Source organism: Oryx dammah, unplaced genomic scaffold (assembly GCF_014754425.2).
Source record: "Oryx dammah isolate SB20612 unplaced genomic scaffold, SCBI_Odam_1.1 HiC_scaffold_10, whole genome shotgun sequence".
Lineage (NCBI taxonomy): Eukaryota > Metazoa > Chordata > Mammalia > Artiodactyla > Bovidae > Oryx > Oryx dammah.
This window is the reverse complement of record NW_024070194.1, coordinates 30,045,062-30,187,582: the sequence shown is the minus strand read 5'-3', so window position 1 is coordinate 30,187,582 and position 142,521 is coordinate 30,045,062. Positions and strand designations below refer to the sequence as shown.

Below are 142,521 nucleotides of genomic sequence, written 5' to 3'. Positions count from 1 at the left end.
CAACAACCCTGTGAGATAAGCATCATTCCTATTTCAAAGGTAAGAAAATTAAAGTCCAGAGAGATTAAGTAGTTTGCCAGAGATCACACAGCTAGTCAGGGGCAGAGCCAGGCAGTCTGATTCTGGAGCTCTTACCTTTAATCACTGTACTCTGTTGACAAAGCAGCTGTTACTTAGAGAGGTAAGTTACATAGTCCAGAAATGATGATCAGACTTGAGCCCAAGATCAAACTCCAGAATATTTCCACTGCTCCACACTGCTTTTCTCACTGGTAAGCAGAAGAAAGGAGAGAAGCTGTTTAGAGACACCTCCATAGAGGAACAGAATGATTTAAAGCTGCCAAGGAGCCCCCAGGGGATTTAATTTAAATGATGATCTGCCCTGCACAGTTGTGTGATATTCCCTCCCACTTACTTTTCTCAAATGTGGAAACTACTTTGCTCCATGCACCCTCCCTAGCACGTAAATGCTTCACTAAGGAAGCTGAACTTTTCTGTACTGATCTGTGGTGTTCAGAAAGCTTCTTCCTTAAATGCTCTTATTCCAGGGACTTGTAAGGATGACTCAGAGAGGGAGAGGCTATAATAGAAAATTAATTATTTTATCTGAGATGGATCCTAGACCGAAGATCCAGAATTAGACTGATAAAGGCCCTTCTACAAGGGCTATGGGGGCCCTTGAGCTGTTGCCAACCGGTTACTTAAAGGGAAGTCAGGAACCAGGCTTCCCAGCTGCCCTTCCTGTGACTGTCAATGTTCCTGGATGTGCCACAGCCCTGGGGGTGTGAGGTGTGCATCGGAGGGCTTATTTGCATGTATGCTGCTGGGGTTAGTCTGTATGTGGCGGTGGGGGGAGGTGTGAGTGTGTGTGAAAGAGAGAGAAAGAATGCGGGAGTCTGGGGGCTGTGAATATGTTTGTTTGTGTGTCACTCTGTCTGTTCCTATCCAAATGTGTGTATATTTGGTGTGACTGTGTGTGTAGGGGCCTGAGGGTACTTGTGGCTCTCTGGGTGTGATTTCTGAGTACCTTTAATCGGGAGAGGAATCTAGATGTTTGGTTAGAAAATGATCAATGTCCGTTGGTTAGGATAATGGAAGCAGTTCCAGGGCAGGTGTTTTGATCCTGCTGTGATGTAGGAGAAGAAAAAGAAATGCAGGTTAAATCACTATCAAACCTTAAAAGTTTTTCATCTTGAAATGGGGAAGATTATCTACTAGTAATAATAATGATGATAGCAGTTAAAAAATGAACAGTGTTGTAGAACTAGTCATACTAGGTCCATTTAGAGAGTGCTTAACTCTATGCCCTCTTATATGTTTTAGCTGTGTTCTCAACACAGCTCTGTACTACCCTCACATCCATTTCATAGAAGAGGGAGCTGGGCTCAAGTAACTTGCCCAGGGCCATGCTGTTGGAGGAGCAGAGCCAGGAAGAGAACGCTGGTCTATCTGACTCCAGAGACTGAACTTTTCCCATCTGCACCAACTGCCACCCCCCAGCTCCAGCCAAGCCTCGGACCTGGCGGGGTGAGCCCCAGAAGGTGAAGTGGAGGGAGGCTGAGCTGGCAGGCAGAACAGACTGATACAGTGGGAACAACTGAGTTCTACGCTCAGCTGGCTGTGCAACCTTAAGACCGTAGCTCCTCCTCCCCGGACCTCTGGATTCCCATCACTAAAATGACAGTTCGGATTCGTTGGTCTGATAGGTTCTCCTACTGTGTGGGCCACAAGGCAGGGCTTGGGGGCGGCCCCCACCCCACCTGGGGAGTGTTGACCTGGACGAAGGCTCGAGGCAGGGGATGTGGGGGTGGGAGGCAGAAGAAGAAAGAAGATGTGTGTCTGCCTGGCCTATGACACTCTGTTCTTTCTTTCCCGTATGCAGGGTGTGTGCCTGCTTGGCCCTCAGCTCCCAATGCCCCTCCTGCTTCTTTGTTATGTACCTTCCTGGACTGCAGAGCTGAAAACTGTTTTCCTCAGAGGTTAAAGCGTCTGCCCGCAATGCAGGAGACCTGGGTTCAATCCTTGGGTCAGGAAGATGCCCTGGAGAAGGAAATGGCAACCCACTCCAGTATTCTTGCCTGGAGAATCCCATGGACGGAGGAGCCTGGTGGGCTATAGTCCACGGGGTCTCAAAGAGTCGGACACGACTGAGCGACTTCCCTTTCACTTTCAGATGCCTGCGAAGCTAGGGTTCCGGGTGCAGATTGTATTCTGCCAATAGCTAGACTTGTGTGAGGGCAACATGACAGAATGAAACGGAGGCCGTCTTCCCACTGCTTTGGTCGCTTCCTCCAGCCAGAGCAGACATGGAGTGGGGGGTCTGCAGCAGCATCTCAGAGCCCAGTGTCCACTCCAGGGGCGCTGAGAGGCTGTAGTGGTGGCTCCCTGGCCCCAGCTTCGGGACCGCTGGATTATAAGGTCATGTGGTTCTTCAGCTCACGCAGTGCGGGGACAGCATCCTTTCCGTCGTGTGGCTGGAGGCCTTGCAGTGCTCTGGGAGACCCAGTCTCCTCTCCCAGCAGCCCCGCCCTACCTATCCCCCACCCCCAGTCCCTGTCAACACCTTTTAAAATTCCCCAGTTCCCTATGTTGAATCTGCTTGTGCTTAGAAAAGCCTGGATGCTCCCTTCTTCACGGAACCTGACCAACCACCATGCTGCTCTCCCACTCAGTCTCCAGAACCCGGCTCCTAGTCTCCATCTCTAGGATGACTGACCTCCACTGCGGGACTGACGTGGGCACCTCTCCTCTTGGCCAGAGCCATCCAACTCCTCCACAGTCACCCCTATCTTAGACTTTCCCACATGACAGTGAAATTTCCTGTTTACGTTCTGTCATCCCCACTGGACTGTGACCCCCAGAGGTGGGGACTGGGTCTTCTCAGCCATGCATCTGAGTGTTTAGCAGAGAACCTGGCCTCTGGCAGGCACCCTGGGAGCATTTTATGGAATGAATGCAGAGAAGGTAGCAACTTGTCAGTTCAAAAGGATTTAGGAGAAACTGTAAGATTCATAGATTGAGAAAAAAAAACCAATTTAACCTTTCCCTTTGGCAAAAAGAAATTCACTTCTTATTAAGAGCTGTTATTAAGAGCAACGTACCTGGGGGAGCTCATGGCTGATGAGGGGCAGCTCTCAGATCGAGGGTCTCATTCCAGGTCTAATATCTGGGATCCCTTCATGGACCTGTCCTCCTGCTGGCGCCCAAGCTGCTCTGGAGGAATTTCGGAACTGATGGCCAGATTGATGAGGGAAAACAGCTCTGGCTTTTGAGGCAGAAAGTCCTGACTCTGCCACTCACTAGTACTGTGACCTTGGGCAAGTGACTGCACTGCCTGAGCTCAGTCCCCATCTGCAGAGTGGTGCTGATGACATCTACATGATAGGGTTGTTGTGAGGGGCAAATGTGGTTTAGGAGAAGCACCTATGACTGAGCCATCACCTGAAACATGGTGGCTGGGATAAGATTTCAATGACTTGAGATTTCAGGCTTTTCCCTTTCTCGTCTGGGCAAAAACGGTTCCCACCACTGACCTCTTGTTGGACTGTGACTGAGGTCAAGGGGTCCCCGCATGTGGTTATGAGTGTGAGGTCTACAGTTCCGGATTCAGAACACAGGAAAAGGGTGGCGCTGACGGATTCTGGCTCAGGACCTGTTCCCAGGTGGTTGGGAGTGACTGAGGAGCATCATGGGAAATGGTGCAGCAGGGAGGGTCGTGCTTTGGAGAGGTGCCAACCTCAGTGTGAGTCCTGGCTCCCCACCTGACCCGCTCCCTGAAGTAGTACCTGTGCTACCTCACCTCTCTGGACCTCATTTTCTTTATTTGCAAAGTGGAACTTACAGTGCTTCCCCCATAGTGCTGCTGGGAGCTTATTACAGATAGTTTATACCTGATCCTGGCATCTTGCCTGGCACAGTGAATAATGGCATCTATGCACCTGCTGCTTATGGGCATCAGTGAAGAAGGAGTTCACAGCATGGGCTTTGGCGTCAGATTAACTTGAGCTCGGTTCTCATCCATCTGAGAGCTGTGTGCCCTTAGCTGAGTCACTGCCTCTCTGAGTGCCGCTTCCTCTGACGGAGGAAGACAGTAATGGCACCCACCCTGGGGGTTTGCTATGAGGATAAGATGATGTCACACGTGGAGACGACTCATTGGGGTGTGGGGCATCAGCAGATGCATGACAACTATTAGCTGGAATGATAAACTTCCACACCCAGCTGAAGCGAGGCAGGAGGGAACAAGAGGTTTGGCCCACTGGGAAAGGGACATTCTCTCCAGTTCCAGTTCATCTCAGCTGCTGGCATCTGTCTGCACTCTTGGCTGAGGGAAGACAACACAGCTTTCCCTCTGCCTTCTCATTGCTACTGCAGAGCTTTCCTCCCCAGAAAAGCAAGCACCTGCTTCCCCAGCCCTTTCCTGCTCCCTCCATTTTAAGTGTTTTTAAGTGTACAACTTATAAGTACATTCATAGGGTAGCCACCATCACTATCCATTTCCAGAACTTTTTCATCCAAACAAAAACTCTGTTGATGTTTAAGCACTATTTACACCTCCTCCCAGCCCTTAGTAACTTCTATTCTATTTTCTGTCATTATGAGTTTGCCTATTCTAAATACCTCTAAATATAGACATAGAATTATACAGTATTTGTCTTTTTGTTACAGGCTTATTTTACTTACCATCATGTTTCAATGTTCATCCATGTTGCAGCAAGTATCAGAACTTCAGTCCTATTTATGGCTGAAAAATAGTCTACGACACTTAGAGACTACTCCATTCATCTGTTAACTGATGCTGGTTTGGCTCTTGTGAGCAATGCTGCTGTGAACATTGGTGTAGCAGTATTTGTTCACGTCCCTGTTTTCCGTTCCTTCTGGTATACACCTAGGTGCAGAATTGTGAGGCCATATGGTGATTCTATATTTCATATTTTGAGGAACCACCAACACTTTTCCCACAGCAGCTGTACTGTTTTACACCCCCCCACACACTATGCCTGCCTTCATAGTCTACACTCCACCAGCATGTGCACAGCTAACAATCAGACAAACTGACCTCGTTTATCAGCCAGGGACAAACGCTACGAAGAAAAATGGAGCTGGGCAAAGGATCAGGATTGATGGGGCAAAGGGTGGGCAAGGGGCCTGTTTGAGGAAGTGAAGTTTAAGCCAAAACCTAGATGAAGTGATTGGAGAAGGAAATGGCAACCCACTCCAGTATTCTTGCCTGGAGAATCCCAGGGACAGGGGAGCCTGGTGGGCTTTCGTCTATGGGGTCGCACAGAGTCGGACACGACTGAAGCGACTTAGCAGCAGCAGCAGCATAGTATAATCTGAGTTACATTTGTGAAAGTATCTCTCAGGTTGCTGAAGACCCAAGTAATAAGTAGTGGCTAAAGCTGGAAGGAGGGGCCAGTGGTGCTGGGGCTGTCATCCATGACAGAGGTGATGGGGGCCAGACCAGGACGATGGACCCACAAACAGTAAAGACATCCAGCGACTTGAATGTGGGGCCAGAGAAAGAGGACAGTCAAGGATGGCTTCTCAACTCTCCTTGCTTCCAGGCCTCTGCCCACAATGCCCTTCCCTCCCTTTGCTGGACAATTCCTACTCCCACATCAGCTTACCAGGCTCTCACCTCCCAGACTCGGCTCCCCCCGCCCCCCATCAGGCTGGGATGGGAGCCCCTCTTCTGTCTTCCCACAGTGATCCTGGTCTTCCAGCCCTGTACTCATCACATCTAAGAATGGCCTGTTCCTACATCCGGCCCCCGATCTGGATCACGAGCACAGAGAGGGCAGAATTGCACGCTGTGCATTGCACTTCTAGGGCCAAGCACACTGTTCCATTTCAATGTGAGAGTGCGAGAGAGAGAGAGCATTGCTCCACCTCAAGCACAGGCCCAGACTTTGTCTGTCCCATGGCGGCCATGCACAGACGTGGCTCCCACAGCCAGCAGCTGGTGTGGGTCCTCCGAGAGCTGTGCCAGGCACACTGTGAAGACTGGAAGCCAAGTGGAGGGCGGGGACTCAATTCCCTGGAATCCTCCTGAGTGACCCATGGTCAGCGGCTCCCGCCTTCCAGGGAAACAGGTGGATAAAGGAAAGACACAGATCTTCATGAGTGAGATGGAACCAGGGTGGGGAAAGGCTGGGAAGTAGTTCAACTTGGGTCAGGGCACAGGCCTGAAGTTCACGGCTTGGCTCGAGGCCACGCAAGCGGTGCTCTGCTATGTTCTATCTGCATATTTGAACCTTCACACAGCTTCTGTCCCCTAAAGCAGGGTAGGGATAGCATTCTAATTGCAGGGCTGTTTGGAAAAATCAAGTGTGTTAATAACTGTGAACAGCTGACAACAGGGCCTGGCATGTAGGGTGGCCTTAAGAAGCTGCCTTTATATTTTCACTTTTCTATCTCCTGCCAAGTTCTTCGTTATTCCTCCCTAACAGAATAGTTTGGGGGCTGGTAGTTACAAATGCCTCCTTCTCTTCCGCCTTTGATTTTGGTTCATGTCAAGATCTGAATCAGAGACGTGTGCCCTGAAGACACGGCAGAGATTGGGGTACTCCTGACCCCGCACAAGGTGGATGCTGTCCCTGGTCTCCAGAAGACTTGGGGGCTCAAGGAGACCAGGTATCCTCCAGTCACCACCAGAGTAAGTGGGGGCGTCGGGATTCGAGTCCAAGTTAGCTTGTTCCAGTTCTATGGTTTCCCGTCCCACGTGCTGCTGCCATGGGGTCTGTGACGTGATGGAGCATCGCTGAGCCCAGAGCGGGGGAGTTTTGTGACAAGCTCTTCTAGGATAGGGGAGAAGGCTTTTCCTGGCCTTGTCCTGTATGTGCCTAAAGGAAGTAAAAGAAAAGCAAGTGAATGAACTGTTTGCTCTCGAGGCTGACAATAGACTCTGGGGGTGAAGGATATGAAACATTACTGACTTAAAGCAGGACTATTCTCAGCATCTCCATGCCTGCTGTTCTTACTTCTCTTGATGATGAACAAAAATCAAGAGAGGCCCTATGCCTCTGTTCTTCCAGTGCCTGCTGGCTTTCAGGAATGGGTATCCCATGTCTTAGGGCCTTTGTCTATTCAAGGTTGTTACCAAGAGCTTCTAGAGGTAGAGCCAAGGGGGAGGAGGCGATGGTGAGCAGTAAGAGGACAGAGAGCCACTGGGGTGAGGGCTTGGCCTTGGGGGTAAAGAAGCTACTGCAGGTCCCAGATACTCAGGTGGCAGTGAACAGCCTCTTAGCCAATCCCTCTGGGTTGCCAGGAGGGGAAGCGGCCTAAGGTGTGGCCACTCACTCACTCAACCGGGGTACCCCGGGTCTTTGCATTTGCTATCAGCTCCAAGACGCTGTTTGGGAAAAGGGACAAAGACAGAAAGAAGGACAAGATCAGATCCCAAAGAGTCCTCTCTGGAAGGGAGGAGGGAAACCTCCTCTCAAGGCTGGAGGGGGATGTGAGGGAGCTGAGCTTGGGGGCCGAGGGACTGGGTTCAATTCCTCCCCACTCCCTCTGTGTCCAGGGCCTCCCTGAACTTCAGCTGCCTAAGGGGTTCAAGGATGCACTGTGGTATCCACACCACCTATTTCCTTGTTGTGAGAATACAATGAGCCATGCAGAAGAGTCTGAAACATTGTCGGTACCCAGAGAACAGCCTCTTGCATCTTCCAGCTTGTAATGAACCAGGTGCCGAGAGAAGATGATACCCTGGAGAACCGTGGGGGTGTCAGAACAGGAATGACGTTATTGATCATCAGGACCCACGGTCATGCGCACTGTGGCACATCCCTTGTTTCAGCCTCACGATATCTAGATGCTGCTATCTCCATTTTATAGATGAGCAAACTGAAGCCGAGGCTGGAAACTTATCTAGGGTCTCTCCCCTCATAAGCGAGAGCTGGGAGTGCAATCCACAACCTAAATAGTATTAGGCACAGCCTCTGCTACACTGTGCAGATGGAGGGACAGTCCCAGGGAAGGCAGCTCCTGTCCCCAGTCCTCCAGGGTAGGCAGAGTCAAGGCTTCACGTCCAAGCAAGGGGTCAGAAGAACCTGAGTTTGAATCCTTGCTTGGTGACTTACTTACTGTATGTCTCTGAGCAAGTTTCTCAGTGCTTAAGCTTCCTTTTCCTCACCTGCAAAATGGAAATAATATTCACCACCTGGCCAGGTCATGGAGATTAAACTGAGCAACACGGGCTAACTGCCCAATACAGCATAGGTTCTTATGAAATGGGCAGCCCCCTCCTGACCTCTGAAACAACTGTGCTGCCCACCATAAACTGCTGATCTGCTGCTGACTGAGGGGAGAAATGTGTTCTCTTCCAAACTTGGAGACCCCCCTACATGCTGGAAGGTATCTGGAGTCACAAAAGTGCAGTCTTCAAACTGCTCCCCGCACAGGCTGAGGGTGCACACGAGGTGGGTTTGCTCCCCATAATGCATGCAAAGGCACATTGTAGCCCAGATTTTGAGGAGGATTTCATGATATTCATTCTGTGTTGCCTCCAGAGAAAAATAAACCGTGGCTCCTGGCTGCTGGGGAAGGGCTGTGCTTCTGCCAGGGCTGGCTGTGCCTGGCACCAGCTCAGGCATGTACCAGAGTCGACTGTCAGTTGCAGGCAAATGTACACAAAAAAGCATTCCAGCACACACATGCGCCAGCCATGCACGGAGCCGCCACAGCACGCAGCACAGGGCCCCTCATGCCCCTGCTGGCTTCTTCTGCCTCTTCCCTTTCTTCTCACAGGACTCCCAGAGCCTGTCTCTGCATCTGTTTGTCGTGTGGCTTCCGAGTGTGTCTTCTGTCCTGGCTTCTTCAGCTCTCTTCCTCTGTCTCTCTGTTTCGGCCTGTCTCTCCGGGTTTCCTCTCTCTGATAGTCGACCCTCTCCTTGCGTCTCTGTGTTTGACTCTTTCTTCCCTGCTTTGTCTGTATCGCTCCCTGTCTCCTGACACGGTCTCTCTCTGTTGCTGATTCTCTCTGAATCTTTGTTTTGCTCTCTGTTTCTTTGACTCTCTCTCTCCCTCTGTCTCCTTCTGTCTCTATGTCTGTCTGGATCTCTCTGTCTCTTATCTGTCTGTCTGTCTGACTCTGTCCATCCGTCTCTTTATCTCTCTGTCTCTTGTCTCTTTCTGTCTTCACATCCATTTGTCTGTTTCTCTCTCGGTCTCTGTCTGTCTCCCTATCTCTGTCTGACTCTCTCTGTGTCCATCTGTCTCTTTATCTCTCTGTCTCTCTCTGACTCTTGTCTCTTTCTGTCTCCATATCCGTCCATCTGTTTCTCTCTCTCTCGGTCTCCATCTGTCTCTATATCTCTGTCTCTCTCTCTCTCTGGGTCTCTCTCTGTCTCTCTAACTCTTCCTGGCTCTGTCCTTCCCCACCTCTCTCTCTTTTTTTTTCTGTGACACTCTCCTGGAAATGCATCAAAGACTGAAGTGGCCGGATTTCAAGTGACAAACAGCACTACACACAGGATCCACCCCCCTCCCAACGCGGCTGCCTTCCTCCCCCACATCCCCCGTCACGAAGAGAAGCCTATTGTGTGGGGCCCAGGGAGTTCGAGTTGAAGGGCCCGGGGGTCTGCGCCTCTGACTGCTCTGAGCTACTTCCCCATTGGCTCTGAGCAGCCTGTGCTGAGCAAGGGCTGAGCGACAGGGGGAGGCTCTAGTCCATAAAAGGGGGGCCGAGGCACCAGAACTGCCATTCTGAGGGGCTTTGGCTGTGCTCTCAGCTGCCTCTTTGACACCTCCTTCTGAGCCGGAGTCAGGACAATCCCTGAGTCTTGGACCAGCCACCTGCTGCCACCACCCTCCGACCTGCTGGGCCTGAAGCTGCCCAGAGACAAAGAGGAACACAGGTAATATCCAGAGGGTGCTGCAACGCTCTCTTGGTTTTATTATTATTATTTTTTTCTGATTCTCTGAACCTGGAGAAGGTGGGAGCTTGGGCTGGGGAATTTCAGATTTGGGTCTTACTGTCCAGCAGAGGTAGTAAGAGTTATGCAGTTAGTTTACAAAAGCCAGATCAGTTCGAGACAGACTGCTCTTCAGAATTTCCTTCTCTGTACAGCCCTGTCTTGAACAGGTGGGTTGCTCCCTCCCAAGAGGACCACCCCTAGGTTTTGTCTGCGGGATGCTTCTTCCTCTGGCAGGCTGCCTCCCCACAGCGGTGTCCATGTGAGAGCAGGATGCCCTGAGTGAAAGAAATGAAAGGTTTAGCTCATCAGGGTAATTTTAAAGGTCAGTGATTCTCGCTGGACTTACAGAACAAGAGCTTGGGGACATTAATGAGATGTCAGAGCTCTAGCATTTACCATGTATCATGTACATCAATGTACAACCAAGTTCAGCCTTTTCATTCTTTTTGGATCGTGTTTAATTGCTGACAGGGTGCTGGCTTGAGTGGCTTCCTATGATGTGATTTTACACAGAAGTGAAGTTTGGGGTTGTTTTGCTGGGAGGGAACAGGCAGAGAGAATGACAGCATGCCAGGAGACATAGGCTTAGCAGGATATTTCTTGTCAGTCTTACTTTGAGAGGACTTGTTGCTTTCTTGTAAATTATAGGCAGAGGAGTCAAGGCTAGGTGGGGAGGAAACTCGGATGGGAAAGACATTTGCTCTGGTAAAAAGACATCTGCACTGAAAGAAAGTATTATTGAATCTCAAAGTTTGACTCGCAAAAAAGGCTGGTGAGCTTTGGGGATGGGGTGGGGGTCGGGGGAACCTGCTGATGACTCCCAGATTGAATAGTAAATTCTGTGACCTCAGACTTTTTACTGGGTATCTTTTTTGTAGAATCCCTCCAAGCTTTACAAACATTCCTTAATTAAACCTCCAAGCTTCCCAAGAGAAACAACCTCTTCAGGTTATTGGATCTGATTTCAGTTCCCTTCCCACAGACCAAAAGTCTTCATTACCATTTTTTTTCCCAAGGGTTGGGAAAATATACAAGTCTTGTCTTTCTGATTTGACAGGCTTTCCAGTGAAGATCTGTTGCCAAACGTTACAGAATGTCAATCCTCTTCTCTGCATCTGCTCCCCCTGTACCCCTGTGGCACCGCTGCACCTTCCTTCTCTTTTCTCTCACCTTCTCCCCCCCAGTCCCACCCCACCTTGTCTTTTGTTCTATTTTTACAGGTCATTTATCTCCAGGCTTTGAGATCTGCGTGGGGGAGCTGTTGCAGCAGCCCTAGCCGGGTGAGCTGTGCTGCCTGGGGGAGGTTGCTGAAGGGATCTCAAGCCCACTGCTTTGCCCCAGAGGAGCTAGAGGTGTGATGGGTGGCAGGTGAATCCCATGTTTCCACTACAGCTGGAAGGGGGATACCACAGAGACTTCTTAGCAGAATCTAGCACGTTTTTCAGTAGAGTGGGCAAAGGGACCAGCTCTGAGGCTTGTCCCCTTAAGCATATGGAGAAGAATTAGGGTCTTGAGGAGCCAGGAATTTTTCATTTGACATCTAAATGAGCATCTCACAACACCCAAGACAGTGTTGGGTTCAAGTCCCAGATCCACCACTCATGACTGGGCACAGTAGCACTCCCTACTGAGCAATTGTTCCTCTGAGCAATATGGATAGTAATTTTACCTCCGGAGGTTATTGTGAGAGTCTCATGGGATAGATACAGTAAGATGCCTGGCATTTAGTAGGTACTCAGTAAATGGTAGTGTGACTCCTCCAGTTTTCACTGTTCAAAGTGTCAGAAAAGGAACCATCCCCTCCCCCCAACCTATCATCCCACTTCATCAGGCTGTGCACTACAGCCAGGAAATACGATGTAGTGTCTAATACTTCTGTCTGTGGAGCTGGCACTCCTCTCCCTGCCCCCTCCCTTCTCTCCACACCAACAGAAGACTTTTTGTCTTCAGCTCCTGCCTCAGGCTTGAAGTGTCTGCTTGATTGATCTCTCTCCCGCCCCACCCACTGCCCACCTCTTGGGTCATTCTTGCACAATTATTGTATTTATTAGATGTCTTCCATCTTCTAAGCGGGATCAATAGTTGGTGATTTGATTCCATCGCATGTCGGAGAAAGTGCAGTCAGCTAGCTGATACCTTTCAGCGTTTTCCCTCATCCCAGCCCATAAATGTTGGCTAATCTCACTGGATCTGACAAAGGGCTAAAACGATTTCACTGCGACAGAGTTGGCCTTTGTGACAGACAGTAAACATCGTTGGAGACACTCAGGTAAGCCCAGGATCAGGCCCTGGAGATGGAGAAGTGTCCCTGGCTACTTTGAAGTTAGATGTCATTAATCCCTCCAGCCTGGGTCCAGATGGATGCTCCTGGGGGCAGGGCAATGGCCCAGGGCCATGAAGCACATCTCTTGGCGCAGGAGGCCTCTTCCTGGATCTTTTCAGCCATCCCCCTGGCCGGAGTGGTTACGGCAGGCCACAGGCTTGCTCACCAGGGGCAATGTGTTCATCAGCATTGGGTCCCATGGCCTATTATTGGACAGTTCGATTTAACCTGACAAGAGCTTGCAGAGCAATCATTGTGTGATTGGACCTTTGGTCCACTGGCCACTGGAAATACGGGGCAGAACAGAGGGTTGAGGGAGAAGGGAATTGGTGTTTGTGATTCACATAGGAGGTCAACCTCCTGATCAAGGTCCACTTGCCCTCTGCTTTCTCTCCATCCCACCTCTCGTCCCTTCTCCTCCGCCTTCCTCTTCTTTGTACCTTCTCCCTCTCATTGCCCTTCACCCTCTCCCCATCTCTGTGTCTCCTCTGTATTTTCTTTTCCCTCGTGGCCTGTCATCTTACTCTCTGCTTTTCTAGGCTCTTCATCTCTTTCTCTCCATATGCAACCCTTGGCCACTCGCCTTAGTTCTCATCCTCTCTTCCCTCTGTCTGTCTTTTCACCTCCATCTCTATGTCCACCCTCCACTGCTTTTCTCCCCATCTCTTAATTGCATCCGATAACAAAGGGTCGGAATTCCACAGGAATCCTGCTCTCAAAAAGCATTCTTTCAAAACTGTACTTAATGGTCCAGTCATGACCATGGTTTTCAGGGTGGTCCCCCTGTCCAATCTCTAGGTTGATGATCCATTCTTTGTTAACGACTCTAAGGGCCTAACAAAAGTGCTGTTTTCCAGTGTGGGGTGAGGGGGGTGATTCTGTTAGCCAGCCCACTGGAGACTCACAAAGGTGAGCTTTATGTATTTTCGAGTGGGGTCAAACTCCTGGAACAGTCTGGTCTTCAGGACCGTGATCATACCTAGAGTTCAGGTGGTTTGTGGAGCAGAGTCTCAGGCTGGTGCTAAGCAAGCCTGCGCCCTGTGGCCTGGCCTCTTGGCCCAGTCATTTTGCTTCTCCAAGCCTCTGTTTTCCCACCGAGTAGATGGGCTAATAGTGCCCAAGCTACCAGATCCTGCTAAAGGATGTTGTTGTTGAGACACAGGCCCTTGCTGGGCCTTCAGAAGGGCATAAGGAGGACTCAGAGTCCTGTCTCAGCTACACACCTGCTTGGGCCTTGGGGTGGGGGGTGGGGGGCTCTGTCACATGGTCCTCCCTCTTCCACCAGGAACCTGAGCCTATAACACTAGCACCGCCCTGGAGGGTCCATGGGAGTCTGGGGTCTGGCCCACAGTGGCAGCACAGCACTTGCTGGAGTCATGGCCTGGGTGTGGGAGGCTCCAATTCTGTCTCCATTTCCCTCCTGACTCATGATGTGACCTTAAACAAGTGACTTCATTTCTACCTTTTCCCATTTCCTCTTCTATCAAATAGGGATAATCATATGCGATAAAGTGCTCAGAGAGATAATTGTGATGTTAAATCAAGCCATTATTATTCCTTGCTGGCTTTTTAAATGAAAATGCTTGCTGCTCCTCAGAGCCCTCTAACTATAAGGTAGAAATATGGAGAGGGGAGAAGAGGGCAAGCGGTCCCTTCCCTTTGAAGGAACTCTGGGCCCTTGGTGAAGAAAGATCTATGGTGCACTGGCCTTTACTGGGGCCGTCCAGGGGTCCGAATGGAGCCATGACGGGAGGCAACGCACAACCCACTGACAGATGAGAAGACAGGGGCTTGGAGAAGGGGGTGATTCGTCCCTGATTTCCCCAAGAAAATCAGCTTCAAAACGATTAGAATACTTAGAATTATAAAAGGGCTATACAATAATGAAAGCCGGGGCCAGCAAGCTCTTTCGGTCTGGTGCCTGCTTCAGTGCTCAGATGTGCTTTAGTCACAAGACACTAAACAAACTGGACGGTGTATGCTCAGGGGTCTCCAGCGAAACAGAAATGGTGCGATGTGTACCTATAGAGAGAGATTTATTAGAAGGAGTGGATCATGCGATTATGGAGGCTGACGAGCCCCAAATGTCCTTTTCCTCTAGGAGAGAGTCTCCCTTCTCCCCCGCCAGCCCCTGCTTTCCTGGCTGAGCTGTCACAATGTGCCTCAAGGTGGTGGCTGAGGAAATGCTTCCCAAACTAGCCAGTGCAGAGGTTTTCCTTTGGGAGGCCCTTCGGAGGCTCCTTCAGCACAGACTCTGCGAGCTCCCCTCCCCGGGGTCTGTGCGCTGACTCACTGCCCCTTGAGCTCATTCAGCAGACTCACTTCCGCGTCTCACACAGAGTTGAACAGCAAAGTTCCTTCTCTCCTGACTCCTCCCAAGTCAGGGATGAGCCAGCAGGGCTATCTCTGATGTATGACTTCCAAGCTAATCCTCACAGCAAAGGTGAAAAGGCTCCCCCGGGGACTCAACTGTTACTCAATTATTTGTTTATCCTACACAAGGAAGGAAGCAGGATTGTTTAGGAAAACCTCAGGGCTGATGTGTTGCTGTTAGACACCAGAGAGATCCATTTGGAGGTCTAACTCTCTCCCTTACAAGCCAAGGAAACCTGGGCAAGGAACTTCTCTCCCAGCCTCAGTCTTGCCCCAAATACAGTGGGTATGCCAGCATGAGTGTTGTGGGGGTGAGAATAACACGTGTAAAGTGGTAACACGCAGCCTGGCACTGAGTAGGCTCTGTTATTGGATTGATGTGATATGAATACAGAGTTCTCAACCCATCAGTGCATAGTAAGGCCTCTACACGTGGCAGTTAATACGTTCAGCACTTTTTTTTTTGGTTTGTTTCTCCGATGTTCTAGGTCCTATGGTATTAGCCCTTTTTGCCTTTTTCTTTTCCATCTCCTGTAGCCCAGGTGAAGCTGGAATGGATCCTTCATACTCCCCGTTTGCTCCTCTGCTCCCGTCCGCTCTTTCTGTGTCTTCCCCTCAACAGCCTCCTCTCTCTCTCCTCTGCTTCTCTGCGTCTCTACTTTGGTTGCTTCCCCCTCTCTCTCCCTGTTCTCTGTCTTCGGCTGGTTTTCACTTCCTCCCTGTCCCCTCCTTCCCTTACTTCACTCCCTTGGTCTGATTCTCCTTCTTCTTCTCTCCCCTTTCCTCTCTGCCTCTCTGCCTTGGGCCTGCCCCCACCTCTCCCCATGGTTTCATTAACATCTGCTGAATTTCTTTAGCAGGTATTGGCTTCAGACGTCCTGTGGACCCATGGGGTTTCTCTGGGGGGCACAGAAGTGTGAGTCAGAAAAATTCAAACTGGGTTTCTGAGAGATCCGGGGTTGCCTGTTATTCATTCTACACGTGTGCTCTTGTTCCTATTCTAGCTCTGCGTTCGGCGCAGCGGACATCATCCGTTCATTCATTTAACGATCTAACTTCCTTAGTTTTCCCATCACATTAGAATGAAATGCAAGCTGCACCTTGGCCTGCAAGGGCTGACACCATGTGGCCTCTGCCCACATCTCCTCTCTCCTCCCTTATGCTGTTCCTTGTCATCCTCACACACAGCCTGTCTCACCTGAGGGACTCTGCACTTACAGAGTCCGCCCTGGCAGGGAACTCAGAAGGAGGCAGTTGTGTGATACGTGGAGAACTGTGAGCAGTTAGAGAAGCCTCATCTAGACAGACTTCCTGAAGGAGGTAACTAAGATTGAGTTTTAAAGAACAATGAGAGGCAGGCAGGTCAGAGGGAGATGGGAGAGCAGAGGTGGTGATAAAGGTGCTCCATGTATAAAAGCTTGGGGCACAGGGCACAGAGGGCATTTCTTGTAGAACTGCAGGTGATATGGTCAGGCCCAGGTCAGACGGAGCTCACGCCCAGCCTGCCTGCGTGTCCTTGCTGGGGTTCCTTGCTTAGACGATGTGACCTCTCTGTGCCTCTACTTCCTCACTGTAGAATGGGGAGAATATCAGTCCCAGCCTTAGGGGGTTGTTACGAGCACCCCTTATACTGAGACACATACAGGACTCAGCAGAGGGCCCAGTACATGGTAAGCCGATCAACGGCAGCTCTCCTGGGCAGGAAAGCCCTGGACAGCCTGGCTAAGGGGCAGGTCCTCTCAAAGGTGATGGAGAAGCCGAATGCAGGGCAGGGTGCAGTCAGACTGGATTCAGAATTGTCCTCTGGTTGCTTGTGCAGGTTTCTTGGGGGGCAAGATTAGAGGCAGTTCTGGAAGCAGGAGGAAGGAGCTAGAGGCTAGGGTGCCTTGAAGGAGCTGGGGCCATACCTGGTGGTTAGGAAAATGGGCTCTGGAGCCAGACTGCTGGGGTGCAACATCCAGCTTTTCTGCTAACTAGCTCTAGAGTCTTTGCAGGCATCTTAACTCGGTTTTCTCATCTGTGAAGTGGGCATGACAGTAGTACCCACCCCACATAGTTGCTGAATAAATGAGTTCATTCATGAAAGTTACTCATAACATCATGAGTGCTCACCAACCATCAGATTGGCTAGAATGATCATTGCTACATATAAAGGAAATGGATGAAAGGAAGGGATACTGCCACTGAATTTGTGTGGGACGGTGAGATCTCAAATCCAGCTTCCTACTGTAGCCACTGAGCAGGAAGCTGCCAGCCAGGAGTGAGAGGGTGGTGCTGCTGCCTGTCCCCAGTGGATGAGCAAGACCTTGCTAATCTTGTACCAGGCCAGCCCAGCCATCGCCGATAGGAGGAAAACATGAGCTGCTGCTTTATATCTGCACATAAATAGCACAGCTCACTGACCTGGAACCCAAATCCGCTCAGCAGTTGATAGAGCATGAGAAAAACTCGAGGAAGGAGAGAGGCGTGGGGTGGACACAGGCCCACCTACGTGAGGTTTATTCTCTGAGCTTCTGTACCTGGAAGAACAGAACTAGCCCAGCCTCAAGAGAGGCAGATGAGCCTGAGTTCTCACCTTTGATCGCTGGTGGCCTCAGGAGATTTTGCCAAGCCTCTCTGAGCACCAACTTTCTCATCTACAAAGTGGGGATAAGAAGGCCTACCTCTTACACTTGGCAGGTGGGTTAGGAATAATACACAAGTAAAAGCCTTGTGCATGGGGCCCTCTGGACCTCGTGGAGGGTTCAGCTGTTAATAAATCAAAATGGTTCTAGAAACTGTAGTCATTACAAGCACACATGTGGTGAGTCAAAGAGAATGGGCCTACACCCCACTTTCACCACTCACTGGAGGGCACGGGGAACTCACAGAACTGGAAGTGTCCTTCTCCCTGGGCATGGATGGATGAGACAACAGACGTAGCAGTTCAGTCAAGGCCTGAAGCACAGGAGGGGCTCCATCGATGTTGGCCCAGCTCCTTGTCAGGCATGCTTTAGAGGGAAACCTCCTATGTGCTCTGAGACCAGCTCTGGGCTATGGCATGGAGCCCTGGAGCCACAGGTGGAATCTTATAACTCCCCCTCATTACCTGAGCAAACAGGGCAGTGTGCAGGAGGATCTGGGGGATGGAGCGGGGAGGGAGGAGACAGCTGTCTCTGAGAGCAGTGATGGAGGCAGCAGATTACAGGGACCAGGCTGGAGGGAGTGTTTCAGCCCTGCCCATTTCCAGCTCTGTGCTTCTACTTGGCAGCTTTGCATCTTGATATTTGGTTTATAAGGAGTTAACTATGAAAGGAACAGCCTTTAATAGACTCTTTGTGAAGCATTAATTCGTCTGCTTAGGATTTATTGAGGGCCTGCTATCTGCTGGTCAGAGTTGTGCATGCTGGGTTATAGTGGGGAACATGCCAGTTAAGGTCTGTGCCTGCAGGGAGCTAATATTCTAGGGGAGAGATGTAATAAACAATGACAAGCATCAAACAGTAGGATAGTCTGAGATGGTGAATGTTCCGATGAAAACAAAAGCACAGGAATGCAAGAGAAACCAGAAAGCCATGCTAACCCCTGGGGTCAGCAAACACCTCCCAGGTGATGTGACACTGAATTCATTTAGTTGCAAGGAGTGAGCCAGGTAAAAATCTGGGGGCACAGTACCACAGATGGAGAAACAGGGAGTTCAACGGCCCTGAGGTAGGGGCAAGCCTGGCATATTTGGGGAACACAGAGAAAGTGTTTCAGAGATGAAAACAAGTCACAGCTCCTGCCTTTGTGGAACCAAAGTTTAAAGACTCACATGGGTAGTTACCGAGAAGTGGACTAGTTTAAAGGAGGAGGCACAAATCTCTGGAAAAATACAAGGAGGAACATCCCTTCCACCTAAGAGATCAGAGAAAGCTGCCTGGAGGAGGTGACATCTACTCTAGGACCAAAATGACAGATAACAGAAGAGGAGAGGAAGGTTTTCTAGGAAGAGGATTTTCTAGGAGGATTCTCTGGCCCTAGCTTGTGCAAAGGGCCAGAGGTGGGACAGGTGCCGCTCCATTCATTAGGGGATTTACAAGTAGCTAAATGTGGTCAGAATACAGAGTTGAAGAGCTGGCTATAGGGTTAGAATTGAGGGTGCCTCTGACATTTAGTACTTCCCTGATGGCTCAGATGGTAAAGCGTCTGCCTGCAATGTGGGAGACCTGGGTTCAGTCCCTGGGTTGGGAAGATCTCCTGGAGAAGGAAATGGCAATCCACTCCAGTATTCTTCCCTGGAAAATCCCATGGACGGAGGAGACTGGTAGGCTACAGTCCTTGGGGTCACAAAGAGTCAGACACGACTAAATGACTTCACTTTTCTGACATTTAGGAGAAGGGCCCAGTCTGACCCAATCCAATGGTTCTGATCCCGGAATTGATATACCAAGAAGGGTATTTCAAGGTGGGCAGGAGGGACCAGCAAAGGAGTGGAGGCAGGGGGGGCCAGCATGGAGATTGGTGAAGGTGGAGCCATGGCTGGGGCAAGGAGGAGTGCTGGCGTGGGAAATGTCCACAGCAGAAAGGACTGGCCTGGGGCCAGCCTGGGGAACAGGGGAGACAGGCAGGGGGTAGAAGCTTCAGAGAATGCAGAGAAACAGATAACCACATCTTCTGGCTTGGTGAATGGTCAGAGTGGGTTTTGATTCTTGTCCACTTCCTAGCTGTGTAAGCAATCACTTCCCCTCTCTGAGCCTCCACTTTCCTATCTGTCAATGGTACAATCCACATTAGGAACTATTGGGCAGATTGAATGTGAGCATGTAGGAAAGCTCCTAGTACACTGCTGGCATTCAGCATGTTAGTTCCCTTCTGTGACCGCTGGCCTTGGGCACCCTCTGCTCCTCCATAGGCCTGTTTTCTTGGCTGTAGAATGGGAACAAGAATGGTTGCCTTGCAGTGCAGTGCTGCCAGCAAGAGTTGGCTTTGCAGGCTAAGGACACACCGCACAGAGTAGGCGATCACAGATTTCCTTTCCTCTTTCTCCCTCTCCAGCAGGAAGAGCCAAGAGAGAATGGCGTGGCAAGGGCTGGTACTGGCTGCTTTTCTGCTCGCACTCCCCTCTGTCACAGCTGACTGCTTGGCCCAGTGCTCCCTGTGTGCTGTGAAGACCCAGGATGGGCCCCAACCCATCAACCCCCTGGTGAGTTTCAGGCAAGGCTCCTCAATGCCAGAGTGCATGGAAGGGGCAGTCTGTGTGTGGAGCCCAGAGAGGGAAGGTAGCAGGCCTGGGCAGCTGTGAGCCTGTTCTGTAGACTCATCCCAGACTGTGCAGAGCACGTCCTGCCCTGTGATAAGTCTGGGCAGCTAGGGATGGCTGTTTTCCAGACTCCTGTTCCCTCCCCAGAACTTACCACCATAGGCTCACTCAGGTCTGGGACGAAAGCTCAGATTTCCAGGGAGCCTGTTGCCTGATAGCAAGGAATGTCGTTTATGAGGTGGTGTTGACTTTGGGTATTGGCAACCCAAGATGAACTTTTCAGGGCTTCTCACAACCAGGCTGGTGGGCACTCCCAAATATAGTCAATCTCATGGAAGGAGCTCTTTACACCACCACTTGGCTGGCCTTGCTGGCTGTACTTTGAATCAAGCTCCTCCCTGTGCCACTCCCACAACAGCAGACAGCTGTAATAAAGGTTCAAGGGTGTGGTGGACAGAACATGGGCTTTGGTTCTGCCAATTTCTAGTTCCGTGACCCTGGAACCCCCTCTCTGAGCCTCAGTTTCCTTGCATGAAAAATGGGAGTGATTCCATGAGCTGATGATGCAAAGTATTAACGCTAGCCACTCTTCGCTGAGAGGCACCCAGCACACCATGTGCTGCCCATGTCTTGGTTTGATCTCAGAAGTGCCCAGTGCTTAGGCATGATGACTCATGGCATTAGAACGTGAGTTCAAGTTCCAGGACTGTCTAGTATTGTCATTGTGGTCACCGTCATTATCAACACCATCGTCATCATGTTTGACTCCTCCCTACTTTTATGAAGTATATACTGTCATCCCAGGTTTAGTGAACCCTTAAACAACTCCTCACATGTGTTCTTTCCACCATTCTGCATTGCGTCTACTCCTCTGTGTAAAGTGTGTGCAGCATTCTTTATACCCAGGAAAGGTTGGGGAAGCCAACTAGTCCCTCTGGAGTCAGAAGCAGAAGATTATGGGTGAGCCCAGGAGAGGACTATGGCAAGATTTTCCTTCCAACTTTGACAGTGTTATCTGTAGCCATGGGCCCTTGGAAAAGCCGTTTCATCTTTCCTCATCCTCCACATGGGCATAAAGTCACTTACCTTTAGGCACCATTGGGAGCATGAAAGTGGGTAGCCTGGGACTTAGTAATGGTTTTTTAATTTTCTCAGACACTGGACTGGGGATTGTCTGGAGCAGGAGGTTGTGGCTTGACAGTTTGATGGAGGTGGCATTACCACTGTGGTCTTCTGGGGCCTCTTGCAGGTTTGCTCCCTGGAATGCCAGGCCGCCCTGCAGCCTGCTCAGGAGTGGGAGAGGTGCCAGGGCCTTCTGTCTTTCCTCACTCCCTTCACCGTTGGGCTCAATGGCAAGGAAGACTTGAAGAGCAAGGCAGTTTTGGAAGAGTCCAGAAGTGAGCCGGCCAAGCACATCAGGCCCTACTTGAAGGAACTAGAGAAAAACAGATTCCTTCTCAGCCCCCCAGCAGAGGAGAACGCTCTGAGCAGCAGCCTGGCGGAGAAGCTCAGGGGTCTCTCTGGCAGGTTGGGGGAGGATGCAGAGTATGAGCTGATGGGGGATGCTCAGCTGAACGATGGTGCCCTGGAGGCTGAAGCGAGGGATTCCAATGAGGAGGAACCCAAGGAGCAGGTCAAACGCTATGGGGGCTTTTTGCGCAAATACCCCAAGAGGAGCTCAGAGGTGACTGGGAAGGGAGCTGGGGCAGGGGAGGGGGGTGAGGCGGGCCATGAGGACCTGTACAAGCGCTACGGGGGATTCTTACGGCGCATCCGCCCCAAGCTCAAGTGGGACAACCAGAAGCGCTACGGTGGCTTCCTCCGGCGTCAGTTCAAGGTGGTCACTCGGTCTCAGGAAGACCCCAGTGCCTATTACGAAGAGCTTTTTGATGTGTAAACACCTCCCCATCATGGAGTGAGTCAGGAGCTTCCCATAATGCCCTGGAGATTGGAGTGAACTCCCTCACCCGTCCCTGTGGTCCCCGTCCCCATGCTCAGTCCAGCAGTGTCTACAAGACTTCCAAACCTAGTCTGCCTCTCTTCGGCCCAGATACAGTGAGGAAGGAGGAGAGAGGTTTCGCTCTCCAGCAGGCTTAGTGCTTGGCTTCAGCCCTACATCTCTAAAACTACCACCAGCAGCAGCTTTGCTATCAACTCCCTTTATATGACTCCCCAGTCCCAGGAATCCAGACTGACCTCTTGATCCCTCTGGATCTATGATCAAGTATTCTGATCAATGCCCTTCAGAAGAAAAATGAACATTCCCCTCCCATGCAGATATATATATAGATCAATATCTATCTATCTACATAGATAGATAGCATAAAACATATAAAAGGTAGAAATTTAAAACAAAATAGATATATAAAAATCCTAACAGTTTATTCTCAAACCTCAAAAGCTCACCCTACTATGGAGACCATGCTTTAGGCAAAAAGCTCAAACACTGCTTTTTATTGGAGCAGGAATTCCTATGCTACAGAGTTCGGTCTCCCAGTGGGTTAAATGTTCTGTCAGTGTACTCTGAGTTTGCATTGTTTAGAAACACACCTTTTGAAGAACCTGATTCCTGGACTCCAGTCCGTGTTGATACCCTGGACAGCACCCAACTTCTCACAGGAGAGGACGGGAATGAAAAATCTCTTTCCAAAATGGTTAATGAGAGCCGCTCGCCTTCTGAATGCTGAAACAATCAAGCAGGAGTGAGACAAACCAATTTGTTCTGTGCAACAGATTCAAAATGTGGACCAGTTCCCTCAGCCCTCATTAAACTAATTAAACTGATTGGTATCACACTCCAACCCCAGGATGAACTGACGCTGAGTCAAGTTGATGAGGTTAAGCACAACCATGTTCTTGAGCAGCTGAATCCGCCGCCAAGAGTCCAAGCCATCTGGCCAAACATATGCATTGGGCCTTGGGTAAGGGGATCCAGAAGCAACAGCTAGAAAGAGGAAAAAGCCCTCTTTAGCTCCCATGGTGATTCTTTCCTCTTAATGTCTTAAAATAAAAGAGGAATGAAATGATTAAGTGCTTGAGGCCAAAAGAGTTGATTCAAATAACCCAGAAGCAGAGGAAGCAACCTTAACCTAAGTCCTTTCTTCTCCTCTCCTCTCTCTCTCCCTGTCTTTCTTCCTTTCTCTGTCTCTGTCTGTTTCTCAAACCTCTCTCTCTCTCTTCACTGTCCCCAGGCATTGTGGTTTGGTTTGTGGATCCAGGAGGCTGGTCTAGATGGGGAGGAAATGAACTTGACTTTGGTTATTTTGTATAAGATGCTACTGAGCACACTTCTTCATGCACAACCCTCAGGCCTCTCATGATGTTCTGAAATGTATAGATTGTTTTAGAATTATTTTGCGTGCTTTTCAACATCCCATTTTTTCAACTTACTTGGAATTTCCTTAGTTCTTAACAGGCTTGTGTTATTTCCAACTCCTCCAGTACAATAAATTTAAAAAAGATGCTGATAACTTGGGCTCTGTGTGTGTGTGTACCTTAGTCCTCAAGAGTGATAAGATCCTTTTCAGAAAAGAGTGCTGGGGAAAGGGGAAAAAAAAAAATATACACACAAACACACACACACACACACACACACATATTCAAGTTGAAGAACTAAATGTAGGATAACAGAAAGAGTGCAAACTTCAGACTACCCTAGTCCTAGTTTTGAAATCTGTTTGAACTTAGGTAAGTCACATTACCTCTCTGAGCCTTTGTCCCCTCCTCCGTAGAATAAAGATGAATAACGCCAGTTTTGTAAGGTGGCTGTGAGGGTCAGGTGTGATCAAATATGCAAAGCTACTGGAACATAGTAGGCACTCAGTAAATGAGGGTTTTCTTTCTTATATTGCCTTAAGGAATAGTGACAGAGCTCAAACATCTGGCAACACAGTGGGTAGAGACAGGAGGGGTGCTCTCTCCTGTGCTGCAGGACCAGGCGGGAGGGCAAATGTCTCCAGACAAGGGGGAGTGTCCTAGGGATGAAGAATACTCTAGGAAATGTAGGCACAGCGTCCTTTACTAAAATGGTATCTTTCATTAAACAACATAGATGAGATGTCTTTAATTAAGACTGGAAGATTCAGTGGCTACCAACCTATGGGTTTTGCTTGGACACTGCTTTTCTGAGTAAATTCATAGAAAATGCAGAGTCAGGGAGATCTCATTCATTTCCTCAATTATTCAACGAAGTAGTAACTGAAGGCATTTTGCCAGGTGCTAGAGGTACAAGAGAAGGCAATGGCACCCCGCTCCAGTACTCTTGCCTGGAAAATCCCATGGACAGAGGAGCCTGGTGGGCTGCAGTCCATGGGGTCGCTAAGAGTAGGACACGACTGAGCAACTTCACTTTCACTTTTCACTTTCATGCATTGGAGAGGGAAATGGCAACCCACTCCAGCGGTGTTCTTGCCTGGAGAATCCCAGGGACGGGGGAGCCTGGTGGGCCTCTGTCTGTGGGGTCGTACAGAGTTGGACACGACTGAAGCAACTTAGCAGCAGCAGCAGAGGTACAGGAAAACAAGATGGATAAGGTCTCAGCTGTCATGGAATTTATAGCCTAGTGGGGAGACAGAAATAAACAAGTAGGTAATTATTAGTGTAAAGCTAAATTTTAAAATAAATTTAAATATAAATAAAATTTAAAACATTCATAATTGCTGTGAAGGAGACAACTGGGGCTTGGTGATAATGGAAAACTGTGGTAGGAAAAGAATCTCCCTAAGGAATACAGGAAATCCTTCTCAAGGAATATTCCATTCTTGATATTCATAGGATTAGCAAATTGGAAAGAACATAAGGTTGGGATTATCTCCTCCAACCACCTACTCTCTGCTGAAATTGACAGAATAAGAAATTTTGACCTGCCTGAACACTTACATTGACTTAGATTTTACAACATATTGCTACTGCTTAATAATTCCATACTTGAAGTTTCCATTTTTATGTTGGGTTAAAATTTAGATTTCTGTTATTTTTACCCCTTGGGTCCTGATCCTGCTGTCTGCTAGCCTAGGAAGTTCTCTAAGGGAGACTTTTCTGTTACATGCAAACAAATGATGCCTGAAGAGTGAAAGTGTTAGTTGCTCAGTGGTGTCCAACTCTTTGGGATCCCATGGACTGTAGCCCACCAGGCTTCTCTGTCCATGAAATTCTCCAGGCAAGAATACTGGAGTGGATTGCCATTTCCTTCTTCAGGGGATCTTCCCAACCCAGGGATTGAACCCAAGTCTCCTGCATTGCAGGCAGATTCTTTACTGTCTAAACAACCAGGGAAGCCATTCAGACTTTTCTGTTACTTGCAAGCAAATGGTGCCTAATCCTCTCAAATAGATTGTAAAAACAAAGGAAAAAAGGGTGATTTGTTGACTCACACAAAAGAAAGAGCCAGGATATTTAGCTTCAGGTGGAGCTTGATCCGAGTGTTCAGTAAGGACACTAGCCCCTCTCTATTACTCGGGTCTTTTCTCCTCTGTCTTGGACTCAGTTCTAAGACTGAACATGCTTCTAAGATGGGTGACAGCAGCTCCAGGCTATCCAGGCAAGGTTCAAATCTAGCATGCTGTTTTCACAGAAAATCACAACCAAAGTTTCATTGCACCCATAGGCTGTGAATGGGTCAAATGTCCAATTTTCAGCTAATGCCAGTCACTATGGACATGATGCCTTGATTGGCCCCGAACTGAATCACATGATCACCACCAAAGACAGAGAGTCAGATTCAACCCAATCCAAAGCAGCTGGACAAGGAGGAAGAAAGGGGTGATTCTTAAGAGGAAAACTGGAGCATGATTTCCAGTAGGACAGTGAATGAATGCCAGCCCACCAAATAGGATGGTCATCACCCGACTGAGTGAGGGTGGCTAGACAAACTGGAGAGTGCATGCCAGGGGGACATGGGCCTAGAGTAGTCAGATTTTATTTTTAAGACTAGAAATATGGGTTGTGGGTTTTTTCAATGTAGTCAAGTAACATTTTTTAAAGGTACTGAGCAGAGCAAGCAATAATATGCTCATTACTCTCACCACTATTTTGTAATTCTTTTTTAAAGAATGAGAACATTCCTTTTTTTTTGGTTTTAAGATTTTCTCCATATGCTATGGATCCTAGAACACTATTGTTCTGAATTCCCTTTTTTGGATGGATTTCTTTTGGTCAAGGAGGGTTGCCCAAATAAAATGGAAAGAGTGTGGCTAGGAAGGGGTCAGAGACCTGGGCTCAGATCCCTTTTCACTCTGGGAAAGCCACTGTGCTTCACCAAGCCTCAGTTTCCAATCTGTCAAATGGGGAGAAAAATCCCAACTTCTCTGGACAGAGGTGAGGGGTTAGTAACAGCTGACTTACCCTACGCCCCAGGGTATGTGACACTGTTTGCTGCCTCCTCTTGAGGGGCAGTGCCTCTGATTATGGTATTTCAGATGTCACCTGAGCAAGGCACACACCCGTTAGAAGGACAAAATTCTCCTGGTAGTAAGAAAAGAATATTAAAAAAAAAATTTTTTTAATCAAGCCTACTTGCTGTAAAGTGTCCTTAATCTTAAGTGTGTGGCTCAGTGGATTCTTACATATGTACACTCCTGTGTGACCACCACTCAGATCACAATGTAGAACATTTCTAACATTCCAGGGGGATGATCTTTTTTTATAAGCTTTTTGCGGCAATGGAGAGCAAGCCAGAGGAAGAATTGGAATAAAGACATCACAGGCCTTGTGGAGTTCTGGTTCTTTGTCCACGTCACCAAGGCCACACTGGGCAGTGATCACAGAGCAGGCATTGGTTAAGGGATGCCAACATCCCAGTGGCCTTAAAAGAGTGTGTTCCTAATAAGCTTGGGGTTTCCACGACAACGCCATACACCAACGCCAGGGAGGAAAGTCTTGTCATAATGATCATGACAATCCTAATGATCATTGTGTTTGGATCACCCCTCCCCCACTCAACTCCAGGCCCTTCACAATAAGAGCCCAGCAATGGGGCTTCTCTATTAATTAAAGGCCCCAAAGCTGAAGACAACAAAATCCCCATGACAGTGTCAGGAACAATGGTGCCCTAATAGATGTCATTTCAGCACTTCTGATTCATGTGCTGAGTCCCTGTCGCCTCCCATTATAGAAGTAAGAGATTTATAACAAAGACTTATAATTACTCTTCTAATATGTAAATTGACATGAGTTGCACTCCCACCCTATTTGTCTCATCTCTGTCTAACTTAAGCCAAACCCCATTATTCTTTGTCTTCAGGGATCCCCTCGTCCTTAATCACCTTTGAGTTTTGCCATCTGAAAATGCCCTCCTGTCTCACTCTTAACCCACATTGCACCAGCATAGCTCCTGGGCAGCCTGCCGTGGTGCTGAGGGAGGCAGGACCAGTTTCCTGTTCCTGGTGAGATCCATGTAGCAATTGGACTTGCAGAAGAAGCACCGGGCTGAGAGTCTGGGGAGCTGGGGTCTGAGAGTGGTCCTGGCTGTGCTAACTTGCTGTGGGAGGTGGGTTTTGAATCCTGCAGGACACAGGTTTCTCATCTGTGAAACCACAGGGATGATTTCATAAGGACTTTTGCCTTTTTGAGAACTGACACACAATACCTGCTCTGCTTCAGGTGCTAAGTGAGCAATTGATGAACAAAGCAAAGGACCCTCAACTTCCTTGTCTGAAAATGGGGATAATGAGTCCTACCCTGGCAGGTAGTGCAGAAGTTGTATGAGAAGACGCAGGGACTGTGGCCCAAAGTTGTTGTGTAATTAGTACTAATGCCTTTCCCATTCAAATTCATCCCAGAACCTGATGAATGTTTATTGAGCACCTGTGGTATATCCTGCCCTGGGGTATTGGCAGGGGATTCCATAGTGATTAAGCAGAGTCCCTACTTCATGGGGCTAACTTTCTACTGGGGAAACCAATTGCCTATAAACGAAGGAATGGGTCAATATCTCTAGTGGGCACGAAGGCTGTGCGGGAAAATAAAAGGGTAGGAAGATGCCAGGGATGACTCAGAGGGGTCACAGAGGCCTGTCTGAACTCCTGTTCAGAGGAGAAGTTGGTCAGAGATGTGTGGGAGGTTGGGGAGACTTGTGGGTGTCAGTGGGTGGGTAGCATTCCAGGCAGGGGAACAGCAAGTGCAAAGACCCAGGGGTGGGTCTGTGGTTGTATAAAGAAGTTAGGAAGCAAAGGGGACTGGTGAAAGCAGAGGGGAGGAAACAGCTTGTAGAGCAGACAGGCACCAATCTTTAAGGGCTTCCCAGATCCCGGCACATCATCCTGGTTTACACTGTTATCTCGTGGGATTAACAGAGCCCTGTCTGTTCTCAGTGTGCCCTGTTCTGAGCAATCTATTATATTCTTGCCCAACTCATGGGCCATGGAAAGAACCCTGAGTTTTTGCCTTAGATGAGAGGGAAAGCTGAAAGGTTTGAAAATGACTGACAGACATTATCTGATGTGGATTTAGGGGAATCAGGCTGACTTCTGGGTGGACAGCAGGTTGCATGGAGCATGAAGGAATGTCCTGTTGGCAAATGGTACCCTCTAAAGTGAACTCGAGGGACACGGGATGCCAGGAATGACTTAGGAGCTTTCCTGTCTTGGGAATAAGGCTCTAGGCACAGCATTCTCTGCTTAACAGACAGTGATAGGCATCAGGCCCATCATCAGTAGAAGTGGTGGTGGGCTGCACTTAAGAAATCAGTCTGCAGAAGTCAGCTTCCAGTGAACACTCTCCAACCCCTGACCATCTCAACCATGAAAAATATAAGCTCAGTGGTTTGAGCTTTGAACTTTGGGGGGGAGAAAAGTCCTTGAATTGAGACTTGCTTTATATAAAAGATGGCTCTTGGAAAGTATATAAATTAAATTTCTGCAATCAAATTTTAATATACTAGGGAATATTGCCATTTAACATTCTTATTCACTTTATAGATTACAACAGGGTTCCTTGCCCACTTAGGGACATTTGTAAAACTCAGAAAAGCATCAGGGTTTGGATATCAAGTGTTTACTCAGCCATGGGGTCAAAGCCCAGTGGGGACTGAAATGTGAATAATCTTTGTCCTCAAGGAGTTTGTGTGTGTGTGGCATAAGCCCTCTTGGAGGAGGTTGTCATTAGCCCCACCATAGAGCCAATGAGTGTGTGATCCACAAACTGGAGAACCATTATACTAAGGAAGTTCTCCCACTGTTGGGAAAGTTTGAGGGCCCACACAGACTTCCCAAACTGGGGAATCTAGCAAAGGAACTGGGAATCCCCAGGGAATCTGACTTTGAATTTCAGCAGGGTTTGATTACAGAACTTCCACAGGACTGGGGAAACAGAGACTTTTGGACAGCACAAACAAAATCTTGTTCACAGAAGGACCCAGGAGAAAGGAGCAGTGACCCTACAAGAGACTGAGCCAGACTCATGTGAGTGTTTGGGAGTCTCTGGCAAAGGCGTGGGTTGAGAGTGGCCTGCCGCAGGGTAGTCCTGGGAGGTCCAGCATGCTAATGTAAGTCCTCTTAGAGGTGGTCACCATTACCTCTACCCTAGAGCCTACAGCCCTGCCATGGAGACTGCAGACTCTAGATCTGGGCTACTTCAGGCCAGATTCTAGGAAGGGAGCACAGCCTCACCCATCAACAGAAAATTGGATTAAAGATGTACTGAGCAAGCCCCTGCCCACCAGAGCAAGACCCAGTTTTTCCCACTGCCAGTCCCTCCCATCAGGAAGCTTGCATAAGCTGCTTATACTCCTCCATCAGAGGGCAGACAGAATGAAAACCATAATCACAGAAAACTAACCAAAATGATCACATGGGTCACATCCTGGTCAATGAAACTATGAGCCATGCGTTGTAGGGCCACCCAAGATGGACAGGTCATGGTGGAGAGTTCTGACAAAACATGGCCCACTGGAGAAGGGAATGGCAAACCACTTCAGCATTCTTGCCTTGAGAACTCCATGAACAGTGTGCAAAGGCAAAAAGATAGGACACTGAAAGATGAACCACCCTCCCCCACTGGTTGAGAGATATCCAATACGCTACTGGAGAAGAATGGAGAAGTAGCTTCAGAAAGAATGAAGAGGCTGAACCAAAGAGGAAACGATGCCCAGTTGTGAAGGTAGCTGGTGATGAAAGTAAAGAACTATACTGCATAGGAAACTGGAATATTAGATCCATGAATCAAGATACATTGGAACTGGTCAAACAGGAGATGACAAGAGGAACATCGACATCTTAGGAATCAGTGAACTAAAATGGACTGGAATGAGTGAATTTAATTCAGATGACCATTATATCTACTACTGTGGGCAAGTATCCCTTAAAGGAAATGGAGTAGCCTTCATAGTCAACAAAATAGTCTGAAATGTAATACTTCGGTGCAGTCTCAAAAATGACAGAATGGTCTAGGTTGATTTCCAAGGCAATCCATTGAGATTACATGAGAGTAATCCAAGTCTATGCCCAAATCACTAATCCCGAAGAAGCTGAAGTCAAATGGTTCTATGAAGACCTACAAGACCTTCCAGAACTAACACCGAAAAAAGATGTCCTTTTCATCATAGGATACTGGAATGCAAAAGTAGGAAGTCAAGAGATACCTGGAGTAACAGGCAAGTTTGGCCTTGGAGTACAAAATGAAGCAAGGTAAAGGGTAACACAGTTTTGCCAAGAGAATGCATTGGTCATAGCAAACACCCTTTTCCAACAACACAAGAGACGACTCTACACATGGATATCATCAGATGATCAATACCAAAATCAGACTGATTATATTCTTTGCAGCTGAAGATGGAGAAGCTCTATAGTCAGCAAAAACAAGACCTGGAGCTGACTTGGGTCAGATTATGATCTCCTTATTGCAAAATTCAGACTTAAATTGAAAAAAGTAGGGAAAACCACTAGTCCATTCAAGTATGACCTAAATCAAATCCCTTATGATTATACAGTGGAAGTGACAAATAGATTCAAGGGATTAGATCTGATAGACAGAGTGCCTGAAGAACTATGGGCAGAGGTTTGTAATGTGGTACAGCAGGTGGTGACCAAAACCATCCCCAAGAAAAAGAAATGCAAAAAGGCAAAATGGTTGTCTCAGGAGGCCTTACAAATAGCTGAGAAAAGAAGAGAAGTGAAAGGCAAAGGAGAAAAGGAAAGATATACCCATCTGAATGCAGAGTTCCAAAGAATAACAAGGGGGAGATAAGAAAGCCTTCCTAAGTGAATAATGCATAGAAATAGAGGAAAGCAATAGAATGGGAAAGACTAGTGATCTCTTCAAAAAAATTAGAAGTACCAAGGAACATTTCATGCAAAGATGGGCACAATAAATGGCAGAACTGGAATGCACCTAACAGAAGCAGAAGGTATCAAGAAGAGGTGGCAAGAATATACAGAACTGCGTAAAAAAGATCTTAATGACCTTGATAACCATGATGGTATGATTACTCATCCAGAGCCAGACATCCTGGAATGCAAAACCAAGTGGGCCTTAGGAAGCATTACTATGAGCAAAGCTAGTGGAGGTGATGGCATTCCAGCTGAGGTATTTCAAATCCCCAAAGAGAATGCTGTGAAAGTGCTGCATTCAATATGCCAGAAATTTAGAAAACTCAGCAGTGGCCACAGGACTGGAAAATGTCAGTGTTCATTCCAATCCCAAAGAAGGGCAATGCCAAACAATATTCAAACTACTGCATAATTGCATTCATTTCACATGCTAGCAAGGTAATGCTCAAAATCCTTCAAGCTAGGCTTCAACAGTATATGAACCAAGAACTTCCAGATTTACAAGCTGGTTTTAGAAAGGGCAGAGGAACCAAGATCAAATTGCCATTTGGTGGATCATAGGAAAAGGATGAGAATTCCAGAAAAATATCTATTTCTGCTTCACTCACTACAGTAAAGCCTTTGACTGTGTGGATCACAACAAATTGGAAATGCTTACAGAGACAGGAATACTAGACCACCTTACCTGCCTCCTGCAAAACCTGTATGCTGGTCAAGAAGTAACAGAACCAGACATGCAGCAACAGTTAGGTTCAAAATTGGGAAAGGAGTACGTCAAGGCTGTATATTGTCACCCTGTTTATTTAACTTACATGCAGAGTACATCATGTGAAATGCCTGGCTAGATGAATCACAAGCTGGAATCAAAATTGCTGGGAGAAATATCAACAACCTCAGATATGTAGCTGATACTACCCTAATGACAGAAAGTGAAGAGGAACTAAACAGCCTCTTAATGAAGGTGAAAGGGGAGAGTGAATAAGCTGGGTTAAAACACAAGATTAAAAAAACTAATGCTGGCATCTGGTCCCATCATTTCACAGCAAACAGATGGGGAAAAAGTGGAAACAGAGGCAGATTTTATTTTCTTGGGCTCCAAAATCACTGCAGATGGCAACTGCAGACATGAAATGAAAAGACGCTTGCTCCTTGGAAGAAAAGCTATGACAAAAGCATATTAAAAAGCAGAGACATCACTTTGCTGACAAAGGTCCATCGAGTGAAAGCTATGGTTTTCCAGTAGTCATGTATGGATGTGAGAGTTGGACCTTAAAGAAGGCTGAGTGCCAAAGAATTGATGGCTTTGAACTGTGGTGTTGGAGAAGACTCTTGAGAGTCTCTTGGACTTCAAGGAAATAAAACCAGTCAATTCTGTAGAAAAACAGTCCTGAATGTTCATTGGAAGGACTGATGCTGAAGCTTCGATCTTTGGGCCACATAATGTGAAGAGCCGACTCATTGGAAAAGGCCTTGATGCTGGGAAAAATAGAAGGCTGGAGGAGAAGGGGACGACAAGGGATGAGATGGTTGGATGGCATCACTGACTCAATGGACACGAGTTTGAGCAAGCTTTGGGAGATAGTGAAGGACAAGGAAGCCTGGTGTGCTGCAGTCCATGGGATCGCAAAGAGTCGGATATGACTGAGTGACTGAACAACAACAAGGAGTGCACATTTCAGCAGGGAAGAACTTGTAAAGCAAGCAATTATGAAAAATAAATGAAGAGTTTCTCCCGGGATGAGTGTATAGTAAAGGAAGCAGCAGGGGTGGAGGACAGGGGCCTGAAGATACCACTTTGAAGCTGAGATCTGACAGAGGAGCAGAGGTTGGCCAGGTGGGTGTGTGCGTGGGGACTGGGAGGGTTTTCAGTGGAAAGAGTGGCTTGGGCAGAGGCGAACAGAGCACTGTGCACAGGAGAGTCTAGGGGAAAGCCAGGGTGCTGGGCAAGGACATGGAGAGGAAGCTCGATTCTGCACGATCTATAGGCCATGCTGTGATGGGCGGGCTTTATTCTAAGAACAAGGGAATAAGAAGGGGATTTGACACGGTCAAATGTGCTAAATCAGAGTTTTCTGGAACAAGATGATCAGGCATACGTATTTCTACATAAACCTCCAACAAAGAAAAAAATACCACCTTTGATCCTGTCTCTTAGTGATAGTTGCAATTTCTTGTAGCATGTCTCCTCCCAGGCTGGGTTCTCTGCTTGTCTCTGAACACTGAATGATACGCTTTTCTCCATTAGCATTACATGTCTTAAGCATTTTTTACATATTTTTCATAAGTGTCATTTATAAATCTGCATAATCATAATAGTTCACAAATTGGATCCACTATAATTTACTCAAGTATTTCCTGATAATAAAGGGACCGAACATCACGTTTGATCTTCCTGAGATACCTTTGCTCTGTTGTCATTAATAGTACTTCTTTCATTTTTAAGAGAGCCTTGGATAAACAATTATTTGGCCACCCTTCCTATGGGATGAACATTTGAGTTGCTTAGATTATTATTAATAGTAATGTTATTGCTGTTGTGAATAACCGAGTGATGGATATATTTCAGCCAATCAGCTTCAACAAACCATATAATCACAAATGATCCTTGTTAAAAGGATGCTCAGAATTTCTCTGGTTGTGTTTCTCAAACTTCAAACATTCACATGCCATCTGCTCAGCCACCTACTGCCAACACTGGCCTGTACTTAATGTTTTCCTTCAATTCAACTTAGGTTTTAAAAACTTCTGTGAATGAATTGATTAAAGAAGGAAATGTTATGTTACTAGCATGAGTGGAAAGCCAGTATTGTATTCTATTAATAGAAATAAAATGGTATAACAATCGTTCAAAGAACAATATTGTGAAGGACCAGCTCTGGGCCAAGCCTGCAGTGAGAAGGCAGCTTTGCAAACATTGAGGGATGTTAATGATTCTAACATCTGACAGAACCTTTCACTTTAACAGAATCAGAAGGTTTCAAAGAAACCTTTTCCTTCCGGTTTCTGATGGCAAAGCTGGGCCCATTGTAACCTGAAGGAGTGATTTTCACTGAGGTCTGGGGTGGCCTGAGATGATGGCTTCGTGTACTTGGCAATGAGTTTGGAATTTCCTCCAAGGGTTTTAAGTGTGAAAGTGGCATGGTTAGGCCCTTTCCATGGGATGGATGCTGCCCTGAGCTGTCAATCAGTTCACTTGATTGTTCATCCTTCCTGTGGCTCAAGGCCAGCTCTTTGTTCTTCTGGGGTTCATGCTGTAGAGGATGAGACAGTGACAATAAAACCCCATTTTAACTGCACACATTTATGTTGTGCAGTTAAAATATATTTAAAAGTGCAGTTTAAAAATATATTAAAAATTAATTTTTTTTAGTTTTAAGTTTACAGAGAAAAATGAACAAAAGTATAGAGTTCCCATCACCTCTCCAAATAAACACAGTTTCCCATTATTAATGTCTTACATTAGTATGATGCATTTGTTACAATTAATGAGCTAATACTGATACATTATTATTTGGGCTCACTGTGCTGTATTTGGGTTTTTACAAATGTGTAATAACGTGTGTCCACCATGACAGTATTGTATGGAATGATAGTCTCACTGCCCCAGATCTCCTGTTCACCTTTCCATCTCTCTCTCTTCTAGCTTGTACAACCATTGATCTTTCATTGTCTCCATCATTTTCCCTTTTCCAGAATGTTATGTAGTTGGACTTACACAGTGGGGAGTCTTTTCAGACTGGCTTTTTTCACTTAGTCATAGGCATTTAAGAGCCCTTCATGTCTTTTCATGGCTTAATAGTTCACTTCCTTTTAGTGCTGGGTAATATTCCATTGTCAGATGGACCACTGTTTATTCATTCATTCACCTACCAAAGTACATCTTAGTTTTATCAATTATGAATAAAGCTATAAATATCTGTGTGCAGGTTTTTGTGTGGACATGTTTTCAACTAAGAGCTTTACTTTTTATTAAAGTTATAATTTAATTGTTAAGGTTATTTTCTTAGGTTGGGGTAAGATGGGACGGGCTGGACCTTTTGACAATATGATCAGGGAAGGCCTCTCTGGGGAAATGACTCTCAAAATAAGGCCTGAAGGGTGGGGGAGGAGCCAGGCACAGAAGAGCCAAGGGGAGAGCATCCCTGGCAGAAGGTATAGCAAGGGCCAAGGCCCGGAGGTGGGAACACACAGGGGCTTGAGGAAGTGCATGAGGCCAGTGCAGGGGTGGGGTGAAGGGGTTGGGGGTCGGGGTGAGAGCGGGGGAGAGGGTAGGAGGGGCTTGCAGCGGCAGGGGTGGAGGGCCACCCAGGCCTCCAGGCCTTGGCGAGCCCTGAGATGTGCCAGTGCTCGGGGGTGTCATTCAGGGACACAGAGAGAGGGACTGAGGGCTGCAAGCTGTTTGTAAATGTTTTCTCAGGGCTCTCCCAGCAACTGCATAAGGTCTGATCCATTCTCTGCCTACAGATCAGGACACTGAGGCTCAGTGCGGGAGAAGGTGCGCCGTCCCTGTCTAACTCAGCTTCAGGGATGATGTAGCAGAGAGCACAGGAAGAGATACAGAATCCAAGAGGGAGCCTCTGAATATCTATCAGAGTTAAGCCTGGGCAGACAGTAAGGGTCAGAATTCAATTAGGTTGTAAGGAGATTAGCAGAGGAAGTCGGCTTTGACCTCCAGGGCAAGGCACAGAGTGTGAGGGGGGTTTGTAGTTTCAGATCAGTCAGAAGAATTAGGTAATGGGTATGACCAGAATCGAATTGTCTACGAGACCAACCTCTTTAGAGGAAATGGAGTCCCTTGTTGTCATGGCAACCAATTCAAAAAGGGCTCAGCCTGTCATTCAGCGGCCACAGAGCATCACCCTGGCCTCTGCAGTGTCACATCCCAGCGTACACCTCTGGTCCACGGGTGCATCAGGACCTGGCTCACCTGAGACCTGCGACAAGAATGGCTTCAACAAGAACAAGGTTTCTTTCTCATGAAAAGGTCAGAGGTGGGCAGCCTAGGGCTCTTTTATCCAGCTTTTTCTGCATAAACAAATTGTCTTAAAATTTAGTGGCTGAAAACAATGACAGTTTATTTCTTCCATTCTGGGTGGTGTTGGAACTCCTCCCCCATGGGCTTCTCCTGGGCTCAGCTGGAGGGCAGCCTCACTCTCGTCCCTGCAGCTGGAGCTCCTGGCTGAGACCCTCATATCCTCTCTTGGGGTCTCGGGTCAGCCCTTCAAGATGACAGATGTGGAAGCTGTGCAGCCCCTGTGGTCACTCAATGCCAATTCTGCAACATGTTACTGATCAAATCACAGGACCAGTCCAGACTCAGGGCAGGGAAATAGACTTTGTTTCTTGACAGAAAGAGGGCAAAGTCACATGGCCCAGAGGTATTGGGACAGCAGGGGTCTTCCTAACAATCTACCACAGGTTGAAATGGACCTTCTGCTCCATGAAGTCCTCCAGTCCCAGGAGATCCTTCCAGCTAATCCCTCCACCATTCCCAGGGGGCCCCTGGTCCTCTGGGTCCAAAAGTAGCTAGATTCTAACCATCACATCCACAGTCCAGGTGGCAAGATGGAGGAATGGACAAAAGAGAGAAAGGACACACACACCATTTGTCTTTTCCGAAAGGCTTCTTAAAGTTGCCACTTAATATTTCTGCTTCTCTCTCACTAGCCAGATCTTTGTTGCACGGTCACACTGAGCAGCAAGGGAGGCTGGGAAATACTTTCTTTATTTCAGGTGGCCAAATGCCAGTTCAGAAACTGAACTTCTATTTCTAAAGAGGAAGGAGAGTATGGATATGGGGGCACAGCAGTTTCTGCCACAACATGAAACCTTTTCCCCTGAGATGGCCTAGCACACTGAAGGAAGTCACCTGCAATTCATTGAGGAAGGAGGCTGTCCCTTCACTATGCAAGTGCTGCAACCCAGCAAAGGTTAGAAGTCAAACCCATATCATTATGTATTTGGTATTTAAAGTATTCATAACATCGAAGAGACTTTTTTTTGCATATTAGAGTATGAACAAATTAGCCTTGTGACTCCAATTTTAAAATGTGTAATTGATTTTAGACTCGTGATTCTTCTGCAGAAAAGCATACAAATCTTCTTATACTAAATTTATAAATGATACCAGAATGTATACATGATCTTGAGATTAACTGTATGTATAAGTTTTTAAATTAGATTCTCCAAAGTAGTTTAAGTACTTTGGAAAGTTATGCTTGTCAGGTCAGGCAATGAAAGTGTTTAAAAAAGGAAATTGAATGTGTTAAATTAGTAAGTCCTATGAAAAATGTTGAAGATAATTTAATTAACCAAGTTTGCAAATGGGATGGATCATTTAACTGACTATGAGTGGATTGGTCATTAATCAAAAGCCCCTTAAAAGTGACTGCATAAAAATAGAATAATGGTTTGTAAATTGAACTTCAAACTTAAGAATGACTAGTTTTTTATTTAAGCTATTGTAATACAATGAATATTAAATAATAAGTACTCACAGGCAAACTTTTCTATATACAAAAAAAGAATCTGACACTGAAATTCCCAGGCTTACTTAGGAGCTAAGCTGAGGTTTTTGTGGGTGATCTCAAAGTCCCTGTTGGCTACCTGATGCCAGCTGGGTGGGGAGCATGAAAAGGATGGAATGGGCAGGACATGGCAACTGACTGGATGAGGGGAGGCAAGAGAAAAGGCATCAAGAATGAATTGCTTTCAGGTCAGCACAGGTGTGTGAGCTCAGGGAGCCCACGCAGGTCCCCACTGCCCCATCTCACTCGTCTCAACTTCCCGAGGTCACACACTGATCTTCCTGGAAAGCTTTCCTTTGGAGCAAGGAAAAAGGTCATGGGAGACGCTTGTGCAAGTGCTGGGCTGCCAGCGAGGTCCTTAGAGGCGCTCTGAAAGAGAGGCTTCTCTGAGAACCATCTCCGCGCTCTGTGGCTGAGAAGGGATGAATCCAGGACGTGATAATAACCTGAGAGCCATCACGCAGTAGTCAGTGCTGTGCGCGCCACACCCAAACCCCCACTTCAGGCTGCCGCAGCTCTCTTTCAGTGCTTCGCGTCCACTGCTCACCACTGTGCCCTCTTCTCCATAAAACTGCCCTCTCCCCGGCAAGTCAACCCTTCCTTTCTCTGGCCTGGGGTGCAAAAGCCCAGCTCCTCACCTTGTGTGGTGCACTTTGCTCTCCAGAGCTCACCTGGAACTAGGCTGAGGCTAGTCGGCAGCCGAGACTGCTTGCTTACTTAGTAACTTAGTGGAGAGTGGTACTGGCTGCCAATGAAACTCAACCGAGGGTCAAGTTTCTGCCTCGACCCTCAGCTTCCTCCCATAAGCCCTCAGTGTTTGTGGAGTGAATAACTTGAGGTATGTAAAGCCCTGGCACATAGTAGGGCCTCAGTTTAGTTCCCATCGCCTCCTCTTGAGGCCCGGTATGTTTCACAGTGATCCAGAGAAGCCTCAAGGAACACCTGGTTCCTCTGTAGTGACTTCCAGTCTTCAAAGCTGCATCTGGTCTTCACGGTCGTCTTCAGAAGGCAGGAGTTCTCCGGTCCACCTCTTCTGGGTGAGTCTGCAAAGAAGCTACATCCACAGAAGGTGGCAGCAGAGAGGCAGGTGGTCAGCATCCACCTGTGTCTGATCTGGGAGCGCCCCCTGGTGGTAAGACTCAGCAATACATGTTGAGGCAGTTGGGTTTTTTCCCCCACCATCCTGGTGGTCTTGTGGTTCAAACTCCAGGAGACAAGAAGAAAATGAAGATTTAAGATCAGAGCTCAGAGGCCTATTTAATATAAATGGGCAGTCATTAGCATTAAGATGAGAGGTCTCTGTGCTTCCTATTAAAATAGGCTGTTCTTCAGTGCTGTCTTTTCTCTTTGGCTGCAAATGATTAAGCAATTTCCTTACTGCAAAGTAAAGGATATAAAGGCTTGCCAGAGCTCCCATCTGCATGGATAAAGAGTGAGCTTGGGCAATTGGCTTCAGAAATTTAAGCCTCACTCGAGAACAAAGCATTTTTCTTTCTCCACCTGTTCCATTTTTTCCTCCACTCAAAGTTTAAAATAAGATGAAAACAGACCCAATTAATTTTGTCCAACTATCCTTACCTAAAGCTCTGGGGGAAATTTTTAGATAATAATGATGATGATAAAAGCAACAATAATAAACTGTAAATGCTGAGGACTCTCAACTGAGATTTAAATTCTTGAGTGGATGAGCATTCATGAGTATGGATCGGTATCCTGGAAGGTGCTACGGGTTAAATCCAGCTGCTCAGATGTATAAATTAGAAAGTGTGTTTCTGTGAGAGAGGAGACATGTTGGGGGCTTTGTAATATTAAAAAAAATCCAGTAGATATTTAAAGTGGTACAAAAAGAGTCAGGGTACTGGAGTAGCTCTTGTTAAACCCTTATCATTGCCAGATGGCTTTTATTATTACATGTTTATAACAGCCTTGACAAATAAAATGATCACCCCATTTTACAGATGGGGAAACAGAAGCATAGAGAAGGAATATGATAAATTCAAAATAACATAATTGAAGAGTAGAAAATTGGAACCAGAGTCCAAATCTTTTAAATTAACTTCAGTGTTTGCCACGGCACTTAGTCAACTGGTCTACCAACATTCTTTTGTTCATTCAACAGATGCTTAATTAAGTTCGTACTATGCACCTGATACAGTCCTAAGGTACATTGCTTGGGTGGCCCAGATACCCAGGGCATTTCCTCATTCACCACTTTCATTCATCAACTCATTCACCCATTTACTTGTTTTTTTTTTTTTATTTTATTCAGGCCAAGAGTTTATTCATTCATTCATTTTTTTACTTATTTCCCCGTTTACTTATTCATTCACCCACTCATCAATTTATTCACTCATTTGTTTTTATGATTATTCACTTATTTGCCTACTCATTATTTGCTCTTTCTCTAACTCTGTTGTTCACTCACTCATTTACTAATCTTTTAGCTGATTCATACATTCACTTAATTATATAGCTCTCCATCTAGCCATTCATTGCTTTGCCTTTCCCATAGGTATCCATTCACCCCTTCCTCCATCTGTTATCTCCATTGATCCATCCACTCATCTGTCCAGCTACTTTTTGAATCTACTGCTTCCTCCAACCATTCTTCCATCACTTCCTCCTTCTGTTCATCCATGCCTCTATTAACCTCCATCCTTTCAGACCTCATGTTGACTCTGAAAATTGAGAAATAGACAAAATTCAGTTTCACCCAGTGAATAAAAGAAAGGCCACCACTTCACTGTGATTAGAACTACGACAAGGGGATGGTAGAGCACAGAAGGAATCCTGTCATCTGAGTGGGGTTTAAGAAATCCAAGAGGCGGTAGACATTTCAGGCAGAGGGAATAGTGTATACGCAGGCTTGGAGGCAGAGCAGGCATTGTGAAAGGGGACCTGTAGGTGTGGCTGGGAATTAGAAATAAACCTAGAGAAAGATAGGGAGGCAGTGAAGAGTGGGTCCCACCGCCTGGCGTCACTCCCGTCTCTCCAGGTGACTTTTGGCCTTTTAAGACTGCGAGGATGGCCACCTTTGGAGCTCTGTCCGCTCCCAGCAGCCCCTGGTCTCCATCAGCTCTTATCAACCCTGCAGGACCGTGAGAAACTCAGGCTCCTGCAGCGTCCTCAGTGACAGAGCCCACCTCTCCCGATCAGTGTCAGAGCCAGTGGTTAAGAGTCGCGTTTAGCTGTTCCGTCTGCCTGTGGTCACACTCTGGGCAGTGTTGCCTCTGCAGAAAGATCTTTTAGATCAACCGCAGAACAGACTTCCACCCCTGCCAGCTTCCACTTTTCTCCCTGAGTCTGATAAGCCTCTAGGGCCTGCCTGTTCCACCCCTTCACTCCATTCACACCCTCCTTAGCCAGACTGACCTTTACTGGATTCAGACCCATGTTGTCTCTTGCGAACATCTCCTTACTAGCCTCCTCTCCTCTCTCTGCCTTCAGTGCCTTCCCTCAGCCCCCGCGTGGCCATTCCTCTGCCTCCAGAGTGGCCTCTCTGAACTGCCAATAGCCTCATGTCACTCATTTGCTGAAACCCTTCCAGGCGTCTTGTTCCAGACCAGGAGGGCAAGTCCAAACTCCCTGGCCAGGCTTTCAGAGTCCTTTCTCACCTGGCGCCTTCCATTTCTCCGGCTTGCCTGGCTGCACCTCCCCACTTGCACCTTCCATGCCTACAGAAGCCTCAGAAGCTCCCCACCTTGTCCCACTCCCATGCCTCTGCTTCTGCACCTGCCAGCCCTCTACCTGTGACAGCTTTCCCTGCCCTGAATCCCCAAAAGACTCCTGCTCACAGCTTCAAACTGTGACTGGGTGTGTTCATTGTACTTTGTCATGATGGCTGTTTCATCAGTCATCATGCTTTACTGCCAATATTTGTTTTCCATCTGTCTTTCTCCCTCCACTAGACTGTGAGGCCCTGGCAGGCAAGGCCTTTTCACAGTTCTCACTGTGTTCTTGAGCCAAGAACAGTGCCTGGCACATAGAAGGTCCTCAATAAATTTTTCACCAAACAAAGAATGAACAAAATAACCTTATATTATTCCTGGGTCCTCTGAGGACCGTCTCTTCTGCCACTGGAGCAGTTCTGCAGACCTTTGATAAAGACCCACTCTGAATACCCTGGGGTTGCTAGGACAATCTGGTTGCTTGTGGCATTTGGAAATGGTTTCCAAGGACTTGTCTTCCCAGAGAGATCCTGTCTCTAGTACTGACTGGCAGAATAACCACGTGAGTGTGGGACAGGCTACTGAGAGATTACCCAAGTACTGGGTGGTCAGTCAATTGAACTCTGGAATCAGAACCAAGGCCTTGCGGGAAGAAGATGGAGGCAGATGAAAATTCATTCGGGTGTGCCCGCAGCTGCTTCTCAAGGCTAACTCATTGCTATTCTATACTGACATTCTTGTAGCACATGCTGGGAAGCCTTCTCCCTTCCCAGCCTTGCACAGATGGTCCTGCCTTCTGCTTTGGCCCCACAGGGAAGGGCCCATACATCCAACAGGTGGCAGAGTGTGGTGTTAGAGCAGCTGCTGGGGCTGCCTGGGTCCACCTCGGATTAGGAGGTGACCTTGACACATTCCTTCACTTCTTTAAGCCTCAGTTTGTAACCTCAGCCATAATGCAGGGATGACATTAGTACCTGCCTCGTGGGGCTCTTGTGAGGATTAGATGAGATAATACATCTCAAGTCCTTAAAAGCTACAAGGCACACACTAGAGATGTTCAGTAATGGTTAGCTTTTATAATTTCCTGAGTCTCTGCTACAAGGAGAGAAAAACTCAGTGCCCTAAGGGGTCAAGCATATTATGGGGTCTTGATTTTTAATCTAACGATTTCTTTCCTTAATTGGGACATTTAGACCATTTACATTTAATGTGATAAGTAATATGATTGGTAGGCTGCAGTCCATGGGGTCGCTAAGAGTCGGACACGACTTGAGTGACTTCACTTTCACTTTTCACTTTCATGCATTGGAGAAGGAAATGGCAGCCCACTCCAGTGTTCTTGCCTGGAGAATCCCAGGGACCAGGGAGCCTGACGGGCTGCCGTCTATGGGGTCGCACAGAGTCGGACACGACTGACGTGACTTAGCAGCAGCAATATGATTGGATTTAAATACACCATCTTGCTATTTGTTTTCTACTTGCCACATTTGTTGTTTGTTTCCCTTCTGCTTTTTTCCCCTCTGTTTTCTTTTGGATGGGATGTTTCTTATTATTCCATTTTTATCTATTTTGTTGTCTTTTTAGCTACAACTTTATTTTTTCATGTTTAAAATCTTAATTTTTTAGAGCCGTTTTAGGTTGACAACAAAATTGAGAGGAAAGTACAGAGATTTCCCACAGACCTCTGCTTTCACACCTTCATAGCCTCCCCTGTTACTAACGTGTCCCACCAGAGTGATACATCTGTTTCAACTGATGAACCTACATTGACATATTATTATCGCCCCCAATCCATAGCATGTAGTAACCTGGAATCCATTTAATCTTTGTTTTCAAGCTTTGGAAGATGGGACCAGAGCAATGTTTAGTTTAGAGCTAATGTTATCCCACTACTGAGACATAGGTCTTCTCTGCTGGTTCAGTTGATAGAGTCAGCCTGCAATGCGGGAGACTCAGGTTCAGTCCCTGGGTGGGGAGATCCCCTGGAGAAGGAAATGGCAACCCACTCCTGTATTCTTCCCTGAAGAATTCCATGGACAGAGGAGCCTGGCGGGCTGCAGTCCATGGGGTCACAAACAGTAGGACACAACTGAGTGGCAAACACTTTCTTTCACTGGACATGAGCCTTGTAAGCACTCTGCTTATTGCCCTGTGAATTATGAGATTTTTCACCCAGCCTCCTGGGAACAGCAATCAGCCCCAGTCCCGGGTGGGCCCCTGAGATAGCTGTCTCTAACATTTTAAAGCAGGCTTTCAGTGGCTTCAGGTAGTCTCCATACATGTGTGTTGCGCTGGTTAATCTTATGTGTCAACTTGACTGGCTAAGGGATGCCCAGAAAACTGGTAAAGCATTATTTCTGCATGTGCCTGTGAGGGTGGTTTTAGAAGAAATTAGCATTTAATCAGTAGGTAGATTGAGTAAAGAAGAACACTCTCTCCAAGGTGGATGGACATCACCCAACTCCTCAAGGGCAGAATAGAACAAAAAGCAGAGAAGGGCGAATTTGCTCTTTGCTTGAGCTGAGAGCATCTTCTCTGGCTCTCAGAAATCGGTGCTCCTGGTTCTCTGACCTTTGAACTCAGACTGAATTAGATCACCAGCTTTCCTAGTTCTCTGGCTTGACAACAGGAGTGGAACTTCTTGGCCTCCATAATTGCATGAGCCAATTCTTACACTGTTGAGTTGGCCCAAAAAGTTTGTTTGGGAAAATTCAAACTTTTTGTCCAACCCAATAAATCATATATATATATATTCTATTGATTCTATTTCTCTGGAGAACCCTAATACAGATTTTGATGCCAAGAGTGGGTCTATAGGAACAGAGTTTTAAGTTTTGTGAATTGGTTCTGAGGTTTCTGGAATTGATTCTCTAATATGATTAGATTTATATTTACTAATGACTGTATCTCATAGTAAATGGCAACCCACTCCAGTATTCTTGCCTGAAAAATCTCAGGGACATAGGAGCCTGGTGGGCTATAGTCCATGGGGTTGCAAAGAGTCAGACACAACTGAAGTGATTACATGAGTATGGCAATACACATGTATCACATGTATTGCTCATGTACTGCTCTCTTTATAGCAGTAGTAGTTTTGATGTGAATAGCTTATAGAGATATACAAAATATCTGTATTGGATACTTCTAAACAACCATTTCTAAGGATCAAAAAGCTAGGTGACTCTGATTATGATATTTTCAAGCATTTTTGTAAAACTAAGAATATAATAATGCTGGTTGGTTGCTTCTAATGCTGTTGGTCAAGGTGGTGAAGGAAAAGGATGAGCTCAGGGATTCAAATTCCCAGCTCAAGCATTGCATAAATGGCCTAAGAGCATCTATGTGTGACTTGAAGGAGAGCCTTATCTCTTGTAGCCAGTGGTCTGAAATTGCTGAAAATCAAATGCAGAACATCATCCTATGGTTGGATGATTTGCAACGCAAGTTGAACTCAGCCTCACCCAATAAGTGCTATTAATGTGAGGGCATTGATTGGGAAAGAACAGGATCCTGTAAATTGGTTTGGGGATGTGTGGGAAGACCCTGATAAAGGGAGGGGGGAACATTAAACCCCTAAATTTTAATGAGTCTTCTTTGCCAGTGGCTGAGATCTCCCCACCCCTAGTGGAGGAAGGCCTCTGCACCCCCTTGGTATAGGCTTTTTCACCTCCAACTGAGGGGATTAACCCTGTGAAAGTGAAAGTGTTAGTCGCTCAGTCATGTCCGACTCTTTGCGACCCCATGGACTGTAGCCTGCCAGCCTCCTCTGTCCATGGGATTCTCCAGGCAAGAATACTGGAGCGGGTGGCCATTTCTTTCTCCAGGGGATCTCAATCCAAGGATCCAACCCAGGTCTCCCACATTGCAGGCAGATTCTTTACCGTTTGAGCCACCAGCTGAGGGGATAACTCCATTGTCTGAGGAAACTATAATGGCCTTCCTGGAGGCAGTCTTCATGCACATCGATGCTGATTCTCCTCAGGACCCACCCCCATGACCCCTCTTTGCTTCCAGACCTATAACCAGACTAAAGTTCCACCAGGCCCCAAAAAGTGAGGTACGAAGTGTGGATCCACTGAGGAGGTGAGCCAGATTTCAAAAGAACTAGTTGAATTCTCTGATTTATACAGACTAAAATCCTGGGACTATGTATAGAAATGGTTGCTTAAGGAGTGGGATAATGGTGGAAGGAATGTAAAGCTGGGCCAGGTGGAATTTACTGACATGGGCTCACTACGTGGAGATTCTGCCTTTAATGTTGCAGTTTCTCCAAAGTGCTGGAGAAGACTCTTGAGAGTTCCTGGGATGATAAGGAGATCAGTCAATCCTAAAGGAAATCAACCTTGAATATCCACTGGAAGGACTAATGCTGAAGCTGAAGCTCTAATACTTTGGCCACTTAATGCAAAGAACCAACTCATTAGAAAAGACCCTGATGCTGGGAAAGACTGAAGGTGGGAGGAGAAGGGGACGACAGAATGAGATGGTTGAAAGGCATCACCGACTCAATAGAGTTTGAATAAGCTGCGGGAAATGGCGAAGGACAGGAAAACCTGGTGTGCTGCAGTCCATGGGGTTGCAAAGGGTCAGACATGACTGAGCAACTGAACAACAACAAGTGGAGATCCTGCATTTAATGTTGCAGTCTGGGGAGGCAGAAAGACCTCAAACAATTGGTTTGGTTGATCAGCTGCAATGTGGACCAAAAAGTGGTGGGTGAATTGGCTTAATGTAGAGGAAGGGGTTCAGAGGCATGGGCTTCCCTGGTGGCTGAGATGGTAAAGAATCCTCCCGCAATGCAGGAGACCTGAGTTTGACTCCTGGGTTGGGAAGATCCTCTGGAGCAGGGCATGGCAACCCACTCCAGCATTCTTGCCTGGAGAATCCCCACGGACAGAGGAGCCTGCGGGCTGCCGTCCATGGGGTTCCAAAGAGTTGACATGACTGACCAACTAAGCACAGCACAGCACAGAGGAAGGGGTTCAGAGGCCTAGGGATATTGGAATGTTAGAGTGGATTTGTCATTTAATAGCCACTCACTCACACTGGGAGGGTCCAGAAGACATATCTTTCATCAATACTTTGAGAAAGAAATTTGTAAGAGGAGTTCCAGCATCCTTGAAGAGCTCGATGATCACTCTTCTCTGTAGGCTGGACCTTATGGTGGGAACTGAAGCCAACAAACTGGAAAACCTGGATATAATAAGAACAACTGAATCCTGGAGTGGCTAGAGCCAAATGGTGACACTCAAGCACCAAAGTCAAGGTGGGCGTGGTTACCCACCTTACCCTAAGCAGAATCAAAACAATCAAAATAGGGTGACTTTTGTTGTTATTAGTCTCTAAATTGTGTCCAACTCCTTTGTGATCCCATGGACTGTAACCTGCCAGGCTCCCCTGTTCATGGGATTTCCCAAGCAAGAATACTGGAGTGGGTTGCCATTTCCTTCTCCAGGGGGTCTTCCTGACCCAGAGATTGAATCCATGTCTTTTGCATTGCAGGCAGATTCTTTACCGCTGAGCCACCCCAGAAGCCCAGTGACTCAAGTACACCTAGCCAATTCCAGGCTAGTTAATAATGGTGTTCCTAGAAGTGAAATAGATAGGGAACCTACTAAATTATTGGTGTATCCATATAAGCAAAAGAGTTCTAAGTCAAGTGAACCAAATTCAAACTTGAATCAAAGAAATGGAGTCATGACCTCTCAGTTAATCTCCAGATGAGTCAATGAACAGACTCAGAACTCCTTGAATGAAAAGAAGGCGAGGTCCCCTTGAGGGAGGATCCCAGTACACTACTGAAATTTTATACTGTTAGTCTTTCTCCCTGCCTTCCCCAAAGAGACCTACAGCCTTTTACCAGGCTAACTGTTCATTAGGGAAAAGGAAATAATCAGACCTTTTGGGGACAACTGGATGCCAGTTCTAAACTGGACACCAGTTCTAAACAGTAATTCCAAGAGACTCAAAATATCACAGTGGTTCACCAGTCAGGGTAGGGGTTTATGGAGGTCAGGTGATCAATGGAGTTTTAGATTAGATCCATTTCTCATTGGGTCCCCAAAGCCATCCTGTGGTTATCTCCCTACTGGGATAGATATAATTAGCAGCTTGTAGAATCCCCACATTGGTTCCCTGGCCTGTGGAGTGAGGGCTATTATGGTGGAAAAGGCCAAGTGGAAGCCATTAGAACTGCTTCTACTTAGAAAAACAGTCAATCAAAAGCCGTACCACATTCCTGGAGGGATTGCAGAGATTAGTGCCACCATCACAGAACTGAAAGATGCAGGGGTGGTGATTCCCACCGCGTCCTCCTTCAACTCTCCTATTTGGCTTGTGCAGAAGACAGATGGTTCTTGGAGAATGACAGTGGATTATCATCAGTTTAACCAGGGGGTGACTCCAGTTGCAGCTGCTGTACCAGATGTGGTTTCATTCCTTGAGCAAACTAACACATCTCCTGGTACCTGGCATGCAGCTATTGGTTTTGCAAAGGCCTTTTTGTTTGTACAAAAAGCACAAGTGTTCCCAGAAGAGTTTGCTTTCAGCTGGCAAGGCTAGCAATATACCTTTCCTGTCCTAACTCAGGGGTGTATTACCTCTCCAGCCCTGTGTCATAGTTTAGCCTGCAGGGATCTTGATTGCCCTTCTCCTCCACAAGATATCACATTGGTCCATTACACTGATCACATTATACTAACAGGACCTAGTGAGTAGGAAGTAGCAGCTACTCTAGATTTACTGGTAAGGCATTTGTGTATCAGAGGGTGGGAAGTAACTCTGACAAAAACTTAGGGTCTTTGACCTCAGTGAAATTTCTCGGGGTCTAGTAGTATGTCATGGAGAAGCCAATGGCACCCCACTCCAGTACTCTTGCCTGGAAAATCCCATGGACGGAGGAGCCTGGTAGGCTGCAGTCCATGGGGTCGCTAGGAGTCAGACACGACTGAGTGACTTCACTTTCACTTTTCATTTTCATGCATTGGAGAAGGAAATGGCAACCCACTCCAATGTTCTTGCCTGGAGAATCCCAGGGACGGGGGAGCCTGGTGGGCTGCCATCTATGGGGTCACACAGAGTAGGACATGACTGAAGTGACTTAGCAGCAGCAGTAGTAGTAGTATGTCAGGATATCCTTTCTAAGGAAAAGGATAAGTTGTTGCATTTTGCCCCTCCTACAGCCAAGAAAGGGGCACATGCCTACCTCATCTCTTTAAATTTTGGAGGAAACGTATTTCTCTTTTGGGGCTGTTGCTCCAGCTCATTTACTAGGTAACCTGAAAGGCTATTAGTTTTGAGTGAGGCCCTGAACAGAACACTCTGCTGTGGGTCCAGGTTGCTGTGCAAGCTGCCGGGATACTCAGGCCACGTGGTCCAGCATATCCAGTTACAGAAATGAGGACTTCAGTTGTTGTATTTCCTCCTTCTTTTATTATAAATGTGTTTGTAAGTATATGCACATGTATTAAGTAAATACCTTTGTTTTTTTCTTCTTATTACCTTATCATGTAACATAAGATGTATTGACTTTATACAGTATTTAAATATTGCTATTTTATATCGAAGTATTTAAGTTATGGGATACCAGGAGAAGAGTAAAACTATTCAAGAACATTATTTCCTCTTCTGGAGAAGAGATGAATGCATTTTTGGTTCTATACAGGGTAATTTTATGTTACAGAGAATTTTGATCTTTTATTGTCTTTACCTGAGGATTAATGGTATGTGTGCCAAATTAACAAGGGGTAGACTTACAACCTCAGATAATTTCCACACATGCATGTTGTGATGATTAGTTTTTAGTCAACCTGACTTGCTGAGGGATGTCCAGAGAGCTGGTAAAACATTCCTTGGTGTGTCTGTGAGGCTGTTTCTGGAAGAGGTTAGCATTTGAATTGTTGAACTAAGTGAAGAAGATGGCCTCACAATGCAGGTGTGCCTCATCCAATCCACTGAGGACTTGACCAGGACAGAAGGGTGAATTGCTCTTTGCTTGAGCTGAGACTTCCATCTTCTTCTGCCCTGGTACATTAGGCTTCAGCGCTCCTGGTTTTCTTCTGGGCATTTTTTTCCCCAAGCTTTTGGACTTGGGTTACGTTTTGCACAGTTGGCTCCCCAGCTTCTCAGGGCTTCAGACCCTGACTGAATTGCTCCTTGGGTGTCCTGGTTCTACAGCTCACACATGGCAGATTGTGAGACTTCTTGGCCTCCATAACCATGTGAATCAATTACTATACAAATCTCCTCTCATCTTTATGTGTTGTTGTTGTTGTTCAGTTGCTCAGTCATGTCCAACTCTTTGTGACCCCGTGGACTGCAGGACGCCAGGCTTCTCTGTCCTTCACCATCTCCCAGAGCTTGCTCAAACGCATGTCCGTCAAGTCAGTGATGCCATCCAACCAACTCATCCTCTGTTATCCCCTTCTCCTCCTGCCTTCAATCTTTTCCAGCATTAGGGTCTTTTCTAATGAGTCGGCTCTTTGCATGAGGTGGCCAAAGTATTGGAGCTTCAGCTTCACCATCAGTTCTTCCAATGAATATTCAGGATTGATTTCCTTTAGGATTGACTGGTTTGATCTCCTTGCAGTCCAAGGGACTCTGAAAAGTCTTGTCCAACACCACAGTTCAAAAGCATCAATTCTTCAGTGCTCAGCCCTCTTTATGGTCCAACTCTCACATCCATTCATGTCTACTGGAAAAACCATAGCTTTGACTAGATGCTGGCAGAATAACGTCTCTGCTTTTTAATATGCTGTCTAGGTTGGTCATAACGTTTTTTCCAAGGAGCAAGTATCTTTTAATTTCATGGCTGCAGTCACTGTCTGCAGTGATTTTGGAGCCCAAGAAAATAAACTCTGACACTGTTTCCATTGTTTCCCCATGTATTTGCCATGACGTGATGGGACCAGATGCCATAATTTTTATTTTTTGAATGTTGAGTTTTAAGCCAGCTTTTTCACTCTCCTCTTTCACCTTCATCAAGAGGCTTTTTAGTTCCTCTTTGCTTTCTGCCATAAGGATGGTGTCATTTCCATATATGAGGTTTTTAACATTTTTCCAGGCAATCTTGATTTGGGCGTGTGCTTCATCCAGCCCTGCATTTCGCATGATGTACTCTGCATAGAAGTTAAATCTTACATGCACATCTTTGTGTGTATGGTTGACCTTTGGTGCAAACTCCCTGCACAGTCAAAAATCTGTGTGTAAGTAGACCCAGGAAGTTCAACCCCTGGTGGAAGGCACGGCAACCCACTGCAGTGTTCTTGCCTAGAGAATCCCATGGACAGAGGAGCCCGGCAGGCTATGGTCCATATGGTTGTAAAGAGTCAAACATGACTGAAACAACTTAGCATGCAGGCAGTTTGAACCTGAGTTGTTCAAGGGTCAATTGTATTTCTCTCTACATGTATCCTATTGTTTCTGATTCTCTGGAAAACCCTGGCTAATGCAGACGTGTTCCTTGGTACTCAGAAGGCTTGCGGGCTCATCTGTAGATATCCAAGCTCGGCTCTTGCTCTTTCTTTCCTCTCAGTCCCTCTCCCTTTCTGTACTGCTCTCTCCTCAGTGACACTCTGCCCTGTGAACGCAGCCACCTTGGCCTCCCAGCTGCATCCGCAAGGAGACCATGGGGCTCCCCCTAGATTCCTGCTCCTGCACGGTGGTCTGAAAGCCCCCTCCAGATATGAGGCTGGGGGCTCCTCTCTTTTGTTTTCTCTTTCTCTAGGATCACTGCCTTCTTTGTCTGATGTCTGAGGCGTTGGAAACTGTTGTTCCATATATTTTGCCCAGTTTTTGGTTTCAAGTGAGAGGACAAACTCCACTTACAACTCCTTCTTAGCCAGAAAGAAAGTCAATGAATGAGCTCAGATCTCTTCTCAAGGAATCAATATAGATCCAGATGTTTCTACTGGGCAACTAGGATGGAGAACCTCTGTATTTTTTTTTAAAAAAAAAAAAAAACACTGCATGAATGAAACAGGACATTTCACAGGCTATATTTTGCCCTTGGGTAGCCATTTTGAGACTCATAACCTACATATTTCTAGATTTTTTTTAACTTGTTATTCTAACTAGTTTAAGCCTCAAAATAGTCTTCATATTTTACAGGTGCAGAAATTGAGACTCAGAGAGGTTAGACAACCTACCCAAAGTGAGAAGTTGGCAAAACAGCATTTGAACCCAGTTCCTCTCTGACTTCAAAGCCAGTGCCATTTCTTGCCATTTTGTCCCTATTTGCACTGTTGTGTTTTAGGGTGTTTTCTGTGTCTTTCCTGCGTGCTTCTTCCCTTCCCCCTCTGACTTTGAAACTCCTGTCTTTTCATCCACATCTCTTCATATGTAGCAGAGAACCTGACTATGGTCAAAGAGGAGAAAATTTTTGTGGAGTGAATGACTTTTCTCCTTTTGTTTGCATTCTTCATGTTTCATGCCTTCTCTAGTCCTCACCTGTCTATTAAGTGGGAGGTATGTTACCAGCAGCTCAGGTGGGATTTAAATCAGGCAGCTGTTAACAGTGAGATGAGGCCTCTGCTACCAGAGGGGTGAGGAGCATGGAGTGATACCAAGATGGAGTCGGTTCATTAGAGAGGAAAAGAGGTGGTTGACGTCATGTAAACAAGATCTTTGAGGGATTAAAAAAAAATTTTAAGTCTTAGGATATTCCAAAGGGGCTATTCAACTTCAGTAGTCATCAAAAAATTCAAATTAGCAAACAAAATATTAGCATAATTAAGAAAACAACACAGGCATTGATGAAAGTACAAGGAGAAGGTGCTCTCATATGCTGCTGATGACATTATAAATCAGTACTATTTTTCTGGAAAGCCATTTAGCAAAGCTTATCAAAAGCCTTAAATATGTTCATCCCATTGACTCAGCAATTTCACAACTAGAACATTCTATCCTAAGGTGATAATCGGACAGGTGCACCATGATTTATCCAGGAGAATGCTCATTGCAGCTCTGTTTATATTAGTTGAAAACTGGGGACTTGATAAATGTATCCATTCAAAAGACAACGCCACAGCCTTTAAACACAAATATGCAGAAGAAGAATGACTTGAAAAATGTTTATGAACAATTCCCGAGTTAAGAAAACTCAATTATGGAAGTATATGCATATCCATCATAATTAATTCTTCCCACATGCTTTACTTAATTAATTAACCCATTTGGTTCTTATAGTAATCTTCTGAGGCAGGTGCTGTCCTTGTGGCTTGTAGAAGCTGAAGCATGGGAAGACCGATTGACTTCCCTGCAGGCAGGAGGCTGGTGAAGGAATTCAACCCCTGACACCAGATCCCACAGTCAATTCTTAAAATGTGGTCCTTGGGCCAGGAGCTCAGTATCACTTGGAACTTGTTAGAAATGCTAATTCCTAGGCCATCCGATCAGAAGTTCTGGGGGTGAGGCCCAGTGATGTATGTTTGAACAAGCCTACTAGGATCTACTCTATTCCACTTTTTCTTGCAGTTTAGATTTAAAAAATGTATGTGGGTGGATAAAAAGTGTTCAATGAATTAGTCACTAAAGTATCAACAACATCATCTCTGGGTGATGGCATTCTGGGTGATTTTTATTTTCTTGGAGTTTTTTTATGTTGTTGTTAGTTTGTTACTTTCAAAAGTTTCACAATGAACATTTATGAACAGGAAAAAAAAAAAAAGCATTCTTAAAAAAAAGAAGAAATGTCCCCAGGGAGAAGGAACCCTCCTTTAAAGCTCAGTGAGTGGGTACATATTTGCAGGGTAGGAGGAAGGAAATGGTTTTCCTAAATCATGTAGAAACTTAAGCAGTGCTTTTTGATCATGTATGAATCAGCAAGGCTTCTTGTTAAAACACAGAATCTGATTCAGCAGGTCTAGGTGGCTGAGGTTCTGGATTTCCGTCCAGCTCCCAGATGATGCAGGTCCAGGGACCAACCACACTTTGAGAAACTTTGAAATGTAAGCCCTCAACTCCCAGAGTGCAAGCTCCATGAGGGGAAGCCTTTTCTGGGTCAATGGTGTATTCCCAGAGCTGACAACAGACAAAGACTAAATATATGGAGGAATCGCAAGACCAAGGGTCCTACTGGGGATCCAGGAAACTGGGCTTTGACCATGGTTCTGTGCCTGCTTGGAGAAGGAAATGGCAACCCACTCCAGTATTCTTGCCCAGAGAATCCCATGGACAGAGGAGCCTGGTGGGCTGCCATCTATGGGGTCGCACAGAGTCGGACATGACTGAAGCGACTTAGCATGCATGCGTGCATTGGAGAAGGAAATGGCAACCCACTCCAGTATTCTTGCCTGGAGAATCCCAGGGACAGAGGAGCCTGGTGGGCTGCCGTCTATGGGGTCGCACAGAGTCGGACATGACTGAAGTGACTTAGCAGCAGCAGCAGCAGCTGTGCCTGCTGCTGGCACCCTCCTGGGCAAGCTGTGGCCTCCCCATGTTCACTGGGCAGAGAGACAGCCCTGGGCCTCCTTCTCTAGACCTGATGTGTCTGTTCCACTCAGGCTGGCCCAGTGAGATTTCAGCCTGACTCAAGACAGAGAGTTCCAGGAACTTGGCAGCTCATGGCCAGGAGTAGTTCTAAGAAGCCAAGGAAAGCAGTTAGAAATGAAGAAATCTCCAAGTTGAGGTTTCCGTAGAAACATTAACTCATCCACAGAGGCTGCGTGCTGCATTTGGATTACAGGTTAGGCTCGTAAGCCTGAAATAAATTATATACTCTTCGTATTATTCAGCACTGTACTGTATAATAATAAATTATACAGTTATAGGCCTCAGCCCAAGTTATAACAAATTATGCCACAGCGTATAATTACCCTGCACTGCACCATATAATAATAAATTAGACAGCTACAAACCTAAGTTGTGATTCCAGAAAGTGATATGAGAATGAACAAGGGCTGTTGATCCATTCGTCTGATCAGAGCCTTGTCAGACAAGCCTGGGGCTGAAGGAGAAAGGAGTCGATCCTTTTTCCTTCCTTCCCTCTTTCCTTCCACGTGTGTAGATGCTTCCTTGATTCTGAGTGCAGACTTGACCTTGGAAAGCTGGGCTGACTGGAGCTAGAGCTCATCCCTAAGGCTTCCCAGTTGGTCAGGAAGGGTGGTGGGGGAGAGGTAAGAAACCATATGTAACCTGATAATGCAGCCCTGGGTGGCAACAGCCGTTTACTGCTCATAGTGAAATAGCAAAGTGGCCAAGCACTTAATGTATTAGCCCAGGTGTTGACTCCTCATGGCTCTGCAAAGTGGGCGTCAGCATTTATTTATTTTTCTTTCTTTCTTTTTTTTAATTGGAGGATAATTGCTTTACAGTATTGCTTTGGCCTCTGCCATCCATCAACATGAATCAGCCACAGGCATACTTATGTCCCCTCCTCTCCGAATCCCCCTCCTATCTCCCCCTCTAGGCTGTCAAAGAGCACTGGATTGAGCTCCCTGGGTCACAGAGAAAATTCCCACTGGCTATCTATTTTACAGATGGTCATGTATACGTTTCCATGCTTTCCCCTCAGTTCATCCCACCCTCTCCTTCCCATCCCTGTGTCTGCAAGTCTGTTTTCTTTGTCTACAGGTCATCAGCATTTATTGACAGGTGAAATGAGCAAGGCTGACATGGCTTGCTCAAGGTCACACACTTAGAAACGGCCGAATGGGGATTCTAGCCCAGGACTATCTTCCGGTCATACTCCTCTTGAGCGTGCTAGAAAGTGGAGTCAGTTTGGAAAGTAAGAGCAAGCATCATCAGCATGACTCTTGGCACATCCTTAGGAGACCCCAGCTTGGAGCCGCCATGTCATCCCCCTGTAGGTCCATCATCTTCCAATGGGTCCCGGTGCAGTCAGGGTTTCCCACAGCCTCAGAGAAGTTGCTTTTCCTTCCCCAGAGCTCACGGGCCAGGTGTAAGATGAAGTGGTGAGCATGCCACATATTGTAAGCTCATTTCATTCTCTCAACAACGTTATGAAGTTGGTGCTCTTCTTACACCCATATTATAAATGAGGAGCCTGAGGCTCGGAGGGTCAGCAACTTGCTCAAGGTTAGTAAATGGCGGAGTTGGAGTCTACATTTAGGCAAGTCTGGTCTGCCTGATTTCTCATTATACACTGCTGGTTTAGAAAGAAACAGAACACACTTATCTTTAAAGTCTAAGCCAATCCTCAGATGGTGGTAGGATGAGAGGCCTGGGGAACTGAACCCCAGAGAGCAGCTACCCATCTGCATCTCCCATCCACTCAGGACATATGTATGTCCACTGGGCCACTGGTGCCTTATTTAATGATTTGTCTTTCTCTTTTCTTTTGTCTTACGAACTTATTAAATATATCATGCACACGTGGCGGCTGCAGTGTAATCAAGGTATGAAAGAAGCTGGAAGGAACAGAGAAGTGAAGGCCAGCACCTCTGCCTGCAGTCAGGAGAGCTTCCGGGAGGAGACCGCAGAGGCCAATGGGAGTTTAAATGGCATTCGAGGGAGGGAGAGGCGTTTCAGGCTAGGAGAGTAGAGGTAAAACCAGGTGAGCAGAGATCATCTTTGGCGAATATCAGGTCCTAGGTGGTTGCATGAATTGGACAGGAGTGAGGTGAGGGGACAGGCCAGGCCCTTGGATGTACCATTAAGGAGCCAGGACTTTATTCTGTAGGTGGTGATTATCAATGTGTACACTTGAGGTTCCATGGGGTCTTCCCAGCTTCACACTGTAGCCTAAGAGGGGGAACCTGAGCCCTGCCAGTACCAACCTCAGCCTGCCCTCGACCTACTCCATCCTCCAGGCTCTCGCATGCTGATTGAGTGCTGACTGATTTCTTCACAGATGAAGAATATGCTGCATGTTCTTCTTGTCGTGTCTGGCAAGTGAAAGAGGCTCAGTTATGTGGGTCTCCCTGGAGGGGCATCTATTATTGAATGAAGATACAGGATACCCATGCCCAGTTAAATTCAAATTTCAGATAAACAACAAATATGAGTTTCATAAAAACATATTCCCAGGATTGCATGAGCTATAAATACTTACACACTAAAAAAGGTATTCAAATTTAATTGGGCATCCTATATTTTTATTTGCTAAATTTGTCAAATTAAAGGGGGAGGGGGAGCAAGCCACTTTCCAAATAAAATTCAGCCCCCTGTGCCTCAGTCAGGATCTCATCAGAGAAGAAGAGCCTTTACAAGTGGTCAGGGGAGTGAACCATCCTAGGACTGTGCCCTCATATAGGAGGGGAGATGGCATGGCATCTCGGCAGGCTGCCACCTCTGCATCCAGCGTGAACTGAGGTTTGTATGGACCAGCAGTCAGAGAGAAGCGCAGTGGAGAGGAGAGCAAGGACAGACAGGAGCCTGTTTGCCCCCATCCCCAACCTTGATGCCGCAGTGATTTGTAGGGGAACCCAGTGCTCTTGCCCTCAGGGCTACCCAAGCACCATGGGCCTCCAGCTACTCAGGGAGGTCTGGTGGGAGCTGCAGGGTCTGCCCCCGACCCCCCTACACCTAAAGATGAGCAGCAGGTCAGCAACAACATGCAGGGCGGCCACTCTGCACGGCGCTATGAGTTTCAGCATCATATGATGGTGGCCTCTTCACCTGTACCTTAGAAACCTTGAACAGAATGTGGAATGTGGCCAGTGTCAAACCAGAACCACACAGGAGGTAAATTCTGGGACACGAAGGTTCAGCTTTGCTAGCATTCCACAGTTCAAGGCCCCAGGGCCAGCGGAAATCAAGATTACAAAGGAAGGGAGTCCTGGATTTGCATTCAGCTCTGCCCTTGACTAGCTCTGTAATCTTGGGTAAGTTAACTTCTTGATGCCTCAGTTTCCTCACCTGTAAAATGTATACCAAACTCTTACATCCCTTATAGAGCTGCTGAAAAGATAAAGTGAGACAAGGGGACCAGTCTCACAGCTGACACCTTCTAATTAGTTCAGTTCAGTTCAGTTCAGTTGCTCAGTTGTGTCCGACTCTTTGCGACCCCATGAATCGCAGCACGCCAGGCCTCCCTGTCCATCACCAACTCCTGGAGTTCACTCAAACTCACGTCCATTGAGTCCGTGATGCCATCCAGCCATCTCATACTCTGTCGTCCCCTTATCTTCTGACCCCAATCCCTCCCAGCTTCAGAGTCTTTTCCAATGAGTCAACTCGTCGCATAAGGTGGCCAAAGTACTGGAGTTTCGGCTTTAGCATCATTCCTTCCAAAGAATACCCAGGGCTGATCTCCTTTAGAATGGACTGGCTGGATCTCCTTGTAGTCCAAGGGACTCTCAAGAGTTTTCTCCAACACCACAGCTCAAAAGCGTCAATTCTTCGGCACTCAGCCTTCTTCACAGTCCAACTCTCACATCCATACATGACTACTGGAAAAACCATAGCCTTGACTAGACGGACCTTTGTTGGCAAAGTAATGTCTCTGCTTTTGAATATGCTATCTAGGTTGGTCATAACTTTCCTTCTAATTAGTTAGTGAATAATAATGACCTTTTGTGTCAAAGAGTTTGCTATCCATCTATTTCACTATGGAAAAAAGCAATCACGTGTCTTAAAATATTAAGAAACATTCTGCTTCCAAAATCCTCTCTTAATTAACTCACTATATCAGCCTTGGAAAGATAACATAAACCACCTTCAAAAGCATCTCCAAATGCCAAGGGTAAAATCAGACACTGCATGCATACTAGTTATGAATATTTGAGATCCTAGCAGCCCTTCCCCGTCCCCCAAATAAACCACGCAGATAAGCCCTAAGTGATGAGAAGAGAGTAAAATTACGCTTCAACACTGCTGAAGATGCTGTGACTGCTTGTAAGAAGATGGCACTTTCTTTATAAAGGCCGCTTATGAGAAGGAGAAGTTTGGCAGCAGAGCCGGCATGGAACAGAAGCCAGGAGTCCGGCCGGCAGGTGGTGTGTCCAGGGGATGCAATGAGGTGTGAGCCAGGGAAGCAGGGTGGGGCAGAGGGCTCTGAGAATAGCAGCTGTTTTCATTCTTGGTGCCCAGAGAGTGGTGGGGAGAACGGTTTTCCAACTGGCCCTTCATCATTTGTAATTCAGGGCCTGCTTCCACAGCCATCTTGGTGCTGTGCCTCATTTTCACAGCTGAGCAGAAAAAAAAAGCTGGGAAATTCTCTGTGGTTGAAAAAATAGAGGTAAATTGGTCCTCTCTCTGCCCCCTGGGCAGTCTTTTTAGCCACTTAGCCTGATTCTGAGGTTTTCTTCTTAGCAACTTGTAATTCCAGATCGCAACAAGAAATATAACTGCACCTGAGACTGGTGGGTTTGTGCCAGGGCTGGAGAGGTAGGGGGACGTGTTTCCAGAAGCAAAACAGGTAGAGAAAGTTAGCTTCATTGGAACCTGGGGCTCCTGTGTCCGAAAGGAGTGAAATGGAGGGCGACGTGGTAGTCTGGATATGATAACAAGTGTCCATGTGTTAAATCCAGCCATCCCACATCTAGGAGTTTCTGTACAATGACGTTCTGTGCAAAATTGTTTGGAAGTAGGGAAAGCAAAAAACTACCCAAGTCTCCATCATCAGGGAATCTGTGACCTTCCTCCTTCGTTTTAGGGTCTCTCCGCCTCATTCCTTTCCAGCAGCCAGAGTGGTTTGTATAAATGCATATTACAGCAGGCTGCTCCTCTGCTCCACTGGCTTCCTATTTCCCTCAGGATAAAATCCTGGCTACCACCAGGCCTACAGGGCTCACGTCCTGGGGCCCAGCCTCCCTTTCCACCATCATTTCAAAATGCTCACTTTCTCCAGCCAAACCACACTGAGTTCAGTCCAGTCTCACTGTCTTGGCTCTTGCTGTTTCCTCTGCCTGGAATATTTGAGCCTAGGTTCTTACCTTACCTTTTTCTTTCTTCTTCTGCTGGTGGCATTATAAATGCCATATCCTTTAGGGAGTTAGAGCACTGTTATTCCACCCCCCCCCCCAATCCAGGGTCTCTCCATCACTTTGTCCCATCTTGCTTTCTTCATAGCACTCAGCATAAGATGAAATAATCTGTTATTTGTATGCTTGTTAACTGTCTCTTCCACCAGAACTGAGAGCAAGGACTTAATGTGTTGTGTGCTCTCACCTGGTGCCTAGAAACTGCCACTATATGCATGTTTGGCAAGTGGATGAATAAATGAACAAATGTATAAAAATAGAAGGGCATCCTGGTGGTTCAGACAGTAAAGAATCTGCTTGCAATGCAGGAGATGTGGGTTCAGCCCCTGGGTCGGCAAGTCTATTGCACAGACTTTTTTTTTTTTTTAACATATTTTATACAGTAAGAGTAGCTCCCAGGTTTTGAAGGCTTAATGATCATTCAGGCCCAGTTGTAACCAGTTTTATATTAATTGTCTTATCTCATTTGATCTTCACAGAAACTTTGGGGTAGTAACAGTTTTAGGCACCTTTCTAAAAGAGGGGGAAACTGGCACAGAGAGGTTAAGAAACCTGCCCTAAGTCACACAGCTGGAAAGTTGAGAGCCACAGAATGGATCCAGAGTCTGACTTCCAAAAATATATTCACTAAATGGGTGTAGAGTGATCACTGTGTGATCTCAGGCAAGTCCGCTCCTTTCTCTGTGCTCGCCGGGGAACCCAGGCTGGCAGTCCAGAGCCACTGAGAATAACGAGTTGGACAACGTAGGCAGAGTGCACAGCACAGGCCCTCGATGCGTGGTAGCCACCTGCAAAGACTGAATGTCTGGGGAAGCAGACTGGACCTTGGCAGCCTGGGAGCCTTGTTCCATTTTTTGGAGCCAGTGCCACACAGGGTCTCCCCAGGGCTTGGGTGTTTGGTTCAAGGTCATTGTCCTGTGGGGTCCCAGGGCTTCCATCTGTTGCTGTGCTGGAATGCGACTCCCTGGGCGGCCCAGCCGGGGGACCACGCACAGCGATCATTCTTGACATAGCTGAGCTCTGGGCACAAGGTGCTAAGAGCAGGGCAGGCGATTTCAAAGGGCCTTTGCCGCATCTTTCTTGAAAGATGAGACTCTAAAACTTGTCCTGCTTCAACAGAACACACAGCTTGAAAAGGAAGTCAAATCAGGAGCAGGCGGCCCAGGCCTTTGGTGCCTGCCGGCAGCACGGCCTCCGCACACGTGGGTGAGGGAGTGTTCTGGGCGGCTCCCAGTGTGGATTGCGCATTTGGGTTCCTGCACCTCTCCCTTAAAGCCTCAAATTCACATCTATTTTTGGGATATTTGCTGATACCCCGTTGTCTCCTCCCCTTCCCCCAAAGGTCTGGCATCTTGTCGGTTGCTCTCTGTGTGTCCACAGTAAATGCTGAGTAAATACTCCTTAAATGAATGGATTGCCCCTTCTGCCAGTTTCATCATGTTAGAAGGCCTTGGAATTTAATTCTGCTTCTGGGACTAGTTGGGTAACTTTGAACTTTGCTTTCAAGGCTGAAAGTCTCTGGAGTCAGTCTGCCCGGGTTTGAACCCAGGCTCTGCTTCTTACTAGCCATGTCAACTTAGGAATGTTTCTGAACTACTCCATGCCTCAGTTTCCTCCTCTGGGAAATAGGGCCCTTGCAGTGCCTTCGTCACAGATTGGCATGAAGGATAAATGGCTCAGCACAAGTGCTTACAAGGTGGCCAGGCACAGAGTAAGGTCTAGATAAATATTAACTCGTATTCTTTTATTATTATCATCAAATCAACTTTATTAAGGGGTAACTTACAAACAATAAAATGCACTCATCTTAAGAATATGGTGAGATGAGTTCTGATTGATAGATATATACACCCATGGAAGCACCACCTCAATCAAAGGACAGTCCCACCTCCACAGATGTTCTCTCTGCCCTGCAGTCAAGCCCCTCCTCTCCCCCGGCCCACTGGTCTGCTCTCTGTCTCCATAGCTCAGTTTGATGGTTCTGGAACTTTATACAAATGGAACCTTATACCACGTGCAGTAGCCCCGGGTTCCTTTTTCTCAACGTGTTTTTGTCCCTGTTGTTGTGTGTATCGGTAGCTTGTTCCTCTTTACTGTTGTAACTCATGCTATTGCCAGTGATTTCCTCTGTCTCGGCTTCCTCTTCTGGGAAATGAGGTTAATAATTTCCACCTCATAGAATGTGGTGAAGGAGAAACGAGACCCTGAGTGGTGCTGCCACATCACCGATCCCCAGATGGAGGACCCTGCATCCTGGGCCCAACCAAGCTCTCCCATCGCCGCCCCCTGGTCCCCAGAAAGGGGCCCTCCCCACGACACAGGAAGCCTGGAGCCCGAAAGGTTGATGGGGGAGGACCTTCTGAATAGATGCACAGCTGTGGGATGATGGCCATGTTTATAAAGCAGATTGTTATTTTTTAATTCTTTGCCTTGTGTCCTTTCCCCTACTTCTCTCTTCTAAGGATAATTAAAATGCAAGTTGGCACTCCCTGTGAGGAGACAGCTGAAGATTTAATTGCCCCAAGAAAAATTTTCCAGTGAAAGGTCTTGCGGTAATGGCAGCTCCCGGCCTGGCCGCCTGAGCGCTTTCGCATTGCGCACATAATATTAGCGGTAATGCCTTCATCTGCATGAGCACAGGGTCCATTTACTGGCACGGAAGAGCTGGGGCAGAACGGAGCCAACAGCCTCAGTCAGGCCACCGCCTTCTCACCATTAAACTCTCACCCGGCCTCACTCTGGAGACAGGTCTGTGTCCCAGATCCACACAGCCGGCTGCCACACCAACTGACCCTGCCCCGAGCGGGCCTGCGGGGGCAGGAGGCCCGGGCGCCTGGGAACGGCCCCTTCCACCATGAGGGTTTGCCCTGTTGTCCTTGAAGTGCGTCCAGGAGGACACGTCTGCTGAGTGGCCGAGCCCTGCCAGCTCTCCAAGCTGGGCCATTTGCCAGCTGTGCCTGGGTCGTGTGATTTTGGGGGAGAGAAAGATCTGCAATCTCTCATTCTGTTTTCTAAGTGTGGTCCCAGTTTCCCCAGATGAGGCATCAAAGGCTCAGAGAAGGGTCACTGGCTCCTTTTCTGTTGGGAAGCGTGCATCAATTTTTTAAAAAGTGATTACTCTGAACCTAGGATCACGATGAAAGGCAGAGAGACTCAGTAAGGAAAGTCAGACGGACTGGGGTTTGAGTCCTAGTTCCAAACCTACCAGCTGGTGCAGGCTTCATTTCTCTTATGATGCTGTGATGTCTCCAGCTTCTGGGTCTTTGTGTACTCTCTTCTTTCCCCAACCTTCTTCCCCCCTCTGTCTCTTCCTTCCTTCCTCCTTTCCTTCCTGTCCAGGACTCCATCCCCCCATCCTTCTACTCACTCATCTAATAAATATGTATTGGATGAACCCTGAGGCAGCCCCCAGGGCAGTGGAGGAGAAGGGTGTTAAGCCATCACGAGGTCAGTGTATACTGCAAACTGTGCCCAGGGCTGCAAAGGAGAAGCTGTGGACAGGATTGTTACTGTGGTGTCAACAAAGGGACCCAAGCCACACTAGCAGGAAAGATCCCACAAGTGTTCCTGGCAGGGGAACAGCATGTGCAAAGGCCCCGTGGTTCCTGCCAGGAACTGTCAGCTGACTGGTGTTGCCAGAGCAGGGCGAGATGGGGAAAGTAACACTGGGCCAGCCCACACAGGGAAGGCAGAGCCTTACCCAGCACCTCCGCACCCTCTTCCTCTGGCTCATTCTTACTCATCCTTGAGGGCTCAGCCCAGGAATTTCCCCTCCAGGAAGCCCCTCAGCCCTGTGAGAGGCCCATGACATTCTGCTATAGGAAAAAGTGTCCAAAACTTAGAAATAAGGCGAAGAAGATGGCGTTTCCTTTCATTGCCGTTGTTTAAAAGACCCGCTAAAGGATTAGTTAATTCTGTGGGAATACCCCCGAGTTTAACTTTGTCATTCTGTATTTGCATCATGTTTTATCATTTCCTGAAACTGCAAGTTGACACCTCTTGTTCTAGTGGTTCTTTAGCAGTGTAGGGATTGCTGCCAGTGCTCTGGCTCCCCCAGGAGCTCACAAGGGTGTGGCTATCTTCTGTCAACATTTTATCCTCAGAATTTTGCACAGGGCCAGCTTCACAGCAGGAGCCTGAGAAATAATTACTGGCTGAATGAGCGATCTTGACCTTATCTCTTCACATCTCTGAGCCTCAATTTTCTTATCTGTTAAATGGACACCATAGCATCCATCTTCAGAAGAAGTCAAAGTTCAGTGAAATACAGACTTCAGTTCCCTGTGATCCTGTGGGCTTCAGTGCCCCTTGTCCCAAGGCTGGATTCCAGAGATAGGAAATGAAGATCTGGTGTGAGGAACTCATGGTTGGGAGGACACTTAGTCACTGGAGGAAGGAAGGGTGACTCTCTGTGGGGCCAGGGCAGCCAAAGGCAGCTCCACCTGGTATTTGGTGGGATAGGGACACCAGCTTGGCTGGAGAGTCAAGTTTGGGCTGGGGAAGAGCAGAAAGTGTCCTTAAATAGACCAGGTGGGGTATAAGGAAGAGACGCTGGAAACCAGGCTGGCGTGTTGGATTCCCTAAAGTTGGTAAGAGGGGGACATCCTAGGCTGAGGGAGGGAGGGACTTGATAAAATCATTTCAGCCAGGAGAGGAGAGCCACCATCATTGAGCTCCTCTGAGAATCTGACCTTGGTGTGTGCATGTGTGTGTGTGTTAGTGTGTGTGAGATTGTGTGTATGAATCTGTATATGTGGTGTGTGAGAGCAGAGGTGTGAATGTGTGTGTGGGTATGAATCTGTGTGAAGGTATATGTAAATACGTGAGTGTGGGTGTGAGAGAGTGTGAATGTGTGTGCGTGTGGACTGCTATCTGTGCCACAGCATTGCAAAGGGCTGATCTATTCTCTATTTAACCTTCACAAGAGCCCCCTGGGCTTTCCAGGTGGCTCAGTGGGTAAAGAACCTGCCCACAATGCAGGAGACATCAGAGATATGGGTTCAATTCCTGGGTCAGGAAGATCCCCTGGAAGAGGGCATGGAATCCCGCTGCAGTATTCTTGCCTGGAGAATCCCATGGACAGAGGAGTCTAGAGGGCTACAATCCATAGGTTGCAAAGTCAGACAGGACTGAAGCGACAGTGCAGCACATCACAGAAGCCCCTGAAGTGAAGACTACCACCCCCCCGCCCCATTTCACAGGTGACCAAATGGAGGCTCAGAGGTGAAGCCCTTTGTCTAGGGTCAGGGTGAGGGCTCTGAGCAACTGTCTCAACACCCCTGGGTGGAGGGAGGAGGGGTGTGGGCACAGGGTGATAGGGGGGTAATTAAGGGAGTCTCACTAGACCAAGTGATGATAAATGGTTTATCACTGTTTCGTGTGCTATTTCGGTTGTGTCTGCTCAGATGATCAGGGGTGTCCGACTCTGTGACTCCACGGCCTGGAGCCTGACAGGCTCCTCTCATCATGAGATTTCCCAGCCAAGAATACTGGAGTGGGTTACTACTTCCTTCTCCAGAGGATCTTCCGACCCAGGGATCGAACCTGCGTTTCCTGTGTCTCCTGCATTGGTCGGCGGATTCTTCACCACTGAGCCACCTGGGAAGCCCTGCTCTTTTGGTCTCCTGGATGTTATTTTTCGAAGAAATCTAGCAAGGCTCTCTAAGCTCTCACCTGGGCAAGGCCCAGGGCTGGGCTCCTGGACCAAAGATAAAGAACTGATACCATCTTAAGAAAGTGTCAGGTTGGGTGGGGCAGGCATCATCTTGGGGGTGGGGTTGAATCCCCAGGGCACTAGTCTCTTTCAGACTCCAAAGTGTGACTTGTATGTAGAGAAATGCAGACCTTGAGTGTGTACTTGATGGATTTTCACATTTGCAAGCCCCCATGTAACCACCATTTGGGTGGGGAAACAGCTTCCTGTCACCCCAGCGGGCCCTCAGCCTCCTCCCCTCCACTGCTTCCTCCAAGGGTGGCCCCCCACTGACCTCTGTCACCAAGCTTTGCCTGTTTCTGAACATCTGGGGCCCATATCTTTTTGGAAAACACTTTAAATTTCATAATCCTGTATTCAGAAAACAAATCCAGCCTCTAATCAAACACAGTGTAATGGTTAAGGGGGCCACAGCAGGGACCCCAGTGGTGACAGGCTGAACCCTCAGGAGGCCCAAAGTTGCCTGGGCTGGCTGTTGACCAGGCAGGAGAGCGAGACCACCCTGGCACTTTGGGGGTGAGACCACATGGTGTTTCCTGGCTCCCAGTAGAGCCCAGTGCACCCCATCATTGTCTGTGGCCCCCACTCTCTCACCAGCAACCCCAAGCCCCCAACATGCCTTCTGGTGCCCACCCATACCCACAGCAGCACCACTGCCCAGGCAGATGTTGGCCCTTGAACAAGACTCCTAATCTCTCTGCTAAATGGGGGAAAAATCATAGGACCTACCTTAACGCTTTGTTAAGAGGACAGATGAACTGATATTAAATAAGTTAATATTTGGACAGAGTTTAGGAGACTTTCTAATATGCAGTAAGGGCTTATGTTAAAACTAAATAAAGAAATCTGGATCGAATCTTGGCTGGTGGGAATGTGCTGGAAGACGCAGGGTTTTTTACTGTTGAGCATTAGAATCTTGAGAGTGAAGTGAAAGTCACTCAGTCGTATTGGTCTCTTAGCGACCCCATGGACTATACAGTCCATGGAATTCTCCAGGCCAGAATACTGGAGTGGGTAGCCAGTCCTTCTCCAGGGGATCTTCCCAACCCAGGGATGGAACCCAGGTTGCCTGCATTGCAGGCAGATTCTTTACCAGCTGAGTCACCAGGGAAGCCCGGAATCTTGAGAAGGAGCAGAGATTTTCCTGATTATAATGTAAAGTGGGCAGGGGCTGCAGAAGTCAAGGCCAATGGGTCCTCATGGGTGGGGCAGGGTGGGGGTGGTTATCACTCTCCTTTGCTCAAGGAACACAGAGGAGATGCCTGATAAATCCCAAATGCTGGCAGGAGGGAGAGGGTCACTTGGCTCCCATCAACTAGAGGTTGCCCACCAACCTAAGCCCCAGAGATCTGGGCTGTGGAGAAGCAAGGCCCCGGTGCTGTATGAATTCTATCCCCACCTCTCCTTGCCTAGACGTGCAGTCCTCCACCCCTACCTTCCCAGAGAACACAGGCATTTCCCCACCCACTGGGCCTGGATTCCTGCCTGGAACACCTGGTCCCAGGAAGGGCACACATATTTCACAGGTTGGGGCTGAGGAAGGGGAGCTGAATTCTCTGTCACCTGCCAAGGTCCTGGCCCGGGAGGCAAGCAACCTCTCCGAGCCCCGCAGGAAGTTTGTTGCCTCCTGTGTGACCACATGGACCAGGCCAAGTTCTCAGGACTGATCCTCGGTGGGGTTGTGGATCCAAGTACAAGTCCGAACTCCACTAAAGATTCATTGTGTGAGATCGGCCAGGTCATGGGTACTTCTGAGTCTCAACTTTCTCTTTCTGCAAAATGGGCACACAGCTGCCACTGCTATTGGACAATTAGGAGAATTAAAGGTGATGGGGAAGAGCCAGACTCCTTGCAGGGCATTAGGAAAAGGACTTCACTTTTCTGTGCCTTGGTTTACTCATCTGTAACATAGGGATAAAAAGAGTTCCTACCTCACATGATGGTTGGGGGATTAAATGAGTTAATAATTACAAAGCACTGGCATATTACTTACCATAGCAGGTACTGGCTTTTATAATTGCTAATAATTTTGCATAGTCAGTGCTAATATGTAATGTGATGCTATTAACTCAGCAGCTAGAAGTTGCTCTCTGAAGCTGGCAGCTGGAGTTCGAGTCTCAGGAATATCACTTATTAGCTGTGTGACCCTATATCAGTTACATCAACCTCTCTGTGACTTGTCTATAAAATGAGGTCAATACTATTATTTACCTGGACTTGTGAGGTATGAAAGGGTTAATCAATGTACAGGGCCAATGCACAGTAAGCACTGACTATAAATGCTATGTTGACATCATTATATAACTGTCATTCATATTGTTAATATTCTTATGGAGGGTACATCAACATTTATTGAGCATCTACTAGCACCAGACATGAATTATCCAGCAGGGACAGTCTAGGACAAGCATTGGCTCCTCATTTGGTAGAGGAGGAAAGTGGGGCCCCAAGAGGGTGACCCATTTGTCCAAAATCCTACAGGTAGTGAGGGGCAACCAGTCCCCTCTGTGCAGTGTTTAGGGCAGAAAGGAAAGGTCCAATGCTCAGCGAAGGCCTGCCATGTGCCAACCCTTTAATGCCCACACTAACCCTGGAAGGGTATTACTGTCCCCATTGTGCTGATGACTGCCCTGAGTCTCAGCGAGGTGAGTGGTTTGTTCTCAAAGCTACAAAGTGGTAGATCTGGGGTTCAAACTTGGTTTTCTGTTGGAATTTTGCTCAAGCGGGTGTTTTGGGCTTTCTTACACTGACTCCCTATGAACCAGGGGAAACGAAGTCTTTGTGTCTACAAAACCCAAGTGTACATGGGTGCTTGCTCAGTCATATCTGACTCTGCGACCCCATGGACTGTAGCCTGCCAGGCTCCTCTGTCCATGGAATTCTCCAGGCAAGAATACTGGAGTGGGTTGCCATTTCCTTCTCCAGGGGATCTTCCTGACCCAAGGATAGAACCTGTGTCTCCTGCATTGGCAGGCAGATTCTTTACCACTGAGCCACCTGGAAAGCCCCAGAGAGAGGACCAAATGCTGAGGCTGCTTCCAAGCCCTGGGGCCCAGGCGATCTTCTCCCAAGCTCATGTGGACAGGACAAACTCACAGAGACAAGGATACTCAACATCCGAAGGGGCTGTTGTTACCCAGAAATCTTTATTACAAAAATATTTTGCAAGCCAAAAAGTTTAAGTTGCAACTATATACAAAATGGGGCCTGTTTCCTTCCCCACAGTCTGAAAATAAACTCCCGAAACCATTCTCCTTCCGTACTGTTGTTTGGACCGTTTCCTTTTCCTGGGGTTCGATACACAAGGTATGGGAATCTCCAGGCTGCCAGGCTAAGTCTAAACTACATGACTTCCTTGGCCTCATTCCTTACTCCTCTTCCAAAATTCAAAATAAAATTAAAGTGGCACCAAGAAAACATTCTTTTAAAATTCTGTGTGTGCTTGTGTGTGCTCACACATGTGTGCTCTCTCTGGGTAAAAGAGAGGGAGACCAGGGTTTACAAGCCAACCTTATGGAATTTGGAAGTAGCTCGAGCCAGGTGGCTGGGACACTGAACTCCCAGATGCCACAGAGAAACTCCGGCTCGTGGGGCCAAAGCTGCTCACATGGCCTGCTGGCTCAGCCAGTTCCTGGATGCCATCGTGTAATACAACTCACTGTTCCCGAGAGGCAGGTCTGTGCTGGCCTCCCAGGGTTCCACCTGGAGGACCTGCTGATGAGCAGGATGGCTCAGCTTCTGGCTCTGACAGCCTGTGCCAGGACTCCCTTGGGCCTCCAATGGCTGGACCCAGAGGACAGCGAAGATTAGCATCTCAGCTCTGAGAGTGGATCAGTTACACGGGAAAACTGAATAAACAGGGCTTGTGACACCTGCTTGCCCTGGGCCCAGCTGGGCTGCCACACTGAATTGGAAGGGCCAGGGTAATGGGGTCAGAGCCTCTGCCCAACCTCTTGAGACAGAGGGACAGACAGTGGGTCATTCCTGGCTTCACAGATGTCCAGGCCTCCTGGCTGTCTTTGATTTATTCCAGTTTGATCCTAATAGGGTTTGGGAACAGAAATGGAAGATTCTGTCTTCAGAGAGCTGGAATGGCGGGGGACAGCCAGGCACAGCTTCCTACCCTGCATGGCCCTAAAGTGCTTGTGAGAGATGGAGGGGAGGGATGGCGTCTTTCCTCTCCCCTCTTTACAGGTAAGCAGACTGAGGCATGAGGTCTCGACCAGACCTTGTGGAGAAGGAGGCAGCCTGGAGAAGTAGGGACAGGTTCAGACTTACCACACTGGGGGCTCGGGAAGCAGAAGAACCAGCCACGTGGAGGGAAGGCTAAGTGTCTCCATGGAGCAGACAACCTGGAACGGTCTGCCCCACACTCAGGGCTCTGGGACCGGGAGGAACTCAGTTTCTGCCATGAGTGATTCTCTCCAGGACAACCGACCGTTCAGCCTCAGACTGTGCAAGACCAACCACGCACATCAACACATGACAAAGAGCCAAGATAACGCTGCTGTTGTTTTAAGAAAAGAAAAAAAAAAACAGAACAAAACACCACAGATCAAATTTTCTAACACCTCAGTTTCAAGATTGCACATTTCACGTTTCTCAATAATTTACAGGCGTCCACAGCGAGATGTTGTGAGTTAGTGCTTGCTGGAGGAAGCGAGCTCAGGTCTGGAAAGGAGACGTGGGGCCACATGGAGCGTCATAGTCAAGATGACAGGTCCTCTAGGTCTCGAGGGCTGCGAGGAGGAAGGGTGTTTCTGTCCCACAGTCCTTGGTGGTGGAGGAGTTCCTCAGAGGGTCCTCTCCTCCCCAGGGCTTGTGGCCGGTCACTCCAGGTCGGGGGAGGCCAGGACTGCTGGCAGCCACTGCACCAGGTCTCAGGAGGCGGGTCCAGCTTCCCCATGGACAGGCAGTTCAATCTAAAGGGGACAGCTTTCCCCAAAGCCCCAGCTGGTAGTGCCGGGGGGAGGAGGAGGTATGTTTTCTCCCTCCTCACTCTGGAAGATCAAGCCGCGGAGCATCAAGGAGGCAATCAGGGGTCTCCAAGACCGTGACCAAGACCCACAGTTGATGGACAGGGTGTGAGAGTTCTCGCACCCACAGTGGCTCTGGCCAGTTCCCAGGCCGGCTCCCCGCCTGGTTTGGCAACACCAGCCTCCATGTGTGGCCACATTGGAGGGGTCATGGCTACCCTGGAAATGCTGGTGAGCCAACTGGGTTGAGGAGACAAGGTACCCTCACTTCTGGGTCCCAGGGCCTCTGCCACCCTAGCCCCCCAGGAACTGGGCTGGTTGTCCTCATCACGGCTGCTCCGTGTGGGACAGGAAGGCTCATGGGGACAGACCCTAGAGATGACCATAGCCCTGTTCACTTCCTCTGGACCTGGACGCTGGCATACTCTGAGTAGGATGGCTCAGGCTTGGGGGCCGGTTGCTTGGGGGTCCGGTTGAGGTGGACCATGTCCAGGTCAGCGTAGGTGAGGGTGTCCTCAGATACGGGTGGCGGGCGGGCCTGAATGCTGGCATACTCCGTGTGGTTGTTCGGTTCATTGGCCTTGGGGGTTGACTTCTTCCCCTTGGGCAGGTTCAGGTCTGCATATGTGATGTCATTGTTGTCTTGGATCTAAATGAGATAGAGAGAAGGTCATTCTGGAGCCCCTGCCAGTCACCACTGGAATCAAGTCCGGATGCTCTGTCTCCTCTTGGCCTCCACTAGCTCAGCCTTAATTCATGTCCCCTCCTCCAGCCGAGGTCACCTGTCTCCAGCCTTGCCCTTCCAATCAGCCTCTTCATATAGCCTGAAGGCTCTTCCTAAATGTCAGTGTGGTCACTTCATAGCTCTGCCTCTATGTCACCCCTCCTGAAGTTCTTGCCTGCCTTTCCTGATGCTCTTTCCTCTTCTGAGAAAGTCCAGCCCCCTTTCTCCTTGTAATGAAACCCAACGCACCCTGTCAATTTCATCCCAAGACCTTCCTCTCAGCTGGGTCCAGGACCATGACTCTGCACTTCCCTCTGTGCTTCTCCATCACAGCACCCACCCCTTAGCTAGGACCGTCTGTGCCTGTCCAGGGGTGTGAGTAGATGCTGATCCCCAGTGGGTGGGGATATTCATTTATTTACTCATTTATTCAACAAGTATTCACTAGGCATTTGTTATGATGTAAAAATCAAGGCTGGCACAGAAAAAAACCAATCAATGTTAAATGAATGAATGAGTGAGTGGTAGATGAATAAATGGATGGCAACTCTTCCAGCCCCACTCTAGGTGAGGCTGGGGACTGGGGGAGAGAAGATGGGAGTTTGTGAGAATGAGGCCAGCAGTTAACAGGAGGCAAAGGTTTTGTAGGCAGAAGTCGGAGTGTGAATCCTGGTTCTGTTCTCTCTGGAGGAGGGACTGGACAGTTCACTTAGCCTCTCTGGGCCTTGGTTTCCCCATCTTTAAAGTAGGTCTAATAATAGTATCTGTTGCCATGGTCACCAGGAGGATCCGATGAGGTGGTCCAGGTAAAGCTCTCAGGACAGAGCCTGGCTCATGCCAGGTGCGTGGATGTGCAGCACCTGGCAAACCTGAGCTGCTCCGATGTGCCTGTCTTATCACTCACAACTGCCATCTTGAAATTACCCATCATGAAAGACACACTTTGCTTCTTTGTGCCTAGCAGCTTAACCGTGGAAGTAGAGGGGAGTGACCAACACCCATGATCCCACCTGATGCACAACAATAACCTCAGACCCTGACGGCTGATGGGTACCCTGCTCTCACGTGGATCACCTGATTTAGGTGCTATCACAACATATTTATCCCACTTCATGGTGAAGAACCTTATAGCAAGGGAGGTGAAATAATTGGGTCAAAATCATACAGCTAGAAAAGAGTCAAGGTCTGCTGGCCTCTAAAGCTGTGGTCCGACCACATGGCCCATCCTCAACCCTGCATGCTTGCTCACTTCTCTCTGGGAAACCCATGCCAGCAGTAAGGGCTGGCCCTGGGCTGGGAGTCCTAGTTACAGGGCTGCAAGCTCACAAGAGCCCTGCTCACTGCCCAGGGCCTGGCACATAGTAGGTGCTCAGTAAGTCCTGACTGACTGTAAATTCTGTACAAGATTCAGTGACCAGCTGTTTTCACCATCATTCTTTCCCTGGAAAATTGCAGAAAGAACTTTGACTTTTAAAGTTCCAGAAAGCAAAATGACTGGGGAAAAGCCTTCCTGACCCATGATTGGAAATTGTCTTGTATTTCTAATCATTGCCTGAGCTTGTGCCTATGGTCGCTGGTGGGGGAGGGGAAGTTGGCACCGAGTCGGCAGAGTTCTGGCCTACAAACACTGTGCATTTTGCCAGCCTGGCTCTCTTCAACAAATTACAGCTACAGCGATGACAACTGCCAGGGAAATGTCAAGGACAGCTGGCTTTTCTCATTCCAGGTTCAGGGCTGGGCCTGTCTCCTTATAAGACACTGAGGAGCCCTCTGCCTCCCAAGGTCTGATAGCATCAGCCAGTGCAGACAGGGCCAGAGTTCTCAGAAACAGGCCACCAACCATGGTGACTGCAAAGCCTCCTCAATAATGCTGGGGTGGAACTGCCAGCTCCAGGGGCGTGTGCCGTTGCACGAGGTGATAAACAACATGGGGTCTTCCCATCAGCAAAGGCAGTGCAGTGCTGTGTTCCCGCATGTGAGAGACAGGGCTGCAAGGGCACTCCAGGTAGAGGGGCTGGCCAGGCACAGGCATGGAGGCCGGATGGCGTGAAGAGCACTAAGCCCAACTCCAGCAGCACCATTTACACAGAACACATGGCGGATGGTGCCCTTCCAAGTTGTATGGTGATTGGCACTGAGAGAGGCTGGGGCAGACTCTCCAGGCTGGAGCCGGGGCAGGGGGTTGGGGGTTGTGTGTGGTGGTGGTGGTGTGTGTTAAGTGGGTGGAAGGATGGGGAAAGGGGGCGGGAGCAGGGGAGGGGAGGACTCAGGAATGAATGTAAGGATCATCCACCCCCGGTACCCACCCACCCTGGTGAAGAAGTCTTAATTTAGAACAGGATCTGCAACTCCTGTTGATGCAAAGAAATCACACCACCGATCTCCTAGGAAGGGCATCTCACCAAGGACTGTACCTGAGTTGTTTCTCTGGTGTTCTTCTCGGGCTCGTGCAGCCTAAAAAGGAAAGAGACGCACAGATAAAAATACCCTCACTATCTCTAGTGCTCATGCACATGGATAAGAATAACATTTAGGTTCTACTTCCTATACGGGTGGAGGACATGGATGAGCCGTTCCCAACAGAAACGCAACTGCTGATCACATGTTTGGACCAAAGGACTTTCCAACAATGCACTACTTCTTTTTTTGTTTGTTTGTTTAACCTACTTTATCATCAAGGATCTTTAAAAACTGTAATACTCGGTGCTGGGGAAGGTGCAGTGAGACTGGCAGGTTCACGCACTGCTGGTGGAGGGGCTGACCGGCATAATGCTCTCTGGAAACAGCTTGTCAAAGTCAAGAGCTTGGAAGGTGTCCTCATCTTTTGACTCATAACTGCACATTTGGGGGTATTGGTATTCAAAATATAGAAAAAGCTTTATGCCCTAAGGCATTTACCACAGAACGAGTTGGGAGAGGGAGGTTTACATCTCACAGCTCCACCAATTGGGACCGGTTAAGGAAATCAGGATAGATTTTGTAGATAAAGACTTAAGAGGTTTATGGGGAAGCTTTCTTTTTTTTTTTTTATTACAAATGATTACATTAAAATGATAAGCATAAAATTCTCTGTGGAATGATCTCAATTATGAAAAATGTGTGGATAACACTGGAAGGAAATATAGTAAAACGCTAACAGCAGTGGTCTTGAGGTGGTATTTTTTTCTTCTTTTTAGTTTCCCATGTTTTCCTAATGTTCTATATTCTACACACCTAAGTCTTATCATTAAGAAAAGAAAAGAGGAGGGCCATGTGTTCTGATCAATCAAAGAAGCCGTTCATGCAGTTGATTCTGTAATTGGAGGCTGTGGCTTGGCTCACTGCAGGGTCACAATCAAGGTGGTGAGTAGACCAGAGCCTCTGATCCAGCAGTTGTGTAAATTCTCAAGCCAGCCACTCTGGGGACGTTAGCCTGGCTCATGTCAGAAATGAGCAATGGGGCTTGGCAGCGGGGTTATTAATGGATTTGGCATGAGTACTTGGCTCAGAAAGCAGTTCTGGGGCATGACGGGCCCCACGTGGCCACAGCAATAGCCCTCTGGGAGCAGGGACGCTGTCTAGAGAAGATTGCTCACTCAGCTCCATCCATGCCCTTCCTGCTTCCAACCTGTCTGGGTCCCCACCGACTTTGGTTCAAGTCCAACACCTCAACCTGCTTGTAAGTCCTGCTTGTAAGTCCCATGGAGTCTGGTCCTGACTGACCACCCCGCTTGCCCCTCACCCACCAACCTAGGCTCATTCACTCCATAATCCTCATTCATCCACTTATCCACCCACCCAATATTTCTCAAGGGCTGCTCAATGTGATGCACTTTACATGTCAACAGCCTTGAAGGACCTCCTAAACAACTTTTCCTCTTGGTTAACCTTTGTTCATCCTTCAAGACAACTACGTTGTCACGTATTTAGGATGGCTTCTGACAGTGCTAAGCTGGCTGGGCTGTCCGTCCGTGACAGTTTCAAACTCCTTGCATATTTTCCCATCCGGTTTGTCTGTCTGTCTGTCTGCCATGCTTCCTCACCACATGGGTGTAGGTGCTCAAAAGTGACTTGGAATGAATGCCCATCAGTCTGCCCCAATGCCTTTGCATACTCAGTCCACCTTGCCTCTTCCTCCGATCCACTCCTTCTCTTCCCCCCGAGTTGTTTCATTTCTCAGGGAAACCTTCACTATCCCCAAATCCATTCTCAGAACACTGGGCTCCTCTCTCAGAGCGATAATTATAGATCGGAAGCAGTTATCCATTTTGTCATGTCTATCTATCCTTGGGTCTCTCCCGTCTCAGTGAATGGCATTGCTATTACTCATCCTTGTGCTCAGCTAAAGAAATGGGAACCGCCCCCCGATTCTCCTTCCTCCTCCTTTACAACCCGTGTCTAATCCACCACAAGGCTTGTCGACTTTGCCTCCAAAATACATACCAAACACCATCATCGCCATCATCCAGGTTTCAAATTTCTGAGGAGCTTCCTCCTGGATGTCTCTGCTCTATTTCTGCCCCCCACCCCCCCGACACTCCACTCTCCACATGTAAAATGCATACGTGATGTCATGTCACTTTTCTGCTCAAAACCCTCAACTCCTTCCCACCACACAGTGAAATCCATCTCTGTGTCCTGACTGCCCAGCCCCCATGATGTGCTCTAGTCTTCTGTCTCTGCCCTCACTCACTCCACACTGCTCGCCTTCCCCCCGCCTCTCCCCTGTTCTGCCTCCTACTTGGTCCATGAACACGTCCAGCTGCTCCTGCCTTGGGGTTTTGGCACTGGCTGTTCCCTCTGCCTGGTCGACTCTTGCCCCTGATGTTCCCAAGACTAGAGCCTTCTTGCCCCTCAGCTGTCATCTAAATGTCCCCTCCTTAGATGGCCTTCCCTGACCACCCCACCTCCTGCCTCTGCTCTGAGCCTGTGCGTTAGTCAGCACTTGTAGCACATCACGTATTAACCTCCCAGCTAGTATGGTAACTTGCCTCCCTATGGACCACGAGCTCCATGCGAGCAGGGACTAGGTCCATGATGTTTACCACTGGAGCCTTGACACCTAGTAATGGGCTGGGGCATCATCAGCACACTAGAGATGTTTGTTGAATGAATGAACAAGCATCTCTCCCATCAGATCAAAAGTGCCAAGGACCAGGGCTAGTGTCTTTTTTATTCCTTTTTGCAATCCCCCCAGCTTAAGGCCTGGCGCTCAATTCTGATGAATAAATGAAAGAATCAGGGAAGCCTTAACTATTCTAAGAATAAACGCAGTGAATGTCTGACAAGTGAACAAATGGCCAACCGAACGAACCCCAGTGCCCAATTAAGGGAGCGGAGCCACATCTTCCTCTCATCTGAGCTGGGGAAGATTACAATGTTCTCCTGTACGTTCCTAACCCAGGGAGTTAGAAATAGCCAGTCCTCCCACTGGCCCTGCAACCTGATGGGCCCTTTGAGTTCAAAGCAGAGGCACCTCCAACTCTTGCCACTGCCCCTCCCCCTCCCGGGAAGCTGGGTTATTACCCACGCCAACATTCTCTGGAAAGTGTCTGATCCCAGCCAGCCGAGCTGAAGCTGGCAGCTGCATGGAAAAGCACCGGTACCGCTCACTAGCTAACGCTTTGGTTTAGAGAGATCAAAGGGAGCAAGTGATCTCACAGCTCCCTGGGTAGGATCATGCTCAAAAAATTAAAAAAAAAAAAAAAAAACAGGCAGAAAATGGTTGGCTTCTCTGGGGAAGAAGAAACAGGCAGCAAGAAGCACTGGGTCAGTGATGCAGAGCCTCAGCTTCAGCGTCAGAGAAACCTGAGTTGACTCATGGTTTCGTACTTGCTAGCTGTGGGTCCTTGGGAAGGTCACAACACTTCTCTGAGCCTCAGTTTCCTTAACCACATATAGGGACAATAATAAGCATCTAAGGCAGGGGTTCTCAAAGTCTGGCTTAGAAACAGCAGTGTTAGCACCGCCTGAGAACTTGTTAGAAATATAAATTCTGCATCCGAAACTCAAGGGAAGGGGCCAGTAATCTGCGTTTTAATAAGCCCTCCCAGGGATTCTGCTATACACTCAAGTTTGAGAACCTCTGTTGAATTAAATTGGGATGATAGTAAATCACAGGATTTTTGTGATAATCAAATCACCAAAGGCCTAATATAGGTGAAATCATAGATCTGTGCCTAGAACACAGTGAATGCTCAATAAATGTTAGCTGCTGCTGTTGTCATTATTATTATTGACACAGCCCTTTTCTTCCAGAAATGTTTTGTTTAATTGGGGAGATAAGACATGTAAAAATAGTGATAGCAGTAAGAACAAAACAAAAAAGAGCTCCTTCCCTGGTGGCTCAGAGGTTAAAGCATCTGCCTCCAATGCGGGAGACCTGGGTTCGATCCCTGGGTCGGGAAGATCCCCTGGAGAAGGAAATGGCAACCCACTCCAATATTCTTGCCTGGAGAATCCCATGGACGAAGGAGCCTGGTAGGCTACAGTCCATGGGGTTGCAAACAGTCGGACACGACTGAGCGACTTCACCTTCACCTTCCATATTTGAGGCTGTGAAGCCACTGACAAGGATAGTTTTAGGGATTCATGAGGTTAGAGATCAGGGATTACTGGAGTGGTCTGAGGTAGCATTTATTCATTCAACAAAGCTTTACTGAGCACCTGTTCCATTCCAGGCACAGTGCCAAGTTCAGCAGCAACCAGCAACGAACATGAGGGAGGTAACCCACTCTTCCTTGAAGAGGGGTGGGTCACACCACAGGGACAAGTGCAGAGACAGCCTGAACACACTGGGCTGTCAATCCAGGGGCACCAGGAGAGCTCCCAGGAGGAGCCTCTGTCCCTGGAGGAGGTAATGCCCTCGCTGAGCCCAGAAGGAAGAGCAGGAGGCAACCAGGTAAAAGGAGGGTCACCCACGCTAGCTTCCATGTCATACCACTCCAAGGGGCGCTGTTCAGAACCTGCTGTGACTGCTGGGCCCTGGAGGTGTGCAGACCCTTGGTGATTCAGGAGCAGGGGTGGGGAGCACAAGGGTGAGGAGAATGAGAATGCAGCGTGAGGGAGGAGGTGGGGGCCGAGGCTGAGCCACGGAATTTGAGCCCTGGGAGTGGTAGGAAGTGAAACTGTCCAGCTCAGCAGGGCTGCACTGCAAGGGGCTTGGGGGCCTCAGGAGAGTATCTGGACTGTCCAGAGGGCCACAGGGAATCACTGAGGGGTTCCAGGTAAGGGATAAAAGCCAAGCCTTGCTCTTGGGAAAGAGCGTACTTGTGGGAAGTGTGGCGGGTTGAAGGCATGGCAACAGGAAACACATTTCTCTGCGGGCGCGAGGAGCCCGGTTTTGCTGGAATGGTGGCTCTGTTTGTTCGGGGACTGGGAGGCTGGCCAGGGCTCAGAGCAGGAAGCCACCTGTAGAGGTCAGAGCAGAAAGCAAGGCTTTCTCCCAGGGGTACCACAGACTCCTGGTACGCCAGGAAGGCCCGATGCTTCCCAGGACCCCTCAGATGGGTTAGGTGCTCCTACTGTGTGCAACCACAGGCCTGGAATTGCCCCCCACCATACCTGTCACCAGTGACCCCCAAACACAAGATACAGCACTCCCTTCCCCCAACTGTGGGGTTGTCCCTGACCCTACAATCCGTCAGCAAGTGCCCTTGGCTCCAATTCCAAAATATCTCCAGAATCTGACCATTTCTAAACCCATCCAAGCCACAGCCATCCGCCTGGACCACGACAGCAGCCTCTTCTCTGGCCTCTCTGCCTCCACCCACCCTCCCTCCTACAGCTTGGTCCTCACATGTGGTCAGAGTAGTACCTTGAAAACAAAGTCAGATCAGCTCCCTCTTATGCCCCCTCACCCAACTGGGAGTAAAATCCAGGGTCCTAACAGCCACAGCCCCTAGACACTGGCTTCCATTCTGCATCCACAGTTCTGTTTTGCAATTCTGAAATCCACAAGGTGCTAAAAGAATCAAAAGATCTGCAAAACCCATTTGATGGCAAAACCTGTCCTGAACGAACATGAAGCGGTTTATAGTTTGTATTTATCGTACTTAGAGTTGATGTTCACGTTTCCACTCAGGCACATTCACGTGGTAGGTGATGGGGTGCGGCCTCTACTCTGCTGGGGTGAATGCTGGCGGCGGGGGGAGTGCTTCCCCAAAGCTGCAGAGTCTGGATTAGTCACCTACCTGCTGCCTGGGCTGCAGCTAAGACATGTGGGCTGCACCTTCCAACCTCATCCCTTCCTGTCCCCTCGCTCCTTCTGCCCCAACTGCTGGCCTCCCCCGTCCTCCCAGCCCACCTTGAGCCTTCGCCTTGCCTGCTCTCTTGCCCAGCCTGTGCCCCCTCACAGCTCCCCAGCTTCAGGTCCTTGCTCACGTTCCCTCTTCAGAAGAGGCCCTGCCCTTGCCCCCATCTCCATCCCCTTGCTGTGTTTAATTTGTCACCACCTGACATGACATTACAGACTGTTTCACCTCCACACTTACTGCCTGCTTCTCTCACTGGCGTCTGAGCTTCATGAAGGTCCAGACTGACTCTTGTTCATTCAGAACAGAACTGGCACACAGTAGGGACTCAGCAAAAATCACTGCAAATGTTAAATCAACCAACTAATGTACCTTTCATGATGTAATGTCATTGGTTTAGCCTCTGACCAAGGCACAGTTTTCAGGAGGCACAGGTACATCTGTCATACCCACCTACCCTGGCACTGCCCAGGCTACCTGTGTCAAAGCCCTCCATAAATACTTAATGAACAAAGGAAAGAGCACAGTATACAATTAGATTTGAGGATGGCGTGTGCAGGAGTTTCTGCCACAGCCCAAACAGGATTTGATAAGGGTCTCACTGTGGGCAGCGGGCAGGAAATCAGTGCCTCTGTGTGCTAAAATCCCCTCATTTGAGGCAGTAATTAAAGATAGATCTGGTGAGAGGAGCTTCCAAAGGAAAGAAACAGGAAGGCTGACTGGCACAGGAGTGAGGGTCAGTGGGTCTGGATTCTGCTCGGCAGTTTTGGGGGGCAAACAACCAAATAACTGCAAAAGCACTGCAGCCCAGTGACGTACTTACCTTGTAGAAGAAGTGGAGCCCTTGGCTGAAAGAGAAAAGAAAAAAAAAGGCAGTTATTCAACTTAGAAACATACTTTTCTTTTATAATTACTTTTCAAAGGGTGCAGAGGCTTGCCCCCAGGGATGTTGGGAGGAATTGTTGAAATCATATCCTCCAAACCACAGGAAACCCCATGCCCACCCCAGTGGGGTGGGTGGTCCATTGTCTTTCAGCAGGAAGAGCTGGGCCTGCCAGCTTTCCCACTTCTGGGAATTGCCAAAGGTCAGATCCCAAAGCAACCTTCAGCCTGAGAGGGCCAGCTGCCCTACCTCTGGCTGAGCCTCACTTCCATCCATCACTCACATTAACTGAAACCCTACAGCAAGATTGGGTGCCCATCAGGGCCCTTCACTGATGAAGAACAGGTTCTGGCAGAACTGCTAATTGGGGGAAGAAGTGCACATTCCACTTCTGCCACCCACTCACATGCTGCGTGACCCTGGGTGGGTCATTTTCCCTCTCCGAGGTTAGATCTCAGTGCTCTAAGTCACACGGGTGGGCTGGACATTCATTTTCATCTTACCACCTTCGCAAAAAGGATCATGGGAGGAAAGAAAGGGTCTGTCTGGCTCAAAGGTTTTGAGCCTGTGATGTAGGGCATCCCACAGAGAAGCCACTGGGGTTTGCCACCATTTGACTCTGATTTTACTGTAAAATTGTAATTAAAAAGCAACATGCACAGGCAAGTGTGCTGTGTATCACATATCAGCAGGCTGCCACACTGCAAGAATTCTCACTGCCAGATGAACGCTTGGTGCCTGGGCAGGTATTGGATTTTTAGGTGAGTGGTACCCGTTAGATGCACAGCTCAGCATCTAACATTTGAATGGAGGCTGATGGGCTGCCAAGTGCTGGGACACGAGTCGTCTCAGGGAGTCCAATGATGGGACACTGATCATCTCCATTCCACACTAAGGACACTGGATGGCTCCCTAAGGTCATGCAACAGGTAAGTGATGGAGCTGAAATTAGGATATTTCCCTGTGAGTATGAGGTAGAGGATGGTAGACAACTCCGGGGATTGACAAGGGAGAAGGGGTGTCTCATTAGGGCAGAGGCAAAGTGCAGTGTGGTCTCGAACGTGGTCCTTGGAGACCCACTGTCGTGTGAATCCTGGCACCAGCACTCACACCAGCTGTGAGACCTGATCAAGTTCTGTAACTTTCCCGTGCCTCAGTCTCTCATCTATAAAGTGGAGTTAGGTCTGTGGTGACTTCAGTGCTTGGCATGTCGAAAGAGCTGACTGAGGGCCAGCTGTCACTGTCACTAAAGTCCACATTTGAGACCTGGACTCTGCACACAAGCAGACCCACCATTCAGGGCTGGGTGGCCTTCACCAGCGTCTGCAGCTCTCCAACCCCCATTTCTTCTCCAGAACACTGGATGGCTGATGCCCAAGCCCACGGAAATGAGCTCCTATGTGCTAGAGCCTAACATGGTGCCCAGGGATAAAGCTCCAAAGGAGGCTGGGGTTTTATGAACAGGCACTATGAATGCTCCATCCAAGGGCTGGCTTATCTCCCAAGGTGGGCAAGAGACCCTGTTTCCCCATCCAAGGAGGAGTCCTGCCTGTGAGGTGGCTCCAGGAATGTTAGGGAAACCACCCTGCAGATCACCTGGAAGAACCCCTTCTAGATTCTAGAGATGCCAGCCCTCCCAGATGGGAGTTTGAGGTTCAGGCAGTGTCTCAGGGTTGAGTGCTCCAGGCAGTCCAGCGGGGATGGAAACTTGGGGGCCAGAGGAGAGGGGGTGCAGGAAGGGTGTGTGGCTGAGGCACAAAAAGCCCGTCAAGCTCTGCCTGGAGGTCTGGGTGCAGAAATGCAGCTCAGGACGGCATTTGGCACTCTGCCGACTGCGGCACGTGGTGCTGGGTCACAAACAGCATTTTTAAGAGAATATAGTACAAAATATGACAAAAAGGAAAATATCAGATTTCCAATTTTATAGATGGGGTGTGTGTGCATTGGGTTGAGACATGAAATGTATTTCTATCACTTGTAGCCAAAAAGGTTTCAGAAACACTGCCTTAAAATAGTCTTCAAGAGTGGGAAAGAGGACATGCATTTTTTTAGGTCTGACAGTGTGTCAGCGCTGTTGTTGCACACGAGCTTATTTGTTTCATAACTATCCTCCGAGGCAGGCACTGCCACGTCCATTTTACAGGTGAGGAAACTGAGGCTTATGGAGGCCAAACTGATTGTTTAGAGCATAAAACAAGGATCTGGAACTCTGATTCATCTGACTCCAAAGTCAAGAGGCCTAGTGACAGAAACAACTACCCACACACACATATACACATGCACGCATGAGTGCAAACAGGGCACAATGTCCTGGATTTAAACTTATACCCTCCTGCTGCAGTCAAAGGCCACACACCTTGCCACTATGAGGGGAGCTTTCCAGGGAGGTGGTTCATGCTTCTGGTCTCATGTACAATACTGATTACAGGAGCTAACATCGAGAATTTGCTATTGTGTCGGGCATCTTGCTAATGCTGTACCCACAGTTACTCATTTAATTCTCCCAACAGCCTGGGAGGTAGGTGGTGGTATTCTCCCCACTCCCTTTCAGCCTCCTGCCAGTGGGCTGGGCATGTAATCTAGACAGGTAAGGGGAAAGCAGAAGTCTGCCAGGGGCTCCTGGGAAGTACCGTTTCCTCCTTGAGACCCTTTTGCCACCCTGGCATCTCCGATTCCCATATCAGCAGTGGTTTTGTGAGACTGCCAGGCCTAGAGCAGTGATGCTGCAGGGTAGGGGGCCCACCCAGATTTCAGCCTGGTGGAGGGGCTGCACAGCCAAGGCAATGGTACCCCTGGATTTCTTGTTACTGGGAGTAACTGGACGTCCTTATGATTTAAATTATGTGTAGCCCAAAGCAGAGACCCCTCCCTGTCTGGGAAGGACAGCCCAGGGGTAAACTCTCAGGGAGGAACCAGGGAACCCACCCACCTTTCTTCTGTCTGATTCGGAGAAGGTAGAGGGCTGCAATCAGCAGGGCCACCAGCAAGGCACACACCACGCCCACCACGATGAAGATGCCGTTCCAGCTGTTGTCATTCGGGCCTAGGACCACACACAATAGAGGCTTCATGTACGAAAATTTAAAACAAAGAAAAGGAAAAGCCACTTCCCCTTTTCACCATGAGGCAGGCATCATTAACTGAGAACATCTGGCTCAGATGTTTCAGCCCCGTGGGCATGTCCATGGATCTGCACACACTTCCCCTTGTGGGTTACCCACAGGCAGCGCAAAATCTGTGCTGAGGTGCCAGGAGGGAAACATTGCTGTCAGCCTTGGAGGAACCCCGGCTGCAGGGTGTGGGTGGAATTTCCCTCCTGAGGAACAGACATACGTTCCTCCTTACCTGAGTGAGCCATGGAGCGGCCACCTGGGGACACAGGTCTGCCTGGATCTCCTAATGGCAGCTGGGGCATCACACACCACAGAGGGAAGGGTTGTGAGGAGGGTGATCTGCCACTGGACATGCAGAGCCCCGAGGCAGTGCCCTGGTCCATGCCTGGGCCTAGGCCCAGGAGGGCTGAGCCCAGGACACCTGACATGGAGACAGTGCAGGGGCTGGCACCAGCCACAGGGAGGGGATCCCACAGGAGGACAGTGTGCAGTCAGGAGCAGGACTCTGAGCCACAGAAATGCAGGTTCAAATCAGTGCCCTCACAGAGTGACCTTGAGCAGGTCATTTAAACCCCCTCATGCACTGGCTTCCTCTCTGAGGCCAATAGTCATCTCTACTTCATTGAACAGCTCTGAGGAACACCTCACTAATCAACCAACCACTCACTCTTTCATCCTTTCTAAAAGTATTTCTTGGGTGTCAACTACCTACCCAGCCCTGAAGCCACAATGCTGAGACAGCCATGGTCCCAGCAGCTGAGACTCAAAGCTGAGAGGTCACCAGGGTCACCTCCTTCAACACTGCCAGGGGCAGGTGGAGCAGCCTAGAGACAGGCACCGACTTGTTCAAGCTCCCCAGTGAGACGGACAGCCAGAGTGGATCCACACATCCTGTCTCCCAGGGCAGGGCTCATGGTGGCATCAAAGGGCAACTTGACAGACCCCAAGGCTTCTTTAGAGCTGTCCCTTTCAAGATGCACGAAGGAAGGAAACGGCCTCTATTCTAATCCATTCAAAGGGTTTGCTATGTACAAGGGTACCGGTGATGGAACATTCCACAGTGGCACCAAAATGCCAACCAGGCACTGTCATTCTGAAGAAAGGGAGATACGCCGACAACCAGTTGGACAGGGGCTGAAACAATGACACCCTGACACCTTTCATTCTCCCAGGAGGGTGGCAGCATCGCCATCATCTAGGCACTTGGGCCTAGCAACATTCCCTGGGAATCGTCCCATAGAAATAGCTGCGCATGTAGCAGAATATGTACAAGGGCAGTTAGTGCAGCACTGATCACACTTGAGATAAGCCGCAGACAGCCTGAAGCCCCCAACCCGATTCCAGTGGGGCAGCCAGGGAGAGTAGGCTCAGTTCACAAAGAGCAAGGTGGAGGAGGTGGGCGGGCAGGGAATGGTGAACACAGAAACTATTAGTAGAAGAAAGCGAGAGAGTACACCATGAGCAGGACAATCCCTCTCCTTCCCTACTTTCTTTCTTTCAGGGATATTTATGTCAAAAGATCTATAAAGAATATGCCACACTCTTACCAGTGGTCACTCTTGGAGGTGGGAATTCACTTTAAAGTTCTATTTTATATCTATTGACTTCTACATTTTTCTATAAAAAGTATGAATTACTACCTTTAATATTAAAAAAAAAGATTAACAGCTGGGTCAGTTGCAGTGGTGACCTCACCAGGGGTTTGACCTGTGTCCTGGTCCTTCTGGGGAGCAGAGACCTCCAGGGTATGGTTTTTGGAGACCGCCGGCTGCCCGTCATGCTCCACCTGGCAGGTGAGCACCACAGCCTCCCTGTGGGCAGAGGAGTTCACCAGGAGCCAGCTCGTCTGGTTAAAGGTCCCGTCCTTGTTCTCTACGAGGATTGAGGCCGCTTCTGTTCGGGACACGTTTCCGTTCTCCAGCCAGGTCAGCTGTAGAGGCTGGGGGTAGAACTTGTTCACCTGGCAGGTGACGTTCACCTGGTTCCCAGCTGAGGGGTATCCGGTAATCTCCAGGGTGGGTGGAACTGAAACAGCACAGGAAGAAGTTCTGACCTTATGGAACAGACATGTCATAGGGGAGGAGATGGATAATAGCTCAGCACAGCCCGGGAGTCACCCAGAGCCAGGCATGCAGTAGGTGCTCAAGCACTGAGGCTGTCTCTGCATATTGAATGAAATCACTAAGCACAGTGCAGGGCACACAGCAGGTGCTCAAAGGCTGGGCTCCTATTAGGTGAACCATGTGTGCAATCTATAAGCACAGCCCTAGTATGCAGTTGAAATATAATAACTGCAGCAAAATAAATGAAATCACTAAACACATAGGGGCCTGACTTACAGTAGGTGCTCAGTTGTTGAGGAAGCCACTGGTAAACTATTAGCACAGTGCTTGGCACATGACAGGCATCCACCTGGCAGCTGCCATGAAAACAGTAATAAGTGACCAGCTCATCTAGGAGCCTGGTGACTGGGCAGGATTGTCAGGAAGTAGATTCCAGGCAATTCAAGGCCTGGAACAAAAATCAGGGGGAAGGAGCAGGTTGGGGACTTGGGGGCAGGTATGGGCTTGGGCTGACATGAGGGGCTTCTACCTCGGATGGTCTCGGACAAGTTGGCAGTCCCACGGAGAGGAGGGCCCCCCCGCAGGGTGACGTGGGCCACCTCGCAGATGACCTGGGAGTGAACATCTCCCGTGGCCAGCAGCACTTTAGCTGTGCTGGTGATGCTGTAGGAAACGTTGTCGTCCTCTGGGTCCACGCTGGTCTGGGAGGCTGAGAGCTCATTGCCATTTTTGAACCATTTCAGGGAGATGTTTCTGGGGGAGAAGCCTTTGGATGTGCAGGTGAAGCTCACTGTCTGCTCAGGTGTAGCCCTCACTGTAGGGCCGGATACCATGGGCGGAGAGGGCTTGGCTACGAAAGGAACATTTATAAACACTGAAAACCATTGTGATTATCATCACTAATGAAAATATGTAACATAGTTAGGAACTATCACATATATTATCATTTTAATTCTTCAAATAGTTCTGGGAGGGCACTGCCATCATCCTCATCTTAAAGGAGACACACGGGTTCCCCAGGGTGACTGGGATGGCATTCCAGGTCTGAGTGCAAAGTCCACCTGCTTTCCTCTGCAAGGTGATTTCCCACCAGTCTGGGCACAGGAACAAAAAGTGCTGATTGGTCTCAGACATTCTTCCTATTTGCTATTCCCAGCTGGGCTCTCCCGGAAAACTTAAGTTCAGAGAAAGCACTTATAGAAGTGAATGCAAGGGAAGCAAGGGCACAGTGGGACCACACGGAAGCTTAACCAGGCTGGCCATCCAACAAGAGGTGTGACTGTCGTACTTCCTAGCTCCTCATCTACAAAGTGGGACAGCAGGCATTATTCCTCCTGAGGCTCCAGTGAGAGTTAAACAGTCAGTGGAAGCATTTTTGCCATGAGTAAAATACAATATGCTTCACCAAACTAAATAAACACAGATTTCTTTTTAACCCAGACTATACTTAGATCCAGAGCTGCCCCTTCAGGTACCTATGAATTTACTCCATAGTTTTCACTCTTTCCACAAATATTCCAGTAAGACTAATGTGTACCAATCCTTAAATCTGAAAGAAAGGGAGCAAACAGATACTTTTCTGAATCTGGGTTCTTCTCCTAGATCAGTTTTGGGTTGAAACAAAGATTGCTGAGTGCTGAGAAAACAACGGTGGTTAATTTATTAATTGTTATTAAATCAGAAGACACACAGAAACAGGCTTATGAAGCAGCAGAAGCACTTTTTTGTGTTCTGAAAATATACACAAATCAGCAAGTCAAAAGTGAGGGCAGTTTCTCCCTTTAGAAAGGTCCTGTGGGTCGTCTCCAAATTGTCCATTACTACCTAACACCTCCTGTAAAAGTTGGCAGATAGCAACTATATAAATATCTACATTTGTAAGTATTTAACTTGCTTCCTAAAATTCATCAAACATTTTGAGAACATGGTAAAGAGGTGTTACTTGAGTAAGTCAAGTCATAAAATCATCAGCATCCTGAACGTAAAGGGAGCAGATGCTGTGATTAGTTACCACTTATCAAGAGTTTCTTGGGAGCCTGACACTGGGCTGATCCCTCTAGGAACCTCAGCTCTTTAATCCCTCCACCAGCTCTGAGAGGGAGGGCTGAGTGTGGCCCCATTTACAGGATGAGGCCCAGGAAGATGCATTATGGTATGAGGCCAAGAACACCCAGAGAGTAAGTATCAGAGTTCATCTCACTGCACATGGGACTGATTGATTTTGGCGTCTCTGATCTTTACTCTTGGGCCTCAGTGACTCTAGACAAAGCGGATAAAGCACCACCTGGTAAGATGAGTGAGGGGTGTATATAAAACAGAGAGCCTGGCATATAGTAGGTGCTTAAACAATAATACCCAAGATTGTTATCATATCTGGTCATTCCTAGGTCTGATCAGGTCATACCAGGTCATACCTAGGTCATTCCTAGGTATTTATTCTCTAGGCAGTAAGAAGGCAGAACAAAAGTGTTGTGGAAAATACAAGTCTCAAACCTTGTTCCCTGCAGTTGCCATGAAAGACTCACATAAATAAAGGAGTAGGAAGCCACCAAGTTAGGATCCTCTCCCTCTTTCCAAAACTACCCCCTCAGGAAAAAAGTTGGGGAAACTGGCTTTCAAAACACGCAAGGGATCACAGGTGTTTTCCCTCAGATCAGCTCTTTTCAGAGCTGGAAGCATTTTGAAAGGACAGAGGGCAGATTTCGTCAGTGTTACTGTGGTTGTTGATGCAGGAGGGCTCTGGGTTGAGCATGGAGTGTTGTTGGGGATTCCAGCACCTGTTTAGACACACACATGTTTAAAGATGGGAAGGTTTCCCCAGTGATGAAGCTCAGGTCTGAACAGGTGGTCTGAGTGGGCAGGAAGCCCCTCTCAGCCTAGGTGAGTTCTGTTGGAAGTGAGGGGTGTTCCTGCCAACCCACTTAGGCTGACTTTCTTGGGCCTCCTAAGAGCTGTCACCATCACAGGCTATTCTGAACACCCAAAAGATCTGTTCTTACAACCTAGGCACCAAGTGGAACCTACCTTTTTCAGGGAAAAACTACAGCTCTCCCTCTGTGATCTCAGAGAACACGTAGCTCAGGGCTCCTCTGCCCTGGCTAGGCACCAGCATCCTCTGCAGGAGCTAAGACACTCAGCTGCCCAGGCCACATCTGTGCACTTAAACTAGAATTTCTGGGGTGGAGCCAGGGTCCTTGGAGTTTGTCACCACCTCCTAGGTGATTCCAATGAGCAGTTGAGGTTGAAAGTCACCTAGTTCCACTCCAACCCATTACACTTAGTCCTAGAGGGAAAGTGACTCTTTCAAGGTCCTTTGGCTCTGGGACATGAGAGCTACGTTGGTGGAACCTGTCCCACGTGCTCGGCTCTGCTCTAAGCTCTTGACGTGTGTCCTCATTCAGTCCCTGCAGCTACTCTGTGAGGCTGGGGCTGTCACCAGGGGACAAGGACACTGAGCCCCAAGGTGAGGAGGGACTCATCAGAGGTCGCAGAGCCAGAACGCGGCAGAACTGGGGTGGGGGCCCAGGCAGGGGGCTCGACCACTGTGCACTGAGCTCAGGAACACCCTAACCCACCCATTCCAGGGCTTCCTAGACCCTCTCCAGTCATCACAGACCCTTGAAATGGTGTGGTTCCCACCATTTCACAGATGCGTAAACTGAGGAGCAGGGGGAACTGAGATGTGCCCAAGACCACAGAGCCTGAGAGGCCAGTACCATCCCTTCCCGAGGGGCTGTCCTGTCACCAGGCCATTGTACTCCTGGAACACCCTGCAAAGGCTGTGAGATGATCTTTCTATAGGTGAGGAAACGGGAGCCCAGCACAGGGAATTGGGTCTCAGCCTGGAAGTAACACGTTTAATTAGGAGTCCCTGTTCTGTGCTGGTGATTTGGATAGAGCCCCTCAAATCCTTCCAACTCTCCTGAAAGACATGATGACCACATCGTGCAGATGAGGAAACTGAGGCGGAGAGAAATGAAGGGTCTGTCTCCTCTCAGCCCCTGACTGTGTCCTGGTATTTCCTGTCAAGTCCAAGCTTTCAGGTCCATCAGCAGAGCGAGTGCCCACCTTCAGGAGCCCCCACACTGACCACCACCCCGCCTTTTCCCTCAGATTCTTGAATTCAAGTGACTACAGGGAGGAGGAGCCTCTCAGGGCCCAGCCCTGGGACCCTGGAACAACAAGGGAAGACATGGGCTCCCGACACCTGAGTCTAGAACAGGAACTCTTGCTCACATGGGCCCTCATTACGCTCTAGGGAACACCTCCCTCTCCTCATCCTCAGTCCACCAAACCAGGAATGGGCATGCCCGATGCTGCTGGGGTCGCAGTGGCCCCTCTGGACTCTGTCCACACCACCCTTCCCGGACCTGCTCCACAGGAGGCCTAGTGAAGGGGCAACATCACAACAACGGGCAGAAATAACTCCTGATGCTCTTAAGTGTGTTTTTTAGGAAAATCATGACATACTGTAGTATCTGTCTGAATTGGTTATAAAGGTAGTCCTGCCTCTCACACAGGACTCTTTTTTTATACTTCATACCGAAGAATAGAACAATACAGGATTTTAAGAGGACAAGGCTGGAATTTTCTCCCCACTTTGACAAGCACGGTGAGGTATGCAGAGAACAGGGTTGTGAGTCAGACTGCTTTGGGTTCAGTCTTGGCTCTCCTACTTGCTCACCAGCCATGTCCCCTCCTTGAGCCTCAGTGTCCTCATCTGTAAAAGGACAACAGATGAACCTCTCCCTCAGACACTGGTTATAAGGAGTAAAAGCCATGAGGAAGATTCCGCATCTGACAGGCTGCTCCCGCCCCTCCCTCTGTTCTCGCTCAGGGAATCATCTGGGCAGGCGGCCTGGGGAAGAGGCAGAGCAGCCTCCTGGGAGGTGGCAGATCTGAGTGGTGGGGGGCCACTTACTGGCTGTGATTTGTGGGCAAGGAGCCCATCATCTGGGAAATTAAGTCGTATCTGCAAAATCAGGAAAAAGCCACCTTCCTTTTCTATGTCCAGGGATTGTAGGGAGATTCAATTGTTACCACATCTAAGAGAGAAATTTGGGGCAATTTCTACCCAAATTTAAATCCACATACTGCCTGAACTAGCAATGTCACTTACAGTGGGCATCTCCCACCAGAGTAGAGTGATGTATAGATAAGGTTATCCACTGTAGTTCTGTTTTAATGGCCTAAGTTTGGGAACAACTGGTTTATTTGTTAACAAAGACTGGTAGATGCTGTCTCCATATGCCAAGTGCTTTGCAGCTGTTGAAATACTGGGCAGCTCCAGGTGATGATGTGGAATGAGGGATTTACAGTTAAAACAAAAGTAGGAAGAGGTTCCCAATCACCTTGGGTCTCAGGGCCTGCATGTAAGGGGCATTATGAACCTTTGGGAAACCTATGAAAAGGGTCCCTGTTCAATGGTTCAAATTAAGAGGCTTTTATTTTGCTCCCTCCTTGTACCAGGCTCTTCCATGAAACCAGTTTCAATGTTGCTGCAGGAAGGGGACTGGCCTGGAATCGGACTGGGTTCTGGAAGGATCCCTCACTGACCATGTGACTGTGGTCTGGGTCCCTGTCACCTCTTGGCCTCAGGCCCCTATGTGTACATGGGGGGTTGGAGGATGGTGTCTAAAGGTCCTTCCTGTGCTGACAGTCCAGGATTCAGGAGTTAGAAAGACGATCCTGGGCCTCTGGCAGAAAACCCTAAATGAGCACCTTTGCTACCTCAATGGGGCTGCCCCTAGTCACCCACATGGGGACATTTTCTGAGATGACCCAGCTCTGGGTCATCTCAACAGATCCCCAGGAAACACCCAACCTCTGGGCATCTCCTCCAAGCAGGGCCATCAGAGTAAACACTGGATGTCTGCCCTAAAAATTTCTCCTCAGTGTGTAGTTTCTGAAGAAGGTATAAACACATCTCCCCTCCCTGCCCTGGATGGCTTTCTCCTCTTTGGGAGGAAGCGGACATAAGCTTCACACAAGAGGAACCCTTGCCTACTTTGCTCACTGCTGCCTCCACAGCATCCAGGGCAGGGCCTGGCACACAGGAGGTGCTCAGTAAGTGCTGAGCAAATGGAACACTCAGCCACATTGAAGGGAGAACTCTCTGGAGGCAGGTGGTAGGATCTGACCTGCGACAGGGAAAGTCACTCAGAGTTTCAGTTCCCTCATCCCTGGAACCAAAGAGCTGGATGGGATGAGCTGGATGAGGAGTAATTAGCATGACCCCCACAGACCAACTTTTCTGACCTGTAGAAGGGAGTGAAATCAGAACATATCTAGATCATGAGAAAGCACACAGTGCTGCATCTGACTGCCTTTTTTTTTTTTTCTTTTTTTTTTTGCTCACAGAGTGAAGGGCATTCCTGTTGACATGTTATCACAGACCAGTGGACAAAGGAGACCCAAGCCATACTCACCGCTCACAGTGAGATGAGTGCCTGGTCCAGACTTAAACTCCACGTCGCCCTGTTCTCCTTTCTGGAACTTCACACAGTAGTAGACACCAGTGTCTGCTGGGGTAATGTTACTGATGCGGATGGAAAAGTCCATGTTGTATCTCTTTGTGTTATCTGCAACACTTGTTACTCGGGGGGAGACACCTCCTTTTTGACTGTAGATTAACTCCCGACCTGGCCCAGTTCCCCTGAACCACTTGAGGGGCCCCACGGGGCTCAGGGAGGTCGTGGTGCAGTGCAGAGTGGCCGTCTCTCCTGCTGCAACAGACACTGACCTCTCAGGCTGAATCACCTGCAGCTGCCCCTCACCTGCCGCTCCTGGAGGAAGACACAAAGCAGTTATTTATTCATCCTCATGTGATCCTGTAGGTTTTCTCAAGTGTTTATCAATGACAGCTTTCAGTGACTGTGCATACCATGAGCTGGCCTTGAACTCAGTCCACTGCACGTATATCACAAGTGACCCTCACAACGAACCTGTAACTTGAGACCCTATTACAAAGGACGAAACTGAAGCACAGAGAGGCTAAAAATGTGACAGATAGTAAGTTTGAGTACCTGAGCCATCTATGGAAGTCATGTCTGAACTGGGCTCTGAATTCAAGTCTGAATTTACCAGGAATAAAGAAAGGGGCACAAGTGTTCCTGAGAGAAGGATCTGCCTGGGCAAAGGTTCAGAAGTGAGTGGCAGCACAGTGTGTGTGAGGGGCTCTATTCTGTTTCAGGTCTGGCTCAGCAAGCAGGCCCTGGGCAGAGAGACTATACTCGGCAGTTGGGTCCCATGTAGGCCATGGACTAGTGAAGTACTTGGGTACAAGGACTTAGGTGTGAGTCCTGGCTCAGTCCTGCTGAGTGACCCTGACTATCACTCAGGCAACCATGAAGATCCTACAGGGAGGCCTGCAAGTGTGCTGGATGCTGCCAGGCACTGTGTGGAGTGAGTTACTGCCCTCTGGGCCTTGGTCTCGTCTGTCAGTTACTATGGCCCTGTCTCCATGGATCTCTGGTAGGAACAGACAATATGCCTAGGCCAGAACAGGGTCAAAAAGAAGGGTCTAGTGTCTGGAGCCAACTGAACTGGTTTGAGACCTGGCTCACTTTTTATTCACCCATGACCTAAGCTTATCCATTGCTTCAGTCTCAGTTACGTTATCCACAGGAAGGGTAGAACATCCACAGCCTTCTGTGTGTTCTGGAAAGAGAGTGAGATGACACACAGAAGCCCCTGAGCACCAAGCTGGGCACAGTGACTAAATGAACTTCACTTCCATTGGCCCTCACTGACGCCCCTGCAGGCCAGGCCCAGGCTGGATGCTGGGACACACAGGGGCTAGATCCAGGTCAGACTTCAAGGGCTCCTGGGATGGACAGGTGGAAGGAGTCCAGGAGGTCAGTGGTGCAGGGGGGCCAAGCCCCAGATTGAAGAGGACTGGGGAACATGATCAGGGATTCCCAGTAGAGGAGGTTGGGGGAAGGGGGACACAGAAGGAAGATGGACAGGCCCGGTAAGGATGCTGTAGGAGGTGCTGTGGCTACTAAGAGTGAGGTGCAGCTGGGGCCCTGATTCTAAACAAGGTGGGGGTGCGGAAGAAGGACAGATACACACACACACACACACACGCACACACACGCGCGCGCGCGCGCACGCACACACACACACACACGCGCACACACCGGCAGAGGGAGGAGCAGACAGAGACGGAGTGAGATACAGAAACGCAGGGAGAAAAAAGAGAGAAAAGACAGAGACACATAGTGATGTCAAACTGGCAGATGTGCAGATGGGCCAAATGGTCTCTGCCTGGTTGCTCCATTGACTCGATGTGACCCTGTCCTGTCCTGACCTAGGCCACCTTGCTTTGTACATCAGACAGGGTTGTAGCTGATGCCCTAAGCAGGCCCTCAGCTCTGAGCAGGAAGAGTGACCTTGTGAATCTGTCCAGCCACAGACTCCTGTTTGCCTTCACTGCAGGCAAGCCTGGACCACAGGACAGGCTTCTCATCCCTCTGCCCATAGTCCCAGCTCTGACTTCCATGCCAGGGATTGCCCAGTTCTCATGGCTGGTGATCAGAGATGCAGAGTGGCAGCCTGAGGCCAGCCCAACCCTCATGGTGCAGGGAAGAAACCAGAATCTGCAGAGGGCAGGCGCTTGGGGTGAAGCAGGTGGCCAGGTGTGTGGGAGACACAGGGAGGAGGCCCATGGAGACAAGCAGGCACCCTGAGACATTCCAGGCCTCATTAGCAGCCGCCAACAGCATCCATCTAGGAATGTTCCCAATGGGTCCACATCCACACCAGAAACAACACTAGAAACGCAGCTTGGAGTATGCACAGGTGCTGGGGCCAGCAGGCCTGGGTGAGAGTGTAGTCCCCACCCAGCCAGCTCAGCACCTGCCCTTGTGGGACTCCATCACGTGCTCCCGACACCCCTCGCCGGGACAGTCATGAGGAAATGGTTGGATATAAGTGCCTGCAGCACACGTGCTGATTAAACTTTAGTCTCTGTTCCCATCATTACCAAAGGTACACTATACTTGACTTTCTCTGGATTGACATTTCTCCCCAGGCAGGAAACAGGATCCATAAGGAAGTGTTTCTGACCCCCTGCCTAGGACACTGCCTGGCACACACTGGGCCCTTGATAAACACACACTGAATGAACACAAAAATGAAGGAAGGAGGGATTTCACTTGCTCCTGGGCAAATCCTCTCTCTGAGCCTCTTGCCTCATCTGTTAAAGGGGCTGCTAAAGGCAGGTCTGGAAGACACTGAGCCTGGAGCCTGGGACTGGGCCTGGACCATAGATGCACGTAATCGGTGGTGGTTATTATTATCCTCATCAATACCACTGCACGGGGCTGTGAGTCAGCAGCTGGCGAGGGACCATAAGCAGGACATGGGGTGCGGAGCCAGAAGCACGGCTGGGGCAGGGTTATTCTTGTGCTGCACCCGGAGGCCTACAGTCACACCCAGGGAGGCGACAATAAAATCTGGCATTGTGGAGGGCTGTCCCCCCCACTTTTTTTTTTTAGCTCTTCTCAAGCTCTCTCCACCAACTGCAGCCAGATTTAGGAGGTTTAATTAATTAGCCAGTGTTTATAAAGCGTTTGAAGAATTTTAAAAGTGCGACGTAAGTGCCAAATATTATTTTAATCTCTGTGTGTTTTTTTCTCAGCAGAGTCTTTCCCTCATTTGCTTGCTTTTCTTTTTCTCTGCAGGTCCTTCTCTGGGAACTGGGCTTCTTAAAAACCACTCCCACAGTTCTGGGCCTGGGGTCATCACGCTGGCATCACTGACGAACCCATTTCCCACTCTCTCCTGCCCTCCTGGCAATGGTTCAACAGCCTGCACCGTCTCAGGGAGAGGAGGGCGGCTGGGCAGCCATCCTCCCATGGTGCTAGTGGGACTGGAGGGTGGGCCATCCTTTCAGGAAAACAGCGTGGCGGGAGGCGCTCAGGAGTGGTGGCTGTTCCCCAGCCTTTGCGGGGCTGCTCCACAAGGACGTGACCCCAGATATGGAGTGGGGTCCCCATGGAACAATCTTGTGAAAGTTGGGAAAAAACTCAAGTGCTCAGTGACAGGGATGGTTAAGGGAACTGTGGCCTATTCTCTAGATGGAATTACAAGCAGCCATCACAAAACAGTAACTGTGAAACTGGTAATCTGGACATTTTTGCAAGGTATAATTTTAAATGATATTGTGGTTAGCAAATAAAACCTGTCCATTGCAAAGCATTTAAAGAAAGCAAAAGTATAAAAACAAAATAATAATCTCATAGAATACCATCAAAGATAACTGCATTTTGACATTGGTAAAAAATGAGTGAATAAAAACAATGTAAAATCATACTCATATTACTAAGGATATTTGCAAATATTTTGCACCATTCATTCAGGTGTTCTTATAAAAAATTGCAAACATTGTAATTTCCAAGAAAAGGAGACTGTTGATCCCAAGAAGATGAACTTATGATGACCACACCTACATATAAGGATTATAATTATGGACACAGAAATAGATGACAAGATCGGAGTCAGTAACAAAGTGACGTTTTTCATGTGATCTTAAACTTCTAATTTTGAAACAAATGTATATCTGATTTAAAGACTAACATGACTAATTGTGAGTAGCAGACTTCCAAGGGATTCTGCTTTTATGTTTTCTGTTTGTGTTACTTGTACAATAGGGAAGCAGGAAAACTGCTTTCAGTATGATCATGACTTTGTAAAATAAACTAAAACTATATATAAACAAACAACTGCAAGGTACTACACAAGGCTATAAAATGCAACTCTCTTTGGGTCGTGAATCTAATGGGCTTTTTCTTCTTTATTCCTTCTATTTTGGGTATTTTCAGATTTTTTAAACTGGATAGCTATTAAAGAATATTTACATGTCAATGTATGGCAAAACCAATACAATATTGTAAAGTAATTAGCCTCCAATTCCAACTAAATAAATTAATTTATATTAAAAAAAATTTTTTAAGAATATTTACAGTATCCCACCTGTAATAAGAAAAACCTATACATGTAATAAACATCGACATTCTAGGAATCAGCAAACTAAAATGGACTGGAATGGGTGAATTTAACTCAGATGACCGTTATATCTACTACTGCGGGCAGGAATCCCTTAGAAGAAATGGAGTAGCCATCATGGTCAACAAAAGAGTCTGAAATGCAGTACTTGGATGCAATCTCAAAAATCACTGAATGATCTCTGTTCGTTTCCAAGGCAAACCATTCAATATCACAGTAATCCAAGTCTATGCCCCAATCAGTGATGCTGAAGCTGAATTTGAACGGTTCTATGAAGACCTACAAGACCTTTTAGAACTAACACCCGAAAAAGATGTCCTTTTCATTATAGGGGACTGGAATGCAAAAGTAGGAAGTCAAGAAATACCTGGAGTAACAGGCAAATTTGGCCTTGGAATACGGATTGAACAGGGCAAAGCCTAATAGAGTTTTGCCAAGAAAACGCACTGGTCATGGCAAACACCCTCTTCCAACACCACAAGAGAAGACTCTACACATGGACATCACCAGATGGTCAACACCAAAATCAGACTGATTATATTCTTCGCAGCCAAAGATGGAGAAGCTCTATACAGTCAACAAAAACAAGACCGGGAACTGACTGTGGCTCAGATCATGAACTCCTTATTGCCAAATTCAGACTTAAATTGAAGAAAGTAGGGAAAACCGCTAGACCAATCAGGTATGACCTAAATCAAATCCCTTATGATTATACAGTGGAAGTGAGATATAGATTTAAGGGCCTAGATCTGATAGATAGAGGGCCTGATGAACTATGGACTGAGGTTCGTGACATTGTACAGGAGACAGGGATCAAGACCATCCCCATAGAAATGCAAAAAAGCAAAATGGCTGTCTGGGGAGGCCTTACAAATGGCTGTGAGAAGAAGAGAAGCGAAAAGCAAAGGAGAAAAGGAAAGATATAAGCATCTGAATGCAGAGTTCCAAAGAATAGCAAGGAGAGATAAGAAAGCCTTCTTCAGCAATCAACGCAAAGAAACAGAGGAAAACAACAGAATGGGAAAGACTAGAGATCTCTTCAAGAAAATTAGAGATACCAAGGGAGCATTTCATGCAAAGATGGGCTCGATAAAGGACAGAAATGGTATGGACCTAACAGAAGCAGAAGATATTAAGAAGAGGTGGCAAGAATACACAGAAGAACTGTACAAAAAAGATCTTCATGACCAAGATAATCACGATGGTGTGATCACTCACCTAGAGCCAGACATCCTGGAATGTGAAGTCAAATGGGCCTTGGAAAACATCACTACGAACAAAGTTAGTGGAGGTGATGGAATTCCAGTTGAGCTCTTTCAAATCCTGAAAGATGATGCTGTGAAAGTGCTGCACTCAATATGCCAGCAAATTTGGAAAACTCAGCAGTGGCCACAGGACTGGAAAAGGTCAGTTTTCATTCCAATCCCAAAGAAAGGCAATGCCAAAGAATGCTCAAACTACCGCACAATTGCACTCATCTCAGACACTAGTAAAGTAATGCTCAAAATTCTCCAAGCCAGCCTTCAGCAATACGTGAACTGTGAACTTCCAGATGTTCAAGCTGGATTTAGAAAAGGCAGAGGAACAAGAGATCAAACTGCCAACATCCACTGGATCATGGAAAAAGCAAGAGAGTTCCAGAAAAACATCAATTTCTGCTTTATTGACTATGGCAAAGCCTTTGACTGTGTGGATCACAATAAACTGTGGAAAATTCTTGAAAGAGATGGGAATAACAGACCACCTGACCTGCCTCTTGAGAAACCTATATGGAGGTCAGGAAGCAACAGTTAGAACTGGACATGGAACAAGACTGGTTCCAAATAGGAAAAGGAGAATGTCAAGGCTGTATATTGTCTCCCTGTTTATTTAACTTATATGCAGAGTACATCATGAGGAACGCTGGACTGGAAAAAGCACAAGCTGGAATCAAGATTTCCGGGAGAAATATCAATAACCTCAGATATGCAGATGACACCACCCTTATGGCAGAAAGTGAAGAGGAACTAAAAAGCCTCTTGATGAAAGTGAAAGAGGAGAGTGAAAAAGTTGGCTTAAAGCTCAGCATTCAGTAAACTAAGATCATGGCATCCGGTCCCATCACTTCATGGGAATTAGATGGGGAAACAGTGGAAACAGTGTCAGACTTTATTTTTTGGGGCTCCAAAATCACTGCAGATGGTGACTGCAGCCATGAAATTAAAAGACGCTTACTCCTTGGAAGGAAAGTTATGACCAACCTAGATAGCATATTCAAAAGCAGAGACATTACTTTGCCAACAAAGGTCTGTCTAGTCAAGGCTATGGTTTTTCCAGTGGTCATGTATGGATGTGAGAGTTGGACTGTGAAGAAAGCTGAGCGCCGAAGAATTGATGCTTTTGAACTGTGGTGCTGGAGAAGACTCTTGAGAGTTCCATGGACTGCAAGGAGATCCAACCAGTCCATTCTAAAGGAGATCAGTCCTGGGTGTTCTTGGAAGGAATGATGCTAAAGCTGAAACTCCAGTACTTTGGCCACCTCATGCGAAGAGCTGACTCTTTGGAAAAGACTCTGATGCTGGGAGGGATTGGGGGCAGGAGGAGAAGGGGACGACAGAGGATGAGATGGCTGGGTGATATCACCGACTCAATAGACGTGGGTTTGGGTGAACTCCGGGAGTTTGTGATGGACAGGGAGGCATGGCATGCTGCGATTCATGGGGTTGCAAAGAGTCGGACATGACTGAGCAACTGAAATGAACTGAACTGATACATGTAATATGTATGTTACTGGGTATGAATATTTATTATTTGAATGAACCTTCCTAAGAATTGTCTATTTTGTTCGCTGCTTTTTCCCTAGCTCCCAGGATAGTGCTTGGCATAGGGTAGATGCTCAATAAATATCTGCAGACTCGCTGATCAAAGCGTCTTGAGAAAAGGCCTAGAGTGCTAACCATCATGACACTGAGGTGAGTTATGACTGGGAAATGGGACGCATGGTGAGTGGGCACCAGGATGGGCGTGTTTTCTATTTTATAGTAAATAATATATTGAAGTCTTCCTCTCTTTTTTTTTTTTTTTGCAGTGAACAAACTTGTCGCTTTTGGAAAAATACTAAGTAATGAAACAAAACATGTAAGTTATCTATTGGAGGAAGTCATCCCAGTGGGTGCAACTGCCGCGTGTATTTGTTGTAAGAGGAACTCCATGTGCACGGGGACACCGAGCAGGGAGCTCATAGCACAGGGGCGGATAGTGATGAACGATGAGAGTCTGTTGTGCTCCAGGCTCTCAGCTCAGGGCTGTGCAATGGCTGTCCTGGCCTCATGGAGCTCCCACACAAGCGGGTAAGGTAGACTTTAAAGAAATAACTCCAAAGCTTACGTTTGGAATCAGCCCCAACCCTTTAGACAAGGGACTCCTGCTGGCATCTTTGACCCTATCTCCTGTCCCCTCCCCATAACCTGCTCCAACCTCCCCTGGTCTTCCATGAATAGACCAAGGCGAGTGTCAGAGACGAAATAAGATGGGGACTGAGAACTGACCACTGAACTTGGAAAAACATCTTTGATTTTTTTTCAAACAATATTCATGTGTAGTTTTTGAGATTAAGAAAAAGATAAAAACAATTTAATCAGAAGTGAAGAAATAAGCATGGATGTTTTTCTAAAGGAAAAAACAAATCAACTTAGAACTGAAACTTGCCGGGAGGGAAACAGGGCCACTGTGATCTCTGGGTGTGATTCCTCCTGCCTCATCAGGACACAGAGGCAAAGCTGAAACATGTTTCCCAAGAGCCGGCCTTTCCTGGTGGGCATCACTGCCCCTCACGTGGGAGCCCGGGCCTGGACAGTGGGTCACCAGAGCAGGGGCTTTAGGGACAGGCTGGAGGCCACCCCTCAGATTTCCACAAACCCAAGGAGCCTGGGGCCTGGGAGGCTATGGCGGGAGCTCTGGCAGCACCTGGGGCTCAGTATCCCAAGAAAACATCCACCCTGGCCCCACCTGGCTTAGCATCCCCCTTCCTGGCTTTGATTGTTACTGGCCATCCTTGGGGGTGGGGAGTGCTGGTTTACCACCCCCTCAACACAGCAGCACCTCATTAGGCAATGCCTTAGGCATCTTCTGGGTCACGAGTTGATGTCTGTGTATGAGTGTGTAGTGAGGAGGGTGGATGGGAGTACGCACATAGGAGAGGAGGAGAAATGTGCACACGCATGCATGGGTGTGCCAAGCACAGGTATTCACACATGTGTGCATGGGCGGGTGCAGGGCTGCATACACACATAAGCTTGTGTACAAGCTGCTCACAGGTGCAGGAACATGCTCTGGTGAAGCTCAGGAGTATGTCAGAAGGGGACCGGGGACCAGGGCCAGGCAGGGGCGTGAACCATGCACAGGAGAGTTTCTGAATGTGGGTGTGAACCTGTTGGTGTGTGTCTGTGCCCAAGGTGTGAACAGATAGATGTCTGGGAGGGGTGTGAGCATGTGGGTACATACAAATGTGGGTGCACGCAGGGGAGGAGGGAAGTGGGGTGTGTGCACGAGTGTGTGTGTATGTGTGCAGGGAGGGCACGTGTGCAATGGGAATGGTGTACACGAGTGTGAATGTGAGGGTGTGTGTGCCGACATAAGTGCTGGGGAGAAGGGGCCGCAGTGTGTGTGGGGCCCACTATCATGTACACTGTGTGTGTGAGTGCCCAGCTGTGAACATGCCTGGCACACACGGGGTAGTGACAGAGGAAGGGGGTGGGGGAGATGCCCCCTCAAGTCTGGCTCCTGGTGGGCAAGGCCCTCTCTGACCCCTGGGACAGGGTCCTGCACTTGATAGGAGGCTCAGACTGAGCACCTACTTACTAGGCAGTAGCCTCAGGGCACAGTGGTGAAGAGGCCAGCCTGGAATTGCCCTGCTGGAGCTCATGACCCTGGGTGGGGCAGGCGGCTCCCAGGATGCATTCAGGAGGGGGTTGCACAGGTGATGACTGGGTAGACTCTGCAGTTCCCAATGGGGAGCCTGGGGCTCTGATCCAGGAGTACCAGCTGCAGCTAGGTGCTGACTTTCCTCTGGAGTCAGGCTGATTCACTTACACCCTTTGAAGCCTCACTCTACAGCCAGGTCGTGTCCTGGATGCCACAGGACACAGAGCCAAATCAGATGGGTTCTCACTCTTATAGGGCAGAGTCTTGAACACAGGCAATAATCATGTGCAGGGTGATCAGTAAGAAGAGGCTTGGGGACAGGGTGTTGGAAGAGATCTGAGAAGACTTCCTGGAGGTGGTGGTCCCTGAGCTGGGTCTTGAAAGCTGACAAAGGCTAGGGAGAAGGAAAGGCATTCAAGAAGGGAGAACCATGTGAATATAGGTGTAGAGGAGAGAAAAGGGCTTGGCACAATTAAGGGACCAGGGCAGAGTCCTTGGGTACTCAATAGTTGTGAGCACGCTAGGGAAGGGTTTGCCCAGGAATGAGCTACCTAGGACCCTAAAGGATGGCTTCAGTTGCCATCTAAAGAGCAGGCCATCACTGGGAGCAGCCTACTGGTACCTGTTGGGTGGAGATGCCCCAGATGCTGCAGTGGAAACTAGCACCTGCCTTGGAACCAGTACAAATGAGGATACACATGACCTTGTGAATAATATGGGAGCGGGCCCACTGGGGTCAGGGTACTCTCTCCTCCATCGCCACTCCAGGCCACACAGAGAACTGGACACTGTCCATATGCAGGTAAAGGGCAGACCCTGGTATGCCCCTCCACATAGCAGGTAAACTCTTAAAGTGCCAAGACAGTCTGAAGCTTGGGTGCTGGGGCCAGAAGAAGCATATATCAGGCCTAGCAGGGTGACTTAGCAGAGTCACTTTTCTCAAAGCTTCCACTTTCTCACCTGTAAACAAGGGGGTACCACTGTCTCTCTCTCCTCAAGGCCAGACATTCAGTGGTTGGAAGAGCTGGCCTGAGATCTGTACGTTTCCCCAACTCCCATCTTTCCCCTGACCCACAGCCAGCTGTTAGCAGAGCAGCTGGCTTACCTTCCAAGATCTGGCCAGACTCTGACCTCTTCTTACCACCTCTATTGTGCCACCATCCTTCACCAGATCCTTATCTCAGCTTCCAAACCAGCCTCCCTGCTCCACCTCACCTCTCTGTGATGTACGCTCCCTGCAGCGAGAGGAGCCCATAAAACCTAAGGTAACGTGATAATTTCTTTGTGCAAAACCCTCCTGCAGCCTTCATTGTTCTCACGGTGAGACCCAGGAGCCTTCCTGCAGCCTTGCTCGCAACCGTGCTGGATTCTTAACTCACCTCAGGGCCTTTGCACTTGCCACTCTCTCTGCCTGGCACTCTCATCCTCTAGATATCTGCATGCTTGATCCCTCACCTTCTTCAGGCCTGAGAAGCTTCCTTGGCACTGTGTATAAAGCACTACCCCCCTCAATGTCCCTTGCTCTGCTTTACTTTTCTACAATACATTATCACCCACCACCCAACATATTACAAGCATTTGTCAATTTCATCAGCATCTAAATCCCCACCTAGACTTATAAATCCTTTGAGAGGGACTCAGTGTTGTTCCCTGCAGTGTCCTCCAGGTTTATACCAGTGACTGGCATTTGCTGAATGTATGTTCTAGTTTAGATTCTAATTCTGCCACACATGAGACCCCAGAAAGTGTCTTGATCCCCTTGGAACTCTGGTTTCTCATCTATAGAATGAGGATGCTGCTGCTGATAATAATAACAATAACACCAGGGCTATTCTAGGATGAAACAGGCTAACGTGTGTGAAGAGCTCAGTGCTGTGCCTGGCACAGAGGAAGTGCTCAGTGCGGGGCGTTACCACGGCAGTGGATATTTAAGGATGAAGAGGAAGACAGACGATTGCAGCCATAAGCCTAAGAAGCCAAAGATTCTCTCTGAGGCAGAACCAGCTCTGCCTTGATGTCTACACAAGATCCCTTGGAGCAGAACCTGTGCACAGGCTGTGTGCACTGTTGGCAGGAGGCCGGGAGGGCCAGAGGCCCTGGTGAGTGTTTGCTGAGTTTAGACGGGACCTGGATGTAATGAAGAAATGCTCACGGCGCAGCCCTGTTTTCAAAGCAGCAGGGAAAGAACTACCACTTGATGTGTGCTGTAAGCACCCTCTGCTTTCTCCAGGCCTGGTGGGGCCAGGCGAGGCTGGGAGAGCAGGCAGGGGCAGTAACACCCACCATGCACTTTCTTGACAGCCTAACCTTTCCCCTACTTCCCCCATTTTGCAGAAGGAGAAACTGAGGCCCAGGATGAAGCCTGGAGAGGCTGAGAACCCCAGTGTGTCCTTTCAACCCCGAACCTCCAGGCCCAGCTGTTCCTCTAGGACAGGCCCTGGTGCTTCCCGGCCACGCTCTCATGGGTACAACACACTGATAACACATACCAGATAAGGCCACAGAACAGGAAGCCCTCATTTATTTAACTGTCATGACCCAGGGATGCAACTGCTGTTGTCACCAGCCCCTTCCTCCAGGTGAGGAAGCTGAGACCCGACGAGGCAGGAAGGGGCAGAAGCAGAACTCAAACACAAATGTCAGACACATGCAATCTCTTCCCTCTGTGACCGGGTCCCCTCTGGCTCAGGCTTCTGGATTCTCAGGCTGCCAAGGACACACACACATTTTCCCAGTTGAGATAAAGGCCCCCTTAAAGCGACACGCATTTATTAAATGACATTTGCCAAGGTTTCAGCACATTCTGCGGTCGACAGCAGACATTCTCCGGACAAGATTTTCCCCCAAGTTGACACTATTCACAGATGCCTTTTATAGTGCTTTTCGCAGTTCACAAAAGCACTTTCCACAGCTCTTCATTCCCTTAACCCTCAAAGGTCTCTGTGCAAGAGGAAAGTCTGGTAGCATTTCCATTTTACAGATGAGGCAACCAAGGCTCAGAGCAGAGAAGGACACCTCCTCCAGAGCACACAGCCAAGAAGCGGCACATTCATCTGGATTCACTCAGGAATGTGTTCCAAAGCGGATGCCTGTCCATTGCCTCCCCTGCTAGACAGAGGGTCTGGGGTACCATCACGATGGAGGGTGAGAGAGGCATCCCGGCTGGAGCATCTGAGCTGGAAGGGACCAGCAGGAGAGCAGCCCAGCTGAGCCTCTGCTTCACAGAAGAGGAAACTGAGGCTCAGAGGGACAGCATGGTGGGTTCCAAGCCCTGGTTGGTAAGCGAAAGAGCAGGGCCTCCACCTGCTCTTTAGAGCCCCAACCAGAAAATGATGACTGCAGGATGATAACAGTTGATGATGGCTAACAAGCATTGAGCACCGGTATTACCAGGAGCACAACAGGCCTCACAACCCTCCACAGGGACCCAGCAACACAGGCTGTCCTACCCCCCCTTCACAGAGGGGAAGACTGAGGCTCGGGGAGGTACAGCCACTTGGTCAAGTCACAAGGCTGCAGAGCAGTCTGACTCCACCCACATCCTCACCCACTGCATCAGATGGGCTGGTGTGATGAAAGACCCTCGGGGGAGGCTGGCACTGAATCAGGCCCTTCAAGCCGAATCCCGGCCAAGAGAGTATAGCATGAACTGCATCGTGTTTCATGGTTTATCTGCTTGTTCACCATGGAGTTTACACTGGGGCAAGCTGTTCAGTACAGCGAGAATTTAGGGTTTCTGGCCCCTTACCTCCATCCTAGATGGCACTGATACTTTGTGCTTCCTGATTATCTTGAAGTGAAGTGAAAGACGCTCAGTCATGTCTGACTCTTTGCGACCACATGGACTATACAGTCCATGGAATTCTCTAGGCCAGAATACTGGAGTGGGTAGCCTTCCCCTTCTCCAGGGGATCTTCCTGACCCAGGAATTGAACCGGGGTCTTCTGCATTGCAAGTGGATTCTTACCAACTGAGCTATTTCACACGATGGGCAGGGATTTGTAGTCGTGGTCCCCTTACAGAAGCAGAACTGTGTAATGGTTAGGGCACAGGTCTGTTTTCTGACCAGGATTACTGCCTGTGTGACCTCAAGTTTCCGAGCTCCCTTTTAAAAAATGAGGATCTTTCTTCATTCAAACAATATATATTAATCTGCCTACTTTTAGCAAGCCTAGTACAAGGTCCCAGAGGCCCAGCAGTGAATAAGACATAGTCCCTACTCTCAGATAGCTTATATTCTAGTGGCAGAGACAGGGGTGAAATAATGAAACAAATATAAAAATGGCTAGGAGTGAAAATACATTTAGCACCACAAAAGAGAATAACAAGCAGAACCAGTTTTAGAATGGGGCAATTGGGAAAGGCATCTCTGAGGAGGTGAGATGGCTGCTGAAGGCTGAAGGAAGCAAAGGCCAGGGAAGGTGCTCTGGTAGGAGAGAAGAGCAAGTGTAAAGGCCCCGAGGTAGGAAAGCAGCCAGCTCACGTGAGGTTCAGAAAGAAGACTGCTGCGGCCAAAGCCCTTGGAGGAAGATAAGTGTGGTACTAGTTGGAGCTGGAGAGATGGATGTTTTCCAGAAAATGCCACGTCTCAGGGATCATAGTAAGGAGTTTGATTTTATTTGAAGGGAATCACTGAAAAGTTCAGAGAAAGACCAAGAGGATTTGATTCACTCCAGGTGCTATGGGTAGAGACTGAAGGCGGTAAGAGGGGAAACAAGACAGCAGTGATGAGGGTGCTGCAGCGTTTAGGGGCCTGAGTTCAGACCTAGCTCTGTACTTATGAGCTGTGTGACCTCAGGCAAGTCACTTCACCTCTTTGAATATCTGTTTCTTCATCTGCCCAAATAACAATAGTTCCCATCTCACAGAGCAGTGGTGAGAATGAAGTGAGACAAGGTATAGAGTAATCATCCTATCATATGACCTCACATGTTCAATGTCAAATGCTCAGTGAATTAGATCCTACTTGGTCTGGCCCTGACCTCTCCTGACTCCCACACTGCCTATCTCCCTTAAGTCCAGCCTCACTGGCTATTCTTGGAACACAGCTAACCTATCCCAGCCTCAGGACCTTTGCACTTGCTACTCCTTCTGTGTGGCCTGCTGAACCTGATATTCCCTTGGCTGCTCCCTCGGTTTTACCCAGGCCTCTGCTCTTGGGAGAGCACCCCCACCCCATCCCCACTCAACCTTCTATTCTATTGACCTGCTTTAGCTCTCTTCATGGCACTTGTCTCCACCTGACAGAACGTTTACTTGGGTCTGTTTTTCCTTTCTCACTAGGATGTCAGTTCCATCAGAGCAGGTGGTTTTGTCTGTCTGCTGTTATATTCCTAGCACCTAGAGCCACCCCTGGCACATAGATGCTCAAAAATATTTGTTGAATGGATATTTACAATTAAAATGACCATAATAAGGACAGAGAAGAGATTAAGAGTAAACCGAGGCTTGGATTTAGCTTTTTAACTCTCACTGGCCACGTGACCTTTGGAGGAGCCCAACTTAGCTTTGGGGAGCCTCAGTTTCCTTATCTGTAAAAGAAGGATAAAGGACTTCATATATTTTGGCTCATTATAAGGATTATTCAATGGCACACGTTCAAGTATTGATGGTTGAAATGATGCCTCATGTCTACATGTTCAAGTATTGATGGATGAAATGATGCCTCATGTCTAGCAGTCTTTACCCATCCTCCCTCCTCCAGCTTTTCCCAGAAAAATGAGAGGCAGGTGAAACTTGAATGGCAGATGAGTGTGGAAGCTGAGGTTCCTCACACCATTCCTCATCTCACAAATGTTTGAAATTTTCTAAAATAAAAAGATAAGGAAGAGGCAGCAGAGAGTCCCAGCTCAGCTAGCGCCCAAGCACACCGTACATGACTTGCTTCTGGCCTGGGCTGCCACTTCTGAAGGACGCCGCAGGCTGGCATTGTCATGCACACACTCCGGCCCTCCCGCCTGCAGGCTCATCTCTCACTCCTGGCTCCCAATCTCCCCCTGGGCTGCACACCTGATCTCCCCCAGCTCCTGGCTTAATCTGTAGCCATCTCACACTCTGTGCCCCCAAACGGACGTGCCAGGAAATCTTCCAGACACAAAGAACCAATTCTGTATAACCACCAACTTCCACCTCAGCTGTTTTGCATCTCCCTGGACTGAGGGCCTGGCAGGGAAAATCCACCTTGTGGAGGGCGCTATCAAAAGACCTGTCCCAGGAACACCCAACAGGAAAGCAGTTTCAGCTGTGAAAATAGATGCTTCCTTCTTCGGTACGTGATGGAAACACATCTTGGGAAGAGCCGCTGTCTCTGCCTCCCAGAAGGATGGACTGACTGACAAAAATATGCAAGGAGCACCAAGAGGGCAGGAGAGCAGCACCCCTGAGCCTCATCGCTCTGCCGGGCAGGGTGGAGGGATGCCGAGTGAGTGAACATCATAGGCGCTGTGGCCATCCTGACTCTTAACACTTACTGTGTGGCCTTGAGCAAGTTGCTCTGCCTTGCTGAGCCTAGTTTCCTCACTGGTCAGATGGATTTGATGATAACCATGCACATCACCCAGGGTAACCCTACGTACCACTGGGATCTTCCGCGCCAAGTGCGGAGCCCAGTATGGGGCCGGGAATGATGGTTCCCATTATTATCACTTTGCTATTTTCCATAGAATGTGGCATCCTGTCAGATTTCTAGCTTTAGTGATGGAAACTTCCAACCCAGCCCGGTTTTAAAGAGCCTTGGCCTGAATGACAGGGGGCTTGGTGTACCACCAAGCCTTGCCAGGGATCTGCTGTGTGAGCCCAGCCAGCTCTGACCTCTCTCAGGGCTGCAGTTTTCTTGGCCGCACACAGAGGTGCTTACTGACGGCAGTTCTCTCAGGCCTCCTCCGGCTTTCCAGGTCTGGGAATCCACAATTCCAGCCCTGTGGATCGAGACAGAGACACCTAGAGGCAGGCTGTGCCCACGGCGGGTGCTGAGTCCCAGGAACTATTCAGCCACACCAGCCAGTCTCTGCTCAACTTGTCTTCCCTGACTGGACAAAAGCCACAGGGAAAAACGTGATGCTCACGTTCACTCGCGACAGCTCTTGTTTTGTGAGCGCCTCTGCTCTGCGTGCAAGGACTTTTGCAGGGAGCTTTATCAACATCAGTCCCACTCCCATAGATGAGGAAACCCAAACAGAAGGAAACGACGACAACTGAATGTAACGTGTGGTAAGCTGGTACTAAGTACGTACTGAATGCCAGGCACAGCTTCAAGCATGAAACGTGGGCTAACTTAGTCCCTGAAATACAGTTGTTGATGTCATCTCCATTTTACAGATGAGGAAACAACCACTGGGCTCAATAAATTGTCCAAGTAGGCTAGGCTGTGTCTGTGTGTGGAGAGGCTACAGCGCAGAACCACTATGCCCACCAGAGGTAAACATGCAGTAATATGTGATTAAAAAAAAAAGGGAAAAGTAATAAGTAGCCTCAGATAAATCCTGGGGTGAAGGTTCAGAGGAGAAAGAGATCCATGGAACAAGAGGCAGCACGAAGGCAAGGCTGAGTAGGTTTGGACATGTAATGATAGGGACGTATAGGAAACGGCATCTCGGGTGGCAGGAACAGCATAAGCAAAGGCACAGAGATGAGAAAGTTCAGCTGAGGTTGTGGATTTGTACAAAGGCATTAAACAAACTTTGGTAAAGTATGCCTGCAATGCGGAAGTCCTGGGTTTGATCCATGGGTTGGGAAGATCCCCTGGAGAAGGAAATGGCAACCCACTTCAGTATTCTTGCCTGGAGAATACCACGGACAGAGAGGAGCCTGGTGAGCTATTATCCACGGGGTCACAAAGAGTCGAACACGACTAAGCAACTAACACAGACACACATTTACCAAACTGGGTTAGGCCCTGTGTTAATGGCCATTAAACAAACCCAATGCCTCTTATTCGTATGTCTGGGGAACCCTGGAGTGAAAAGGGTCCAGCTGGGGCTTCTACAAGTGGAGGCCATCTCAGGGTCTCTCAGGTGCTGATACACTTGAGCTGCCAGGAAATCTCTGGCTGCAGGGCGGAAGTCTGGCCATCTAGCAACATCTCAAGAGGTCAGCTCTTTGGAAAACATGTGGCTTAGAAATAGGGCCTTTCAGGGAGGGAGCCCAGGCCCTGTTGTAGGTTTTTTTTTTTTTTTTAAGAAAACTTGGACCCACTCAACAGTTTTGAGCAGGAGAGTGACATGATCAGAATTGTGTTGACAGACCAGAAATCTGAACGCATTAAAAAGAGGCGGGGGTGGGGGGGGCACCTTCCATCAGTTCAGGACTACAAATAAGAAAATAATCTGTCGCACGGAGCCATTGGAAGCAGCGAGCGAATGCGTGTGGGATTCATACAACAGTTTTAGACTGCCTTCCTCTCACACACCCCCTCTCCATCTGTCGCAAAGGGCACCAGGAAGATGCAGGGAGGAAGATTCCAGCTCTAGGGGCTCCAGAGCTCAGCAGCCCAGATCGGGGGCTCTGACAGGAGCCACACTGCTCCCATGAGTTGTCATTTAGGAGGGCCAAGGGGCTGCCAGTGTTCCCATCCTCAGGGCAATCTCAGAGAAACAAGTGTGGCTCAGTTAAAAACTTCTGCCCCAGAAGGAACCCTTTCACAAACCTCTATCTGAGCTGGATAGGGGGACCCTCTCACGCCATCGGAAAGTACCATTGATTAAGTCATCAAACGTCTCCCCTCTAAGGCTACCCAGCCATAAGGCAAAGATTCAAAATCCAAGCTGCCTACCACTTACCCCTTGGGCAAGTTACTTCCCTAGTCTGGACTCTATTTTTCTCATCTGCAAAATGGGGATAATAGCCAACTCACGCTTTGCTTTGCTGACTGATAAGATAGCAGATCACTTGGCAGATAAGGCACTACTTAGGATTCAGCCAGGAATATAGGCAACATTCAAGGAATGTTGGTTCTCCTCCCTTCTCTCAACACGTGGATCCCATTAGGACTTCATACATGCTAAGTGATGGCAAGTAAAGGAATGAATCACACCACGAGTTTCCACGGGGTTGGTAAAGGAGTAATTAATGGCAAGAAAGTACCCAGAGAACACCAAGACCTTAAAGGACCTTCCACAGACTCTTTGGGGCCAAGGCACCCGGCTGGTTTTTTCTTGTGAAAGAGGAAGTGAGTTGAACTTCACCACTTAGGAAAGTACAGAGGAATCACCAGCATGCTACCCTCTTCCGAAGGGTGAGAGGTTCACCAGAGTGCTCAGCTGTTCCCCAAAGTCTGACACCCACTTTGGCCTGGCCTTCTCCTAATCAGACCAAGGAGTGAATGAGAGTTTATCTGAAGTCTGTCCAGCAGGGGTCCCAGAGGTCCTCAGACCCGGAGGGGCCAAGTGAGGAGCCTGCAGCCTTGGTGTCAGGCACCGCTGCTGCCACTGCAGAATCCAGCTTCCCAGGTGCCCCCAGTCCAGGCCCCTTGCCCTTCTCGCTGTCTCAGAATCTCCCTTGGTGAAGTTGTTTGAGCAAACACTGGCTCCAAGAACACAAGTTGGTGACTTCACTGGCCTCTTTTCAGAACTTCTCTTTGGCAACATTTGTGCTGAAAGCAATCCTAAACTTCTTCCCTGCCTCCCCTATCCAAGATAATTCACGTGAGTAGCCCCCTCCAAACAGTGATCATGTGAAACCATAGCAGTCATGTGACACCTCCTAGGCCGACAGTTCCGCCGGAGACACTAGTAGTCATTCAATCCAAAGACGCCTTCCCAAGCCTGACATTTGAGTTCCTCACTCAAGCAAATCCATTTTCTTAGAAAATTGGACAACTGCCTCCTTCTACCTTTCTGCTCTTCTGCCCTGCCTCTCTTCTGCTTTGTCATAAAATCCATGCCTGGAGACCTGAGGGAAGGGTCTGAAGCCCCATTCTTCAGCCAAACCAGGTGAACTCCATGCCAGGGCCAAGGGTGACCAGGACCCTTTAGAACTGAGTGAAGGATGCTGAGAAGCTTGAGCTCTGGGTGTGACACCCTTTCCCCACCACCCTCAACCAAGAAATGTATTCTTTCCGCCTAATATTTATTTATTTCAAAGTTAATCTTGGCCCCTCTGCTGCTCCCACTTTTTCAGGCTATTGATGCTGAATGGATTGGAACGGAAGTTTTACAGCCTAATCTTTACCATTTTATAGATTGTTTTTATAGCAAAAGGGGGAGAATTTCCTCACGAGAAGGGTGCTGGTGCTCCCAAGGCAGCCTTGGGAAAGGCAGCTGCCCACTTGTTAATCAGCATCACCCTGAATTTCCCAGGGACGGAACCACAGGGTCCTGGTTAGAGAAGGGTCTCAAACATTCAGAACTTAACTTGGGCCCAGTTCCCTGCTTCAGGGAAATTAAGCACTTGTGAGAGAATCTCGTGCATCCCAGGCCAGGAAGGAGGGCAGGGCAGGGCCTCAGACTTTTACTGGGTGTAAATGGTCAGCTCAGGCAGGAAGGAGTAGACTGGCTCATCAGAGAGACATGAAATCTATTAGGGCTTTCTCTTGCCCAGCAAGGGCCCAAGTGTAATTGAAATACTGGGGGTGGGGGTGGGGGTGGGGATATGTGGGGGTGCCTGCGTGGGTTCTGGGGGCTCATTGGGGCAGAAAGAAGCTGCTGTCCACCCCCACCTCTCCCTCCACCCACTCTTTGCTAGTTCTCCCTTTCTCACCGCTATCAGATGGTTACCAGTCTCTAGGCAAATGCAGAAGGAGGGGGGAGGTGGGTACTGAGCTCATCTTTACCTCCCTCCCTCAAGACAGGGAGGTGCAGAGACCCCTCTGCTGACAACACGGCTTCAAGCAGCCAGAAACAAAATCCTATTCTTCCCCCCAAAAACTCCTTTAACACAGTTTCTCTGCCCTCCACACCCTCCCAGGAGACTCAGGGTGCTGCAAAACCCCTTTAAGAAGCAGGGCTCCTGAATGGTGACCTCACCCTTTGGCGAACACACGGTAGCCTTCAGAGCCCGCCTGCTGGAGACAGCCAGGTGTTTGATGTAGGCCAACAAAAAGACATGCTCAGAGCCACAGGTAACAGCCCCACTGAGCACCTGAGCTGCAGCGAGCTGCCTGGAAACCTGGGGAAGGCGGGAGAAAGGAGGGGGGCCGCAGAGCAGCCGGGAGCATGACCATCCACCTAGAGGCTTTGGCAACCACAGGGACAATCCGCTGTGTTTCCACATTGGCGTCTGCAGATCGCAGCCGCTCACCCCAGAGTTACCCTGGCCTCTCTTCCTCTCTCTCTCCCCCATACTAACACTGCTTTACTCTGCGCACCAGAGGGAGAGCTCACTCTTCCCCAATTGTCATAGCCTGTTTCTGTTCCATCCTGGCCAATACAGGAAGGACCTCTGCCCCTATCCCCTTCTCTCAGACCCTGAAGTCAAACATGTGGAAAACATAAGACCTGGGAGAGAGATTCCAGAGGAGCCAGGGTCCCTTGCTCTGAAAGCCACTGACAGCCCGCCTCCCCCATCAGACTGGGCAGGGACCAGTGAACCAGCTCTTCTGGGTCTGTTCTGATGCCCAGCGTAGTGGCGCACAGTCAGAGTCCAGAGAGACTGGGTTCCATCCTTAGCTGTGTGACCTTGGGCAAATCGCTGTCCCTCTCTGGGCCTCAGTTTCCTCATCTGTAACCCTGGTTACAGGCATCTCTCCCCCTATTACTGCTAGACATTAGTCGAGTGGCTGCGAGTGGCGGGCTGAGAGGCCTGGGTCGGCAATTTGGGGACGCTAGCGGTGGGCGGTGCGGGTGCTTACCTGTCCAGGCGCTGGACGCGGCGAGCAGCAGGCAGAGCAGCGGCCTGAGGCGGCCGGGGGCCGGGCGGGCTGGCTCCATGGGCCGCGGCTGCGGAGCGAGGAGGGAGAGCGGCCGTGAGTGCGCGCTCGGGCGGGCGCGGGCTGGAGCGGGGAAATGACTAAGGCTCCCCCTTCTCCCCCCACCTCTCCTCCCGGCCGGGCTTCCCCCCTCCCTGGAACGGGCGCCTGGAGCGGCTTAGGAGGCGCCGTCAGCGCCGCGGTTTTCGGAGGAACCCCCCTCCCCCGAGCCCCGCCACCCCGGAGAGATCAAGAGACGGAGAAGGGGAGAGACCCCAAGCGCGAGAGAAACGAAGCCAGGGACAGCCCGAGAGAGCCGGCAGGAGAGGGAAACAGACCCAAGGGAGCCAGGCAGAGAGCCAGAGACACAGAGAGGCGAGAGCTGAGGAGAAAGAGAGAGAGAGCGCGCGCGGAGTGAGCGAGGCGGCGCGCAGATCGAGACAGACAGCGCGGGAGAGGGAGGACCGCGAGGGCAGGGCGAGGGGCAGTGGGCCCGGCCGCCCCCGCCGCTGCCCACCTGCCCCACCCGGGCTCCTCGCGGCGCCGCGGCTCGCTTCCTCCGGCCCGCAGTCTGGGCAGGGGCCCCCGCCCTCCTTCCCTTCCCCTCCTCCCGCCGGCCTCTCTGGAGGCTGCGGGGCTCGGGCCCCGCGGGCACCTCCGCCGAGCGCCCGCCAGCTGCGCGCCCCGGGGAGGGAGGGAGCGAGAGAGGGCGGTGCGCAAGGCCCGGGCACCCCCTCATCCCCTCCCGGGCCCGGGCTGTGGCCCCGGCCGCCGGCGCCCAGCTCGGCTCGGGACTGGAAGAGCCGGGGCTCCGACAATGTGCCAGTTCAGACGCCCGCGCGGTGGCCCCGGCCCCGAACCGCCTCCCCCTCGCCCCCTCCCTCGGCCAGCCGGGCTCGGACCTGCGCCGCCCGGCGGACGAGAGCTGCGAGACGGTGGAAGCGTCGCCGGGGCTGCCCCGAGGCCGGGCCCCTCGCTCCACTTTGCGCAAACTTGTTTTTCTAAGGTCAGAGCCGCAGGCCGGCTACATCGTCCTCTTAAGGTGGACTGGGGAAGTTGCGGCCGGCCTCCCCTCACCTCCGGACTCTGGCCGCGGCCAGTCCCGGCTTCCCGCCCCGGGAGGCTGGAGGCGGCTCGGGAGCGCGGGGAGTGGAGGAGGGGGAAGTCTGCCTTTCGCCCCTCCTCTGCGGCCCTGTCCCGGGGCCCCAGAGCCAAAGCCCCTCTCGGGGTGGGTGAGGGCCAGAAGGGCCCCTATCCTTTCAGATCTGGGCCGAGGTGAAGGAAAAAGCAGGAAGTAAGTGAAGGTAGGGGGAAGGGGGCAGGAAGGAGAGAGTGATGGTACAAAAATAGCGTGTGTGTAGGAAGGACTTCAGTACCGCCTGGAAAAGCGGCGCGGGGAGGAGAGGGAGCTGAAGGGGGGCTGTGGCCAGGAAACCGGGGGGAAGAGTCCGGGCCTCTCTGGGGAGGTGGGCTCTCCCCGCCAGGTGCCTGTCTGTCAAGGAGGTGCCTCTCTGTCAAGGATGGCTGCTTCAGGGATGGGGAGGGGCCAGGAAGAGGTGCGGGGCCGGGGCAACTTGAAGGCCTGTGCTTCAGGAAGATGGCAGGGGGTGAGGAAGATGAGGGGATGGGAGAAGAGCAGGAGCCAGAGGCCTGGAGGCAGGACAGAGCCTGCTGGTGAGGAAAAAGCAGCCGTTTTCCCTCTCTCAATTCCTCTTTCTGTCCCCTTCTTTGAGGGAAAGCTGTATTCCCAATAGCACTCAGGTCAGGGATGGGGGTGAGAATGCTCTGATCACCAGGCCAAAGAAGGCTCCAGACTGGGGGAGGGAAAGGAGTCAGAGACCCTCTAATTGTAAATAAACAATAACCAGTTTGGCTTCAAAAAGCCTTTAGGATGATATGAAGCAAGGTGGGAGAAGGACCAGTCCTATAAACGGAGGAGAAATTGAAGCCCAGAGAGGGTATGGACTTGCCCAGGGTGACACAGCAAGACCTGGGGTAGAAACAAAGTTTGAATTTCTGATTCTCAGGTTAAAGATCTTTGTACAGTGACACCCTCATCCCTCCCTGACCCAACCCCAGCCTCCCTGTTAAATGTCTGGTCTTGATGTGGTGCTAAGACAAGGAGGCAGGCAGGGTGCTGCCTCGGTTCAAATCCTGCCAGCCACCTCTTGTGAGCTGTGTAGACTTGAGAAAATACCTTATTTTTGTGGCTCCATTTCCTGAGCCAACAGGAGTATCAACCTAAAAAGGCTGGAGTGAGGATGAGATGAGTTGGTATTTGTACAACATTTAAAAACTGCCACATGGCATTTGATAAATAAGTCAAGCATTTGACAGCAGTCCTCAGGAACCTACAGGGTTCTGGGTAGTATGTGAAGTGTAAGGAGATTTTCTTTGGGTGCAGGAAATGCAGCAGGGACCCACGCCATATCCCTGTCCATGAAGAATTTACATTCTAGTGGGGAGAGAGATAAGTAGACAAGCAGAAATAATTAATGAACAACAGAAGGTCGAGCTTACACAGTGAGAAGGGTGCACTGATTTGGACAAGGGTAAGTCCTCCTGAGACAGAGCTGAATCACAAAAAAACGGGCAGCAAGGCGAGGATTGGGGGATTTGCTGTTCCAGGAAGAGGGACCAGCACATATAAAGGCCCGGGGGCTAGCTTGGCTGGATGGGAGTGAGCAAAGAATGGGGGAGACTGGTCCAAATGGGTGACCTAGCAGGCCTTGGTAAAGCACATGCATTTATTCTGCAGGGGAGAAATAATTGGCACTGTTAAGCAGGGAAGCGCCATGGTCTGATTTATGTGTTTAAAAGGCCACTGTGGCTACAAGTGGAGAGTGGGCTGGAGGGAGGAGAGTGTGGAATCACAGAGATGTTCTGGGGTCCTCCTAGTATCTGAGGTGAGGGTAGGGAGTCTCCAACTGTTCAAGACCACATCTGACTGATACCATGAAGGTGACCAGTGGGGCTCCTGGGTAAATCCATCACCTGAATCTATCTGGGTGGGAGTCGGGGCAGGGGCTGCTGCTGAAGGTCAGAGATGAGGCAGCCTCTTGGCCTGGGCTTCCAGAAGGCTCTGCTGTTCACTGCACACATACACACAGACCTGCCTGGGATTAGGAACCTGCGGATTAGGGAAGGATAATAATGGAACCAGCTGCTATTTATGTAGCACCTTCGGCCAGGGCACCCAGCAGGGCTTCCCAACAGCCTCCCTTCTTCACCAGGAGGGGGTCGGGGCCTTGTTCTCCTGAATCAGCATCTACATAAAAATCACCCTTGGCCGACTGCCAGGGCTGGGAGATCACTGAGACCAATGGGCATCTGGATATGTACTGAGGTAGAGGGACAATTTGCCTGAGGTCATGCAGATTATGGCAGATAATTGAGGTGAATCAACCCCCTCCATGGGAGGCATCCTGGGCTGCCCCAGATTAAAGTCAAAATGGCTTTGCCCCTTTCCCATTCATTCACACACTCGCCCATGTTTATTAAGTGTCTGCTATGTGCTAGGCACAAGGCTGGGCACTAGGGATGCAGCAATTGAGAAAAACAGACAAGACCCTCACCCCAAGGAGCTAACAGTCTTGTGGGGACAAACAAGTCAGTCTGTAAAATCGCTAGTCCGTCAGGTGGGGACAGGCTACAGGGGTAAATGAAGCGGGACTGATGGTGCAAGGGGAGGGTGTCAGGGGAGGCCTCAGAACAGGTGATGTTTGGGCAAAGACCTGAAAGATGCGAGATGGAACCAGAGGCAGCTCCATCAGCCTTTGGTCCTTGACTCTGTAACTCCCTGGTGTAGCACATCGCCCGCTGGACCCTCCCTCCACATCCAGAGCCAAAGCACTCCTCAGCCCCTTCCTTCTTCTACTGTTCAGGTCCAGTTCTCTACCATCTCCCACCCTGTGTGTTCTCCACTCAGCAGCCAGAGGTCAGACCATGTGCCTCCTGTTCAGCATTGGTGGAAAGATGTGAAAGAGTCCGAGGAGGGGAGGGTCAGGGTCTTGAAGCCAAGGCTCTGCCTATTTGACTCATGCAACTCGGGGAAAAAAAAATTTTTTTTGAGCCTCAGTCTGTTCATCAGTGAAACAGGAATAACAAGGTCCACCCTGGTCAAGGGGTTGGTGGTGGCACAAACGTGAAGCTGCTGTGGTGGGAGCATTTGTGGAATTTGTCCCTGCTGGTAGGGTGATGGCGTCCCTGTGTGTGCCAGGCCCGTTTACAGGGATCGTCTTGTCAAAGCCTCAGAAATTCCACCATGTCCCCAGAGGTGAGGAAGCAAGGCCAGGGACAGAAAGCGACTGGACCAGGGTCACTCTGCCAGGGCACACAGGAGCCTGCAGGGACCCAGCTTTGCCGGGCGCCAGCCCTGCGGGCTCTGCTCCTCGTTTCCCATCACCCTGGGCTGGCGTCAGCAGGCAGGCCCGCCAGCCGCCTTTGTGTGGGGCCTGTCAGGAGGCCGGAGCTGCCAACGACCTATTTTTCTGGGCAAGAGGAGCCATTTGGAGTTAGAGACCTCAGCTGTGGAGCCAGAACAATAAAAATAAAAACAGCAAGGACTCCTGGGCAGCTTGGACCAGGGAACTAACTGCCCCAGCGAGGAGCTGCTGAAGGGCTGGAGAGAAGCTGGTGGGGGCTGTAGTAAGGAGTGTCCTCACTGAGCCCCCTGTTCTCTGACCTGCAGGGGGGTCATCTCCAGAGGTCACGTGGCTATTTTATAGCTGTGGAAACTGCAGTTCAAAGGGCTGGGGTTACTTACTCCAGACATGGGACAGACAGCTAGTGAATGACCAAGCCAGTTAGGATTTGAACTCACGTCTCCAGATAACAGCAGTTCCCATTTGTTCAGCATCTACTATGCTTTGTTGTTGTTATTTAGTCACTAAGTCATGGCCGACTATTTTTGTGATCCTGTGGATCATAGCCCGCCAGGCTCCTCTGTCCTTGGGATTTCCCAGTCAAGAACACTGGAGTGGGTTGCCATTTCCTTCTCCAGAGGCTCTTCCAGACCCAGGGATCAAACCCAGGGTCTCCTACATTACAGGCAGATTCTTTAATGGCTGGGCCACCTGGGAAGCCTCCTGCTGTGCTTTACTGGCGTGTTTTTTGTGACATATTCAAACCACACCTAGGTACTAAGAATTCCTCTAAGCTGCCTTAGAGGGGTCTCTGCTCACAGGTCACTTTGCAAGACCATCCTTTTAAAAGTCCCTTCCCCTACCCCAGTGTGTTCTGCCTCCTTCTCTACTTTCTTTCGTGTTCATCACAGGCATCACAACCTGCCAGCACTGTGCCTCTGCCCTGCACGTTGTCCATCTCCTTAATGAGCCGCGGGTCAGCCTATCCCTGGGCTCAGTGCCCGGCCTTGGGAGCACATACTATGGTGAAACACCCACCACTGCCTCTGACCAGTGATGGGGCAGGGTTCTCTGTCCATCTGTGCCTCACTTACCCAGATTTAGGAACTGATGGAATCAGACCTAAAAAGACTCTAGTAAGGAAAATGAGTTAATCTGCAGAAAGATATTGGCTACTGCCATAGTTTTCTCCCAGCACTGAGGCTCCAGGGCCTTAATAGTGAACAGTAGGTTATCAATAAATATCTATTCAATTACAAAAGCGACCTGCCCACAATCCCACGATAAGACATCTAAAGCATCCACCAGCAGAGTCTGGATTTGAAGAAGTGTTTCTCTGACCCTGTGCTTCAATGCACTCTACTTTATAATCACCTCTCCACAGCCCCCACCTTCCCGGCACAGAGCACGTATCATCCTCACCTGGAATGATTATTAAACCACGGATGCCAGTTTCTGATTCAGTAGGTATCAGGTAAGATCTGAGAACTTGCATTTCTGACAAGGTCAGATGATGCTGATGTTGCAGTCCAGTGGATAGACTGGTAGGACCACTGAATAGACTGGTTGGACTGTTTCATGAGCCCAGTCTCAGCTTTCCTATTGGCTGGTTTGCAGTCTCTCTGTCCTTCTGCTTTCTGTCCTTCCCACCTAGGGGAAAAAGGAGAGGGCAACAGTACTGGTTCAGAGGCTGCAGGTAGTGCCCCCAAAGCTGAGGGGCTGTGACAGATCACAGAGCCAGGGCCTGAGAGAGCCGTGCTGTAATTAGTGCTTTCCAGGGGAAGTCAGCGACTAAGCAACTTGGCAGGCAGGCAGGGAGCTCGCCTGAGCTCGTCAGGGGTGGGACCGCACTGTCAGGCCCTAAACACTGTTCTCAGGCTCTGAAGATCTGGCTCTGCATGGAGCTGAGCTCAGCTGTGCAGAAGATAACCTCCCCCAACCCTCTGGGCGGCAGGGTCCCCTGCAGGGTGGAGGGGTGCAAGGATGGCATCAGAACAGAGTTGATTGACTCAGCATGCACTGGGGGACCTGAGTTCAAGTGCTGACTCAGCCCAGTGATTACACGAATCACTGCTAAATTAGGACTGCTTACTAAGCCCCAGGCCTGAAGGATTTCAGTGGATTCTCTCATGCTTCTCACTCAATTCTCTTATGTGGACACGATTCTTATCCCCATTTCACAGATGGGAAAACTGAGGCTAAGAGAGGTTAAGGGGCTTGTGCAAGAACATACAGCCTGTGAATTGCAGAGTTAGGCTTTGGATCCAGGAGTTATCATCCCCCAGCCCCTGCTCCTCACCTCTGCACATTCTGCCTTCTACTTTGCTGTGAGCTTGGAGGCCCCACAGTGCCCTCTCAGGGTCTCCATCACACCAAGGGGCTTGCTGACTTCCAGGCCCTGGTGCTAAACACCAGGCCTGCTGATGTGTCATAGGAATGAAAGTATCTGGTGAATGAAATAAAGAATCAGCAGATGAGTCTGACTTTCCAGTTGTGATGGGACAATACTGGTCAGTGGCTGAGAGGCATGCTTTCAACTCAGGCTCTGCCCCTCACTAGCTGTGTGATCTTGAGTGGATCTCAGCCTCCATTTCCTCTTCTGGAAACAGGCTGAGGTCAGGATTAATGGGTAAAAGGGAGTGAGGGACGGAAAGAGGAATAAACCCCAAAGGCCCCTCATGATCTCACCTATCACCTCTCCCCCAGCTCGCTCTAGTCCAGCCATATTCATTTTCTCTGAATTCCAGAAATCCACCCAGCAGGTGCCCACTTCAGGGCTTTTGCACTTGCTGCTCCCTGTGCCTAGAACCTACTCTTCCCAGCCAGCCACCAGCGTCACTCTGCCTCTGCTCAGGTGTCCCCTCCTGAGAGAAGCCTGTCCTGACCACTCTTTTTAAAAGTCTCCTACCATTTCTTATTTTTCCTGGTAGCATGTAAATATGACACCCTCTTCGGTTGCTGGAGATTCGCCGACCTGATTCGAGCTCTACCCAGACTCTATGTTTGCTCTCTAGCACCTGGAGCCGTGCCTGCACAGAGTGGCTGCCCACAGGGTGAAGGGAGCCAGGCAGGGAGCAGCTCTGTCCACAAGGTGCTGGCAGCTCCACTGGTGGCACAGGTTCCTCTGCCCCTGCCCCTGCTTGGCCTGGGTGTCCCCAAGAAACCGATGTCTTCCTTGAACCTGGGTTTCCTTCCTAGGCTGGGAGGCCAGGACTCCAGTTGGCCTCATTCCTGTTCCCAAGAGGAAGTATTTGTCCCCAGCAGGAACTGGTCTGGCTCTCAGGGGAAGCCAAAGCAACCCATACTGCTCTCTGCTCCCAGCTTCTGAGGAGTTGGCACTGTGGCTTCAGGTGGCAGGTGGCCATGCTGGTACCATGCTACTGGAGCAAGGAGGGCGGTGGGCTGGAGGACCCCAGAGCTCATTTCCAGAGCTCCTCGGCCTCTTACCAAATGGGAGCCTCACAATCATGCTGTGCAAAGACTGGGCTTGGATGTCAGCCTCACCTGGCTGGAATTTGTTCCACTTGCGTCTACCCATTTGTACAGATGAACAAACTGAGGCTTCAGGAGAGGCAGAGACTGCTGGGCCAGTGGATGTAAGATGGTGAACCCCGATCTTCTGATACCAAATCCTTTACTCCTCATCTTTATCCTCAGTCCACTCTCTTCCCTGACCAGGAGGAAAGTAGTAACAGTCCCCATGGAAAGCATAAGAGGACTGAGGGGCAAAGAGAGAAATGGGGTGGCCCAAAGTCTCCCCCTAGATGCCTGGCCAACCAAACTGGATGATATTGGTCTGTGTTGTTCTCCTACGGTTTCTGCTCCCCAGTTTCAAGCGAATATTGGGGTTTAGTAAACAGGAGTTGTAGGGATTTGGCAGAAGGGTACCCAGAGTAAGGCCTTGGTTTTTCTAAAGTCTGAAACTGAAGAAATTGCCAGAGAAGAGTGGGAGAGGCTGGAGGGAGACAAATGTATTGTACGTGGCTGCTGGCAGGTCCCAGACAGGAGAGGATGCTGCCTTTCCCCCAGCAGGATGGCGGGGGCAGGGCAAGACCTCAGGGCAGGCTTCCTGGTGGTCCCAGGAAGGCTGACCAAGGCCTCCAGTCTCCTCAGAGATCCTGCAGCCCCACAGCACAGCTGAGCCAGTGGGGCCATTGGGGTGGGACAACGCATGGCCGGCATTCATTCAATAGATATTTATGGAGGACCTGCTATGGGCTGGGGTGTGTTGGGTGCTGGAGGCATTCATATTCTAGTGCGAGAGGTGGAAAAATGAATGTGTGAGTTTTGAAATACACTGCATGTCACGTGAACAGTGATAGCTGCTGAGAAAAAGGAAGCAGGGTGAGGGACACAGACTGATGGTGGGAGGGGGTGCTGCTATCTGTGCAGGGCGGCAGTGAAGGTCTTGCTCAGATAATGGAGTTTCCTGATGGATATGAGAGGGAGAGCCACACAATGAAAGGGGTAGCCAGTGCAAAGGCCCTGGGGTGGCAAGGACATGGGCAGCCAGGACACTATAGCAAAGGAAGCGGTAGGGAAGTAAGCTTGGATAGGAAGTAGGGCTCACAGTCTCACAGGCAAGGCAAAGCCCTCAGTTTTAAGTTGGAGGTTAAAGCATCTGCCTGCAATGCAGGAGACCTGGGTTCGATCCCTGAGTCAGGAAGGTCCCCTGGAGAAAGAAATGGCAACCCACTCCGGTATTCTTGCCTGGAGAATCCCATGGACAGAGGAGCTTGGTGGGCTACAGTCCACGGGGTCGCAAAGAGTCGGACACGACTGAGCGACTTCATTTTCACTTTCACTTTCACTTTCAGAGGTAAAGCAGTGTAGACAGATTCTTGGAAGCCACCTCTCTAATACTCTGGAACTAAGCAAACTCTTGAGAGAAGGAAGCCCCTAGAGCGACCAAGGGTAAACTATGTTTCTCCTCATTCCAGTGGACAGAATCACAGAGCAGAGGAGTTTAACGTCACCAAGGCTTCCCAGAATTTAACCCAGTTAAATGTAGATTCTGACTCAGTATGTCCCAATGGGACTTGAGATCTTACATTTCTAACAAGCTCCCGGGCGAAGCTTTAGCTGTTTGTCCACAGACCACACTTTTAGTAGCAGATGTCCATCCATGCCCGTGGCCTGAGAATCCTACCTGTTGTTCAGTTTTAAGCCTAAATCATTGCTGTGCCCTTTGAACCTGTGGGCCTGTTGTCCACAAGAACCAATGGGTCTTTCCTTTCTGTGCAAGCCCCACCCCTTGCCTGCATGATGTGGGAGGAGTGGACTCCAGAGCCAGCCTGCTGGGGTCCACATTCAAGCCCTGCCAGCTGCAGGTCACGTGCCTTTAGGAAAGGGACTTTGCCCCTCGTGTTCAGTTTCCCATCTGTAAAAAGGAAAAAAATACTGCCCCCTTTTAGAGGGCTATTTTGAAGATTTAAAGAAATAATATGTATAACAAGTCTGGCACCCAAGAGGTACTCAATAAATGTTACATCACCCCCTCCATTTCTGCCTGTCCTTTAAGGTGCATAATCAGAAGTATTTTCATCTTATTAGTTCAAGTTTTTCTATTTTCGTGTCTGTTCTATGAAGTACATATTAGTCTAAAAGTATATAACACATTTATAAAATAAACAAATGTACATTAGGGTGCATATTTTAAATGTTTTTACTGATGGGAATATGATTAAAACATTTTAAAACATGACCGATTTTTAAGCCTGGTGAAATTGGGAGAGAGTATTAGATCTGGAAGGAATTTCAAAGGCCTTCAGTTCCCCCATCATTCCCTCTCTCATTTGATGTGCAAATCTCTCTGTTACACTAGATTGCCTCTAGCAGTGGGGAGCTCACTACCTTTCTGGGCAATCCCATTGCAGCTCTCGGAACAGTTTCTTAAACTCAGTGCCTATTTGTGTTTCAGCCACTCTGAGCTCCCACGGTCTAACTGAACTGCTTCATGCATCATAGCTCTGCAGTCTCCCAAGGGCCCTAAGCCAGGCTGTGTGCATAGGATGCCTTCAGTAATGTCCCATGAATGAGAGGGAGAGGGGAAGGATGAGAAGAGGATGGGAAGGGTGACTTGCTTGTCATTCCTCATTTGGAGAGTTCACTAACAACTCGGTACTGTGTCCTCCTGGTCATGTATCCACCTATATAGTATGCGTCTATTTGTTTGCAGTTGTTTTCATGGGCTTGTCTGTACACAGGTGTTCATGTGAGTGCCACTGTGTGTCTTGCTATTGTGGCCACATCCATATGGATGTGGATATGTGTGTGCATGTGTGTGTTGTACTGCAAATATCCCTGTGTGCTGTACGTGTCTTTCTCTGAAGCTTTGCATGTCTGTGTTTTCAGGAATGTGTCACTTGTAAGGTTGTGTGTCTTCCTTTGGTTTGTTTGCATGTGTGTGCTGCATGTGTGTGTGCTGTCTGCAGATGTCCACATGTGGTGTGCATGTTTCTGTCTCTGTGTGTCTGTGTATCTGGGGCCTTTCTTGGTGTGTTTTGCTCTTTGGTGTGTGTCTGCGCAAGTGTGTCTCTCCTCCCCGGCTCAGCTGTTTTCAGGGAGCTGAGTGACTCCCTGCAGCCTGGTCGACTTCAGGCCGCCTGACTGGCAGGCAGCAAGGGTTTCACACCCCTCCTCTCCTGCTCGGCTGCGCTAATCACTGGGTTATATGCAGATGGCAAATGTGTGGCTGCCAGGCTTGGAGGAGGGACTGTGGTGGGGGTATGCAGATGAGCAGACACCGAGGAGGAGTGAGAAGACAATTTAAAGGCAGAAAAGGGGAAAACAAGCCTCCTTGGCTTCAGTGTTAGTTTGAGGTTCTCTCCAGATGCATAATTTTTATTAAGAGGATATGATGGCTGATTTTTTCCTTTCCCTAATCAAGCTAGCAGCTTAGAATCACAGGATCCTAGAATCCTAGAATTTTCAATCTGCAGAATTCTAGAACCTCAGCCTTATGCAACTCTAAACTCTCAGAAGTGTACTCAAGAACTCTAATCCTCTTGGATTAGCATCTTCAAAGGTCATTCTTCTCTCGCCTTTCTTTGTATAGAATCATGGCCAGGGAATGACTTTGAAGGTTCATCTCATCCACCTAGACCTCTACTTCACCCTGATCAGGGCAGGGCAGTGGAGAGAGGCCCAGTCAACTGGGACATTCTTGGGGATGTTGAACTGGAATCTTTCTTTGGCAAGGAGTTGTCTCCTGAATGGTCTGGGCTCATACTACCCCTTCACCTTCTGCAGGGACTGAGACAAAGGTGCCTATGTTCTCAGGCTATGTTTTCAGCCTTTCAGGAACTGGTATAACAGGCTGCAGGTGTGAGGAGAGCCAAGGGGCAGGGCTCCTCTGAAGGCCAGGCAATGGAAACCGGAGTGGTCACCAACCAGGCAGCTACTTCCCACCCCAAGATATCCACTGAGGTGTCTCCATCCACTCCATTCTTCTCAAGACAACGGCTTCAAAGGTCAGATTATGTCCTATCCCCGTGATCCTGGGAGCCACGGATGGTCCCCGAGGGAGCTCACTTCACTTATTTTGAACTCCAGGACTCAAATTCTTTGGCATGGTGGCTTTTCAGGCCCCAACTACTATCCATCTCATCTCTCCCTCCCACATGCAACCAGCTGGGCTGAACTCCCTACTTGCCTTGAATCTATTTTACATCTTCATGCCTCCAAATCTTTGCAGGGGCTTGTTCCCCTCTGCCTCTTCTTCATGGTGCACGCTCATTTATCCGTGGAATTCAAGTTCCCACTCAACTGCAAGTGCCATGAAGGAAAAAGTTTGACTTATTTAATACTTGATTTCCCAGAATCTACAACAATGTTTGGCACACAATAGGTATTCAACAAATGCTTGAAAACATCCTACACCATTTGGAGAAATGGTTCTCCTCTGTTCTCCAACCCTTACCACCTGAGGCTGTGGGTCTTTGCTTACATTGTCTTCTTACTAGACCTGGAACCCCTTGAAGCTGAGACCATGTCTGGTTAACCTTTACCTGCAGCATCCAGTTCAGAGCCTGACACCCAGCAGGTGCCCAGTAAACACAGGGCAGTTGCCAGCAGCCAAGCTTGGTGACTTGCAATCCCCTGTTGGTCCAAACTGTGAGCGCCAGTCCAAGCCGTTGGCAACATCTGCTTCAAAGTCTTATTTGCAATTATACGTTCCTAGGCTCTTGCCACTTAATATTTAATAACTAGGCGGCTGGCCTTCTCTGGCAGCCACTTAAGCCCCTGATTGCCTCTTGTCTGAACTTGGCCCTGAGTGAGGCAAGGACTGCTCTGGGGTTAAGTGTAAAGCCCATATCCTGAGTTTGGAGCCAGCATAAGGCAGTAGCCTCAGAGACAGGAGAAAGGACTGCCCACTGGGTTGAAGCTCCTGGATGACCTTACCAGGCAAGGCAGGTTGAGCACTGACTCCAGCTGGCTCCACCTCCCTTCCCTGCCATGTAGGGCTGTGCCTGCTCATGCCCTCGTGGGCTGGGGAGGAGGAGAGAGGAAAAATGTCAATGGGACCTTCTCTGACTCATATTCTAGCTGGGCAAGAAGGAAGAAAGGGGGATTCTGCCTGGGCTGCGTCCCAGCAGGAAAGGTGGGTCTATCCTGTGTGGCTCCGCCCCCACAGTCCAGGGCCAGTCCACATGGGGGCTGGTGGCGCCACAGAGTGGGTGCTAGCAGCTGTGCTGGCCTGTCCTGGCAAAGGGCTGGGGAGTCCTTCCAAGTGGGCTGTGGAAGAGGATGAGGCAATGGTAATGACCCGGCTTTTGGGTTTGCCCAAGTAGCCGCCTAGTCCTGGGAAATCCTGCAGGCTGTGAGGCCAGCTCCCTCCACAGGCAGATCTCTGCAAGGTTGCTGGGGTGAGAGAGAGGAGTAGTCATGGGAAGGTTCGGGAGGAGGGAGCAGCAAGTGCAAAGTCTCTGAGGCTGGGCTGCTAGAACCACTGCGGTCCAGAGAAGAGTCAGGAAATGGACTTCAGAGCCAGTGTCTCAGCGGATGCTGGGGGAAGGTGCTGCTGGGAATTGATGCCTGGGCGTCATTGACTTTCCAGATTCCAGAGGGGATTTCCAGGGTCAGGAGACTTCGTTTCCAGGGCTTTGTCTGCCTCTGTCAAGCCCAGTGACCCGGGGAAGCCCCTGCCTGGTGTTCACACTGGCACTGCCCTTACTACTTAGCATGAGTGCCTGACCCCTGCCAGAGAGGGGAGTCTTCCTTTTCTTAGAGGTTATCTGACCCAAGCCAGGAAACCAAGCAGAGACTCCACCTGCAGAGTTGGCAGAGCGGGTTTGGGTGGCAGGCTAGGCTTGGTGAAGAACGTTTGGCTCGTATGATCGGCAGTATTTACTGAGCACTTACTGTGTACAGGTGCCATGCTAAATAAACCCTTTACCCACATCCATAATCTCATTTCATCCCTGTCATCTCTGTCCCCTCTTTGCCTCACCCTCTTGTCCATTTACAAGTCCTGTTGACCTTTAAAACCCAGTTCTGGTCTATTTGCCTCTTTCCACCTCCCCTGGGATGACTCTTACTGCCCACCATCTGCTCACACCCAGACACTGTACCATCCTCCTCTCAGCAATTCTGTTCCTGCAGCTTTGGTCCCTGCAATCCATCTCCAACTAGCCTCTAGGAGGCCTTTGAATAATCTAAATAGGATTGTGTCTCTTCCCTGCTTTTGAACTTTCAGGGCCTGCCATGGTGCTTAAAATCAAACCCAAGTCCTGCAACTGACCCTTCTCAATGTGCCTTGTCCCTCTATCCTCCCCATCATGAGGTGGGACCACTCACTGCCCATGTGCTACAGCCACACTGGCCTTGTTCCTGTCCTTTAACTTGTTGGTCCAGTCCAGCCTGGGGCTCTGTGCTTGCTCTTCCTTTTCCCTGAGACCTGCCCCTGATGGCTGGTGCAGTGGTACCAGGGATGTGCTTCTCGACTTTGCCTTCAGCTGGGTCTCCAGCAGTGAGGCAGTCTTGAGGGTCTAGGATGAAGCCCAGCTCTGCCTGTACCCCTCTGTCCAAAGGCCACCTGCTGCAGCTTCTGTTGAGGCTGCTCAGCCCCCTGGAAGCCCCCAGTCTGAGTGCTGATCAGTGATCTCAGCTCCTGCCCACCCTGTGGGTTTCCAACACTCCCTTCTCTCTGCCGCAGTCGTTGCTACACAAGTTAATGGAATAACAAGACACTTTACCCATTATCTGATGCAAATACCTTTTGTTGCCAGTGCCAGCTCCCCGCAGCTCATCTCTCTTTGCTACCTAGGCCACGGGCCTCCCTCTCCAGTTTCCAGCTGAGACCAGGTTGGGGGAATCCCCTCAACAGAAGTCACTGCAGTGCTTGGGTCTAGGAAGACAGGCACCAACCCTTCTTCTAGCTACCATACAATGAGCCCACTGTGTGGTGGTCTTTTGCATTTTCAACTTTCAGATGATTGTGTGCAATTCTGACCTGCAGAATTGCAGGTCTGCATTGTGCAGACTTGGGAGATAGAAGTCTGTGTTGCCCTCAACCAGGTGTCCAGTTAAGGTCTGTCTGGACACGCACTCCACAGTTTGACTCCACCTCCCATTCGTTCCTGAGAAGGGCTTTATCTATGTGATCTCTTTAGATCCTGTTTCTCTATTTGGTGCTTCATCTGTGTATAGATGAAGATGAGGAGGCAACTTGCTCACTGATGGTAAGTGAGACTCTGCCCTTGCCGGGGAGCGCAGGAGGGTAGACATGTGAGTGTGGGGGTACAGTGGGGGTAGGAGAGCCCCCAGAGTTTGCTCCCTTGGAAACTTCCATCCCATGACCCCACACCACCAGAATCACCTGTTCTATTTCACGTTTAGTGCCTCAAGCATCTACAAGACACCTGGAAGTTCACCAGAGAGAAGACGCCAGATCTCCAAATGACGGTGTGAGTCTCAGAGGACAGGCAGCAGGACAAGTGGTGTCTCCCCCTCCCATCCATCTCCCCTACCCTTCTCCAGTCAGGAATGTAGGGAGAGAAAGGGTGTGAGACTATGCAGGGAGAGGTCTAGTCTGGGTGGGACACCCCATGTGGGTGAAGTCTCCCCCGCTTCACTTCATCTCTCAGTGTGTGACCTCACCCATCATCAGCCCTGAAGCTTTGCCCACCTTGATGACTCCCACTCAGGTATCCCCACCTTCTTCCTGAATGCCCCTCCTGGTGCCCCTCAGACTCAAAGTGCCTGTAAAGGACCTCACCATCTGCCCTACCTGCTTTTCTTCTGTGTCTTTGAACTTCCGGTTTCCAGAACGTTCACACACCCTTTGCTTGCTTCCTTTCCTCTCCACAGCCACCCAGTCCCACCTGGTCTGTCTCAGAGGTGTTTCTCCAGTCAGTCTATCTGCCCCATTCTCACTGTGGCTGCGCCAGCTCAGCCTCATCTGCTCCCTGAGCCACGGGTCTTCCTGCCTGCAGACTCTTCGACTTCAGTCCAGCCTCTTCATGCCATAGGCCAGGCTTTCTGAATGTGATGCTCATCCTCCACCATTCAGGAACACTTCAGGTGTCCTTGGGCTGCAGTCCAACTCCATAACCAGGACTTGAAGGCCTAAGTCATCAAGTGCTCCCCCAGGACCATGTGTCTGTCATGGTACTTCTCTGAATATGCCTCCCTGTCTTTGTGTAAGAACACCATTCTGCCTGGCAAACTCCTGCTCATCGGTCAGATCCTCCTCTAAGGAGGCTTTTCCAACAAGCTCCCCCTCTTGGGTTGGGGCCTCGTTCCTGTGCTTCCCCAGCCCATGCATCCCCCTCCATTAGTGAACATCCCCTTGACTTTGGCAACTTGCGCCTGCTTCTTCCTTTTCCACCAGACCTGGACTTCAGGACAAGGCTGGAGTTGGGGGTGGGGTGGCAGTTGAAGATAAAAGCCTGACTTAAGCTTAGTAGTAAGAGGACAGGCTCTGGAGCCCCCACCTGAGTGGATCTGGGTTCAGATCCTATTTCTGCCACTTTCTAGTGGTGCAACATTGTATAACAGAACTTACACTCCCTGGGCCTCAGCTTTTTCATCTGTAAAATGGGTAAAATATTACCTCTTCAGTGGGGTTGTTTTGAGAGTGAAATGAACATAAACCACTTAGAAAATTACCTGGCACATAGTAAATGCTCAATAAATAGTAACTCTTATTATCACCTCTACATTCCACATAAGCTACACTTTTAAATGTCTATTCATCTAAGAAATAAGAGGCTAGTTCTGTCTAGGTCAGAATTATTTCTAAGTCACTGGTTCCCAAACTCAGATGAGCATCAGAATTAATTGTGTAAGAAAGACAGATTAGTCAGCCCAGCAGGTCTGGGGTGGGCCTTGGAATAAGCTTCTTAGCAAGTTCCCTGCATTCTGTTCTGATACAGGTGGTCTGAGGCCAAACGCAAACCCACTCACTGCTCCACAGGGGCATAAAGGAGAGCTTTGCCATGGAAACACTCCTGTAACCAACATCTCTTCACCCTACTCCACTGTACCAGCAGGGAAGTTTGGGAAGTGGCAGAGAAGTCAAAGCCCTCCTCTGAGACAGGAGGCCTGGGTTCTAATCCTGGCTTCATTCTTCTGGGCCAGTGGCATTTGCTCTCTATGCCCCAGTCCCCTCTCTGGAAGATGCTGGATCCCGCCTTCCTGTTGAGAGGGTTGGAGGCTTCTCTCCATCCAGAGGCCCCCTGAGAGGGAGACACAGTGAGAGCTCAGCAAGCCAGGGCGGGTGCTAACTTCGCCCGGCCACTGTTTGTCTTCTGAGGCCTGCTCTCCCTGAGTGTTTTATTTTCTGGTGATAGATTCCAGCTCATGTACGGGACCAGCACCTGCATACAAATGCCAAGAGGCCAGCAGGCCCCGGAATCTGTCCTCGCCTGCTCTCTGCCAGGCACCAGGCTGTGAGTTCCCAGCAGGCCCGGAAGTCCCAGGATCTCCCGCAAGGCTGGGACCACCCTGCCCTGTCTGTGGCCGGAAGCAGCCAGGAGGCCGGCCCCTTTCAGAGCAAGTGTTCCTGTGAGAGAGTGGCCACTGGGAGGTCTTCAGGGGACTTGGGAGCTGCTGGGACAATCAGTTGCTGTTTGGGGAGTGAGGTTGGCAGGTCCTTGCCCCTCGGCACTGAGCCCTGGCCAATCCCTTGCCAAGCCTGGGCCTGGTTTTCCACTGCCTGCTGGTTCCAGGGCACTCAGGGAGGGGGCCCCGGGGGATGCATTTCTCCAGTCCCCAGAGCCTTAGCTGTAGTCTAGGAGGCCTGAGCAGGTTTGCAGAGTAGCGAACATGCTCTGCCTGGGCCTTACTGTCTGCCAGGCTAAAGGTGGAGCGCTGGGCTCTCAGGGTTTGTGCAGGTCATGGGGATACATGAGGCCGTGTAACTTGGATGGCACCGGTCAAGTGCCTTGGCTGGGGAAACAGCAGTGAACAAGACAGTGTCTCTGCCCCTGTGCAGCCTATTTTCTTGTGCAGGGAGTCGTAAAAGCTGGAGACAGCCTAAGGGAGAAAAATAAAGTGGCACGGGGGGACACAGGTGATGGTACAGGGGCTATTTTTACTGGAAGGATGAGCGAGTGTCTCTGAAAAGATGACACTTAAGCAGAGACCCAGCGGGTGCCATGGAGTGAGTGAGACATGTGGATATCTAGACGAAGAGTGTTCAGGTGGAGGGAATACCATGTGCAAAGCTTCTGAGCAAGGAGAGGACCTGGCATGTCTGAGGGCTGGAGGCCAGAGCAACTGGAGTGGAGGGATGGAGAGAGAGAGGGAGGGTGATGGAGCCAGAGCGGTGAGGCTCCTTACAACCATCCTGCAGGCAGCCCTGCAATCATCATCTCCATCTTACCGATGGGGTAATTGAGCTCAGGGAGGTTAGACAACTTGCCTGGGGCCACAAAGCTGGTAAACAGAGGCAGCTGATCAAATACTCACTTGTCCTGATGCCAGAGCCTCTTATCACCGTGTTACAAAAATACTTGACTGTGAAGTACAGGTAGTGCCTTGTAATCAGCAATCTGGGCCTCACTGGGGGCTGGTTGTTTTCTCTTTCACATTCAGCAGGGCTGTGTGCTGGCTGTCCAGAAGCAGGCCCATCTCTGAGGAGCCTTCTGGTGATCTAGGGTCTGACAGGCCTGGGTTGTTATCCTTGCTCTGCACTCACTAGTCACTGGGTTTTTCTGGGTCTCGACTTTTCTGTAAACCGAGGCTATTCTCTCTATCTCAGAGGCCTATCAAGAGACAGATGAGCTCAGGACTTGCTGGGTGATTAGAAAACATGTACCCCGCACCCTCCCCACTCCATCCAGGCCCCTTAAGCTGTGGTCCTCACACCTCAGAGCAGCCTTCGCTGGGTGCGTGTTCAGGAGGTAGCATCTCTCCCCAGGGATGCTGGTCTGCAGGCCTAGGGGACTGAAACAGGCTTCCCAGAGGTGTGGATGCAAGGGGCTGGAGAACCACACCTGGGATAAAACCTTGTACAAATGGGAGACGTCAGTGGCCCTCTCCTGGTCCCCTCTCAGAGCTTTGCCTGCTTTTCCTTTGGGCATCCATCACACTTGTAATTACTTGTTTAGCATCTGTCTGCTTCTCTGAGCTGCACGCTCTCTCTACTGGCCTTGTTCATGGCTGGGTCCCCAGCACTGAGCAGTCTGCCTGGGGCGTAATAAATGTTTGCTGGGAAAACAAACAAACAGACGCCTGGCTGGCTGAGTGAATGCATGGATGCTCTTTGGAGCAGCTGGACTCAGTGTCCCCCCGAGGTCTGGGATTTGACACAGACTCTTGAGTCACATGCTTCTTGTGTGATCTTGGGCAAGTCACAGTGTCCTCTGGAAAACTAGGTAGGTCAGTGAGGAAGGGTGGCATGCAGAGGATCCCAGAGAGTTCTGGAGGAATGTGTGCTAAGGCAAGGAGGCTTGTTCAGGGGATGGCCAGACATCCGTGGGACTGGGGCTGTCCCTGCACTGGGTTGTGTATGAGAAAGTTAAGGCATAGACAGGGAAAGCCCTGGCCTCAAGCTTCTCAGTGGGGGAAGGGCAGGCAGTTCCCACCTCTCTGTGAACCAAGTCCAGGGTGTGATGCCGTGGAGCAGGGGGACAGAGCAACCTCTCAGGCCGGTGCTTGGGGCCTCAGGCTGATGCTCTCAGATTTAGGGCTGGAGGCCTGAGGAGCCCAGGGTGCTGGGGAGGAGGGAGAAGGGGCAACATACCCTTAGATAGGGGCTGGGCACTATGGCAGCAGCTGCAAGCACTGCGGCTGCAGATGGAGTCACTTCTTCCCTTCCTCTCAACTGGGGTCACAGGATGCTTGGGCAGCTTAGCTCGGTGGCTGGTTTGTGTGCGTGTGTGTTCGAGGGTGACTCAGAGCGGACCTGCGCCTCTGTGAGACGAAATTCTATCATGGAAATCGTTTGGGTAGCCCTCGGGTGGCACAAGGTCGCACAGCAAGCTGGCACTAGAATATTTCGAGCTCGCAGTAATGAAAGCAAACGGCAATTTGACGTGTCTTTAGGCTTGAAAGCCGCAGCGGCGTTCAGTCATTGCAGCCGTTATCACCCATCGCTAATGGGGGCTGCTGCTCCCCAGACTGGTGTGGGAGAAAGGGCTCAGAGAGGTTAAGTGACTTGCCCAGCATCATAGGGCGGGTAATGGGGAGGGCAGAGTCCAAGGTGCAGTTTGGCCTCTCCCCCTCCCCCAAGGCCGGGCTGCTCCCCGAATGGATCTGCTCTGAGCGGTTCCTAAGCACTGGTTTCCATAGCAGCAGGGCCATTCCTGCACAACGGCTCCCCCCATCTTTCCTGGGCTTTGCTGCCGCCTCTGTGGGGGCTGCAGGGGCGGGAGATGCTCTGTTTTGGGGACAGCCAGAGTGCCAGGCAAAGGGGAACTGACAGGCCATTTGGATGGTCTTGGGGCCCCCAGCCCCTACAGAAAGGTCACTCTTTTTTTATTCTTCCACTTTGGCTCTGGAGCTGGGTTCACTTTCCGGTAGAGGGTAGGGAGAGAGGAGAGAGAAAGGTACATGTAAACACCAGAATCAGAGGATGGGAAAGACGAGACAAAAGAAATCCTACAAAAGCTATGGCAGAAAAAAATGAAGGTGCGTGCCTTCTCTTCCAGACAAATCACTTCATCTTTACAGCCTTGGGAGGTGGGCTCTGCTGACTCCCATTTTACAGATGGAACTGTAGAGACTGAGGGCAGCTGCAGGGCTTCTCACAGGGTAGAAGGTGGAATAGGGCAGAAGAGGGTGCTATTCAATATGCAGGTTCCCTGGCTTACCCTGGACTTATGGAGTCAGAATCTCTGAAATGGGGCAGGAGCCTGCATTTAGTGAATGCCCCAGGAGAATTTTCTAGAGAGCAAAGTTTGAGGTGTCCCCTGTCAGGATGGCGGCTCTGCCCTCTGCTTAAGTTTACGCAGCATGCCATAGAGAGCCAGGATTTAGGACCCAGAAGGGAGTAAGAAAGAGAGGAGAGTGACAAAGAGAAGCTTTTCAAAGCAAGACAGATATGCCTCATATGAAGAGAAGGCAGGGAGCAAGAGAGGAATAAGACAAGAGGAGACACGTGGCAGGGAGTCCACAGGCTAAGCGAAGGGGGCGATCCAGTGGGACCAAGATCTAACCACGGACTGTCCATTACTCTAAACACAGCCCTTGCTCAACCCTCACAGTCCAATGTGATAGGTCTTCCCATTGTAGATGAGTAAACTGAGGCCTGAGAACAAAGGGCAGGGGCAGGCTTTGCACCCTGGTGCCTGGCTTTGGAAGAGGTCATGGCTCTAACCATTAGACCAGGTTGCTCTCAGCAGAAAGCTACTGTGGTGGGGGAGAAACCAGATGGAGGGTCAGGTTTCTGCTCCTAGGGGCAGCGGAGTTCCCTGTCCCAAGACTACTGTGATGCAGGGAGCTGCAGGCTGGTGGCCTGCATGCTTTCAGTTCCCCACCAGGTGGACAGAGTAGGGGTCAGCCATGGGTCCAAAACTGGCTCCAGCAATTGCTACCTGTGTGGCCCTGGAGATACTAGTAAGACTGAGCTCAAAGGGCTATGCAAGGACTCATGTGAAATGGAGTGTGAGAGGTGCATAGAGCAGACGTTCTGCCAACATGTGCTCAGTAACTGTCCCCTGCCATCACTAAGTTAGCTGCTAGGAATTATCTAGGAGCCCGGGGTCCATACAGAAAGTCCTCACTAACAGGGTATTTCTTGGGGCTTTTGCCCTAAACTGGTTCAGTGGAGGGAGAGAGGATCCCAGTGAGTCTTGCTTTTCTCTGATCCCAGAGAAAACCTACCAAACCCAGAATCCTTGATAGAGCAGAAACAACAACTCACTTACACCCCCACCTGTTGCTGCAGCCCCCCAACCCCAGTGAGCCTCACCGGGTCTTATCCAGAGCCCCACCTGTGACTACTGAGAGCTCACACCATCTTCTCTGCCTGGATGCTGCCCTGGCTCTGGCGGATCACCGGGTCCACTGCGCCCCTGCCAGAGATCCTCTGGGTACCTTGGTAAAATGCACAACTGAGGCACATGAGCCCTGGGGGTGCCCCACTCACTCCACTGGGAGGAGCGAGTCCTCCCATTTTACAGATGAGAAAGTGAAAGCTCAGAGTTTTGCCCCAGGCCAAATACCCACCTCTAGCTGTGCCCTTGTTTCCTCCAAGGAGCATTTATTGAGCTCTTGCTATATACCAGGCATTGGTGATTATCTGCATTGGTGATTATACCAGACATGTGGTCATTATCTGCATTTCTCTCACAGGTTGAAATCAAGCTGAGGAGGAAGGAGGGCCTTCCCATGAGGTGTGATGGACAGCTGACACTCACCAAACATGCCAGGCCCACCCCCAAGGATGTGTCACATATGGACCCATTACCCCCCTCCACAAGTGGTGAGCATAATTTAACTGGTGAGGAGCAGCCTGCCTTGGTCTAGCACCTGTTCTGAAATGTGGACAGTCCTGAGTTGAGTGGGAGGCAAGTGGGAAGGTTAGGAAATGAACCTTAGGGGGTGGTGGGCAGTGTGAACTCCATGTCTTTACTCTTATGGCAGCACAGCCAGCTAAAGCTCTGATGTTCAGTAACTCTATGACTTCCCTGTGCTTCATTTCATGTGACTGAACCTTTGGGATTCCTCTAAGATAAGGGTGAATCTGTTATTATTACCTCCATTTTATAGATGAACAGCACTGGGGCATAGGAATTTTCAGTAGGGAGGATTTGAACCTTGTGTTTCAATGCCCAGACCTGTCCCCGATCTTCTTGTTTCTCTGGGAAGGGAGGGATGAAGGCAGGTTAGGGCTCTGGGCTGTGTTCCCAGAGTAGGTGGGTATGGCCTACACCAGAAGACAAACAAAAGTCAAGATGGAAAAGTAGGGGAGGGGAGTGTGGCCAGAGTCCCAGGCCAAGGGCATGGAGAGCCAGCACGGGCTTGCTGATGGGGCTCAAGAGGGCTGGAGGGCAGAGTGATCAGAGCATCTGGTCCAGTGGACAGGGTTCTTCTGCAGAGGGGAGATGGTGGCTGCAGTCTCATCTGGTCACGTGGGTTCAGCTCTGTTAGCAGATGAAAGTGAGGTCGTGCCCACCTCTGCTCAGGATGCCCCAGTGGCTCCCAGAGCAAGTGGAGAAAAGCCATGGTCCCTGTGGTGGCTGCAAGGCCCTGCCCCACTGACCCCTGCCACTCCTCTGACCTTGCCTCCTGCAAACCTCATCCCTGAGACACGGACATGGCCTCCTTGCCTTTCCAAATTCCTCTCCGCAAAGCCATCCCTGGACATCCTATTTAAAATGGCACTGCCCCTTCACCTCACTCTCTGTTCTCCTTCTTGGCTTAATTATTACTTTTTCACAACGGTTATCACCATCTGATATGCTACGTAATTTTGCGCATTTGTTTAGTGTCTGGTGGCCCCCATGACAATGTCAATTTCATCAGGACAGGGCTCTCGTCTGTTTTGTTTACTGCTCTATCCCTGGAGCCTGGAACAACGCCTGGCACATAGTAAGTGCTCAACAAGCACAATTGTTGAATCAATATGAATGGCAACAATGATCTCACATTATCCTCATCACCCTTCCAAAGTCATTTTCCCTATTTTGCTGATGAGGAAATTGAGGCTCAGAGAACGAAGGTCACAGAGCAAGTAGAGGAACGCGGTGGGTGTCCAGCTGCTCCCCAGGAAGGGAGGATTTACTGCCTGGCTTTTGGGACATAGTAGGTGTAGCCATAAAGATTCAAGCATGTAATCGCAGAGATGCACAATGAAGCATTGTGAATAGTTACTAGTTACTAGGGCAGTCACAGGGTTAATAAAATCAGGGCTTTTAATTGGTTTGCACTGTCATAAGAATAAAGACATGAAATTCACACCGCCCACAACCACCACCACCAGAGGAAGCCCCAGTGGTTATAAGGTGTCACACACCTGCCATGTATCAGCTCATTTAATTTTCCCAACAACCTTCTAGTGTGTTTACTATTACTGTCATCTCACTTCTTAGATGAGAAAACTGAGACTCGTATAATCTAAATAGTCCAAAATCTCACAGCTAATAAGTAGCCAGAGGTGGGATTGGAACCCAGGAATTCTGGTCCAGAGTTCGTTAATGAGCCATTGATGACTACATTTTGCTGCTTGGATGCCTGCCTTCATCCCCGCCCTGTCGTGCAGTTTGAATGTTATTCCAGGAGTCTTTTTCTAGATCCCCAGAGCCTGTCTCTGGTAAGTAGGACTGAGTACAAGGAGTTAACCTTTCCTGAGATGAGATTTCAAGCTGTGAAAGGGAAGCTTTACCCCAGAATCATATCAGGCATCCCACACCCACCTCTACACCAAGGCAAGGGTGAGAAGTCTGCTCCCACAGCAAAAGCCTTTGGAATATGGTTTTCTGAAGTGTCACCTCATCCTATCAAAGCGCAAACCCTCTGGTACTGGGGCTCCCTCAGAGAAGCAGAGGGTCCCCTCCCCTGCCCTGCTGTGTGTACGGAGTCTGGGGCCAGCCAGGGGCCAGACAGCACTGACTCTGGAGCGCATGGGGTGGGATGAGTCCCAGCCTTCCCTCTGAAGCCTTCGCCGGAACACATGTGTCTTTATTTAGCTCTTTTCTGCTCTGGGGCTGTTTGCTGAGGACCTACTGAGCATTGTATAGCATTACCATCAGAACCTCACTTGAGCCTCACATCAATTTTGGGCAGCTGGTCATTTTGCAAAGCCAATCAATCAATATCTATCAAGCCTGGCACAAAACTAGGTCCTTGGGACCCAGAATAGAGGAAGAGGGCAGAGGAGGACCTGGCTCTTGGAGAGCTTATGGTTCAGGTGGAGAGGACAGATGAGGAAGGAGGCAACTGTGGGTCGAATAAAGAGAAACACAGGGGCTACACAAGCACAGAAATAGGAGCTGAGTATATATTTGTAGTTGAAAAGCTTTGAGTCTTTGGAAGCATCATAGCTCTCAAATACGATCTCCAAGTGCCACCATGCTGTATTGATCAGGACAACCAGATCTTAGTGACTTAACACCATAGTGTTTATTCTCACTCATGTCAGGGTCAAGCCTTCACAGTTACTCAGAGGTCCAGGCCCTTCCCTCTGGTGCCTCTATCCTCCTCTGGGGTCTGGGATTCTTTTCTGGGTCATCCCAGCAGAGGAGAGGAAAGGTCAGAGTGTAGAGGGCCTTGCAGGAGGGCAGGCTTGTAAGGGACTTATGACCAACTCACCCGCTCTGTTTGGGGATCGAGGTAGAGATCTAGGAGTGAAAGAGGTGTGGTGTCAGCATCTAGACATTCCTCTAGATGTTTTCAATGTTGGAGAGACAATTTTCCTAAACAATGAGGATGGTTAGGAAGGGAGTGAGGATTTGGGGGGTGGTCACAAGCTTCTAGGAGAAGGCAATGGCACCCCACTCCAGTACTCTTGCCTGGAAAATCCCATGGGCGGAGGAGCCTGGTAGGCTACAGTCCATGGGGTCGCTAAGAGTTGGACATGACTGAGCGACTTCACTTTCACTTTTCACTTTCATGCATTGGAGAAGGAAATGGCAACCCACTCCAGTGTTCTTGCCTGAAGAATCCCAGGAACAGGGGAACCTGGTGGGCTGCTGTCTATGGGCTCGCACAGAGTCAGACACGACTGAAGCGACTTAGCAGCAGCAGCAGCAGCAGCACGAGCTTCTAATCAATAGATGTCCACCCCATGATGCTAATCAAGATTCTTTTAAAAGCCCAATTTGAACTCACACACACACACACAAAAGAATGTTTTGGCTCTGGTTGAGAAAGGTGTTTTCCGGAATGGCTGGACAGAGAGACTCAACACACTCATCTCTTCGGCTTGGCCTTACCCTACAAGCAGGCTCTCAGAGTGTGGTAGGGAGGATGGCCACTCACAGGGGGGCCCAGGCCCATGTGCCCCAATGTCAGTAGCCTGGCAGAAGAGAGGGTTCCTTTCCTCACACATTGTATATTCACATGTATGTCTGTATATCAAGCCCAGAAAATCACTTAGGTCCTGCCTGGGACCTGGAACCACCCTTGTTTGGTTGATCTTGATGGAAGCCCACATGGTACGGGGGAGGTCTCATTTTCTCAAAAAGGGACCCAGACAGATAATACCATCAAGTCCACTAAATAGGAACTTACTAGAACTTTCCAAGAGCACTGAGCCTATCACAGTGTCCTAGATGCAAAAAGTGGACAGGAAATTTGAGAAAAATCAGTAACTAATTAATATCCTTATTAGAAGGCAATTTCTAGGAGCCAGGTGATTTTGTGGTGACAACGACTTTTATTTTTCCCTCGCTTAAGTTCAGAATCAACAGACGGAGACACATTAGGCGAGAGATGAGCAAATGTGAACTGGGCCTGCAAGCAGATGGAGGTGTCAGCGCCCACCCTCAGCACTGGACACCTTGCCTCACCTGTCACAGGTAGACAGACAAGCACGGACCACTGTCCTCAGACCCTGAGGGCAGGAGGATGGGGAGTTCAACTCCCACTCTCCACTCACTGATACAGGCTTGTGGCTCTCATGATGGCCCCCAGCCCATTCCTGACAGTGCACCAAAGTGGAGAAAAGGCCAGGCCCTGGGACCCTGGGAAGTACCACCAAGTGCCCCCTAATTGGGGGGGGGGTTGGAGTTCCTACTTCCCTTAGATGAAATTTGTGAGGGACAGGGAGTCAGAGAAAGAAGCATATTTGTTTTCATTTCTTTTCAGAAAATGACTATTCAGATAATACAACCCACTGTGAAATTTTAAAAGACAAAAAACAGAAAAGAATTGTAAAAATGCAAGCCACTTTCAATTCCACCATCTAGTGTTAACTGTCGTTACTAGTGTATATCCCTCGGGCCTTTGTGAGTGTGTGTGTTTAAACAAAATTAGACTCATGCTTTATGCATAATTTCCTATCCTGCTTTCTTTAACATTCTATATAAAGCATTTTAGCACGTCCATGAGGCCGTAGGCAGCATGAGAGTGGGGTAGGAACTGTGTCTCTTGGATAAACGCTGTGCCCCCAGGGCCTCGCATGTGTACCATGCTCAAAAAATATTGTTGAAAAAAACAATAATAACAGGTAATATTTATTAGGAGACTTCTAGGCATCACAGCACATCACCTAATTGCATCCTCATGACAAGTCTATGCAGTAGGTGCTTCTGGGAACCACATCTTATTACAGACAAGGAAAATGAGGCCAGGAGAGGTAATGTCCCTCCCCTGAGGTCACACATCCCTGCTGTCTTTGCAGAAACACATCCTTGAACATGCAAAATGCAAAACTCTCACTCGATACGTTTCTTGCCACATTCCTCATTTAATCAGGGACTGAGGGGACATCTCTGCTTGGCTGAGACAGGACTCTGTTTGGAAATGTTTGGCCCACGCGTTAAGGGTCCTGAGGGTTGCACCAGGCCTGCTTCCAGGCACTGGTCAGTTTCCACATGACCAGCCTTATCAGCCCCATCCACCATGGCCCTGGGTCCATCCTTCCTTGGGCATATTGCCTTATCCCCGTACCTGGCTGTATGTGCCAGTGTGCCTGCCCACCCTTCCAGACACTGGGCTTGTTCACCGTGCACACTCACTGGGGCAGAAGCTGGGGAGGCCCCACCCTTGGCCCCTGGGCCTTTCTTCCCTGTTTTACGGCACACTGGCCTTTGTCCAGCTGCTAGCACTGGAGTCTGCGGGCACTTTCTCTGGCCCCGGAGCCTGCTCTCCTCTCCAACCTGCATGGCAGGTCAGAAGCGCCAGGGAATTAATGTCTCCTGGGAGCAGCCCTCAACCAATTAATAGAGTAATGGGTATTTAAATACTCTAGTTCCTTCGCCCTCAGGGGTCACAACTCTGAGGCGCCCTGGGCACTGGCTTCCTGAACTCCCCAGCAGGGCTCAGCCCCAGCTGGCCAGGTGGAAACTGGCTTAGTAATAACCACTCACTGGCTTCCTCCCCTCCCCTGTCTCACTTCCCCAGCCCCCATCAGCGCTTCCTGGGATCTCCTCCCACGTCAACTTGAATCCTTGGCTCAGGGTCTGCTTCTCCTGGAAGCCAAACTAAGACATCTACCCTCCTCTTCTTCCCTGTAGCACCACCCATTCAGGCCACTCGCATTCCCCAAGGTCTGTCTCTATCCTCTCCAATCCATTTCCCACGTGTGCGTGCATGCTAAATTACTTGTCCTGCCCGACTCTTTGTGACCCCATGAACTATAGCCTGCCAGGCTCCTCTGTCCATGGGATTCTCCAGGCAAGAATACTGGAGTGGGTTGCCATGCCCTTCTCTAGGGGATCTTCCTGACCCAGGAATTGAACCTGAGTCTCCTGCATTGGCAGGCAGGTTGTTTACTGCTAGCACCACCTGGCAAGTCCATACTTGTCCCCAAAGACACCTTTTAAAGATATGTTTTGTCCATCACACTACTGCACTGATTTCCCCTGGCTTCTAAGCAAAGTCCTCAGCACAACATCCCAGTCTCTCTGTGTTTCTGCTCCATCAGTCCCTCCAGCCTCCCTCTCAGGCACCACACTCACCTAGTGCTTGGACTCAGTGCATCTGTCTCTCTTATCTTTGCCTTTGCACTGGTGGCTCCATCTGCCTGGCATGCCCTTTCCTATTTTTGTCACTCAGAAAGCTTCTGCTCATCCATCATGACATATCTCAGCTTCACCTCCTCTCTGAAGCCTTCCTAGACCATCCCAGCTATCGATAACTCTCCCTTCTTTTGTGCTCCTTTGTACATTATTCACCTCTTTTAACCAAGACTTGTTCTTAGCTTTTTATAATCATTTGCTTAAATGTCTGTCTCCCCTTGGAAGTGGGCTCAGTCCCTCCTCAGCTGTCTCTCCTCTGTGTCCAGCATTGTCCCTGAAACAAATTAGGATTCCTGTGGATACAAGAGTTTGCTAACCAAACTCTTGCTCCTATTTACTCAAAACTTATTAACCAAATGGATGAAAATAACATTCTGGTCCTTGTGATCCTGATTCATTGTCCAGCATCCTGCCCCTTGAACTGAGGAGTGGAATGGGTGTGGGTGGCTAGAGATACCTGTATGTGAATAAATTAATGACTTAATGATTGAGAGAGTTCAAAGTTGAGAGCATTCATCAACTCTGGGCACAGACCTGCATGAAGTTGGTAGAGAGGAGGGAAGGAGGGAACACAGAGATGCCGAGCGAGAGCCAAGAAAGTTGTTTTGCTTTGGAATATATTATTTTTGCAGGTTGCTATAGTTACCGCTGTGAAATTAAAAATTAAAACCTTGTGAAAGAGAGAGGGTTGACTGAGATGAGGCAGTTCCTTGACAGGCAGAGTTATTTATCTTTTCCCCATGTAACATCTGGTTGTGTGCTTGCAAATTTATTTTTAATTCAGAGCTCCAAAAAAGATTTCGCGGTGGTGCAAGGTGCCCGGATGAACGGCTCGGAGGGGAAGGTGAAGTGAATGGTTTCCCGGGGCAACTGGTGACCCTCAGCCTGTCCCCTGGCCCCTGTTCCTGCTTCTGACACAACATCTAGGAACCGAGGGGTGGCTCGAAGGCGTTCCAGACCCCCTGCCAATCAAAAGGCAGCTGTAACCATGGTTCCCAGATGCAGAGCCAGGATGAGGGCTCATCTCTCTTGGTTCCCCGCGGTTCTCTGAGCAGGAGGACAAGAACCACTGGGGGTAAGGCAGGCTGAGTTTCTCTCTATCCTGTCTGTCTCTGAAACTCTGTGACCCCCTATGTCTCCTGAGATCTTACCAGAACCCTTAATTTAACAGCCAGAAAGAAAACGAGCGGTTTTGTGGAGGCAACACTGGCTGGAGTTAGGACATATGAAACCTGGGTCCAACCAGCCATTGCTGGCTGTGTAACCTTGGGAAACTCCTTCCCTCTCTGGTTCCCGTTCTCCCAATTCATCAGGGAGGGTTTGGAGCCTGGGATCCCCTCAGGTCCCCATTCCGAGACTCACTAATTAGAGAGTCTAAGGGGTTGCCGTGACCTCCCTGTAAGGGGCTGCCAGGCACCGTGGCGCCTAGTTTTGTGCTTCTGCCTGACTGT

At 49.2% G+C, this 142,521-nt stretch overlaps 2 protein-coding genes and 1 long non-coding RNA gene across 6 annotated transcripts; 2 read left to right on the top strand and 1 right to left on the bottom strand.

Annotated features, from left to right (window-relative positions):
- The first annotated feature begins 19,285 nt into the window (after positions 1–19,285).
- PDYN (prodynorphin) lies at positions 19,286–23,307 on the top strand. Its single transcript, XM_040247783.1, has 2 exons — positions 19,286–19,780; positions 21,087–23,307. The coding sequence occupies exons 1-2, from the start codon at positions 19,652–19,654 to the stop codon at positions 21,732–21,734; spliced, it is 777 nt and encodes a 258-aa protein (XP_040103717.1). The 5' UTR covers positions 19,286–19,651; the 3' UTR covers positions 21,735–23,307.
- Positions 23,308–57,999: 34,692 nt separating this feature from the next.
- Positions 58,000–61,599, top strand: LOC120868863. Its single transcript, XR_005722329.1, has 2 exons — positions 58,000–58,214; positions 61,358–61,599. It is a non-coding gene; the product is annotated as an uncharacterized LOC120868863 (long non-coding RNA).
- A 6,417-nt stretch (positions 61,600–68,016) lies between these two features.
- Positions 68,017–115,130, bottom strand: SIRPA (signal regulatory protein alpha). Of its 4 annotated transcripts, none has more exons than XM_040247781.1 (9): positions 113,538–115,130; positions 112,579–112,666; positions 91,310–91,666; positions 85,411–85,731; positions 84,514–84,843; positions 82,635–82,748; positions 79,646–79,670; positions 72,994–73,045; positions 68,017–70,516 (listed from the first exon to the last, which is right to left on the bottom strand). In XM_040247781.1, the coding sequence occupies exons 2-9, from the start codon at positions 112,655–112,657 to the stop codon at positions 70,262–70,264; spliced, it is 1,533 nt and encodes a 510-aa protein (XP_040103715.1). In that variant the 5' UTR covers positions 112,658–112,666; positions 113,538–115,130; the 3' UTR covers positions 68,017–70,261. The 4 variants fall into 4 exon arrangements, with proteins under 4 accessions (XP_040103715.1, XP_040103716.1, XP_040103713.1 ...); XM_040247782.1 differs by having other exon boundaries at positions 73,006–73,045; XM_040247779.1 differs by lacking the exon at positions 113,538–115,130 and adding an exon at positions 113,153–113,433.
- Between the last annotated feature and the right edge of the window lie 27,391 nt (positions 115,131–142,521).

What these genes read in the sequence shown, in the direction of transcription:
- PDYN (XM_040247783.1), top strand. Translation starts at nt 19,652, where the DNA reads ATGGCGTGGCAAGGGCTGGTACTGGCTGCTTTTCTGCTCGCACTCCCC. An exon ending in CCCAACCCATCAACCCCCTG is followed by an intron (nt 19,781 to 21,086) that starts GTGAGTTTCAGG and finishes GGCCTCTTGCAG; the next exon opens with GTTTGCTCCCTGGAATGCCA.
- SIRPA (XM_040247779.1), bottom strand. Translation starts at nt 113,374, where the DNA reads ATGAGGGGGTGCCCGGGCCTTGCGCACCGCCCTCTCTCGCTCCCTCCC. An exon ending in CACTCATCTCACTGTGAGCG is followed by an intron (nt 85,732 to 91,309) that starts GTGAGTATGGCT and finishes TTCCTTTCGTAG; the next exon opens with CCAAGCCCTCTCCGCCCATG. An exon ending in GGACACAGGTCAAACCCCTG is followed by an intron (nt 82,749 to 84,513) that starts GTGAGGTCACCA and finishes GTGTGGTCCTAG; the next exon opens with GCCCGAATGACAACAGCTGG.